We start from the raw sequence: 137,396 nt of genomic DNA on the forward strand, positions 1-137,396 counted from the left end.
GGAACTAAAATGAGATTGACCTTAGAGCACTGGCTAAATGCATGGCCTTAGCCAAGTAAATTCACTTTGCTGTCTTCCCAGTCCCCTTAAATAGGGAATAATATGTACCCAATTATCACCCTGGGAGGATTATTTAATTAATTGTATACAGTACTCTGAGAACATAAAGCATTATAGAAATCCTATTATTGTTACAGAATGATTATTCTTGAATAAAGAAATTCCAGAAGATGCAAGGGGACCCGTTGGTAGGGAATGTGCACTCCTTGATGGGGGTTCACCCACCAGTGCCTACCCCTCATCTGTTATTCATGGGGAAACCCTGATGGTGATGTGGTCTTAGGCCAAGTCTATTCTATAAACTTACAATGGGGTAACTATGTCACACAAGGGTGTGAAAAATCAACCCCTCTGAGTGATGCACTTATACCAACTTCACCCCCACTGTGGACAGTGCTGCGTCCATGGGAGGACTTCTCCCATCAATGTAGCGATGTCCTCTCGCGGAGGTGGCTTAACTGCGCCGACGGGAGGCGCTCTCCTGTCTTCACCGAAGTGCTACAGCGGCGCAGATGCACGGCCCCTGCAGAGATTTAAGTGTAGACCGGCCCATAGTGCCCGGGTGGAGGAAGCAAGGTCAGGGCTGAGCTGTCACACCCCACTTCCTACACCTCCAGCAGACCCCTGGCGTAGGGAACAGGGCCCCTCTCTGAACACCCGCTGAGAGAGGAATCTGGGCAACCAAACCCCAACCATCATCCCCCCGCCTCTCTCGCTGCCCCCCGAGCGCCCGCTCCCCACCCCTGCTTTTAGAGCCAGGCCGCGCTGCCTGGCGCCAGGGGGCGCTGCAGGCGCCAGCCGTCGCCATGGTTACCGCCGGGCGCGTACTCTGGGCTTACGGAGCTGACGCAGTGGGCGGCCTGGCGGGCAGAGGCGCTCGGGGGAGAATCGGGGGGCCGGGGAGCCCCGAGATGGAGGCGGCGGCGGCGGCAGCGGCCCTGGCCCGATGGCGGCGGCGGCGGAGGCGGCGGCAGAGAGGTGAGGGGCGGGAAGCAGCGGGAGGTGCCTGGCTCGGCACTTGCCGCGGGCGGGGCGGGGTGTCTCCCGATGGGGGAGGGGAGGTTAGGGGGCGTCCCCCTCCCGGGAGGAGGAACCGCCCCCCTTGGCATGGGAGCGAGGAAGGAGTGGCGGGAGGTGCCCCCTGCCCTCGTGAGGAGCCAGCTCCCCCTGCCCCCTCCGGTCATGGGAGGTGGATGAGGCGGTGGCCCCTGGGCGTGGAGCTGAGGAAGGGATGGTTCAGGAAGCTGGGCTGGGAGGAGGGAGCGCAATAAGTCTTTGTTGCCTCATGGGTGTGTGGTTCATGTGGCTTTATGTCAGGGGAGTCACCCATTGGGGGACTTGACAGAGGGGCCTTGGGCACTGGCGTTTAGGTCCCCTAGGCTTAGTTGCCTCCTGTGGTTGGGGCTTTTAAGGCTGAGGTCTCTCTTTGAAGACCTTTGCTTGCCCAGTGTGTAGTGGAGTTTTGCTGAATACCTAGAGCTGATGTGTGGAATCTGCTTTGGGGTACCTCTTGCTGCTGCTTTGTGGGCGTGAGGGTTGTCTATCCCCTCTTTGATTCCTATTGCTTTGTATATTCTGGTTAGTTGTTTCTTACGGTTTTCTGTCTTGAGTTCAGGGGCTGCAGTTTGTGTGTGTGTGAATTTTGGGTCCATGCTTAGGGAGAGCATTCTCCTCTTATTTGATGTGTGGAAATCCCTTAGTTTCAGGAGATTCGGGGGTCTTTCAGCATTGTAATTCCTCCTTTAATTTACTGGAAATATTTTCTTTTATGTAAGGCAACATCTGTTGAGTCCAAATTCAATGTGCCCTTGTAGTATTGTTATCATTGTTACAGATTCCATTGTGATTGGCCTTGTACAGATTCATAGTACAAGACATCCCCTATCCCAAAGAGCATACAATGTAAATAGACAAAAGACACAAAGAGTCAGAGGCCAAGAGAGCTTAAATGATTTGGACAAGGTGTCGCAGCAGATCAGTGGCAGAGTAAGGATTATAACCCAAGTCACTGGTGTCCCAGTTCAGTGCTCTAACCACTGGTTCTTTGTGTGGTGTGGAATATTGTACATGAGGAAGAAGGGTTACAGTCAGAGTCAGAGTCTGCACTGCAATAAAAGACCCATAGCATGACTTCAGCTGGACTGAGTCAGCTGACTTGGGCTCCCCGGTCTCAGGCTGCGGAGCTATAAAATTGCAGTGTAGATGTTTGGGCTTGGTCTGGTGGAGCCTGCACCCTGCAAGGAGGAAGAGTCTCAGAGACCAGGCTGCAGCTGGGGCACGAACATCTACACTGCTATTCTTAGCCCCACAGCCTGAGCCCCAGGAGCCCAAGTCAGCTGATCTTGGCTCTGAGACTCAGTGTCCTGGGTTCTTTATCGCAGTACAGACGTACTCGGACAGTGTAAGGTCAGAAAGGACCACCAGATCATCTAATCTGAACTCCTGTTTATCACCTGTCAGTAAACATCTGTGACAGTTTGTACCCTTACGTTCATCCTTTGTACAAGACCTTGATATATTTTGTACAAAGTATGCTTTGTGAGGTATCATTTGAAAACTCATAATCCGCTGATCATTGTGATCCTGGTAAATTCTGCTGTATAAGTCATATTCCAAGTCTGAGAAACAACTTCTAGCCAGTTCCCTAGAGCCATAAGGCTAGCTAGTATTTCAGTCAGGTGTCAGCATAATCAAATGGACTATCACCTGATTAAATATCCATTGTTTGGCAGGAAGAAGGGTGTAAATGAGAAGTTTACATCTTGGCAGTGGAACAGCTGGGGTCCCATGTAAATAGACGGGCTGTTGCCTGAACCTCAGCTGGAGATGATTTTCAAAGAAAAAGGGAGCTATAAGAAAGGAGGACAAAGGCCCCAAAACATTCCTCCTTTCTCTCCATCTACAGCAACCAGGACACCCAAGGAACAAAGAAACAGCTCTGAACTGAGGTGGGGAGGGAATCCTGTCTGTAAGGAGTTCAGCCAGTAAGACTGCTAAAGCAAGTGCTGAGAGAAATCTTTGCCTTGAATTCACTTAGCTTGAAAAGTTAAGTATTAGTTTGTGTTCTACCTTTTATTTCTTTGTAACCAATTCTGACTTTTATGCCTCATTGTTTGTAATCACTGAAAATCTATTTTTCCGTAGTTAATAAACTTGTTTTATTTAAACCAGTGTCTTTGGATTGAAGTGTTTGGGAAACTTCATTTGAGATAACAGGATTTGTGCATATCATTTTCTATTAATAAAATGATGGACTTACTATGAGCTTGTATTGTCCAGAAGGAAAGAGCTGGGCAGTACAAGACACACATTTCGGGACAAGTCTGGGATTGGGATTTGCTGGTGTCATTCTGCAATGTAATTCATGGGTGGCTGGCTCAGCACTCATACAGTATGGCTGGGGAGTAATTTACATGCTAGAAGCTGTGTGTGAGTAGGCCAGGAGTGGTTACTCTCACTCCTGTGTGTAAAAGGCTCCCCAGGTTGGAGAATAGAGGGAACACAGCTGTTTATCAGTCCAGATTGTACCCTGGAGAATGTCACAACATCACCAAGCCCAATAATCAGAATTAGACCAAAGTATTACACCCCTTGAGACTAAACTATTGTATTCCACAGGCAGAGAACAGCAGGAACTGAGGTGCATCATTATCGAAGACCCTTGCAATGGTAGGAAATTGAGTTAGTGAGCTATACCCAGATGATCCTAGCAAGTAACCCCTGCCCATGCTGCGGTGGAAGGATGTGTTTGACTGTCAGTGCAAGTAGCATCAACTCTACTCCTTAGAAGCATTAGATAACAGTGCCACTTTCTAAGGCTGGATTAGGAGACTTTGAGGCTATATTTAGGATGGAGATTTGATGCAGGGATAATTTTTCCCCCCTCTCTTCACTGGTCCAGGATCAGTATTTGGAAACGTTTATTCGTCCAAAAACTATTTGTATGAATCCTGCCAAAGTTTTTCTAGCCAGGGCAGGTCATGAGATCTGTCCTTAAAATCCACAACAGTGAAAATCAAGAGTACTGTCTGCATGTAAAAGCACAGGCTGTACCACACTGGTAAGACCCATACATCCTATAGTTTAGGGATGCCCAAACTTTGCCCAACCAAGAGCCATTCTGGGCCCTTCCAAGGATTCTGGGGACCATACTTAGCTGTCTTATTAGAGCAGATTGCAGTTGCCTCCTCTATACATGGCTATGGTGCCTGTAGAGACTATAGCTCCCAATGTGCAGCCCTGTATCTAGAGTCAGATCAAGGTGGAGCACTGTACAGTGATTCCAATAGGCACTATAGGTCTCTCCTCCATGCTGAAGGTGAAGTTAGATTGGGATAGGTGGGGGCTCTGGGGAGGACCAATGAAAAGGATTAAGAATCCTTACCTTAGAGAGCTATAAGCCATTGAATTAAACAGAAATACTCCAAAGGAAAATATAAGCATCCTTCCAGGTAGGAAGGAGGTTAAATGCTTGTCAGGACAAAGCCACATGTAGCCAGCTAAAGGTGTGAGGCTTTAATGGGAAGGCCACTGGTGGTTGTTTTCTGGTATGTTAGGGAGAGTATTATAGCTCATGCTTGGTGGTAGAGGAAAATGTCAGTGTTTGTGTGGTCAGGATAAGTAGTCAGAGTTCTGAAATAGTAGTGGCTGGGAGATAGCGAAATTGCAGGATGTGGTTACCAACTCCTGCATGTGGTTTCTGTAAAAACAAATATTTCATCTCTTTGTTTCTGATTCTGGTTTCTGCTGGGCTGTGTGTGTGTGGTGAAGAGATGTCTACATTTATATGGAGGTTTGTTTGTGTGTGTGTTTGGTGGGGTCATTTCTTGGGGATTGGTGTTTGATTTTCAATATGGAAAGCATCTTCCTGACATAGGTTGTCAATGGGGGTGGGTGTCAGTCTTCTATGCCATAAAAATTGCGTTGGACAACTACAGCCCCCTGGTTAGACTACTCCTAAAACTGTTAAGTGCTCTTCAACACATCTTATCATAAAGGAGCAAAGTCTGGAACCCAACTATGACTGAAAACTACACAAAATGGGCTGAAACCCCAACAAACCCATCCTACATCTGCTGTTCTGTGAGCAAATACTTCATGTGCCCCAAACTAGGACTCTGCAGAACAGAACTGGGACATGTGCCCTCTTCTGATCTGCATGCAGAGAAACCCAACAATCCATCTTCTGATGCCATCACAACCGATGTACTGTATACGTTCACCCCAATCAAGTGTGAAGGAACCATAAACTTGACAAAACATGCCCCACTTCTAGATGGCATCACTAACAGGACTCACCAGTGCTGACCTCTAAAAGCAAAAGGATAAAACAACTTCACCAAAAATGGAGTTACATTCAAGACCCTGGACCTAGCACTGAGAAGACTGTCTGATATCTACTGGGAAAGAATAAATCAAAAGTCACAAAAACTAGGCTGCTGTATGTCTCTACAAAAAGTTTCACCCTAGCAGCAGACTGTACCATACTGAAGTGCACAAAACTCAGAGTTACTCTTACCAAATATAGACTCACTGCTCTAAGCTAGAAGGAGGAACTGGGAGTCACAAAGCACAGTGGAATTACAGAAAGGAACAATTGTGCAACCAGTAAGGCAGAGGAGAGATTGAAACAGATATTTTCCAGTCCAGCATCTAAGATATGAAGGACTGTGAAGAGGTATTTCCTGAAATGATCAGAAATAAGACTCCTTTAAAAAGTGAGAAAGAAATGTGCATAACTAGGAGAAAAGAGAAGCATGGCAGAGCAAGATACATAACAATCTGTCTCTGCATCAAAAATGGATGAAAGTGGACATGGGTAAAAACCCCCCAAAACAAAACCCACCCCTACTTCGGAAGGCTTGTCCTAAGCAGATATTCAATGCATTGTACTGCGTCTAATAGATGTTACTAAATCTCAAACTTTGTCAATACTTGTATAAATTCTCTTGCCAATAAAGATTTTTGGATTTCATTTGTTTGTGTGTCTGCTTATGGGGTTAGATGGGAGAACTAATATTTCATTCATTGTTGTGCCAGATACCACAGGGGGTGTTCTGCTGCAGTAGTCTCCATATTACCCACTGACGTCATATGCATCCCTTACTGAATGCTAAAGATATAAACTCGGAACCTCCAGCTGCCCTTTCTGATGAGTCAAATTTACTTGCACATTTCTTGGTCCATAGCTTTCTGCTGTATGTGCTCCTGTCTCTACAGCTGCCTGGGATTCCCCGGGGGACCTGAATGAGACAGCCACAGATTTTCATATTATCCCTGTGAGATTTAGATTGAGTGTTTTTATTTTTGATGATAGAGTTAATCTTGAGAGGGCTTGAATGCCAGTACAGTAGAACCTCAGAGTTACGAACACCCCGGGAACTGATGGAGCTTGTTTGTAACTCTGAACAAAACATTATGGTGGTTCTTTCAAAAGTTTACAACTGAACACTGAATTAACATAGGTTTGAAACTCTACTATGTAGAAGAGTAGCAGCCGTGTTAGTCTGTATTCGCAAAAAGAAAAGGAGTACTTGTGGCACCTTAGAGACTAACAAATTTATTAGAGCATAAGCTTTCGTGAGCTATCCGATGAAGTGAGCTGTAGCTCACGAAAGCTTATGCTCTAATAAATTTGTTAGTCTCTAAGGTGCCACAAGTACTCCTTTTCTTTTTATGTAGAAGAAAAATCTGCTTTCCATTTGTTTTGTTTTTTAGTAGTTTGCCTTTAACAAAGTACTGCACTGTATTTGCCTTTCTTTCTTTCTTTCTTTCTTTCTTTCTTTCTTTCTTTCTTTCTTTCTTGTCTCTGCTGTGGCCTGATTGTGTACTTCCAGTTCCAAATGAGGTATGTGGTTGATTGGTCAGTTTGTAACTCTAGTGGTCGTAACTCTGAGGTTTTGTTGTATTCAGTGGCTTAGAATCATAGAATCATAGAATATCAGGGTTGGAAGGGACCCCAGAAGGTCATCTAGTCCAACCCCCTGCTCAAAGCAGGACCAAGTCCCAGTTAAATCATCCCAGCCAGGGCTTTGTCAAGCCTGACCTTAAAAACCTCTAAGGAAGGAGATTCTACCACCTCCCTAGGTAACGCATTCCAGTGTTTCACCACCCTCTTAGTGAAAAAGTTTTTCCTAATATCCAATCTAAACCTCCCCCATTGCAACTTGAGACCATTACTCCTCGTTCTGTCATCTGCTACCTTTGAGAACAGTCTAGAGCCATCCTCTTTGAAACCCCCTTTCAGGTAGTTGAAAGCAGCTATCAAATCCCCCCTCATTCTTCTCTTCTGCAGACTAAACAATCCCAGCTCCCTCAGCCTCTCCTCATAAGTCATGTGCTCTAGACCCCTAATCATTTTTGTTGCCCTTCGTTGTACTCTTTCCAATTTATCCACATCCTTCCTGTAGTGTGGGGCCCAAAACTGGACACAGTACTCCAGATGAGGCCTCACCAGTGTCGAATAGAGGGGAACGATCACGTCCCTCGATCTGCTCGCTATGCCCCTACTTATACATCCCAAAATGCCATTGGCCTTCTTGGCAACAAGGGCACACTGCTGACTCATATCCAGCTTCTCGTCCACTGTCACCCCTAGGTCCTTTTCCGCAGAACTGCTGCCGAGCCATTCGGTCCCTAGTCTGTAGCGGTGCATTGGATTCTTCCATCCTAAGTGCAGGACCCTGCACTTATCCTTATTGAACCTCATTAGATTTCTTTTGGCCCAATCCTCCAATTTGTCTAGGTCCTTCTGTATCCTATCCCTCCCCTCCAGCGTATCTACCACTCCTCCCAGTTTAGTATCATCCGCAAATTTGCTGAGAGTGCAATCCACACCATCCTCCAGATCATTTATGAAGATATTGAACAAAACGGGCCCCAGGACCGACCCCTGGGGCACTCCACTTGACACCGGCTGCCAACTAGACATGGAGCCATTGATCACTACCCGTTGAGCCCGACAATCTAGCCAGCTTTCTACCCACCTTATAGTGCATTCATCCAGCCCATACTTCCTTAACTTGCTGACAAGAATGCTGTGGGAGACCGTGTCAAAAGCTTTGCTAAAGTCAAGAAACAATACATCCACTGCTTTCCCTTCATCCACAGAACAAGTAATCTCATCATAAAAGGCGATTAGATTAGTCAGGCATGACCTTCCCTTGGTGAATCCATGCTGACTGTTCCTGATCACTTTCCTCTCCTCTAAGTGCTTCAGGATTGATTCTTTGAGGACCTGCTCCATGATTTTTCCAGGGACTGAGGTGAGGCTGACTGGCCTGTAGTTCCCAGGATCCTCCTTCTTCCCTTTTTTAAAGATGGGCACTACATTAGCCTTTTTCCAGTCATCCGGGACTTCCCCCGTTCGCCACGAGTTTTCAAAGATAATGGCCAAGGGCTCTGCAATCACAGCCGCCAATTCCTTCAGCACTCTCGGATGCAATTCGTCCGGCCCCATGGACTTGTGCACGTCCAGCTTTTCTAAATAGTCCCTAACCACCTCTATCTCTACAGAGGGCTGGCCATCTCTTCCCCATTTTGTGTTGCCCAGCACAGCAGTCTGGGAGCTGACCTTGTTAGTGAAAACAGAAGCAAAAAAAGCATTGAGTACATTAGCTTTTTCCACATCCTCTGTCACTAGCTTGTCTCCCTCATTCAGTAAGGGGCCCACACTTTCCTTGGCTTTCTTCTTGTTGCCAACATACCTGAAGAAACCCTTCTTGTTACTCTTGACATCTCTTGCTAGCTGCAGCTCCAGGTGCGATTTGGCCCTCCTGATATCTTTCCTACATGCCCGAGCAGTATTTTTATACTCTTCCCTGGTCATATGTCCAACCTTCCACTTCTTGTAAGCTTCTTTTTTATGTTTAAGATCCGCTAGGATTTCACCATTAAGCCAAGCTGGTCGCCTGCCATATTTACTATTCTTTCGACTCATCGGGATGGTTTGTCCCTGTAACCTCAACAGGGATTCTTTGAAATACAGCCAGCTCTCCTGGACTCCCTTCCCTTTCATGTTAGTCCCCCAGGGGATCCTGGCCATCTGTTCCCTGAGGGAGTCAAAGTCTGCTTTCCTGAAGTCCAGGGTCCGTATCCTGCTGCTTACCTTTCTTCCCTGCGTCAGGATCCTGAACTCAACCAACTCATGGTCACTGCCTCCCAGATTCCCATCCACTTTTGCTTCCCCCACTAATTCTACCCGGTTTGTGAGCAGCAGGTCAAGAAAAGCGCTCCCCCTAGTTGGCTCCCCTAGCACTTGCACCAGGAAATTGTCCCCTACGCTTTCCAAAAACTTCCTGGATTGTCTATGCACCGCTGTATTGCTCTCCCAGCAGATATCAGGAAAATTAAAGTCACCCATGAGAATCAGGGCATGCGATCTAGTAGCTTCCGTGAGTTGCCGGAAGAAAGCCTCATCCACCTCATCCCCCTGGTCCGGTGGTCTATAGCAGACTCCCACCATGACATCACTCTTGTTGCACACACTTCTAAACTTAATCCAGAGACACTCAGGTTTTTCCACAGTTTCGTACCGGAGCTCTGAGCAGTCATACTGCTCCCTTACATACAGTGCTACTCCCCCACCTTTTCTGCCCTGCCTGTCCTTCCTGAACAGTTCTGCTTCTTGCATTTAGTTTAAAACAATCATTTGAGCTGAAATTTTTCATACTTAGTCTCAGTCCAGAAGTGAATTTTTCTGGGAAGGGACTCAAAAAAAGTTCTGCCGTTTTAGATTTGGAGGGTGGGAAATGTGTGGGTTTTTTGTATGTTTTATTTTTAACCTGTAAAGAAAGTTTTCAGATGCTGTTTTTTGTAAATTATCGAGTCCAATAAAAACAAACAAGGCTTTGCTTTAAAACCTCAATCTTGGTATGTGCTAGTGCCTTCTGAGCAAGAACTATTAAGTGGGATACCTGAAGAAAAACAAAAGTGATAACTTTGAAATAATTATTATATAATATACCTAGTTCTTATATAGTGCTTTTCATAAGTAGATCTCAGTGCACTTCACAGTCTTTTAAAATGTATTTTGTCCTCACAACACCCCTTTGAGGAAGCAAAGTATTATCTTCATTTTTAAAGATGGGAACTGAGGCACAAAGATGCTCTAAGTGACTTTCCCAAGTTTAAATAGGAAGTCTGTGGGACAGCAAGGAATTGAATCCAGCTCTTCCAAATCCTAGGTTAGTACCCTGGCCCACCTTTCCTCCTTGAAAGTGTTGACTTCAACATGCACGGTACTTTAGTTGCTTTAACTGCAGAGAGAGATGATAGACTGTGAAGCTCCAAACATTTACAGGTCCAGATATGATTTTTCAATCTGTCTTGCAATATAACAGCAGGTGATTCTCTTCTGCTTTCCATTGGGATAAGGGTTTCTAGAGCTATTTCTTCTTGTATAGCAAAATTTTATATCCACTCTAGAGTGAGAACCTTTGCCTTTGGTGAGTCTGACTTCACCTTGCTTTTTTCTCTAATAAATCACCCTATGTAACTTTTCAACTTGCCACCTGAGCAGCAGTTTATTAATTGTTAAAGCTAATGGTCTCACTGAATCAGATAATGATCTAGCAGATGAATAAGTGCATCCTGAGTTGGATAAAATATGGGAGCTGTGGGAGTTTGTGTTTAGGAGACAGCAGCTAGGATCCTTGAAAGAGTGGAAATTGTTCTTATCAGCTTTTGAAAGCTATGGGGCTTGTCAGCTGTCGGGACTTGGATGGGAGACTTCAGAGAGGGCAAAAGAGTCTGTGACAGTGCATTTTGTGCCCCAGATTCTGAGCTAATGAGACTATCAGAAACAGAAGAAGTAGGTTTCAGAATAGCAGCCGTGTTAGTCTGTATTAGCAAAAAAGAAAAGGAGTACTTGTGGCACCTTAGAGATTAATCAATTTATTTGAGCATAAGCTTTCGTGAGCTACAGCTCACTTCAGATGAAGTGAGCTGTAGCTCACGAAAGAAGAAGTAGATTACCTTTTAATTCTATGTATGGATAGCTTTGGATACAGATCCCTGCTGGAATGGATTCCTCACCAGCAAAGCTAATTTTTTACTTGAAGTTAACATACTTAGGTTCTTTTCTCCTTTCTGTACCATTATCCACATCAGGCTTTGTCATTTTTATTTATTTCCACCAGAATGCAGGTATATGGCATCTGGCTTTATTATAGTGGGAACGGTCACAGCTACTGTAGTTAAGTCTGCCTTTGGTTTCAGATGTAAGCTTTGCAATTGTTCTTATCTTTCTGAAACTAGTTTTGGGGGCTAAAATGTAGCAAGTTTGATCTTTGTCCAAAGGTGATTTTTCTTTTTTGTGTTCTGTTTAGGAAAGTTTGAGCAAAAATCGTTCTCGTGTTTTTGAGTAAGTGGAAAGTGAAAAATCATCAACATTATCATCTCCTGTCTCCAACACTAATGCTGGATAGGGTTGACTTCTGTTAGTTTCATGGCTTTGGTACCTAGACTGCCAGCCACCATAAGTCTAGGCCCATTTTACAGATCAGGGACTGAGGCACAGAGATCCCTCCCCCAGCCAAGATTCTAAGACCAGAAAGGACCATTGTGATCTTCTAGTCTGACCTCCTATATAACACAGACAAGAGAATTTCCCCAAAATAATTCCTAGAGCATATCTGTTAGAAAAACAGATTTAAAAACCGTCAGTGATGGAGAATTCACCATAACCCTTGGTAAATTGTTCCAGTGGTTAATTACTCTCACTGTTAAAAGTTTGCCTTATTTCCAGAGTGAATTTGTCTAGTGTCAACTTCCAGCCATTTGATTGTGTTATACCTTTGTCTGCTAACTTGAAATGCCTGTTGTCACATATTTGTTCCCTGTGTGAATACTTACAGACTGTAATCAGGTTACCCCTTAACCTTCTCTTTGTTAAATGAAATAGATTGAGCTCTTTGAGTCTATCACTATAATGTGTTTTCTAATGCTTCAGTCATTCTCTTGTCTCTTCGCTGAACCCTCTCCATCTTAGTCAGCATTCTTCTTGAATTGTGAGCACTAGCACTGGAGAAATAATTCCAGCAGTGGTCGCACCAATGCCAAATATAGAGGTAAAATAACCTTTCTGCTCCTACTCGAGAGTCCCCTGTTTATACATTCCCAGACTGCGTTAGCTCTTTTGGCTATAGGATTACACTGGAAGCTCATGTTCAGCTGATTATTCACCCTCATCCCAAAATCTTTTTCAGAGTAACTGCTTCCCAGGATAAGAGTCCTCCATTATGCAAGTATAGCCTATGTTCTTTGTTCCTAGATGGGCTAAATGTAAATTTATATATATTAAAATGACCATTGTTTCTTGCGTCCAGTTAACCAAAGAATCCAGGTTTCAGAGTAGCAGCCGTGTTAGTCTGTATCCGCAAAAAGAAAAGGAGTACTTGTGGCACCTTAGAGACTAACAAATTTATAACTCTGAATCAGTGACCTGCCCTCGTCATTGTTTACCACTTCCCAATTTTTATATTATCAGCAAACTTAATCAGTGATTTTATGTTTTCTTCCAGGACATTGATCAAAATGTTTCAGAGCATAGGGCCAAAAAATCAATCCTTGTGGGATCCCTTTGGGCATGCACCCACTCAGTGACCATTCCTCATTTTCAGTTACAATTGGAGATCTTTCAGTTAATCAGTTTTTAATGTATTTAATGTATACCATGTTAATTTTATATTCTAGTGTTTTAATCAAAATGTTGTGTGGTACCAAGTCAAATGCCTTACAGAAGTCTAAGTATATTATGTCAAAACTATTATCTTTATCAACCAAACTCATCATATCATCAGTAAAAGATATCAGGTTAGTTTGACTGGATCTATTTCCCATAAACCCATGTTGATTTGCATTAATTACATTACCCTCTTTAATTGAATCCTGTATCAGCCACACTATTATCTTGCCTGGGATCAATACCAGGCTGACAGGCCTATAATTTCCCAGGTTTTATCTTTTTAAAAAATTGGCACAACACATTAGAATCATAGAATCATAGAATATCAGGGTTGGAAGGGACCCCAGAAGGTCATCTAGTCCAACCCCCTGCTCAAAGCAGGACCAAGTCCCAGTTAAATCATCCTAGCCAGGGCTTTGTCAAGCCTGACCTTAAAAACCTCTAAGGAAGGAGATTCTACCACCTCCCTAGGCAACGCATTCCAGTGTTTCACCACCCTCTTAGTGAAAAAGTTTTTCCTAATATCCAATCTAAACCTCCCCCATTGCAACTTGAGACCATTACTCCTCGTTCTGTCATCTGCTACCATTGAGAACAGTCTAGAGCCATCCTCTTTGAAACCCCCTTTCAGGTAGTTGAAAGCAGCTATCAAATCCCCCCTCATTCTTCTCTTCTGCAGACTAAACAATCCCAGCTCCCTCAGCCTCTCCTCGTAAGTCATGTGCTCTAGACCCCTAATCATTTTTGTTGCCCTTCGTTGTACTCTTTCCAATTTATCCACATCCTTCTTGTAGTGTGGGGCCCAAAACTGGACACAGTACTCCAGATGAGGCCTCACCAATGTCGAATAGAGGGGAACGATCACGTCCCTCGATCTGCTCGCTATGCCCCTACTTATACATCCCAAAATGCCATTGGCCTTCTTGGCAACAAGGGCACACTGCTGACTCATATCCAGCTTCTCGTCCACTGTCACCCCTAGGTCCTTTTCCGCAGAACTGCTGCCGAGCCATTCGGTCCCTAGTCTGTAGCGGTGCATTGGATTCTTCCATCCTAAGTGCAGGACCCTGCACTTATCCTTATTGAACCTCATTAGATTTCTTTTGGCCCAATCCTCCAATTTGTCTAGGTCCTTCTGTATCCTATCCCTCCCCTCCAGCGTATCTACCACTCCTCCCAGTTTAGTATCATCCGCAAATTTGCTGAGAGTGCAATCCACACCATCCTCCAGATCATTTATGAAGATATTGAACAAAACGGGCCCCAGGACCGACCCCTGGGGCACTCCACTTGACACCGGCTGCCAACTAGACATGGAGCCATTGATCACTACCCGTTGAGCCCGACAATCTAGCCAGCTTTCTACCCACCTTATAGTGCATTCATCCAGCCCATACTTCCTTAACTTGCTGACAAGAATGCTGTGGGAGACCGTGTCAAAAGCTTTGCTAAAGTCAAGAAACAATACATCCACTGCTTTCCCTTCATCCACAGAACCAGTAATCTCATCATAAAAGGCGATTAGATTAGTCAGGCATGACCTTCCCTTGGTGAATCCATGCTGACTGTTCCTGATCACTTTCCTCTCCTCTAAGTGCTTCAGGATTGATTCTTTGAGGACCTGCTCCATGATTTTTCCAGGGACTGAGGTGAGGCTGACTGGCCTGTAGTTCCCAGGATCCTCCTTCTTCCCTTTTTTAAAGATGGGCACTACATTAGCCTTTTTCCAGTCATCCGGGACTTCCCCCGTTCGCCACGAGTTTTCAAAGATAATGGCCAAGGGCTCTGCAATCACAGCCGCCAATTCCTTCAGCACTCTCGGATGCAATTCGTCCGGCCCCATGGACTTGTGCATGTCCAGCTTTTCTAAATAGTCCCTAACCACCTCTATCTCTACAGAGGGCTGGCCATCTCTTCCCCATTTTGTGTTGCCCAGCACAGCAGTCTGGGAGCTGACCTTGTTAGTGAAAACAGAGGCAAAAAAAGCATTGAGTACATTAGCTTTTTCCACATCCTCTGTCACTAGCTTGCCTCCCTCATTCAGTAAGGGGCCCACACTTTCCTTGGCTTTCTTCTTGTTGCCAACATACCTGAAGAAACCCTTCTTGTTACTCTTGACATCTCTTGCTAGCTGCAGCTCCAGGTGCGATTTGGCCCTCCTGATATCTTTCCTACATGCCCGAGCAATATTTTTATACTCTTCCCTGGTCATATGTCCAACCTTCCACTTCTTGTAAGCTTCTTTTTTATGTTTAAGATCCGCTAGGATTTCACCATTAAGCCAAGCTGGTCGCCTGCCATATTTACTATTCTTTCGACTCATCGGGATGGTTTGTCCCTGTAACCTCAACAGGGATTCTTTGAAATACAGCCAGCTCTCCTGGACTCCCTTCCCTTTCATGTTAGTCCCCCAGGGGATCCTGGCCATCTGTTCCCTGAGGGAGTCAAAGTCTGCTTTCCTGAAGTCCAGGGTCCGTATCCTGCTGCTTACCTTTCTTCCCTGCGTCAGGATCCTGAACTCAACCAACTCATGGTCACTGCCTCCCAGATTCCCATCCACTTTTGCTTCCCCCACTAATTCTACCCGGTTTGTGAGCAGCAGGTCAAGAAAAGCGCTCCCCCTAGTTGGCTCCCCTAGCACTTGCACCAGGAAATTGTCCCCTACGCTTTCCAAAAACTTCCTGGATTGTCTATGCACCGCTGTATTGCTCTCCCAGCAGATATCAGGAAAATTAAAGTCACCCATGAGAATCAGGGCATGCGATCTAGTAGCTTCCGTGAGTTGCCAGAAGAAAGCCTCATCCACCTCATCCCCCTGGTCCGGTGGTCTATAGCAGACTCCCACCATGACATCACTCTTGTTGCACACACTTCTAAACTTAATCCAGAGACACTCAGGTTTTTCCACAGTTTCGTACCGGAGCTCTGAGCAGTCATACTGCTCCCTTACATACAGTGCTACTCCCCCACCTTTTCTGCCCTGCCTGTCCTTCCTGAACAGTTTATAACCATCCATGACTGTACTCCAGTCATGTGAGTTATCCCACCAAGTCTCTGTTATTCCAATCACGTCATAATTCCTTGACATCACCAGGACCTCCAGTTCTCCCTGCTTGTTTCCAAGGCTTTGTGCATTTGTATATAAGCACTTGAGATAACCTGTTGATCGCCCCTCATTCCCAGTATGAGGCAGGAGCCCTCCCCTCACAGACATTCCTGCCTGTGCTTCCTCCCGGTATCCCGCTTTCCCACTTACCTCAGGGCTTTGGTCTCCTTCCCCCGGTGAACCTAGTTTAAAGCCCTCCTCACTAGGTTAGCCAGCCTGCTGGCAAAGATGTTCTTCCCTCTCTTCGTAAGATGGAGCCCGTCTCTGCCCAGCACTCCTCCTTCATGGAACACCATCCCATGGTCAAAGAATCCAAAGCCTTCTCTCCGACACCACCTGCGTAGCCATTCGTTGACCTCCACGATTCGACGGTCCCTACCCAGGCCTTTTCCTTCCACGGGGAGGATGGACGAGAACACCACTTGCGCCTCCAACTCCTTTATCCGTCTTCCCAGAGCCACGTAGTCCGCAGTGATCCGCTCAAGGTCATTCTTGGCAGTATCATTGGTGCCCACGTGGAGAAGCAGGAAGGGGTAGCGATCCGAGGGCTTGATGAGTCTCGGCAGTCTCTCCGTCACATCACGAATCTTAGCTCCTGGCAAGCAGCAGACTTCTCGGTTTTCCCGGTCAGGGCGGCAGATAGATGACTCAGTCCCCCGGAGGAGAGAGTCCCCGACCACCACCACCCGCCTTCTCCTCTTGGGAGTGGTGGTCGTGGAACCCCCAACCTCAGGACATCGCATCTCATGCCTCCCAACCAGCGGAGTCTCCTTCTGCTTTCTCCCCCCAGACATATCATCTGGTCCACTCTCCGCAATGGTACTTGTGGAGAGAACATGAAAGCGGTTAGTTACCTGTGTCTGTGTTACTGGAACCCGGACATTCCGCTTACCTCTTCTGGAGGTCACATGTTGCCAAGCTTCTTCACTGGCCTCTTGGCTCCTCTGTGCAACCTGCTCTATATCTTTAGAGCTTTGTGCCCCTAGAAGCCTATCCTGAGTTTGGTCCAGAAAATCCTCAGTCTCTTGTATACAACGCAGGGTCGTTACCTGGTGCTCCAGACCTTCAATCTTCTCTTCCAATATGGAGACCAGCTTGCACTTTGTACAGACAAAGTCGCTTCTGTCCTGTGGAAGAAAGACAAACATGGCACATCCAGTGCAGGTCACAACAGCTTTCTTCCATTCTTCTGGAACTTCCCCAGTGTTCCAAGACTTATTTAAAACCAACATTAGTGATCCAACAAGATCTTCAGCCAGCTCTTTTAAAACCCTTGATTTAAAAATGTCAGACTTTAGTAGCTTCTGTTTAACATCCTCCAGAGATACAAGTGGAATGGAAAAAGTTTTATCATCACCATATGATGAGATTATATCATCTGTTTTCCCCAAGATACAAACCAGAAATGTTTATTGAACACGTCTGCATTTTCTGCATTATTATTGGTAATTCTGCCATTTACGTCTAGCAATGGACCCGTACCAGTATCAAGATTCATTTAGTTCCTAATATACCTTAAAAACTCCTTCTTATTGTCTTTAACTGTGCTGGCCATAGGCTTCTCCTTGTGTCCCTTATCAATTTTCTACAGTTCCTAACTTCTGATTTATGTATATTAATTAGTATCAACTTCCCCTTTCTTCTATTTGTTTTATATTTTTATATATATATATATATATATATATATATATATATATATATATAATTTGTTTTATTGTTGCCTTCGCTTTCCCATTAAATCAGGTTGATTTTATAACTGGTATGATCTTGTTTCTCAATTGCGGGATAGTGACTTTTGGAGTGTTCTTAAGTGATTCCCAATTATCATTCACATTTTTTGGACTAAATTTGTCCTGCTAGCTGATTTGGCTCAGGCTCTGAAGCCCACCCCCTATCCCAAGGCTTCAGTGCCTGAGCCTGAAAGTCACATAGCTATTTTTAGTGCCATAGCATAAGCCCCATGAGCCCAGACTCCGAGAATCACTACTGTGGGCTTCTGTTTGCTATGTAGACGTGCTTAGAGAGGATAAGTGACTTGCCCAAGGTCATACAAGAAGTCCGTGACAGAGTAGGGACTTGAACCCAGGTCTCCCATCTTCTAGTTAGTGCCCTAACCTTCCTTCCATAAAGTGAAAAATTACTTTATTTATTACCAAGAAAAAGAAAAAAAAAAGCTTGCCATCTTTATATGAAGAGCCTCAAAATGGCTGGATGCTGAAAGTGACTATAGGGTAGGGAAATAGCCCTCACTGAGGAGGAGGGCATTTTAGTGTTGTGGTGAAGACTGAACTCTGCATCAGCTTTGTGCACCTGTGTCATTACTGTACAATCTGTAATTTCAGGAGCTCACTCTGTTTCTCCAATACAATATATCATAACTTTTTATACAACCTTAGATCTGTGTAGAATCCTGTAGTGCAGGATGCTCAGCTCTTTTGATAATCAGACTGAGCACATTTAAGAGTATATCTTTAGATATTCTTTTTAAAAAAATAAACAATCCTTCCCCTAAACAACCCCCCAAAACTCTAAGTCAATAAAATATGCCATTTGCACTGTCACTGCATTGCAGGCTGCATAGCCTTCTGTCTTGGATTGTTTAGATACATAGATTCATAGATACTAAGGTCAGAAGGGACCATTCTGATCATCTAGTCCGACCTCCTGCACAGCGCAGGCCACAGAATCTCACCCACCCACTCCTATGAAAAACCTCACCCATGTCTGAGCTATTGAAGTCCTTAAATCATGGTTCAAAGACTTCAAGGAGCAGAGAAGCCTCCGTCAAGTCAACCATGCCCCATGCTACAGAGGAAGGCGAAAAACCTCCAGGGCCTCTCCAATCTGCCCTGGAGGAAAATTCCTTCCCAACCCCAAATATGGCAATCAGCTAAACCCTGGGCATATGGGCAAGATTCACCAGCCAGATACCCAGGAAAGAATTTTCTATAGTAACTCAGATCCCAACAACAAATACAACAAATCCTGCATTTTGGCAGGGGCTTAGACTAGATCAGGGGTTCCCAAACTTGGTTCGCGGCTTGTTCAGGGTAAGCCCTTGGCAGGCCGCAAAGTGCTTTGTTTACCTGAGCGTCCGCAGGTATGGCCACTTGGAGCTCCCAATGGCCGTGGTTCGCTGTTCCTGGTCAATGGGAGCTGCAGGAATTGGTGTGGGCCAGGCCACCACTTCCCGCAGCTCTCATTAGCTGGGAACGGCGAACCGCGACCAATGGGAGCTGGGAGCGGTTGTACCTGCGGACGCTTAGGTAAACAAAATGTCTCGCGGCCTGCCAGGGGTTTACCTTGAACAAGCCGCAAACCAAGTTTGGGAACCCCTGGACTAGATGATCCTTGCAGTCCCTTATAACCCTATGATTGTATGATTACAATCAAGTCTCAGTACAAAAGACTTTAAAAATGACAAGATGATGTATGTGTAACTAATACTCTTGGGGGGGGAATGGTATGGTATTGTATTTTGAGAAACAATGTATGATCATGTAGACTTATAATGCAAAAGCACACAGGGGTAGAGTTAAGGTTGTGAGCATAGCCCTTAATATTCTCATTTCCTGAACAGGTTAGTTGTATGGAAGTAGAGTTCTGGTTGAGATGGCTTTTTTTTTCTTTTCCATTCCCTTTTCCCTTTCCTTTCTGTTTTTCAGTGACTTAGATCTCCTTCCCCCCCCCCAAAAGGGGTTTTGGCTGTTCTCTCTTCCTTCCTCCCGTGGCGAATTTCTTTGTAAAAGTTGTCAAGATTCAGAGAAGGTTAGCAAGCTTCAACTTTGTTTCCCTTCTCCCTTTGCATCAAAAAGTCAGCAGGGAGAGCAGAGAGCCTCACCAGCAGATCTGCAGCAAGGGATTGAAAAGTGAGAGACAGCGATTAGGAGTTTCCTGCTTTATTGTTTTATAGACAGTGCTTTTCTTCCTGCACCCTCATCTCTGCAGCTAACTCTGTGGGTCTCTTGGAGAGGTCTGATGGGAATACTTCTCCCCAGCCTCTCCATCAGAATTCCTTTGAGTCTCTGATAGGGAGGCCTGATCTTGGCCCCCTCACATTGGCTACGGATATCTGTGGAACTGCAGGTGCTGGCTTCCATATCCAGAAGGCTTAGTGCTGCTGGAGATCTTCATTCAGCAGTCAGCCTGCTTTTTGTTGTTTCCTTAAGGTTTCTGGCAAGTGGATTCACTGAAAATTGCAGACTTACAGAAGCAGGAAGAGAGCAGTGTTTATGTGGAGCCAAATATGATCTAGAATTTAAAATGTCAGTATTGTTATAATCCTTATTCAAATCCCTTGCTTATTCCATTTCATTATTACATAATACTAGCCAAGTGTACTATTCAGCAAACAATAATAATGGAAAGGCCTGTGTTTCTGTGCAGCTCCAGTACTGCGCTGTTAAGATGAATTCTCTACAGTTCATTTATTTAAACTGCTCCTGTTTCTACAGTCTTATTTACAAATCTGTGTTACTGCATGTGTGGTATGTTTTGTAATTGGATAATGAAAGACATTCTTGGAGCACATACAGGCAGAATGCTATTGTTAAAGTTACTGTGGGAACCTGAACTGAACATTTCCTGATGTGTTTGTGCGGTTCAGAGTTCACTGTTTCACTAGTGTGGATTTTTTATATTAATTCTCAAAACTTTTTTGTCTATGTCACGTAGGTGCTTCATTCAGCTCTTTCCTTTAGATGTGGGATCCCAGTGTTGCATGTAATTCCATTTCCTTGGTGGCTCTGCAACATTACAAGTTTACTGTGCCTTTGTGTGTGTACAAGCTGAGAATGCTTTCAGAAACAGGAGAGTCAGTCCTTCTAATGTGCATCTGTGTCAGCCATCCTCCCCTCTACACACATTAGGTCAGTGCATCAGCATCTTTAGGGAATAGTGAGCCCTGATGATTATTTTCACGAGTGTTCACTATCCCACTGTGGCTTGGAGGGTGGCTTATTTGATGTAATTCAATGCCCTGTGACATGTAAGACAAGGAGAACTGCTTGGAAGATCCAAACAATGGTTCTTTACTATGGTTGAATAGCTTGTTACTGCATCTCATGCTGCATGAGAGTGTCACAGTATGAGAGACACACTCACTGAAATAGAAATTCACTGAATGAGAGCATACCTTCCTCTTGTGAAGTCATGGTGAGGTATGAGGAGACTTCTAACCAGTCTGACTGGTTATTTTGAGCTTTTAGGTAACGTGAATATGTGACACCACTGTAAATAAAGAGGTTCAGTACTCAGTTCATATGACTGACACCCTCTCTCTTCAGCTCCTCCACACTGTGTCGTTGGTCTAGGGGTATGATTCTCGGCTTGAATCCAAGAGGTACCAGCTTCAAATCCTGGACGAGCTCCCTGAGTCAGCTCTTATTTTCTACTATGGATGGCAGAAATACAAGTGAAACTCTGAATCAAATAGCTGGGGCAACTACAGTGCTTGCAGTTGAACCAGGAGGTGGGGAGGAGAGTACCAAAGAGGTGCAATACCATATAAGTAATAATCTAGACATAAAAAGGATAATGAAAATGGCCACATAACTGTGGATGAAACTAGGAATGCTGATCCATAGTGAGAATCTTAGAAGCCAGTATGGCTGGTCTGGACTGTTTCACACCTGCCAGAGGATGGGGAGGGTACACTCTTCTCTATCTGGTGGAATGAAGAGTAGAGTTGAAGTGATGCTGCAGTTTCTTGTGTCAACACAGCTGTGTACAGTGTATTTGCTGTTGCGGTTTACCCCACAGAGATTGTTGTTAGTCATAGTCAACACAAAGCGGTATTGTTTAAGTATTTTAACTTCATCAGGTTTGAAAAGGCTTCATGATTTTTCCACTAGGTCCTCTGAAGAACTGAGTGCTGGGTCTTCCAGTCTGCAGATGAGCTGTGCTAACTCCGATCATATGGACGGTGAAGCCAGGTGGCTTACAGGAGTGCAAAACACACAATACCAGCCATGGCTAACTTTAAGAAAAGCTCTTCTAACCTTGCCCTTCTTTGTCTTTCAGTCTACATCTGCTTGTGAACCTTGTCAACGCCCATCAGAAGGGACCCTCTGGACCGTTCTTATCAGAATCCAACCTAGCTCTGTTACTTAACTTCCCTTTATGCATGGCTTCAAGTTCAGCATTCATTTGGGGAGTAATTCATTTTTAAAGCCTTGTGTGCAGTTTGAAAAGTCCAGAGAGCAGACTCCTGTTTTGTTAAGCTAGGCCATTTTCTTGCTTAGTTCTTTAGCCAGTGATCAGTTGGAGCTCTGCTTGAGGGGCTGAGTCTGCTCTTTCTCCTCTCCTTTCCCAGCTCAATAGCGGAGATGGGTCACACAGAGGAAGACTAAGGAAGGTGCTAAGTCAAGGAACTTTAGCCTCACTTGCCTGTTCTTCAGGAGAGGCTGCTTGTTTCATCTCCTCTGCATGAGCTGCATTTTCCAGATTACTGGAGAGTGACTGTGTGAGTCTGTTGGGAGGGAGATCTCAAAAGTAAAAGAGCCTCTCCACCAGAGAGAGCACTTAAGGGTGGACACTGAAAAGAGGAGAAGAAAGGTGACTGAAATCCACCCCCATTCCTCTCCAAAATATGAAATTTTAAACTCTGCTGTGGAACAAACCACACTTGAAGAATAGAAATTTTCAGCCCTAACCTCTCGGATCCACACAAGGGGATAAAGTATACGAACACACTATTACGTGATTCCCATCTCACAGGCCTCTAGCCTTCCCCTTTTCTTCGATACTGAATCCTCCACTGAATCATAACTCAGATGTCCTTCTTCATTCAACACCTCCCAGCTGGAGGGATTTGTCTTTTAAACTAGAAGTTGCTAGCACTTCATTGGTCTTTTCACTGTATAAACCCTGTTACGTGCCCCCGCAAACTCTAAAATCTAGCGCGTAGACGTTATAGTAATGGGCATTATGGAAAACCCCAAGATAAACAGAACCAAATGGAATGATGAGTCCTCCCATGAGTGCAGGGGACTGGACTAGGTGACCTCTCGAGGTCCCTTCCAGTCCTGTGATTCTATGAACTAAATGTAGTGATGGAAAACTAAGCAGCTTTGGAAAAATGGGCCTTCCTATCACCTATCCCTGCCTGATCCAAAACAAAATCTGTAAACAAAGGACAACAGCCAGACTCCAATCATCCCAGTCTCCTAGACCTATCAGAGATGTACCCACTCGCCTAGCTCACTATCACATTGCCTCTTATCATGCCCCAAAGTATCATTAGGATGACCTGTTCCATATCTCGTAGGTCTTGAGTGACTCCATCATCCTTCAGTCAAACTTGGCCTTTTAAATGCTGATAACCTCACATGTTCTGTTTTGTTATACCACTGTCATCATGGACATTGGTATGTTATTGTTACTGACAGCTGTTGCACTAGATGGGAACATCCTGTTGATACAGGGAAGATCTGTAAAGTTTGAATGGTCTCCACCTCAGTGGAAGCAGGACAGGCTGGCTGGAGTAGTTGGGAGGGTGCTAAACTAATAACAAAAGGGGAGGATAAAAAAGGGAAGATATGAGCTCTCAGCACAAAATCGGGATGTTAAGAATAAAATTAATCCAGAAACCAAAGGACTTGAAGAGAATAGAATTACTGAATTGTCTATACACCAACTCCAGAAGCCTGAGAAACAAACAAGAGGAATTGGAATTGTTCATTTATGACCATAAATTTGATCTAGTTCATATGACTGAAACCAGGTGGGATGGTTCCCATGATTGGAATGTTAAAATCAATTATTATAACCAGGGATCCTAGAAGTCCATTTGCCGTGGGAAAAAGTAGAAAAACGCAGAATTTGCATTTTTATAGAGAATCTTTAGTTTTTTACATTTTGTGAAAAAATAAAAACATACACAACAGAACCCCATTTATCCAAGTCTCTATTATCCAGCTCTCTGTATTAATTGAAACAAGGCTCACGGCCCAAGCCCCGCCACCTGAAGCGCTCCAGATTGTCAGAATTGTTGATTATCCGATCTGGTCCCAGTCCCAATTAGATCAGATAAATGGATTCCACTATATCAATAAAACATTGTGTTGTACAGATACCTGTATGTATTGTGGCTAGGGAAAATAAGTTCAGCGTTTCATTTTAATTGCAGAAAAACACAGATATTTATGTTGGTTTTTTTGAGAATTTAGTTTTTTTTTTAATCACAGAAAATTAGGTTCCTTGGTTATAAGCTATGTAGGAAGGATTGAGTGGGCAAAGGAGAAAGGGGCATGGTGCTCAATGTCAAAAATGGCATTACCTGTTTCCGAGTCAGTGATAACTGAGAAGAAAATTATCTGGAATGCAATGTCTTCTAACAGGTAAAGCACAGACCTGCTACAGACCTCCAAATCATACTAGGGAACAAGATGACCAGCTCCTTATGCATCTATCTATAATGTGTAGGAAAAAAAGCTGTGTGATCATAGAGGACTTCAGTCTGAGTGACATACGCTGGAGGTCTCATGTTGCCAGTGCTAAAACATCCTTGGAATTTCTAAATATTAAAGATGACAATTTCCTAATTCAAAAAATGTTGCACCCAGCACAGGGGAATTCTATATTAGACCTTGTCCTGACAGATAAAGAGGAACTGATAACAGAACTAAAAATTAATGTAATTTAGGTACAGGTGTTCATTACTTGATCACATTTATAATGTCATACAGAATAAAGACCAGACCAGTGAAATATATACTTGGGGCTTTAAGAGATCCAGTTTCACAAAGCTGAAAATAAATATGAGCTAGATCAGCTGGGAGGAAGAATTTAATCAGAAAAATGTGAATGATAGTTTGGAATTGTTTCAGAGCACTTTACTAGTTGCCCAAAAAATGATAATCAAGGAAGAAAGTCAGATTAGTTTAAAAATCTGACCTGGTTTAGAGAGGAAGTGAAGGCAGCTATAAAGTAAATGGAAGAAAGAAGAAGCTGACAGTAATTAATATAAATTAGAAGCTAGGAATTGTAGAAAATTGATAAAGGAAGCCACTTCGGGTACAAGGAGAGATCTAGGGCCAGCAGAGTTAAGGACAATAAAAAAGAGTTTTTAAAGTATGTTAGGGACAAAAAAAAAAATCCTAATAATTGGATCGGTACGTTGTTAGATGATGGAAATGGTAGAATTATCAATAATAATGCAGCAGTGTTCAATTAATATTTTTGTTCTGTATCTTGGGAAAAAAACCTGATGCTATGGTCATATTATATCATAACACTTTTTCCATTCCACTGGTACCTCAGAAGGTTGTTAAAGACCAGCTACTAAAGTTGGATATTTTTAAATCAGCATGTCCAGATAACTTGCACCCAAAAGTTAAAAAGAGTTGGCTAAGGAGCTTGCTGGACCATTAATGTTGATTTTCGTTAAGTCTTAGAACACTGGGGGAGTTCTAGAAGACTGGAAGAAAGCTGATGTTGAGCCAATATTTTAAAAGGGTAAATGGGATGATTTGGGTAATTATAGCTCTACCAATCTGACATCAATCCTGGGCAAAATAACAGAACAGCTGATACACGACTTGAGTAATAAAGAATTAAAGGAGGGCAATATAATTAATGCCAATTAACATGGGTTTATGGAAAATAGAGTCAAACTAATTTGATACTTTTTTTGGTGAGATTACAAGTTTGATTGATAAGGGTACTAGTGTTGATGTACTAGACTTCTGTAAGGCATTTGATTTTGTACCACATGACATTTTCATTAAAAAACTAGAAAGAGATAAAATTAACATGGCATACATTAAATTTATTAAAAACTGGCTAACTGATAGGTCTCAAAGTGTAATTGTATACAGCTAATCATCATTGAGCAGGTGTGTTTCTAGTGGGGTTTTATGTTATTTAGCATTTTAATTATCTGAAAGAAAACATATAATCATCACTGAAGTTTGCAGATGACACAAAAATTGGGAGAGTGGTAGGTAATGAAGAGGATAGGTCACTTGTATAGTGTGATCTGGAGCGCTTGGTAAGCTGTGCTCAGGAAAACAATACATGTTTTTAATATGGCTAAATAAAATGTATACATCTAGGAACAAAGAATATAGGCCGTACTTGCATGATGGTAGACTCTGTCCTGGGAAGCACTGACTGTGAAAATGATGTGAGGGTGGATAATCAGCTGAGCATGAGCTTCCGGTGTGGTGATGTGGCCAAAAGGCCTAATGCAGTCCTTCGATGTATAAGTAGGGGAATATCAAATAGTAGTAGAGAGGTTATTTTACCTCTATATTTGACACTGGTGTGACTGTTGCTGGAATTCTGTGTCTAGTTCTCAAAAAGAAAAGGAGTACTTGTGGCACCTTAGAGACTAACAAATTTATTAGAGCATAAGCTTTCGTGAGCTACAGCTCACTTCATATCCGATGAAGTGAGCTGTAGCTCACGAAAGCTTATGCTCTAATAAATTTGTTAGTCTCTAAGGTGCCACAAGTACTCCTTTTCTTTTTGCGAATACAGACTAACACGGCTGCTACTCTGAAACCTGTGTCTAGTTCTGGTGTCCATGATTCAAGAAGAAAGTTGATAAATGGAGAAAATTCAGAGAAAAGCCACAAGAATGAGTAAAGGATTAAAAAACATGACTTATAATGATTGACTGAAAGAGGTCGATATATTTTGTTTAACAAAGAGAAGATTAAGGGGTGATTTGGCCTGTAAGTACCTACAAGGGGAACAAGTATTTGATAATGGGCCCTTAGTCTAGCAGTGAAAAGTATAACAAGATCCATTCACTGGTAGTTGAAGTTAAACAATTTGAGACTAAATAAGACAAATTGTTAGCAAACTACTGAAACAACTTATCACAGGTTGTGGTGGATTCTCTAATCAGTGACAATTTTTAAAACAAGATTGGATGTTTTTCTTACAGATCTGCTCTAGGAATTATTTTGGGGAAGTTCTCTGGCCTCTGTTATTCAGGAGGTCAGGTTAGATTATCACAATGGTCACTTCTGGCCTTGGAATCTATTAATCTAAACTACCATCTTTTTTGCTGAATGGGGGAAAAACCCATAATATGTAATATCCATTGTCAAAGGGCCTGATCCAGTGCTCACTGAAGTCAGTGAAAATATTCTCATTGACACCCAGTGGACACTGGTTAAGGCTCTTTATACAAAAAATCAAGAAGAAGCAACGTGGACCTTCTCTCCAAGTCTTGGGAATTCTTGCAAGATATAATTTCACTATAGATGTTCCTCTGGTTCCCACCAACTCAAAGATTACACTGATAATAATTATAGCTCCTCAAATCAATTGGTTTTCCCTTGGCACATCCTGTGACGGCCATCTCCTCTATTGTCCTCACCTTTGGTACATCTTCTTACTCTCTTCCTTGCTGTCTTAGAATCATAGAAGATTAGGGTTGGAGGAGACCTTAGGAGGTCATCTAGTCCAACCCCCTGCTCAAAGCAGGACCAACACCAACTAAATCATCCCATCCAGGGCTTTGTCAAGCTAGGCCTTAAAGACCTCTAAGGATTGAGATTCCACCACCTCCCTAGGTAACCCATTCCAGTGCTTCACCACCCTCCTCGTGAAATGGTGTTTCCTAATATCCAGCCTAGACCTCCCCCACTGCAACTTGAGACCATTGCTCCTTGTTCTGTCATCTGCCAGCACTGAGAATAGCCTACTTCCATCCCTTTTGGAACCCCCCTTCAGGTAGTTGAAGGCTGCTATCAAATCCCCCCTCACTCTTCTCTTCTGCAGATTAAACAAGCCAAGTTCCCTCAGCCTCTCTTTGTAAGTCATGTGCCCCAGGCCCTCTGATCATTTTCGCTGCCCTCCGCTGGACTCTCTCCAATTTGTCCACATCCTTTCTGCAGTGGGGGGCCCAAAACTGGACGCAATACTCCAGATGTGGCCTCACCAGTGCCGAATAGAGGGGAATAATCACGTCCCTCGATCTGCTGGCAGTGCTCCCACTAATGCAGCCCAATATGCCTTTAGCCTTCTTGGCAACAAGGGCACACTGCTGACTCATATCCAGCTTCTCATCCACTGTAATCCCCAGGTCCTTCTCTGCAGAACTGCTGCTTAGCCAGGCAGTCCCCAACCTGTAGCGGTGCATGGGATTCTTCCGTCCTAAGTGCAGGACTCTGCACTGGTCCTTGTTGAACCTCATCAGATTTCTTTTGGCCCAATCCTCCAAATTGTCAAGGTCACTCTGGATCCTATCCCTACCCTCTAGCATATCTACCTCTCCCCACAGCTTAGTGTCATCTTGCTGAGGGTGCAATCTATCCCATCGTCCAGATCATTAATAAGATGTTGAACAAAACTGGCCAGAGGACCGACCCCTGGGGCACTCCGCCTGATACTGGCTGCCAACTAGATATCGAGCCGTTAATCACTACCCGTTGAGCCCGACAATCTAGCCAACTTTCTATCCACCTTGTAGTCCATTCATCCAGCCCATACTTCTTTAACTTGCTGGTAAGAATACTGTGGGAGACCATATCAAAAGCTTTGCTAAAGTCAAGATATATCACATCCACTGCTTTCCCCATATCCATAGAGCCAGTTATTTCATTATAGAAGGCAATCTGGTTGGTGAGGCATAACTTTCCCTTGCTGAATCCATGTTGACTGTTCCTGATCTCCTTCTCCTCCAAGTGCTTCAAAATGGGTTCCTTGAGAACCTGCTCCATGATTTTTCCAGGGACTGGGGTGAGGCTGTAGTTCCCTGGGTTCTCCTTCTTCCCTTTTTAAAAGATGGGCACTATATTTGACTTTTTCTAATTGACCGGGACCTCCTCTGATCGCCACAAGTTTTCAAAGATAATGGCCAATGACTCTGCAATCACATTAGCCAATTCCCTCAGTACCCTCGGATGCATTAGATCTGGACCCATGGACTTGTGCATGTCCAGTTTTTCTAAATAGTCCTTAACCTGTTCTTTCACCATTGAGGGTTGCTCACCTCCTCCTCATACTGTGTTGCCCAAGACAGCTGTCTGGGAGGTGCCCTTGTCTGTGAAGACCAAGGTAAAAAGAGCACTGAGTACTTCAGCTTTTTCCATCATCTGTCACTAGGTTGCCTCCCCCATTCATTAAGGGTCCCACACTTTCCCTGACCTTTTTCTTGTTGCTCACATACCTGTAGAAACCCTTTTTGTTACCCTTTACGTCCCTTGCTAGCTGCAACTCCAGTGTGTCTTGGCCTTCCCGATTATACCCGTGCATGCTTGAGTAATATTTTTATACTCCTCCCTAATCATCTGATCAAGTTTCCACTTCTTGTAAGCTTCCTTTTTGTGTTTAAACTCAGCGAAGATTTCAGTCTTGCTACTGCTTCCAAATCTCCAATACATAGGCGCTGACTCCAGGGGTGCTCCAAAAAATTAGCGGGTGCTTAGCACCCACTCGCAGCCAAGCTCACCTCCCTCTCCCCCACTCCCACCCACCTGCAGCCCCGGCTGATCAACTCTTCCTCCTCCCTCTCAGCGCATCCTGCACGCCTTGGAACAGATGTTCAGAAGCGTGTAGGAGGTGCTAGGAGGGAGGGAGGGGGAAGAGCGGGGACCAGGTGTGCTTGGGGGAGGGGGCAGAAAGAGGCGGGGTGGTGGTGAGGCCATGGGGGAAGAGATGGAATGAGGGCGGGGCAGGAAGAGTTGGGGTGGGAGTGGGGGCTTAGGGGAAGGGGGCGGGGCTGGTGGCAGAGCAGGGGTTGAGCACCCCCAGGGAATATTAGAAGCTGGTGTCTGTGCTCCAATATGATTGGCGAGTATCTCAGCACATTAAGAAACTGGTGATTATGTATTCTGTACCTGTCAGATACTTAGCAGTTATATAGTGCTTTTAATTTTCAAAGCTTTTTAGAAACAACTAAAACACCTACTTTACTGTGGTTTAAAAATTCTTATTGTTTGCACATAGTTAGCAAATTCTCTTTACAGAATGGCTTTATTAATCAATAAAGTAGAATTTCACCAGAACTTCAGCAGCATCAAATGGGAGCAGGGGAAGGTCCATACTAAGCAGAGTTTATTATTGAGCGCATCGTATAGTAATGAAAGCCCTTCTTTCCATCAGGCAACTCTCTACCTGTATTTCATGCCTTTGTAATATTCCTGGATCAGTATTACTTTCTATAACCCATTCCCATGCTCTGTGCTTCTTGAGAGACATGAAGAAAAAGGGAGACATGATTTTCCTGGCCTTTATAGGACCGAACCCTTGTGAAGACCTCTGGGGTCTAAGCCTGATTTACCTGAACTGGAAAAACAGGGCCATTAAACAAGCGCAGCAGCATCCCAGATGCCTCCAAAGGTTCTAGGCCTGGAAGAGCAAGCACTAGGTTTTACAGAAAGGTGCTCCTGCCTGTACAGCTAGTTAATCATTCCCCCTCATTTTGTTGGGCTCCAACCTGCTGCTGTTGGGAAGGGCATTTACAATGATCTGTCTGAGGCCCCGTCACGTCTTTCATTCTTTTGTTCTTTCTTTTTTTCGTTCTTTCTTTCTTGAAGGGATTGTAGAGAGTGAGGCAGGCATTAACCGGGGTGGGAGGAGACATGTGGGCTGCTGCAGAAATAAGTGTGTTGGCAGTGGAGTAACAGTGTGGTGTGTGTGCCAGTGAAGTGTTTCCTTATCAGAGAGTGTATTAGTATGTCTGCAGAGTCTACATGTTTCCTGGGGAGATGTGCATATAATTGCATGGGCTAGCATATAGGCGTTCATGTATATGTCAGTAGGTGTGTGCCTTTGGAGATGTGCATGTGTATGGGTGGGTGCATGTGAATGGTAGCTTGCATGGAGGTAGATGGGGTAGCTCTGTGCTTATGTCCTTGGTATGCTAGTGTGAAGTTGCATTAGCAGGTGTGTGAAAAGTAGGGTGACCAGATAGCAACTATGAAAAAATGGGACAGCGTGTGGGAGGTAATAGGAGCCTATATAAGAAAAAGTCCCGAAAAACGGGACATCTGGTCACCCTAGAGAAAAGGGGATTTGTGCTTGCATGTTAGTAGAAGTGGTGTGTTCAGTTCTTGCCCGAAAGTTGCCAATTAAGTCTCCAGTGTATGTTTGCATGCATGTATGCCCATATGCTTTTGTCAAGTGAAGGTGTGCATGGGCACTGTATGTGTATATCCATCTGAGACAAGTTGTCTTACTAAAGAGGTTGTTTCATCTGTTACACCAAGGAAGCAGGGGAAGCTAATGCTGTCTCTCTACTCAGCTGTTTATATGGGTGTATTTGTATCTGTATGTGCTGGCACAAGTTGTTATGGATTCCTTGGGCATTGAATTCTTGGGCTAGTTAGAAGTAGTCTAGCTTTTGTGTTGGTTTGGAGCTGTAAGGTATGTCATATATCTGATCATTATCCTTTGAGACATGCTGCACTCACTTTGTGATATATTGACACAATAGTATAATTGCCCTTAGGCAGGTGCAGGGACTGGTAAACAGCAGAAGGAATGCAGCCCATCGTGCTGTGCTGAGCTTTGTTCCCATGCCAGGGCTTTCCCATCACCTGTTGCCACTTTGTTCACCTGCAGCTATATTCTTCCTGGGCTGATGAATTGAGGAGGAGTTACTGTAAGTGCAGGGTAGTGTTAACAGATGTCTCAGCATACCGTAGAGTAGTGAAGCACTACAGCAGGCTGAGTACAGCGAGAAACTTGTTAGAAATAGGTTGGCAGAGGAGACGGCCAGGAACAAAAACACAAAGAGGAAATGACTCGTTGCGGGGCTTGAATTCTTGATGCATCAGAGCCAGGCCTTCTTCATGCAATGGGCAGAATGAGATGCTGGTGAGGACTAAGCATTATTTTGTACTGCAAGACTATTGCATAGCTGTATAGGTAAGGCTGAGATGGCACTTCTGTTTTAAACCTTTGATTTTAGTGTCTTATAACTTTCAAAAATAACTTCTGAGCTGAAAATCTGTGTGCTTGGCCTTAGTCTAGAGCAGGTGGACTTGTTTGGGGAGAGTTGAATGAAATTCTGTTAGACCATTTTTATTATTTATATCAAATTAGATGTCAAAATAATTAGCTAGACTCTTCTACCATAGACGGTGATGATTTGATTAGCTCCTCTAGCTAAGCAAGATTGGGCCTAGTAAATGGATAGGAGAACTCCAAGAGAAAGGAGGAATCCATGTAACAATCAGTATCCATCATGTTCTGTCTTCGAAGCACTGTGCAGAAAGGACCAAATTACTCTGTTAATCCTCACAACATCCCTGTGCAATAGGCAAGATGGTATCTTCTGTGCAGCAAACTGCAGCTCCTACTTTTCAGAGTAGCAGCCGTGTTAGTCTGTATTTGCAAAAAGAAAAGGAGTACTTGTGGCACCTTAGAGACTAACAAATTTATTTGAGCATAAGCTTTCGTGAGCTACAGCTCCTACTTTGCCCCCCCTCAGAATCTCCAGTTGCTGTTTCAGTTGCTTCTCTCCCCTTCTCACACCTTTTTTTCCTTATACAGTAGAACCTCAGAGTTACAAACACTAGAGTTACAAACTAACCGGTCAACCACACACCGCATTTGGAACTGGAAGTATGCAGCCAGGCAGCAGCAGAGACACACCGAAAAAAAAGAAAGAAGCAAATACAGCACAATACTGTGTTAAACATAAATTACTAAAAAAAGGGAAAGTTTAAAAAAAGATTTGACCAGGTAAGGAAACTGCTTGTTTCATTTAAATTAAGATGGTCAAAAGCAGTATTTTTCTTCTGCATAATAAAGTTTCAAAACTGTATTAAGTTAGTGTTCACTTGTAAACTTTTGAAAGAACCACCATAACATTTTGTTCAGTGTTTCGAACTTTTCAGAGTTATGAAAAACCTCCATTTCCGAAGTGTTCGTAACTCTGAATTTTTACTGTAATTTAAATTATAAGCATAAAGATGACTTAAACACAATGTAATTGCTGAGCTTTTAATTGGACAAAAGACAAGAAGCAATAACCCTACTGCCCTCTTGTAAGGGTGCATGAGAAACAGGGGCTTTAGTGAGGGGTCATAATTCTGTGCAACCTAGTGTATGGTTTGGGAAATAATTCAGCCTAGTAGAATAGGAAGAAATGGCACTTGTTTCAATAGTTGTAAATGCAAATATTGAGCACTTTGTATTATTGGCCATGTATCACGTGGGCATGAAGAGAGACCCTCTTGTACACAAACGCAGAAGATGGCAGATTTAAGGCAAATGGAGGAGTTTCACTCTGAATTACCTAACTTAGGCAGCTAAAACTGTCTTAGTGTTGACTTAAGGTAGGCTTGCTTTGCATATTGTTGGACTGTAAGTTAGCTGGTGCAGTGCCAAAGTTAGCTGGTGCATTTGCTGACTAGCCTGGGAAATCACAGCTTTTCAGGATTTGGTGTAAACCACAAGGATTGAACACTCCTTAAGAATGACTCTGTACCAAGTGTTTAATTTGAACTCTCAGTCTTTTCAACTGACATAGTTTCACTAATGTGTTTCACTTAGCACTGACATTTGATGAAGTAAATCTGCTGGTGGATAGAGTGAGTAAACACTGTGTTCCCCTCACCCACCTTCCTCTAATCCCATTCTGGATCACCTCCAGTTAGCCAAGATTTCTGGGCTGAAGCTTCCATGTTGGCAGTAGGGGTACCAAACTGATCCTCCTCTGTATCTGAAAACACAAGTCTTCAGGACAGATAGCCAGAGGATATGATGCTGAAGTTCCTTATGTGTTAAGCCTACAGAAGCACAAGGTCCTGCTACCATGTCTGTTTTTTTTTTCCTGTGTTTGTTTTAGGATGAACCTGGCAGTGTTTGCTCAGCTGCCTTTCACCTGACTGCTGACTATTTGCAGAAGTTTTTTCGTGGAGTTTGTATTTCATAGTGAAGGCTTTTGTTTAAACTCTCCCAATTTTTGGAAATGCACAGTGGCAGAGGAAAGATTGGGGATGCGGTGCAGGGCAAGGCAAGAACAAGAAGGTAGATTTGATGATACCTGAGACTCAGTCACCCTTCCCGGACTATGTAACTGCTGCTTCCAGAGTTCTGGAAGCAGCAGTTACATAGTCCGGGAAGGGTGACTGAGTCTCTGAAGACTATCCCTTCCCTCCAAAGCTTGTTTGTGATAGTCCATACATCACCTGAAATCACAGGTTTGTGGCTGTTGAGGTTTCCTTAGCTCCACCTGCACCTGCTGTTGGGAAAGGGGTTCAGAGGCTGGAAATCATTCTGTCTTCATTGGCCGTTTCCAAGGAATTGATGAGAAGTGCAGGGACTTGAATTTTCACCCAGATGGGACTTCGTCAGGAATGCTGGGAGAACGGGTTAATTTTTGGTCTGGATAGAAATCTGATGAAGAGCTGGATTTTTCTTCCAACCAGGAATAGATCAGGGAGGGAATGAAGGGGCTGCATTTTCCTGTGACTGGGAGCGGGGAGGAAACGGAAGAGACTTTATTCCTGATGCATTCTCCTCGGGGTCGAGCAGCACTCTGTGCTATTCCTGAGTGCTACAGAGAGTTAATCACACAGTGGACAGTGAAGTTTAGGAATCCAGCCTGTTGCTGTTTTATGGACTCGATAGTTCAATTGCTCCTTTTGTATGGAGGGAGTGGCGGAAGACAGCGCATGTCCTCAGGACTAGAACACACACAAAGCTCTTTATTCCAGGGAGCAGCTGAGCTTCTGGCAGAGCTGGTATCATATCTTCTGCACCAAGGATAGGCTTAGTGTCGTTTCCCCCATTTGATTTTGTCTTCTGACCTTCATTTCACCTTTCCAGAATGATTTGCCCAGAGTGACTCCAAAGGGCTTTCCTGAATCCATTTCCTTCACCCCCACTGGAGCAGGGAACACATGCAGTCAGGAGCTCCCATTTGCTGGTCCCATTGCACTGTTTTACAATACACGGTTCAGAAAGACGCCCGGTAAACTCTGCTCTCCCCTGGAAGGCCTCAGCATTCTGGACTTTGCACATTGGAAGTCTTTGTGTGCCTGACCTCTTATGGAGGCGATCAGGTGACTCGTTGTAAGCAAAAGTTTTCCTTATTCATAAGGAGTTCAGTGATGTGAGGTTTGTTTGTATCCCCTGGCAAAGGGATTGAATATGTGATTGAGCTCGGATTGGAATCCCAGGGCTGGATTGAACTCTTTCTTGGAGTTGTAAAGGAAATAGCAAGGGAGACTAGGGGGAGTACTTTTAATAGATTTTTAAATCCTCTTCAGATGGGGAGGTACTGCTGGCCTGGGCAGAGTTTCACAGCTACATTTACAAAGGGATCAAGGAAAAATCCGGGAGTTGCCTTATACAGGGCCTTGACCTGAGACTGAAGTAACCTTGTGATCTTGATTCCTTTTCAGTATAGATGTAGTTAATCTCTCCTAAGTGCACCCATTGCAGAAGAATGCTACAGTGCCCCATGAAGTTTTACCTTGTATATCACAAGCATATGTACAAGCCACATGTTCTGGTTTCAAGTGTGTATCTTTGCTCTACACTCTGAGGCCTTGTTTACAGTGGAATAATTAGGACCTGTAACTCGCCACTGGTGGTGGTAGAACAAGTGGAAGCTGTAGCATAGACAGGGAAATGATGCTTTGTTGTCTAACCCTGTCTTAAGTAAGTTTAGATGATACAGTGGTTAAAATGTCTGAGCCCTTTCTGAATTTATACCTACAATCAGTGCAGCTTTGTCCATTGGGAATTACAGGTCCCATTTCTGCCAGTGTAGATGCAACCTGAATGTGGTACACTTAGTACTTTTAAATATGCTCAGCTGTGAGGTCCAGTTTCTCATTTTTTTGTAAGGGGGATTGCCACATCAAGGTCTGTCTGTCTAACTCATTGTCCCCAGAAAATATGCTGAAGAAACTCCCTGAAAAAGCACAAGAACAAATCCGCACAGACACACCCCTGGAACCCTGATCTGGGGTATTCTATCTGCTACCCAAGATCCATAAACCTGGAAATCCTGGATGCCCCATCATCTCAGGCATTGGCACCCTGACAACAGGATTATCTGGCTATGTAGACTCCCTCCTCAGGCCCTATGCTACCAGCCCTCCCAGCTATATTCGAGACACCATTGACTTCCTGAGGAAACTACAATCCATCGGTGATCTTCCTGAAAACACCATCCTAGCCACTATGGATGTAGAAGCCCTCTACACCAACATTCCACACAAAGATGGACTACAAGCCATCAGGAACAGTATCCCCGATAATGTCACGGCAAACCTGGTGGCTGAACTTTGTGACTTTGTCCTCACCCATAACTATTTCACATTTGGGGACAATGTATACCTTCAAATCAGTGGCACTGCGATGGGTACCTGCATGGCCCCACAGTATGCCAACATTTTTATGGCTGACTTAGAACAACGCTTCCTCAGCTCTCATCCCCTAATGCCCGTACTCTACTTGCGCTACATTGATGACATCTTCATCATCTGGAAAAGAAGCCCTTGAGGAATTCCACCATGATTTCAACAATTTCCATCCCACCATCAACCTCAGCCTGGACCAGTCCACTCAAGAGATCCACTTCCTGGACACTATGGTGCTAATAAGGGATGGTCACATAAACACCACCCTATACCGGAAACCTACTGACCGCTATTCCTATCTACATGCCTCCAGCTTTCATCCAGACCACACCACATGATCCATTGTCTACAGCCAAGCTCTATGATACAACCGCATTTGCTCAAACCCCCAGATAGAGACAAACACCTACAAGATCTCTATCATGCATTCTTACAACTACAATACCCACCTGCTAAAGTGAAGAAACGGATTGACAGAGCCAGAAGAGTACCCAGAAGTCACCTACTACAGGACAGACCCAACAAAGAAAATAACAGAACGCCACTAGCCATCACCTTCAGCCCCCAACTAAACCTCTCCAACGCATCATCAAGGATCTACAACCTATTCTGAAGGACAACCCATCACTCTCACAGATCTTGGGAGACAGGCCAGTCCTTGCTTACAGACAGCCCCCCAACCTGAAGCAAATACTCATCAGCAACCACACAACAGAACTTACTAACCCAGGAATCTATCCTTGCAACAAAGCCCGTTGCCAACTGTGTCCACATATGTATTCAGGGGACACCATCATAGGGACTAATCACATCAGCCATACTATCAGAGGCTCATTCACCTGCGCATCTACCAAAGTGATATATGCCATCATGTGCCAGCAATGCCCCTCTGCCATGTACATTGGTCAAACTGGACAGTCTCTATGTAAAAGAATAAAAGGACACAAATCAGACGTCAAGAATTATAACATTCAAAAACCAGTCGGAGAACACTTCAGTCTCTTTGGTCACTCGATTACAGACCTAAAAGTTGCAATTCTTCAACAAAAAAACTTTAAAAAAAGACTCCAAGGAGAGACTGCTGAATTGGAATTAATTTGCAAACTGGATACAATTAATTTAGGCTTGAATAGAGACTGGGAGTGGATGGGTCATTACACATAGAAAAACTATTTCCCCTTGTTTATTTCCCCCCCCCCCCCCCCCCGTTCCTCAGATGGTCTTGTCAACTGCTGGAAATGACGCACCTTGATTATCACTACAAAAGGTCCCCCCGCCCCCGCTCTCCTGCTGGTAATAGCTCACCTTAAGTGATCACTTTTGTTACAGCGTGTATGGTAACACCCATTGTTTCATGTTCTCTATGTATATAAATCTCCCCACTGTATTTTCCACTGAATGCATCCGATGAAGTGAGCTGTAGCTCACGAAAGCTTATGCTCTAATAAATTTGTTAGTCTCTAAGGTGCCACAAGTCCTCCTTTTCTTTTTGCGAATACAGACTAACACTGCTGCTACTCTGTAAGCTAATTTGAGTTGTTAGTAGGGGGTATATGTAATGGTTAGCTCAGGACTGAAAAACTCCACTCATTGATAGTCAGTAGGAATGTTTTCCTTTTCCTAAACTTTCACATTTTCTGTAGAATTTCACTTTTCATTTAAATAACTACAGTCCTACGCCACATGGTTGTGAAGAAAACCTGCCAAAAGTGGCCCAATTCAGGGGTTTCTTAGTCTGCAGGCAGGTACTGTACTCACCTTCTTTGCAGCCTCTGTGAACTGATGAGGGCAGTTACCTAGGCAATGTAAAATATTTGCAAGAGAGAGATATTTCACCCTACTTTTTCAAAGATGTTCACTTATTTTATGCGCCTCAGTTTTTGTTGAGACTCATGAGACCTGGTTTTTAAGGTGTCTGAGATTGTGCACCCAATAACTGAGGCAACCTAATTTAGTGGACATTTTTGAAAATTGGGCCTTGACTCATTATAATCTCAATACATCAGAGTCTCTTTTCTTTTGTTTTCTTTACAGGTCACTAATGCAGTGTTTAGTCCACTTTGCCACCTGCTCATGACTGGGTAATGGAATGCCAAGTGTTATTCCTGTGACTTAAATGAACTTGCTTGCAGCAGGCAGGGGAGTTAAGATGGCTGTTCTAGCTCTTTAGAGACTAACAAATTTATTTCTTTTTGCGAATACACACTAACACGGCTGCTACTCTGAAACCTGTTCTAGCTCTGTATCTCTTTACTCTTTAGCTTCTTTCCATATGGTCTTTTATGTGATAGTTTGCTTTTGAGTTGCTTGACTCAACAAAGCCTGGCTATCCCAATTCCTTTTCCTCTGTCTGGGTCTGAAGATAAGTATTTGTGGACTGTTTCAGAGGCTTGAATTACCCCCACTAGCACCACTGCCAGCAAATGCTTTCACCCTCGGAAGTGGCTTTCCATTTCTCACATCTTGCTTAGTCCCTCTTACTTGTCTCCTCACTGTCCTGCTGGGGTGGAGTGGAATGGCTGCTGGAATTGCAGCTCAAGCACAGGTGCCACCGAAAAAGATTAGTGGGTGCTTAGCATGCACCAGCAGCCAGCTCCTCTCCCTCCGCCCCAGCACCTCCTGCCTGCTGGTGTTCCCGCAGATCAACTCCTCCGTGTCCCTCCCGGCGCCTCCTGTCCGCTATGGATCAGCTGTTCCGTGGTGTGCAGGAGGCGCTGGGAGGGAGGGAGGGAGGGAGAGGAGTCGGGGGATGGGGCACGCTCGGGAAGGGGGCAGGAAGAGGCAAGGAAGATGTGGGGTGGGGATGGAGTGGGGGAAGGAAGAGGCAGGGCACAATGGGGGTTGGAGGAAAGGGTGGAATGGGGGCGGGGCCTGGCGCTGTGCAGGTTTAAGCACCTCTGGGGAAAATTGGAAGCTGGCGCCTGTAGGCTCAAGATCTACCCGTGGAAAGAAAGTGAGGCTGTTCTTATTTTAACCTCTGTGGGCATTTCTCCCAGGTGTACTCCTGCCTGACAGCTGGAACATCTTTCAAGTTTCAATGATGCCAGGAGAGATCAGTGGACTGTTGATGAATTATTGATAACTTCATTGTGCTAGCATTTTTGTTTCCTCTCTCACCATGATGATCTTTCTGGACTGTTTGCAAGACTATCTTCTCAATCAAAGCAGGATCCGACGTGCTAATGCCTGTTCTTCTGTTGCACGCTATGAGCCGAACTGTGATTGAGAGAAGGACACAATAGAGAAAGGGAGGAATATGTGGGCACTCGTTTTATCCTTCTTTAAGGAAGCTCAGACTCACAAAGTTTTGGACAAGACATTTTGCTCAAAAAGCTGAATATGTAGCAGACTTCACTATGTTCTGGGCTTGTTTACTATTGTTCTTTTCCACCAAGGAATAGAAAGAAAGAGAGTGAATTGACACCAGGTAAAAATAAAGTTTTTTTCAAAAGCAACATATAATTGATCCATGGAACTTGCTGTCACATGATATTATGGAGGCGAAAAAAGTCCAAAGAGCTTGTGTACATGGCTGGCAATGTGCACTAAACAGGAAGTGATTTCTAAAGCACATCAACAAGTTGTGCACTAACTAGCCCATGTAGATCCAGCTAATGTGAACTAAAAGTTCCCTAATGCACATTAACATAGTGCTGTTTCAGTATTATTGCAATAGTCCACCCTTTGGTGAGAAAAGCATAAATAACTGCACAGTTAGGTTCATTTTAGAGATTTTATGCCTTTTATCTGAAACATCTAGAAATGGATACCAGATGAGCTGTGCCATTGACCTGTTCTTGTCTGGCAATTCTTTTCATCACGCTCTACTTGCTCCTGGATAAGGCAGCAGATTTTGCTTCCTCTTCACTTGCTGTGCACTGGCCCAAAACAGACATGTCTTTTGGATGGAGTTCCTAACTAAACTATCTAAAGGCCTGGTAGGCAGGGGTTGTGGCTGGAGGAGATACCAAGTTCCCATTTCCCGCACACCACTTCTCTTTGGTGAGCTCAGCTGCTTTTGTTGAGAGTAATGGTTTTGTCTCATTCACATGCTCTTCTTTGTTTTAGTAACCTTGGTTCTGATTTTTGTTCTGAATGATTTCATGCTGCTTTTTCATATTTCCTACGATAGACTCATTGCAGCCTGTTACACTGGGCTTAGTGGAATCCTGCTATGTGTGACTAGCCCAGGTTTCCTATGTACCATTAATTTATGGAGCCGGAATTCTTAATCTGCTTTTCCTCACCTAGAAGTTGGTCTCTTGTTGTTGGTCATAGATACTTTATAATTTGTACTCTCAATCTAGAAACGTTAATGACCATAGAGAATTGATGCAATCTAAGGCAATAAGCTCAGGATTGCAAGTCAGAATGTGACTGTGTTTTCTGATCCTGGTTCTCCCACTAAGATTTTGGGCAAGTATTTTATCTGCTCTGTCTTTGTTCCCTCCCATAGTTAAAGTCTACACAGCTGTTTGAAACTAGAGAGCTGTATTGCTAAGTATTCTTATTTCCATAATTGGGGCTACATCTCCCCTCTCCCTCTCCTTGAGTTATGCAAGAGGTTCTCTTCTGCCTCCCCTCCCCTCACTCTTTATTGACTGGCTTCTGGCATTGCACTGAAGCAATGCCACTCCTGCAGTGACATGCCATCCTGACACTACACTTGAGTGCTCAGTGATTCCTTGTTTTCTAATGTCCGCAGCTGCTGGAGAAAAGTCTGTAAATGAGTGGGAGAGATGGCAGCAAGGAGGAAAATATTTTTGGCTTAATAAACCATCAAGACAATCAGCTGTGACATTCCATCAATACTTGATTATATACCAGACTGTACAATTCATTGAGAAACATACACACCCCGGAACTGTGTAAAGGAGTCCACCATGGTCCACACAGGCCCCTTTGTGTAAGTCTCTCTCTTCTGGAGCCTGATTAGTTAAATCAGCAGAAAATAACTTTTAATATAATGCCCCTTTTAGAAGATTATGGCATGTTCGACCTGGGAGGTTCCATGGCAGCTGAGGGTTGCAGAAGAAAAGAAGTAATGTGCCCCAACCCCATGGCCCAGCCCTGATCCCCTTTCCTGTCCTCCAAACCCCTCAGTCCCAGCCAGGAGCATCTTCCTGCACACCAAATCCCTCATCCCCAGCCCTACCCCAGAGCCTGCATCGCCAGCTGGAGCCCTCATCCCCCCTCAAGCCCCAACCCCGTGCCCCAGCCCTGATCCCCCTCCTGCCCCAGCTTGGTGGAAATGAGCGAGTGAGTGAGGATGGGGAGAGCAAGTGATGGAAGGGGGTGGAGTGAGTGGGGGTCAGGGCCTCTGAAAAAGGGAGGGTGGGGGCAGGGCAAGAGTGTTCAGTTTGTGCGAGTAGAAAGTTGGCAACCCTAATTCATTATAAAGACTCCAGAGAGCTCCAGGGAAAAGGAAAGTTACTGAGGAAGCAAAGGGATTGGCAGTGGGGGTAGGGGAGGGTGTGGCTGTGACAGAAGAGATAAAGAGGTTTGGGAAAATATCCCATCAGGCACAGCGGAGATGAGCACAGGGCTCATAACTAGAAAATTAGAGGATCAGAGTGTTTAAATAGATCTTTTAAAATTGGGTTATCTGATTAAATCAGAAATGGTCTAGAAACTGCTTCCCATTGTCTGCCATCATCTCCTCTTGGGGATCAGGGAGAGGGGTTGTCGGAGGTGGTGAGAAGCACTTTCTGTGTAATCAGAGGACCAGGCAGAGGTCAGAGGCCTGTTACGTAGATTTGTGCAGAAGATATATGTATGCAGATGATGTGCTGTGTGTGCATGTGCAGAATGTACTGTGTGATGTGTGTGGGCGTTGTGGAAGAGGGGTGTGTGCTGAGTATTCAGAAGTGTAGTGATTGGAGGGTCTGTTTGTGAAGAGAAGGGTTCTTAGCTCTGGGTTGCCACAGGCTGTAGATGTGGTTTAAATATGACAGAAGTTCACAGAAATCCTGGGCTTGAGGGAGGTGAGAATCTGTTTCCTGCCTTGTCTTCCCTACCCCAGACATCTTCAAAACTCACATGCAAGTAGAGTCCTGTCTTTGTTGCCCCCATCCATAGCAAGTGGTTCTCCAGCTACATACCGGGAGCAGAGTGAGACTGATGAGAATTTCAGAGTAGTAGCCGTGTTAGTCTGTATTTGCAAAAAGAAAAGGAGTACTTGTAGCTCATGAAAGCTTATGCTCAAATAAATATGTTAGTCGCTAAGGTGCCACAAGTACTCCTTTTCTTTTTACTGATGAGAATGATAGCCTCTTACCCTGTTGCTGCTGCTGCCATTAGAGAAGGGCTACTAGTAGGAACTCTTGGGAGAAAAGGAGGCATTTAGTCTCTGCGCCCCCGTCAGCATGAGTGTAAGGTGATGCTGATACCTGTGCTTCTCCTTTTCATCTGTGGCCTTTTCACCTGTGGCCTATGTGGAGCAGAGTTAATTGGGAGGATTTGACTGCTTCTGTGAAGATGCAGAGTGCAGGAGTAACATCAGCCTCAGTAGCACAGGCACAATCCACTTAGGGGTGGGGTAGGAAAGGGAGACTGACAGAGCAAGGGGGAACTGCACCTGTTGTGTTGTCAGCATTAGCAGTAGTTTGGGTGTCAATTTGGTCCCTTGTTTCCTTGGCCATCAGGAAGTGGGGTGTGCTGTGGAGACAGTGGGCTCAGTCCCAGCAGGGAGGGAGCATCCAGCACTCTTTGGAAATGGATGTGTGTATACTGTGTGTAGCAGAGATGTGTGTTTACAGTGGAGTGGAATGCAGTTTTTAGTGCTTTGTGTGTGTGTGTGTGAGAGGTGCCCTATGCATAGGGGAGTGCAGGTTTTAGAGGGTCTGTGTGAGGTGACTGGGATTCTGGGTTGTCGTACTGCAGTGCTGAGCCCTGGAGAGTGTTATTTATAGCAGCAGCCGCTGAGGCAGGAAAAGTTTGCTCAAGCTGTCATTTGTGTGAGATGGAGGGTGTCTCCTTCCCTCCCTCTCTTTCTTCCTTCTGATTTTCACTGTAATTAGCGAGCTTTCCATGAGTGGAGTCAGGAGCTGGCATCTTCCTTTGGAAAGACAGCATTCTTCATACAGGAATGAGAAGAGTTGACCCTCCGGGACTCTTTAACTGTGTCCTCTGCTGTATCTTGAGTGACTTTCTGCACCCAGATTCCGAGGTAGAATTCATAGGGAAGGGGTATTGCTGCAGACCCCTTCTTAAGTTTCAGCTAGAAAACCCTGTTTTCTAGGGACCACAGTCAGAACCTAAATGTTCCCTTTGGGCTTAGATGTAAAAGCAACATTTGTTTGTCGAATGAGAAGCTAAAATAATTCTGTCTGTTTTAGCTTTCAGGCGTGGGAACAACCTGTTTGCTGATAGGAGGCCATTCTGTGCTCATTTTCTTCTAGAATCTGCTTCCTCTTTAAAACAGAAAAGGTTCCTGTTGAATGCAGCAAATAAAAAGGACAGAGCGATAGCAGAAAAGGGTCACTGCACAGGTCCAAAATACACACGCTGCACACGTGTATTTCTACAGTAGACACTAGCAACTTCTTCTTTGGCAGGTGATATAGCGTCTCCCCTTCTGAATATAGCACTATTGAGTAAGGAAAGAAAATATCAGGTTGGGGCTGCAACTCTGTTGTGCTTCAGGCCTTTTGCAAAAATTGGGCAGTTCTTGTGCTTTCAGATACATTTTTACATATCTTAGAAAGTACAAGAGCACATGCATAAATTGATAGGGTCATAGAGTTTAAAGCCAGAAGGGGCCACCAGATCATCTAGTCTGACCTCCTGCGTACCACAGGTCGCCTATACCAACCAACACTTGCACATTAAACCCAACAACCAAAATTAGACCAAAATATGACAGCCCACAGAAGAGTAAACTCTTATGTGCCACAGGTGGAGAATAGGAAGGACCGAGGTGCACCAATACCCAAGGCCCCTGCAATGCTAGTGAATTGATTATGTGAGATCTATATACTCAGATAATCCCAGCAAGTGATCCTCATTTCATGCTGCAAAGGAAGGTGAGAAAACCCCAAGGTCACACTACCAATCTGAGCTGAAGGGAAATTCCTTCCCAGCCCCCATATATGGTTGTCAGTTAGATCCTGAGCATGTGAGCAACAACTAGCTAAGCATGTGACAGAGAGATTATTCAGTGCCACCTCAGAGCATTGGCCCACCCTGTCCAGTGTGCCATCTCCAGCCATGGCTATCCGTGATGCTTCTGAGGAAGGAGACCAAAAAACAATCAAACCCCAGAATACACTGGGGGGAAAATCCCTTCTTGACCCCTTCAGGTGACCAGCTGAAACCCTGAAGCATGCGCTTTAGGAACACAAGACTCAAACTAGAAGGGTTCCCCTAAGGCTGCTGAGCCCTGCCCCATCATCACAAGCCATCCTGTCATGCAATCCTGCTCATAAATTTGTCCATCTCTCTCTTAAAACTAATTAAATTGTTCACAACTATGAGGTGACTGTTCCAGAACCTCACTCTGATGGTTAGAAACCTTCTTCCAATTACTGTCCTGAATTTGTTCATGGACCGTTTATATTCATTGTTTTTGTGCCAATACTATCCTTATGGCACTTCATGGAAACATAGGTACAGGTCCAAACATCCACCCCAGCCTGTACATGCAAACACTCATGCTTATTCATTGTCATGCACGTCTTTCACTAGACAGTGCTCTTGTTACTTTGGCATTTGATCACTGCTTCTTTAATGCAGTAGGGAAAATGTTAAAAGTGTAACTGTACACCTTGTGATGTTGTTATGTGGCCTAGATTAGTCCTGAGCTGAAAGAAGCCCTACCTTGAAAAGCAATGTTCCTCTGGATTTAAGAAGATCATTCGGTGTGATGTCTCACAGAATCTTACTGGAAAAGTGAATTCCAGCTAATTTAGATAAGTGACCAGTTATATGGAGTGAAAAGTAGCTGGAAAGTTGTATCCAGATGGGAAATGATGCAAATATAGAGTTAGGGAGAAGCTTCAAAGGGGGGGAGTGCTGTAAATATTGCTGCTTTATTACGTTTTAGTAATGATGAAGAAGACAAGAATAAATGAAATCTATGTATGGTCCTAAATTGGAATGCATTGCAAACAGCAGGGAGGGCACAGAAGTAATAAATAATAAATAATAAAAATCTAAAAAGTCCAGAAATATGGGCAGGAAATAAAATGAGATTCCATCTAGAAAAATGCAGGCTAATACTTCTAAGAATAATCTAGTGCAGGGGTGAAAACTGGAGAGCATAGAAATGCTGAGAGAGACTTAGGGGTGATAGTGAACAGCTAATGTAGATATGTGTTTGCAATGCAGTATGGCAGCAAAAAACACTGGGATTTTGCAGACGAATTATGCCACAGAGAAGCTAGTTGGTAGCCCCTCTTTCAGAGACTGATAATAATAAGATGGCACCTGGGGTCAATGGAAGTTATTCCTATCCTGAAGGATGTCTCTCTAATAATATGTAATTGTCCTAGGTACCTCCTTAGTAGATAATTGGAAAGAATTTCAAGAGCACTTTCAAACAGAAAAAGATTAAGGGAGCTGGAGGGATTGATTTATGATGAAAGGTTTTAAAAGCTAAGTATGTATTAGCTTGACTAAAAGACAGTGGTGAGGGAAGGGTATGCAACTGTCTTCAAGTATCTTACATAAAAATTAGGAGGGAGAGGAAGTGTTTAGGGTTGTCCGTGGGAAAATAATGGGCTAAAATTGAGCAAAGGACAATTTATATTGAGTATTAGGAAACATTTCTTAATGATGAGAGTGGACTGGAAGAGAATCCCAAGGAAGTAGTGCAAGCTTGATTGTTTGTCATTTAAAACAAAAAGTAGAAAGAGAGATCCCAAACTGAGATCCCAGGTAATGTAGGTGCTTTCAGGAAGTAATAAATAGAATAGGTAGATTTGTCAGAATTAGATGTGTATTTTTTTTTATAATTTTGACAGATAATATTGATGTTTATTTTAAGCATTTTTTATTTTATCAACTTAAATTTTCACAGTTGTGCAAAATTATGGGTTTTAAACATTTTTATTTTTTAATCTATCTAAATGTTCACAGTTGGGGGGATATTATGGGGAAATGTCAGACAATAATATTTAAAGACAGTAGATGTTGAAATTCAAAAAGTTAAAGCTTTATAATCATTAAAACACAAATTATTAACATCACATGTCAAATATACAAAGTAAATATCCTTAAATCAAACTCTAAGTTCTCATACAGCATTTTTCTTACATGGCCTATCTGTAGATTTTGATTATTATAGACGCAAATAATTTTGGTTTGTGTGTGTACAGTGAAATTGGCGTTTACTGACATTTTCCAGTAAAAATGAAATCCTTCCAATCCTAACTACAGGAGACAGTCTTGCATTGGTTCTGGGGTATATGGACTAGAAACTAGATGATCTTAATAGGTCTTTTCTGTGTCTAATTTCTAGGAATCTAAGATGCATGTTCCTCTTCTCCAAAGCAGAGAATGTGAAACAAAGCAACCAGTCTCCATAAGATTCAGCTGGTTTGAGAGATCAGCAGATGACACATTCAGTGCAAATGTAAAATAACTTTGAGATCAATGAAACAATGTAAGGACCAGGCATTAAATTATAAATGGAACTATTAAGCCAACATACACTGATCAGGAATAGGATTATGGGGAAATCTTTGAACCTCTGAGCCCAATGCTTAGCTGAAGTAAACGAGCATAAAAGCATATCCACCATAAGTGTTATTACAGTATCTGAAGCCACTTTTCAACATAGTTACAGCCTACCAGGGTTGCAATACAGTTTGCATCTGTCTTTGATACAAAAAATCACGTTATGGTCCCCAAACTGTGGGGTGTGTGTCCCTAGGGGGGGCATGGAGGAATGTTCTGGGGGGCATTGTGGGCCTGGGCCAACAGCCAAGGAAGGGAGGGAGGGAGCCACACCCCACCTCCAGCTCTGCTCCAGCCCCGGTCCTGGCTCCCAGCTCTGCACCTGTCCCCATTCCAAGCCTCAGTGCGGCTCCGCACTCGGCCAGAGGCCCAGCTGCTGGTCCCCACCACAGCCTGACGGCGGCTCCATTCCCGGCGAAGGGTGATGCTGGGGTGGGGCCAGGAGTGGAGCTGCACCCAGCTGAGGGCCTGGCTGCTGACCCCCACCACAGCCCAGCTGCAGCTCTGCTTCTGTCCCGGCCTTGGCCCCGTGCCCAGCTCCAGCCCCAGCCTCGGCCCCTTACCCCTGTCTGCGTCTTCCCCCTCCCTCCCTGAGCTGCATCCCTGCTCCTGGCCCTGGCTCTGGCGGGGCATGGACAGGGTAAGGCCGGGGGGCACAACCCTCAAAAGGTTGGGGACCACTGTGCTGCAGACTATGTCACGCCATCTGGAACGGTTCACGACCATTAGTGCCAATCTCAGGACGGACACCCCAAACGGGTGGTGTGTTCTGTAATTAGATTTCCCCAACCCAGTAACAAATGTGAACTCCCGGATCACTGTAACACTACAACCTTGGAGTCACAGACAGTCCCCTTAGGCTCTCCAGTCTATTTTGCCACACAAGCAACTGGACTTAGTGATAAATGATCACGTACTCCAAAAATCACAAAATATTCAGGTTGCTCCCAGTCCCAAGAGACCTGTCACTTACCCCAGATCAATTTGTACTTTAGATCTCACACCAAAGACAACCACTCTAACTCTCCTATAATAATCCAACTAAAGGTTTACTATCTAGGAAAAATAAATTAGTTATTTACAGGTTAAAGCAAGCAGGCATATGCACGTTAGTTATCATATATGGTTCCTAAAGATGACAAGGATGCAGTAATCTATCAGTTCAAAATGTTTTTCAGGGTGGACTTAGGGATCTCTGCCTTACTTTAGAGTCTCTGATCCTGTGACAGTTCAAACAGCAAGGAGATGAAAAATTGTCTTGTGACTCTGTTTTATCTTTTACATTTAGTCTTCCAGTCCATGAGACCAGCTTCCTTGCACATAGCATTTCCATAGTGTAATAGGGCCATTCACCAATCCTTTGTATCATGATGTTCTTTAATGGCCTATTGAATCTTGAAAGGTATTCTTAATAGGCGGGGGAGGGGAGAATGATTCCGATGTCTGGGTTCACAAGTTCAGCACAAACATTTTCAAACTTATAAAGCAAAACTTACATACTTCTTTATAGCATGGAATATAGACACTAAAAGTGAGATTAATGCATGCAGCAATTTACAAGCATTTCATAGAGTCTAGAAACATTCTTATAAGATCAATGAAACAATGTAAGGACCAGGCATTAAATTATAAATGGAACTATTAGGCCAACCTAATACCTATTTTAAGCAAAACTAACATACAGGTGAGCTGGTTTGGTTTCCAGCTATGACTTTGTCAGTTCTTCGCTCATGCCTACGGCCTTTGTCAGAGCTGGCACTTGGTTTACCAGCATCAGAGACTACTTAAGGGATTGCCGATAGAAGTTCTCAATGTTTTTGGCCTGTGACCAGCAGAATGACTGAAAAATCTTCTAGTGACACATCCTATCCCACAAAGGAAGTGCAAAGGATTTAGGTCACAGGATGAGTTTTCAACCATTTTGTGGGTTGTGGATCAAAAAAGTGGAGGTACTGATGCTGCAGGGTGGGCGGCTTTTTTGGGAGAGGGAGGGCTGATGCTACTGAGTTAAGAGTTACATAAGAAACTGGTGGAGTGAGAAGGACTGTTCTGTGACAGCCAATTGATACTCTGCTGTCCTCCCAGGATTCTCTCTGTCTTCCCACATGTCCCCTCTGAGTCATGCTACCTCAGATCCCCTCTCTCAGTGGTGATGTTGTGGAGGGCTTTCTCTCTCACCACACTACCTTTACAAATACAACCACCAGCCACTTCTCAACCGAGAGATGCCTTCTCTTTCTCCAACACTTGGCCAAGCACGTGGGGGGAACCAGCAGTTTGTCCTTTTTTGGCATACAGCTGTAAGGAGGGAAGCTGTTCTCGTTGCTGGCTGAGTCCGTGGCTCCCTCTCTGTGCTGTTGAGTGGCTGTATCCATAGCTGACCAGCAACCTCAGTGTTGGGAGTTGGGTGAGGGAGGAGCTCTTCTGAGCTTGGCACTGGTCTACTGTTTCCTCATTTGCTTTTCCTGCATCCCTACTATAAGAGGGGTCTGCACAACTGTGGACCCTCCTCTCCGGGACCCCTGGTGACACCTGTCAGGTGATCTAGGTTTACTTGGTCTGCCTCAGCAAAGGAGGCTGCACTTGATGACTTCTTGAGGTCCCTTCTAGCCCTACATTTCTATGATTCCGTGATGATGCACAGGATGGAAATCCCACTGGCATGGTTATTTAAGCAGGGAAACAAGGCCACAACTATGTGGAGAACAATTTGTCATGCTCTGTTTTTGAAAACTGTTTTTGAGCATGACTGTAGTAGCATGGTTCCATACCTACTGGTGGCAAAGCCTTCTCTAGAGGGATTATTAGTCATAGCCGGGATATACCAATTATGTGTTCTGATATTTAATTTTTTGCCTTAAAGTGTGCTCTTCTTTTGTTTTGTTTTTCTAAGAGGTGACTGATCTGATGATTTTCAGATTTGCCAATATTGTAGTAAGAAAATAGCCTATTTAAAGTAAATAAGGCAGTTTAATTGGCACTCAAATATTCTCTTTCATAAGTATAATTTCCTAGTGTAGCCAGCCCTGGCAGACATCATCAAGCCCTTGGTTTTTCTTGCTGTAGACAAGTTGAGAGTTGTATAGTTTACAAGCATGAATTAGTATATTCTGAATACACCCTTAGGACAGGTTTCAGAGTAGCAGCCGTGTTAGTCTGTATTCACAAAAAGAAAAGGAGTACTTGTGGCACCTTAGAGACTAACAAATTTATTTGAGCGTAAGCTTTCGTGAGCTACAGCTCACTTCATCAGATGCATTCAGTGGATATTACAACAAAATCACAAACTATTATCTCCAGTGCATGTGTCATGGTAAAATTAACCTTTGGGCTAATGCCTTTGTAGCATACGCACACGGGCTGATTTTCGAACATAGTGAACACTTGTAGCTCCCATTAACTTAATTTGGGTTTGTGTGTGCTCAGTATATCTGAAAATCAGGTCCATGCTGCAGCTGCAAACTCTTACAAGTGTCACACCCTCAATCTTATTCTTCTCTCAACATGCTTTCCCTATCCTACTCACAGTGACGGAATCATCGGGCACTACTATCCCTAAAAGCTGCCTCTTGGCTCATGGCAGGTTGTAGAACTCTGTGGAGAAGTTTTAGGCCATGTCTACATTACCGAACTTTCAGCGGCACTGCTGTAAGATTACTTGTGTAGCTACTCTATGCCGATGGGAGAGAGCTCTCCCGTCAATATAATAAAACTGCCTAAATGATTTGCGGTAGCTATGTCGGTGGGAGAAGGTCTTCCACCAAGATAGCTCTGTGCACATGAGCGCCTATGCCAGCAAAAATTATGTCGCTCAGGGGTGTGAAAAAATGGGTGTGAGTGGCATAAATTTTGCCAGCATAAGTGGTTGTGTAGACATGGCCTGAGTGAAACCCTGTAATGTCTGGTTTCTGAGTAGCAGCCGTGTTAGTCTGTATTTGCAAAAAGAAAAGGGGTACTTGTGGCACCTTAGAGACTAACAAATTTGTTTGAGCGTAAGCTTTCGTGAGCTACAGCTCACTTCATTGGATGCATCCGATGAAGTGAGCTGTAGCTCACGAAAGCTTATGCTCATAAATTTGTTAGTCTCTCTAAGGTGCCACAAGTACTCCTTTTCTTCCTGTAACGTCTGTCAGTTTAAACACAGATTTCTGCAATTACTAGGGTGGTCTTTTAGCTCAAGCTTGGAATAATCTGCTCAGATTCTGGTCTTGTAAGCACCAAATATGGGTGGTTGCAGACATATTGGCATTGACACAACACCTGTGTGTTGTTTTTAACCAAATTAATGTCACTAGACTTTGATCATCTTCCAAATGCAATGGTTAGTCTTAACCATATCCAAGGCAGCAGCATTTGTTGGGTTTGTCAAAGTCATTCCTTGGTGAGTAATACGTGGAGATGTTTTGTGTTCAGTTATTCTAGTAAATATGAAACTCTGAGATCAATCTGATCCATTCAAATTAAAGGCAAAAGTCCCAATATTTGAGTGGAAGCAGGACTGGGCCACTGCCAGCAGTTTCCATATTTCACAAAATTTCCTCTTTCCTGGACCTGGGAAGCCAGTCTAGGACTTAGAAACCTGATTAGTTTCTTCACTCCTGGTGATCACTAGCAGGCATATTCTGATTAGTTTGTCACAAACCACCAGTGATGTGCTGCCAATATTTTAATATGTTGTGTGTGTGCCCCCCTTCCTTGAAAAATGTCCTCCTGGTTCTGTGATAAATCCTTGCACTGGGTGTGTCGACTCATAGAAGGGATGGTATGGGACTGAGAAATCAACTCATTTGTTTTCCCATTTAGACAAAAATACTTTCTCATAGCCACAACTAAAAAAATGTTCGCTTGCATGGAGTCATGTGGTGCATTCTGCTATGTATAGGAATCCTGGGGGCAAATCCTGTTGATCAGGGATAGTTTAGCAGTATCCAGATAGGGGGTGCCTTCAGAGACAGAGAAATCATTCCAACTTCTCTTTAATTTGGTTTATCCTCCATCTCTGCTAATTGTAAAGGTCTGGGAGGGAAGAGCAATATTGCAATTAGCAAAGTGTAGTTAGCTAGGGAATTGATCGTCTCCATTTAGAACTCCCTTCGATCCCTGGACCAAAACCATCATAAGTTGTAACATAGTCTACAACAGTGTCATGTGAACGCCTGTTCTCACTTTCAGTTGACATTGTAAATAAGAAACAGGCAGCATTACCTCCTGTAAATGTAAACAAACTTATTTGTCTTAGCAATTGGCTGAACAAGAAGTAGGACTGAGTGGACTTGTAGGCTCTAAAGTTTTACATTGTTTTGTTTTTGAGTGCAGCTATGTAACAAAAAAAATCTACATTTGTAAGTTGCACTTTCATGATAAAGAGATTGCAGGACAGTACTTGTATGAGGTGAATTGAAAAATACAATTTATTTTGTTTATCATTTTTTACAGTGCAAATATTTGTAATAAAAATAATATAAAGTGAGCACTATACACTTTGTATTCTGTGATGTAACTGAAATCTATATATTTGAAAATGTAGAAAAACATCCCAAAATATTTAATAAATTTCAATTGGTATCCTATTGTTTAACAGTGCAATTAATCACGATTAATTTTTGAGTTAATTGCGCAAGTTAACTGTGATTAGTTGACTGCCCTAGTTTATTCTCATGAGGGAAAGGGGGCCTTCTAAGGGAGACTGATGGAGACTTTTGAAATTCCAGAAGGGATCAATAAAGTCAGTAAAGCTGCTGGAGCATTCAGCTATGTAGAAGACATTACCTTGACTTGAGGAAATAGGGAACTTGGGAGAGCTACTTCGCACTAAGGGGAAAGAAGTGTGTGGAGTAAGGAACCAAGGGGATGATTTAAATGTGGACAATGGAAGTGCCCAGAAGACATTTTGATTTGTGTCCGCAGCACAATGAGGCCTGGGAAAAGGACTTTGTGAGAAAGCAGAAGGCATGAATAAGATAAATTGGAGATGGGGCAATATGTTGGGCCAGCTAGTTGGTCTTTTCTAGCTCCTAACCATATCTTTTGTTTTTGTGGCCTATGTCATTCCACTTCCAGGAGTGAGATCTTGCCAGATCTCATAAGTTAAGCAGTAATTAATCTGGAGGTAAATGCTTGTTCCTTGGGGCTTGCAGGTCAATTTGATTTCCAGAATTTACTTTGGGTATCTGTGTCATTAGTTAGCGATGCTGCACTAGACATAAGCACATTATTATAGTGTTATTAATAAACTAGGTTGGGTTGTGGTGTAATGGTTTTGTCCTGGGCCACATAAGTCTGAAATACGCCAACCCTAGGAGTCTTGACCTAAAGAGGTTTCCTGAGCCTTTCCCTTCTCAACTGGGAAACAGAGGCTTGGTCTATAACCAAAACTTAGATCGACCTAGCTCCATTGCTCAGAGCTGTGAAAAATGTCATGCCCTGAGGAGTATAGTTAGGTTGACCTAACCTCTGGTGTAGATGCAGCAAGGTCAACAAAAGAATTCTTCTGTCCACCTAGCTACTGCCTCTTGGAGAGGATTACCTCAGGAGGTCATCTAGTGCAATCCCCTGCCCAAAGCAGGACCAACACCAAAATCATCCCTGACAAAGCCCTGGCTGAGGTGATTTAGTTGGAGTTGGTCCTGCTTTGAGCAGGGGGTTGGACTAGATGACCTCCTGAGGTCTCTTCCAACCCTGATATTCTATGATTCTACGATTACCTACATCAACAGAAAAACCCTTTCCATTTGCGTAGGAAGTGTCTGCACTACTACACGATAGCAGCACAGCTGCAGTGCCATAGCTGTGCTGCTGTAGCAGCTGTAGTGTAGACATACCCTTAGTCTTGTCTGTCTTCTGTTTGCTTCATTTCATTTTCCCTCTCCTGTCTCCCAGCATAAAGGAACTGGAGAAGTATAAGGGAGAACCTTTAAAATCAGGTGTGAAGTTGGAACTTGTGATAAATTCCAATATTAAAGTCCCCATCAATTTACCCATTACTCCCCACCCCATATTCAGGAACCCATGTCTTTGGGAGCTTTAGATCTAAATAGAATGAGGTGGATTTTTTTTTGTTCCTAATTACTGTTTACGTCAGTAACAGGCCCATTTTCCAAACGCTCCACCAGCCCGCACACCAGCTCCTCTTATGGGAAGCAGAGAGGTTCTTCCGGCGGTTGCTGTGGGCTTCCATCAAGGGAGAGAGATAGTTTTCTACCAGTAAAACACAGCCCTGCCCTCCTAGAGTATCAAGGAAATTCAGTCTCCCTGTTTATTCAGCCTTTAGCTTCTCTCCCATGCTGCTTCCAGATTCGGACCCAGCCCTGTCTTGGAGACACATTCTACTTCTGGGATGAGAGGGGAATTTACTTTCCCATTATTCTGGGGTTCATCCCTTGCTGTTTTACCAACCCTGCTTGGAGGTACTACTAATGTTTACATTTGTCATGGGCAAATTGTGCAGGGGAGTGATCTGGGAATGCAGCCGTTCTGTTCAATGGACACTGGCATGCCTTCAGAGTGCCCACTGTGAGCCTCACACGAGATTCAGCAGGAAGAGATGTTTCTTTGTAAGTGTGTGGCCACAGGCAAGAAAGCACCTCCCCACCAACCTTAAGACATTTCCTAAAGATGAAATCACATCTCCCGAGTGGAAGAACAGTTCCCAGATTGTGAGGATCCAGACTCTGAAGCAGAAAGAGCTCCATTTAGGGGCTTTAAAAATAACCGATCGAAGACTGATCATGTTTTGTACAAGTTCTAATTGCCAATTTCCGCTGGAGTCGAGTACAAGTATGTGCGTGTAGTCTGATGTATTCACAGGAACAGGGAGGGGCTCTGTGTGCAGCATTTGTGGTCACACAGCCCGTGAGTTACAGGGCATGTACTGTATCTGGCACACTTGCATGGTCAGGGGGAGTGCAAGTCCCAGGAGAACACTCTGTCTGGTGGAGTTGGAAACCTGTCCAGTGGTGATGTGGCTTGTTGGGATGTGTGGTAGTAGGCTGTATGTAATCCAGTGAATGCTCAGGGTATAGCGAGAGTGGTGAAGTGTGCTCATTGGCTTGTGGGCAGCAGAGATAAACTTGCTTGGCTGCTTTCATCTGCTGGTACACTTTTAATTATTTTCTTCAGTACAATACAACTTTTGTGGCATCTGAATAAAATACACAAACAACCTTAACCGATTTAACAGAGTTAAATAATTTCAAAAGGGGAGAGAAATAAAAGTGTACAGGCACGGGACAATAGGATTCCATCTGAGAGGTGAAGAGATATAAGATGCCACAGAGAAGGTTTTTACAGCTACAGTGGTCAGACTGCATGGCAGGATAGAGAAGAGGTCAAGGCTAGATGAAGAGAGGAGGCAGAGAGAAGGTTTTGAAGTCACCTACAGCATGTCCTGGGATGGTTTTAAGAACACTGAGGGCAGTTTTGAACCTAACCTTGAAATGAGTGGGGAGACGATGGAGTATTTTGGGGTGAATGTGCTCATTCGTCTGTGAGTGTGTGAGAGAAGATGGCAGCAGCATTTTACACATGCCAGAATCTCTGGAGCCAGGATCATAAGAAAAGGAGTTTCTGTAGTTGTAGGCAGAGGAATGAAGGCCTAGCTGAGGATTTCAGATCGCAACTGTTTTCTCTCTCTTGGGTTTTCTGTTAAACGCTGCGAGCCCCTCCTGGAGCTGGGGTTGGGGAGATGGGTGGACGGCGGGGGGAGAGGGGGTTACAAGTGTGTCACATGGATGAGGTTGGTAAGGGATGGTTTTCAGTGCCTGTGTCATGCCACACTCAGCCTGCTATCTCATGCACGGATGGAGATGGTGAATGCCTCAGGACCGCAGATTCACTAAATCTCAGGGCATCTCTACGGACATTCCCTAGCAAGACTCTCTCTTTCCAGGACTCCTGTTTGAGCCTTAAGAAATTGTTGGTGCCACAGGGGACCCAGAGCTTGGTCACTTGAGGGCCTCCTGCTTCTGTTTCCCAGGAGAGGGCAGATTAGTTGGGGATTGGTCCTGCTTCGAGCAGGGGGTTGGACTAAATGACCTCCTGAGGTCCCTTCCAACCCTGATATTCTATGATTCTGTGACACGGGGTTGAGTGGAGAGCTGATAGCAGGTCGGCAGTTTCAGGATTATACAGGTGGTATACATGAGAGTAAGACCATTGCCTGTGTGGATTGGTGGTGGGAGGGCGGGGGGGAGTTTCAGATGAGGGATTACTATAGGCTGGTGTGTCAGAGACTGTGTCATAGGTGTTGTGCCTTGGGTATCTGCATGTGATGGTGTGAGCATGCCAGCTCATTCCTCTGTGGATTTGGCTAGTGGGGAGTGGGTGATCTCTTGGGTCGGTTTGTCAGGGGCTGTGTGGATGCAGGTGGTGTCTCATGTTTAATGGGATATGTGTAAACCTATTTCCTTAGATTGCAGCTGTGTTCAGCTCATGTATTTACTTGTATACCTTCTTCTGTGGTTAATGTCAGACACATGAGGATGTTGGATTAAACTAAATCTAGGTTTAGCTGGAATCTTGTCTCGCTGTAGCATGTCTCTCTCTCTTGCTCTTTTCTCTATGTCTTCACCCAGCAGCTTTCTCTACCCCTCCCCCATGTCCTGCCATACCCTAGAGAGCATGTCACGGAATTAAAGGCTGACAAGGCCTGGGAGAGGCTGCTCCTTTTGAACAGTCCCTCCTTTCTCTGACCAGGAGGGTGGCCCCTCCTGGCTGCCCCATTCATGTCCTGTCCCCGCCTCCCCTCTGCATTCAGCGAATGCCAGGGGATAGAGTAGTGCCCCAGAGCCTTTCTGAGCTTTCCTCCAGCAGCACTGTCTCTGATGCCATCCACTGCAGGGGAAGGGGGGTTCCTGCAGACAGCCAAGCTCCAGGACATTCCCAAAGGATCACTGCAGCAAGCTGAGTCTTTTCTGTTTCCCTGTGGTAGAGGGGAGGCGGTTTCCGTGCTGCTGCACTTGCTGGCTGAGAGCTCCCTCCTCTCTCCATCTCTCTGTGTGTTTCTCTCCCCATGACTCTGACAGCATCTCATGCTCTCACTTTCAATCCTTCTTCCCACAATTCACACACAGTCTCCTCAGAACAGGAATGATGTCACTTCCTTCTAGAGTGTGTCGAGGGGTGTGTGCGAAGGGGGGGAAGTCACGACCCCGGCTCGTTCGCTCCAAGCAGCCCCAGTTGAATAAATGAGGTTTCCGTCTTGGAAGGGGGGAAGTGCTCTGAAGATGATGCCTGGCTTCCTTGGCAGACAGTCATCAAGCTGTCCTTTCCTCTTCTGACTGGGATTTTCAATGGCTGCATGAAGAGTTCGTGGTTTCCTCCTTCACTCGTGATGTCTGTCTCCGTGGATGTGAACTTTCCCTGAAACACCCTCTCGGGGGAGAAGAATGTGCTTCTGCTGGACCACTTGCCATGTAAGCGTTTCCAATTCCCATAGATTTAACTCTGGCCTGAAGGGTCAGGGTCCTGGGGCTCCTCACACTGAGCACTTGTGCATGCATGTGCTTTCCCCCTAGGCGGGGCTCAGGGTCCCAGGGCTTCTCACACTCAGTGCTCTCTCAATCTCTGACTCTGGTTTTAGGCTGCTGGGCTTCCTTGTATCATAAGTGCTTTTGCGTGCTGTAACCTGGGGAGCAAAGTCTGGGGCTCCTTGCACTCGGAGCTGTCTCTAACCCACTGTTTTAAGGTTCCAAGGCTCTTTTGCAAATCAGTCCTATGACTCTTCTCCTCCTTCCCCAGTCCCCTGCTAGGTTCATGTCTTCAGGCCTCCTCAAATATAACTCTTTGGCTGCATCCCAGGGTTCCAGATTCCAGGACTCCTCCCCCTGAGAGCACTATTTCTATCTTGCTCTAAGTCAGGTATGATAGTAACAGGCCTTCTCTCACTCCTCTCTTTTGCTGTTTCTAACACAGGGGGCAGGACCTCAATGTTCCTGGTTTAGATTTCACACAGACAATCATTAAAAATTAATTGCACTCTATCTACCCCTGGTTTCCACATTATGTGTAAGGTCTTCGTAAAAGAGAGGACTAGCGGCATCAGTCCCACAGTATTTATCATGTTCAATAATGAAAGGCTGGATACCCCATTCCAAGCCCACCTGTTGGTTTTCATCAGGAATCTACCCTAGGACTCATTTTTTCTGCAAGATTTCACTGCTTAATCTGGTAGTAGGCAGGAAAGTCTGCAAAGTACAACCGCATGTACTGCTAGGTGCAGAAAAATGGTGGAAAATACATTGATGGGGTACACTAGTAAGCCAGGGAATGCTGGGATTGTCTGCATAGATAAAGAGCAGTTACAGGGAGGAAAGGCTGGGAGGTACCACTGTGTTCATGGGCAAGGAGCAACAGTGTGTAAGAGCAAGGTAAAAAGTATCTCTGTGTGCATTGATTTAAGGTAGCAGTATTCAAGATAAAGGTGGAAAGTACCACCATGTACTAGTGGTAGATGGTGGGGTTATTCATGATAAGGCTAGAAAGTATTGCCATATGGCCAGTGGAATGAGCAGTTTGAAATGTACGAAGTGCACTGACAAGTGTGTGCTAGGGGAGTGTGAATCCAAATGGTGTGTAGTTATTTCATGTTGTTTTTTGTTCTGCTGAGCATGGAATACAATGTTGCCTTTACTGAAGTGAGTAACAGGCTGGAAGTGTGTCAGCATGTTAATTGTGATATTTCCTGAAAAGTGTTAGAGGTGTGTGTGTAGTCACTTCTGCTGCGTGACAGCATGTGTAAGAGAGCAAATCCAACTGGACCAGGGTGACAGCAGTTGGTAGTGGACATGGGGCAAGAAATGCTGCCCAGTTCTGGGATGAGCTGCAGTTCTTGTGTGCAGAGTAGAGAGCAGAAACATAATTGACTGGTACATGATGCCAGATCATGTGACCTGCTGTAACATCAAACGTTCTAATAATATAGCTGTGTGGTGCAGCTAGGGCAGCTCGTGGGGCCTGTCATAAGCTGCAAATGTTTTTGTGGTTTGAAGATTCTAGTTAATTTAAATGTGATAACTCATCAAGTCATTTTATCCAGAGTATTTGAATTGGATTTTGAGATTTAATGTGAAAGAGTTACGATCAGTTTTGAGTTAGGAACGGGACCTGGCAGATTAGTGTAGTAGTTTGTGCCCTCTGAAATCCTGATGCAAATCCTGATTATATCACAAGTAATAGAAATTAGATGTTTTTATTTTTGCCTCAGGGACACTTGACTGGGTTATCCTGTTTGTCAGTACTTCACAGAGACAGCACTGGACTAGCACAGTTGCTGTAATTTGGGATTGAGGTGCACTGTCAGCAGTGTCTGGGTGTGAAGGAGTAGGATTAGAATAGCAGGGGGTGCTGCAGATAAAGGTTGAGGTGCATGGGCAGAGCTGGATGGTGGCCCAGACTCTGTAATAGCATAGGAAGCTGCAGGTCAGCCTTGAAGTGCTTTGGCAAAGCTGAGGGTGAAGGCAATACTGGAATTGCCAGGGATTCTGTAACATCACCATGGATGTACACTGGCAGAGCACAGTGGGTTGCTGGTGGAAGCCAGAAGTGGAATAGCCTGAGATGCTGCAGGTCCGGATAGAAATACATTAACAAAGCCATGCAGAGGTCTTACAACTGGTATTGCAGGTCGCTATTGAGGTGCATCTTCAATGAAACAGCAGGGGGTGCTGCAGTGCAGGATTGAGGGTCTTTGGCAGAGCTGTGTAAGGGGTAACCTTGGACTAGAATAGTGGGGGAATTGCTGCAGGGCAGGATTGAGGTGCAGAGCTGCATATGCAGGGGAGCTTTGTATAACCTCTGACTGCTGTTTCCTGATTATCAGGTTGAAAAAACTAATAAATAAAAGAGAAGGAAAGCGAGAGAAGCAATTGTCCCTTAGATCTCCAATGATTTAATGCATACAGGAGGCAAAATGAGGGCAGAGCAAACGGGGGCTTCTAAATAGTCTGCAGTTAAGATTGAGATCTCCTTGGACACTGCTTCCTTAGCTTTGGCACACCATGGAGGCTGTAGGGTGCACACCCCCAAGAGATGGGAAGGAAATGTACAGCTCTCCAGATGGTGTGTGAGGGTCAAGTGTTAATGGATGCTTTGGAGCACCTGGCCGGCTGAGAGGAAGGTATTGTGAGGAAGCTTTTGAGAGAAGAACCTGGTGGCAGATGTGTGGGAGAACACGGTAATAAGGAACTGTACAGAGCTTAGGCTGGCACAACCTGTCGTAGGTGCCCAGCAGGGATCACTTACAAACACAGAGCTCTGTAACAGGATTCCAGCTCATCCTGTTCGAGTGAGTGTTAATTACATTCAGCGTGAGCTACACACCTGTTTAAGCTAATGCTTCCCACGATCTTTGACTGCCTTTCTCTCTCCCTGCCTCTCCACCTTGAGTTTGGTATGCCTACCCCTCTTCGCCTGCTGGTGATGGCAAGAGGAAATATGATGCTGTCATGCGAGTGGGATGGAGAGGACTCTCAGACAGGACCCTCTCTTTGGTGTGTGGTGGATGGAGGGGATTTTAAGGCAGCACGGGGTGCATTGAGGGACTGGAGGGGACCTGCGTCTTTCATTCCTGCATTTCTGTTTCAGGAGATGAACATCGTGCCTGCTGAGCCTCCTCAAACCCGCTAGCCATGCCAGGGATTGTGGTGTTCCGCCGTCGCTGGTCTGTGGGCAGCGATGACCTCGTTTTGCCAGCCATCTTCCTCTTCCTCCTTCACACCACCTGGTAAGTGAAGAGCACGGATGCTCAGGAGAAGGCTGGTCTGCAGCAACTCATGACTTCCTTTTGCTACTCCCATCTCCAGTGGCTGGAGTTCTCTCCAGTTCCCTTGTATAGCGCAGGAAGGTTGTATTGGACACTTATCCAATTGTTCGGAACTTCTGGTCCCTCTTGCTTTCCCCGTTCCTTGGATCAGTGCTATTCAAAGCCCTTGTCCCACTTTCACAGGGGAAGCCTCTGTTAGAAGCCTGGTGCATGCAACTCCCAGATACAGCCCCACCCTTTATCCTGAGTGGTCTATTGAAATTTGGGGTTGTGCTTCTTTAGGGGGACCCACAAGACAGAGATTTGAGTGTGGTGACTCTGGTGTGTCCCAGAGGATATCTCAGAACTGCCAAATAGATGCAGGATACCAAGGTGAGATCTGGGCAGCATATCTCCCAGCAGCTGGGAAAGAGAATTGAGGACCAAATTAATATACTGATGATCTATAGGTGAGTGGGAGAACTAGCAGGAAACGTACAGGCCATCTAGGGTTCCTTCTTTTAGTCCTAAGGATAAAAATCCTGGCTGTGAGGAGACTCTAGCTTAGGGAATATTACCAGATGCTGGGCTGCTTTGCTTGGTGTTGCCACTGGTAAATAGTTGGCTTGTGCATGGCAGGTTTGTGATCCTTTCCGTGGTGCTCTTCGGGCTGGCGTACAATCCCAACGAGACCTGTTCCCTTAACCTGGTGGACCATGGCAGAGGCTACCTGGGCATCCTGCTCAGCTGCATTATCGCAGAGGTGGCAATCATCTGGCTCAGCATGCGTGGCAGCATCCTGTACACAGAGCCCCGGGACTCGATGCAGTATGTGCTCTATGTCAGACTGGGTAAGAGGCAGCAGCATAGGACCTTCTAACCACCTACCCTCCACTCTGCCATCTGTCACTCTCAGAAGACTTTTCCTCCCTATACCCTGACAAACACACAGCCCCTAAGAGACACCTAGATAGCCACTCTTCTGTGACACGCACATGAATAGCTATGGAGCTCTTCTGGAATGGGCACACAATCTTCTGTCCTCCCATACATACCTTCACCCGCCACCCAAAACACCCTCCCAGCAAACCTTTCATTCAACCCCCTTCACTGTGACACCTTGTACACCCCATCCCTACAACAAATACATTCATCCTTCTTCCTGCAATAAAATCGTACACCCACTTTGTGACACATTTACACCTTTGCCCCCTCTTTCTCCACAAGGTTTCCAATAACACAAGTATATGCCTCAGTACAACACATGCCTGTCACCCAGGCTTCACCCACCTACTTAAAGGCCACCTCTCAATACACATACCCATCTAGCAGTGTGCACATACATAACCCACCTCCATATAGATAACTATATTTACTGGATGCCCACATGCCTCCCCTCCTCCAGAGATGTGCATATAGACCTCTTTTCCTCCTAAGACCTTTCCCCCTGTCACCCATCCTGAGCTCCTCAGAGTCATACCAGAAAGGTGAACAGACACTGGTCTCTTGTGCAGGTGTTGGGATATCCCAACACAAGGTTTCTCACGCTATCCTTCCATTCATCCCCCAAGGTATGGAAATGTATTTAGGCCACCACATCTTTTCCCTGGGGGAAGTATTTTTATAAGGAGCCTGGTGGAGAAATCTTTTGAGTAGACCAGAAGTTGTGCCCATTTTAAACATGAGGGTAGGGCAGCCTGTTGCCTGTCCTTGTTTTGCTGGCTTCTTTCCACTTAGGACTTATCAGAAGCCCAGCATCCTCTCTTGAAAGCTCTCTCCATATGGGAGGCAGTTTCATCTTTGCTGAGTGCTAAGTGCAAACCATTAACGAGCAAAGCAAACAAATCTTCCTCTCTCCATTTCTCCCAGACACTGTGGAGTCTCCCAAGGGAAAGGAGCGGAGCCTGGCAGTTTGAGAATCGCAGTATTAAATCAAGGCTGAGTGGAAGGGGCAGAAAAAGGGAAAAACCAAGTGAGAGATCTCTTCCCCCCACACCAGCTCCCTGCAAAGTCATCAAGCCCTTTAATACCATATATGCACTGGACTTGTTCCATATTAGGGAACTATACTGAAACTGAGTCTTGGGCCTGTCTGTGTTTAATTTCCAAAATTTCTCACTGTTGCTACCACAATTTCATCAGTTCCTCTGGTATTAGCAGTGTGGGTGTTACCACTAGTGTAGTCAAGGCCCCTGTGGCTGCTGGATAAGCTCATGCCATTAGACCAGCTCTCAGCCCCCAGAAGTCTTGTCTATGCTAACGCTCCCATGGATGGAGCTGATGTGATGGTAGCAATGGTAGGAATTTGTGGGAGAAAGAGCCAGCGAACACAAGGCCTAGTGCACAGTTTTTAAACATGCCACTGGCTGGCCAAACAGCATGAGAAAGTGTTTGCTGGAACTGTATTTAAACCAGGCTCAGTAGGATGTTGCAAGCCCATGGCTGACAGGGCCCTAGAGATGACAAGAGTGTGAGTGCCTGACAGGTCTGCAATTAATCGAAGAAAGAGCAGATCAATGTCTTGGGCAGGTGCCTGTGTCTCAGTTGAGGGAAACAACTCCAATGGCTGAGATGTACCAACTGGTGAGGGAAGTAGTACCTGAAGTGCTCAAGGAAGACAGAGAAGAAGTGGCCTTAAAGAAGTGGCAGCATGTGACTAGAACATCCTCTGCTCCTGGAACTGGCAGAGTTGGGGGGGTATAATCCCTACCCCAAATCTGGCAGAGCCCAAGGGAGGTAAGCACGCCACATTCTCTCTCAAGTCTGCCAAAGCTAGATGGGAACAGATCCCGCGTTACACATACATCCTCCTAGGTTTGCTAGAGCCCATGGAAAAATTAACCCTGCCCTGTATGCCCCTTTCTGAACCTGCCAGATGCAGGAGGGATTATCTGTGTCCCGAGGCTGCCAGGCTTGGGGGCTTAACTTCCTCTTCCCTTCTCGCACGCTGTGAGTCTGCTAGATGGTCCAGTGGCCAGGATGCTAACTTGGAACTTGGAAGACCTGGCTTCAGTTCTCTGCTGTACCAGACTTCCTGTGTGAGCTTGGGCATGTCAGTTAGCTTTTCTGTGCCTCAGTTCCCCACCTGTAAAATGGGGATAATAGCATTTCCCTATGCCACAGTGGTGTAGTGAGGATAAATACACTGAAGATTGTGAGGTGCTCAGATAAGTGGTAATGGGGGCTATATAAGTACCTAAAATAGATAAATTCTCTTCCACACACAGCAGATTTGCCACAATGTACAAGGTGGGATTAATCACATATACAAACCCTCCTAAATTCGCCTAAGGGAATTAACCTCTCCCTTCCAAATCAGGCAGGCTGTGTATCATGGGGAGGCAGATGCATGGTTACACAGTGGTACATTATGTAGGAGAGTCTCTGTGCATTGGAGTGGGGGTGCGGGAAAAGACTAGGTGGGGTATGATTGTGTGTCTGAATCAAGCAGGGTGTTGCAGCTGTGTGTATGTACAGTCAGGGTGTAACATAGGGGTAGGGGCTGTTGAGGAGCTAGTGGATCTCTGTACTTATTCCTTGAGGATGAACTCAGAAAGCACTGTGGCCAAAATCTGTTTTGTGCTGCTCTCCTGCTGGAGAGCAGTGCCTGTGCTAATGGGGCATGAACCAGCCACTGGTTAGAGTTCATTTAGTATTAGGAACTGGGATTTCTCTCTTGGCATGAGGCTGCTGATATGAGATACAGGTGGGATTGACAGAGCTGGGGCTAGGAGGATGCCCACCTTTCTGGGGAGAAGCAGTGCTTAACTGTTAGAAATTTGCTGCTATTGCGCTCTGTGTTCCTATTGTTTCAGCCATCCTGGTGATCGAGTTTGTGTATGCTATTGTGGGCATCGTTTGGTTAACACAGTACTACTCCTCCTGCAATGATCTCACTGCCAAGAGTGTCACCTTGGGTATGTATTTGGGTGTCCTGAATGTAGTGCTCAGGTAGTGCATTCATGTGCTCCTGTGCACATAGGGGGTGCTTCTTATTGGGGAGTTACTCCGTACAGCGGGAGGTACCCCTGGGAACGGATTGAAGTACAGTCGCTGTGAATGTAGTGCTTACTGTCTGGCTATGTTACTGCACAGAGCAGGCATTGTATTCATATGTTTAAGCTGTCTCCAGAGGGACAGGAATCCAAGTTTCCAGCATTGGGTCTGGTGGGTGATTTCTGAAGGACACTGTTCTTTACAATTTGTTCTGCAGAGACTTAACTAGTTATCCAGATTTCTTTTCAGGATCTCAGCTAGTCTTACTGGGATCCTGACACATGTCCTGGAATCCTTCTAGGTATTGAACAGATATTTAGGTGTCTCCCTCTGTGTGGGTAACCTCCAAGCAAGAATCCTGAGGCTGGAGAACCTAGCTGTGATCAGAGACCCTCCCAAAGGAGTTCTCTGCAAGAGTGAGATGGTTAATGCCATCTCTTTGCAGAAATGGAGATGAACTGGTATGCACACAAGAGATTAGGGTGGATGAGCCATTGCTGTGGCTCCAGGACAGACCCCCCGACTTTCCCCTTTTTCTCTCTCTGCAGGAATGGTCGTCTGCAACTGGGTCGTCATTCTGAGTGTCTGCATCACTGTTCTGTGTGTCTTTGACCCGACGGGACGGACCTTTGTCAAACTGCGAGCCACAAAGAGGAGACAGCGCAACCTGAGGACGTACAACCTGCGGTAAGGAAGCAGGGCACAGTTCTCCAGAAAGAGGAGGTCTGGAAGCCCATATTGATCTGTCCAACTCTTGGTTCTTCCCCATCCTACCTCAGGGTGCTCTCCACTGCAGGCATCAGTGCATTTCTCTGTTGAGCATCATTTCAAAAGAACACAGGTCAGATGCTCCGGTATATTCACGCTGTGCAGCACATGTACATCAGTGTATGTGTCTGCAGTGAGTGGTCTGATTGGATCCCAACATAAGCCTGGGGTTTTGCTGTCCCCAGTGAGCCCTGGTGCGGCAGTGCATAATATCCTATACCAGTCATCCTTTTGCATGGCTGTTTGCTCTTCTACACTGCCACAACACTGATGCTCTAGTTAAGGTTGAGAGAGCATCTTCATTCCAAGCTCCTTTCTTTGTTCATTGTTTGTCTTTTTTTTTTAATTATTCCCCTCTGGTATGCTTTGTCTCAGCCCAGAAGCAATTACTTTTGTGTTGATAGTTAGACATTATAATTAAGAACCCATTGTGCCATTTGTGAGTAACCCAAAATAGAGGGTTTTTTTTCACCCAGTAAGATTTTTTTTTTTTATTTTTTTTTAAAATGCTGGACAGCACAAACTGGCTTTGTTTTCACCTGCAGTGTGGACATGTATATAGCCCTTGGTGAGGAATGTGGCTTTGCCAGTTGAGGACATTTCCTTTTGCATGTGCAAAGGTATGACCATTTGAAAATAGCCTGCAAGTCATGTGTTTCAGATCAAGAATATAAAGTGAGGGGTGGTGCTCCAAACATTTGCTTCAACTTTGACTTGAAAAGGGATCATTCAAATGCTGTTCATGTTTTGGGAAAGACCCTTGGACCATCAAAGAGCCATACAGCAAACTCATGTACCCTTTAAGGAGTTTGGATTTTTTTCAATGGGGAGATCCCTCCTTACCATTCAACATGTCACTTGCATCAGTTCTGGAAATCCAGGGTTCTTCAGTACCCTGTTAGTCTATCTTGCATGCTTCAAGCTTGCTCCATTGAAATCAGGACAGTCCCGGGAAGGTCAGGATCCAGCTCTAAGACCACAGTCCAAATCCCAGTAGGTTTGATTCAGGTCTTCTCCTGAAAGAGAGAGAAACTGAGCTCTCTGCAGTCTGAGAGGTTCCTTTTGCCTGAGATCTCAAAAGTCACTGTTCTGTGGATATTAAAGGCCCCAGGGCACCATCGGTCAGGGTATGGCTTTGTCCCAGTGTCCTTGACCAAATTTCTCCTCCCTGTATTGTTATGCAGTGTGCTATGTACCTGCTGTTTACAGCCTTCCACCCCAGAGATGGCTGAATTTCAGTGGTGATTGGTGTATGTAACTAGAGATCTGGGGTATAATGTTATATGGAAAAAATGCTATGATGTATCTATTATTATTTATTATAACAATAGCCCCCAAAAGGTTTATTTTTAAATCATCTTCTGGTCTTGGCCCTAATCCTGCAAGGTGCTGGGCATTGTCAGTTCCCATTGGGATTAAAGGGAGTTAAGGACACTCTCCACCTTGCAGGATCAAGCCCTTAGTCCTCAGTGGCAAGTGCCTGTGACATGTAAGAGTCAATGTGACCTTTGTAAATACATTTAAAACTTGAGCTGTGTTTTCGCTGTCTTAACCCATAACAGAGCCTGTCAAGATGACAGATTTCCTTTAGATTTATTTGTCACATTTAGGACAGTTCATTTTTGGTGGCTTCCTTTTTGTGCTACTCAGCTGTTATTATTAGACTCTTTGTTGTGTTACATGGCTATTTTCATGCTCACAGAAGTCAAAGATAGTTCAGCTGATTATGTTCAGACTTACCTGACAAATTCACCTTTGGGCTAAGACTAAACACATGAAAGTCCAGCCCCGAAAGACTGGTTTGTGTCCCTTCTCCCCCTGTTAAAGCAGTTGTGAAGTCCTTGAAACTGACAGAGGAAGTAAAAATTCTGCCACCCGGGTTCCTTAGCATTTCAGGAAGCTTATGATTTTCTCTAGCTCAGTTACAGTATAGTGCTAATTCCATTTTAAAACTATATTCTTGTTCATCTTTTGGAATCTTAGTTGCAAGTTATGGGCTACTTTTTTAAACCTTTACATATCCCCTTTCAGGCACTATATGTTAAATTGCTTGACTGGATCCCATGCTTTTATAGGAGTCATCCTGCTTACCAAAATCTTTTTCCAAAAGCAACCCACTGTACTCATGAGCTTTTCCCAGTAGGATCCTGGGCCTGGAGAACAGGGTTGAGGTGACCTGTTTTTAATCACACTGAAGCACATTAAACCTTAATTCATCTGTGCTGGCACCAACAGAGCAAGTATCCAATTGGGGATACCAAGGGATGATCCCTATAGTAAAAGACTTCCAGTAGAGAATCAAAGGCACTACCATCCCCAGCCTTAAAGTGAGATGAATTTCAGTTTGCTTGATCTAATCCTCTTTGCTTTGCATGTGCCTCAGTCAAAAACAGGGCGGGAACTGGTCACAAAATATAGTTCCCCAAGGCCAGTGGCACCTGGGCTTGACTTGAGCTTCACTATCGTGTATTGTAAAATCCAGTTTACAAGGAGTCAGTTTGTCCCATAGAGGTAAAAGTTCTCTCCTTGTGAATAGCAGTAAATCCTAGGGAAGGCACCTCACCTGAAAACAATTACCTTTAGGTACCCCTCCAAGCTCCAAAGAATGAGACATCCTTGGACATTCTGCTTCTAGCAGACCATGGAACATTGATGTCCTCGTTACAACTTCCAAATCAGAAAAGGACATCATGTATGTGAGCACTGAGGCTTAGCACTGGCCAGACAAATCAGAACTTTCACAAATGTCTCCCCCTCCCTCCCAACACACTCTACTAGCTGTCAATCAGTCATATGTGGAATGCTGTCTCATAAACCATCTCCCCGCCCTGTGTATGTTTGTCTATATACAGCATGGGCCAGACTCTCAAATCCACTATGTCCCTTTTGTACTGCTACCAGAGCAGTGTATAAGGGCCTTAGTGGAAATGAGAATTAGGCTCTGTATGTATATTATCCTTGAAAGCACATAGTCTGCATGGTTTGTACACCAGGTCCTAGTGCTTGTCTCTCTGTGTTCTTGTTGCTGTCGTCTTCGCTCCTGCCCCTCTGCTATGCAACTGCTTTTCCTTTGTCCATATGCATTCTTTGTTTCCCTGATGCAGACATCGCCTTGAGGAGGGACAGGCCAGCAGCTGGACTCGCCGGCTCAAAGTTTTCCTTTGCTGCACACGGACAAAGGACTCCCAGTCAGTAAGTAACAAATAGCTCTGCATCAGAGGGCAAATACCAGGCCCAGCCAGCCTTGTCCTGGGCTTTTCTGAGCATAGCACTGTGAGAATCTCCAGGACTGACAACAGAAGTGTCTCAATGGTTTCAGCAGAGGGCACTCTCACCTGGTTGGGATTTAGGGGCACTAAGTGCAGTGGGAGAGGAGAACAGTGGAAATTTCCCTCTAGGAGCAACGAACTGAACAGCGCTCAGAATAGGTGGGTGCAAAGGCTTACAGTATGGTGGTCCCCTCATCCTCCTTTGAGTTATAGGTTTTCTAGAGTAGACTGGCTGATTGTCAGGAATACGAATGATAAGAGAATCTAGAGGATCGGTTTGGAAGGTGATCACCTGGATCACTGAGCCCAATCCCAAACAGCACAGGAAGGACTATATATAACTGCTATAACCAATTCCAGAGAGGCAGGTCCCCAGAGAGGGTGACGGTCTCTTAAAGGTGGATAGCATTTTACCCATCTGATCCTGGAAATTATAGAGTCATGGGACCAGGATTAATAAAAGGGGTTATCCTCTTACAGTATTATTTAATACAGCTGTGTCCCATCTGAATGTCACTATGGTGATGTCCAGTTGTTGCTCAGAGTCTCTTACCCTGGGTGTGGGTGAACCATCCCTTAGTTCCATGATATAACGTCGCACCTAGATGAGTACAATATGAGAGGGAGAACCCAATACAGCTTGAGTAGGGGAAAATCATGTCTGAGCGCTGGGATTCTTTGCAAGGGTTAACTGAATAGTAGTTAAGGTGGAAACACTTGATATAGTTCATTTAGACTTTGAAAAAGCCTTTGAAGAAATTCCCTCACAAAAGCTTATGTATGTGGAAATTTAGTAGTTCCTTGGGACACTGTCAGCTTTAAGATCACACTTCTGCCTGAAGCTTTTTTACCTGCTGTTTTTAAATGTAGCACCTAAGATTCCTGTAAATGAAGATTAGAGCAAAAAAATATTTTTTATTGTGTTTACTTTCTGCATTTCATGAACTTTAATGCTTCCCTGTTTCTTCTTCATTAATACTTTCTTCAGTTTTCCCTGTTGTCTGTGAGATCCTTTCAAAGAGCAGCAAGGGAGAGAGAGAGAGACATTCTTAAAAATAGGAAAGTGCAAAGCCACCAGAATTGGCAGGAGGTCTCTTACGGGCAGATGGAGTACTGCTAAAACTACTGCTAAGTACTGTGACTCAGTGTCAAATTAAGTGTTCCTGTGAAGTCTTGTCATGGCTTACAAACTGAGGTAGGAGACAGTGACCAATTCTCAGTGTGGAAAGTTTAATAATGTAGATCAGTGGTTTTCAACCTCTTTTCATTTGTGGACCCCTAAAAAATGTTGATTGGAGATGTGGACACCTTTGGAAATCTTAGACATAGTCTGCAGAGCCCCAGGAGTCCGTGGACCACAGGTTGAAAACCACTGCTGTAGATAGTTCCCCCCTAGATCTGGCCTAATGGTTTAATCCTGGCTCCCAGTGAAGTCAGCAGAAGCTTTTGTATTGACTTCAGTGGGAGCAGATTCATGCACTAGATCTGTATTTATTAATGGCCTTCTGGAGAGGTGAATAGTAAGGTGGCAAATTTTGCAGAGGACACAGTAATAATTAGGTTAGTCAGAACTATGGAGCATTTGTGAGGAACTCGTGAAGGATCAGGCAGAATGAGGGAATTGTTACCGATGGCAGATGAAAGTCATCAAAGATAAGGGCAAGCTAATACACATTGAAATGAACAATTTAAATTACTTCTACACGCTGATGGGCTCTAAATTAGCTATAACCTCTCAGGAAAAGATCTAGGAGTTATTGAAGACAGTTCAGCAAAGATGTCAATGTACAGCGGTGGCCAAAAATCAGAAAAGATTTTTGGCTGCATTAGAAGGGAATAGAGAACGATATGGAAAAACTCTGAGGGCATTCAAAATCAATTGTACATCTGCACTAATTACAGCTTGCAATTTTGATCTCCTCATCTTAGAAAAAAAGACACAGGAGAGGTGCAGAGAATGGTACTGAAAGAAATGTGGGGCTGTTTATGTTCTTTACCCTGGAGAGGAGATGGGTTGAGAAGATTCAGAGCACTATAAAGTAGTGGATGGTCTGGAGAAGGCCACCGGAATGCTCTTATGTGTCCTATTTGTAAATTAGAGATTAAAGTGAAGGCTTTGTTAGATAGTGTGTAATTAACCTGGGGATGTTGTTACTGAGCTTCACAGGGCTTAATGAGAATCACCAAAGGATCAGGCACTTGTCACTTTTGAAATTCCCCAATAGACTGGCACAATTGGCCACCCTGATTACATGCCCCTGCAGTACTGGATATAATGCCTTGCAAATGCCATAGCATTTCCTGGGAACTTCCAAGCCCCAAATTGGTGCCCAACTGACAGTAACTATCCAACATAACCAGTTTCCACAGGTCAATTGCTGGATGGAAGATCCAGCTGGAAAAAACAAACATTTTGTTTCAGGTCAGATTGCTCTGAATCTAAGATTTTCATTTGGGTCATTTTATGTTGTGTTCACCTGAGCTGCCATGATGTCTCCCTGGAGTTGTAGTTTGGGTGCCTGCCCATCCCAGATACATCACAGGGGCTCAGCCAGAGAGGAAACTGTGGCGCATCATTGGAGATGTAGTGCAGTCGGGGAGCCCAGCCCATAAGGCATGAGGCACCCAAACTACAGCTCCCATGCGGCACTGTAGTGGCTCAAGTAGACACAGTTTAATATCTTAAATAACCCAAAATGAAACATTCTGATTGAGGAATGTGAACATTTTTTGTTTTGACATTTCTGAATCAGGTTTTTTTTTGTACTTTTCTTTATGTGATAAGTTTCAGTGGCCTGATTCAGGGTGAGAACAAATGTAAAAATATCAACATTTTTCTGTGAGATGGACGTTCTGTTCTTCTGTCAGCTCTAGCAAAAACTAGTCTCGTCTGTATGGGGATAGGAGCTCCCATCTTTGTGATCCAGTGTTGCAAGATTGGGGACAGCTCCCCACAGAGAGGGAAGAAAAGTCTTTGTCCTCATTCTGAAGTTTTGTAGTCATGGCTGCCTGGCCCAGGCCTCAAGGAAAACTTGTCCCCCTCAGATCTGCGGAAAACTATGGTCGTTGTCTAGACACACAAGTGGAGTGCCACCAAGTGGATATCACCCTGAACTACTTGGACAGAGATGGTTATTGTGGGATTGGGGAGTGACCTGTGCAACAATGAGTCTTTTAGTGCTGGTCTTGTGCACTGCAGGTCCTGCCCAAACAACCTACACTGTCTTTCTAGTCATCTCAGAGATCCTGTACCTACTTTTGAAAAGCTCCAGCGCAAAACTTTCTTGCTGAGCAAGGAAAAAGAACTCAACTTTTACGCTGGCCTCTCCATCTTGACAAAAGGTTTGGGAAATCTCACCAGTTCCCTCAGATTTATGGGAACTTCCCCTCTTCTCCTTTAAGGCCTTTTGCTTTTCCCACATGCCACTGGTTCAGGGAACTGTGGGATATGTTTCCAGAAGGCAGTGCGGTTATAATGCTGCAGTGCAATGCTAGGGTTGGTACAGGTTAAAACTGCATTTAAAAAAATATAGCTAGTGTAGAGATTGTGCATCATTGGTATTTGAAGTCCCATTGGTTCAGTCACTGATGATAGAGATCTCTAGTGCAGACTGTGCCAGAGATGGAGGAAAATAATCTCACACCCCAAAAGCCTGCCCTTCATAGTTTGCCAGAGGTGGAGGCATTTACCTCTGGAAAAAAAGAGCTTCCAAGCAGTGGGTAGGACAGGAGAAGGGAGACCATGTTCTCCAAACTAGACTCTGCTTTCAAGCATATTCTCCAGTCAGGGAGTTACATGTTTAATGACCACATTCACACATGCAGATCAATTGCACACAAAATCACAGTTGTAAATTTAGATGCTGGGTGAAGGTCCCTTTGAAAGTTATGGGCCGACAGTTCAGGGTAAAGACTGTGACAAACCTCCAGAAAAGATTAAGTGATGGGGAAGAGCCAAAGTAATGGCTAGGTATGTTCTACAGCCCTAGCTGAGCTCCCCTTTGTGGTTAGACACCAGGTTGCTATATTGGACCAAACCTCTGGATCCCATTGCTTTTAAGCCTGCTGGATCTGAGCAGCATCCAGATACTCTCTCTTAATCTTGCCTCTCCTGTCTAGACTCCTCCTTGGGATATGGGGCCCTGTGGCCCAACTGCCCTTGGCCAGTGCTGACCCTCCCCGCCATGTCTCCCCAAGAGCATAGGCGTGCTCTCCCCAGAGCTCCACCCTCCTGGGTACCTGAGTTAACAGTTTTCAGAGTAGCAGCCGTGTTAGTCTGTATTCTCAAAAAGAAAAGGAGTACTTGTGGCACCTTAGAGACTAACAAATTTATTAGAGCATAAGCTTTCGTGAGCTACAGCTCACTTCATCGGATGCATTTGGTGGAAAAAACAGAGTAGAGATTTATATACACACACACAGAGAACATGAAACAATGGGTTTATCATACACACTGTAAGGAGAGTGATCACTTAAGATAAGCCATCACCAACAGCAGGAGGGGGAAGGAGGAAAACCTTTCATGGTGACAAGCAGGTAGGCTAATTCCAGCAGTTAACAAGAATATCAGAGGAACAGTGGGGGGTGGGGTGGGAGGGAGAAATACCATGGGGAAATAGTTTTACTTTGTGTAATGACTCATCCATTCCCAGTCTCTATTCAAGCCTAAGTTAATTGTATCCAGTTTGCAAATTAATTCCAATTCAGCAGTCTCTCGTTGGAGTCTGTTTTTGAAGCTTTTTTGTTGAAGTATAGCCACTCTTAGGTCTGTGATCGAGTGACCAGAGAGATTGAAGTGTTCTCCATCTGGTTTTTGAATGTTATAATTCTTGACGTCTGATTTGTGTCCATTCATTCTTTTACGTAGAGACTGTCCAGTTTGGCCAATGTACATGGCAGAGGGGCATTGCTGGCACATGATGGCATATATCACATTGGTAGATGCGCAGGTGAAGGAGCCTCTGATAGTGTGGCTGATGTGATTAGGCCCTATGATGGTATCCCCTGAATAGATATGTGGACAGAGTTGGCAACGGGCTTTGTTGCAAGGATAGGTTCCTGGGTTAGTGGTTCTGTTGTGTGGTGTGTGGTTGCTGGTGAGTATTTGCTTCAGATTGGGGGGCTGTCTGTAAGCAAGGACTGGTCTATCTCCCAAGATCTGAGAGAGCGATGGCTCGTCCTTCAGGATAGGTTGTAGATCCTTGATGATGCGTTGGAGGGGTTTTAGTTGGGGGCTGAAGGTGATGGCGAGTGGCGTTCTGTTGTTTTCTTTGTTGGGCCTGTCCTGTAGTAGGTGACTTCTGGGTACTCTTCTGGCTCTGTCAATCTGTTTCTTCACTTCAGCAGGTGGGTACTGTAGTTGTAGGAATGCATGATAGAGATCTTGTAGGTGTTTGTCTCTGTCTGAGGGGTTGGAGCAAATGCGGTTATATCGTAGCGCTTGGCTGTAGACAATGGATCGAGTGGTATGATCTGGATGAAAGCTAGAGGCATGTAGGTAGGAATAGCGGTCAGTAGGTTTCCGATATAGGGTGGTGTTTATGTGACCATCGCTTATTAGCACCGTAGTGTCCAGGAAGTGGATCTCTTGTGTGGACTGGTCCAGGCTGAGGTTGATGGTGGGATGGAAATTGTTGAAATCATGGTGGAATTCCTCAAGAGCTTCTTTTCCATGGGTCCAGATGATGAAGATGTCATCAATGTAGCGCAAGTAGAGTAGGGGCATTAGGGAACGAGAGCTGAGGAAGCGTTGTTCTAAGTCAGCCATAAAAATGTTGGCATACTGTGGGGCCATGCGGGTACCCATCGCAGTGCCGCTGATTTGAAGGTATACATTGTCACCAAATGTGAAATAGTTATGGGTCAGGACAAAGTCACAAAGTTCTGCCACCAGGTTAGCCGTGACAGTATCGGGGATACTGTTCCTGACGGCTTGTAGTCCATCTTTGTGTGGAATATTGGTGTAGAGGGCTTCTACATCCATAGTGGCTAGGATGGTGTTTTAGGAAGATCACCAATGGACTGTAGTTTCCTCAGGAAATCGGTGGTGTCTCGAAGATAGCTGGGAGTGCTGGTAACGAAGGGCCTGAGGAGGGAGTCTACATAGCCAGACAATCCTGCTGTCAGGGTGCCAATGCCTGAGATGATGGGGCGTCCAGGATTTCCAGGTTTATGGATCTTGGGTAGCAGATAGAATACCCCAGGTCCTGGCTCCAGGGGTGTGTCTGTGCGGATTTGTTCTTGTGCTTTTTCAGGGAGTTTCTTGAGCAAATGCTGTAGTTTCTTTTGGTAACTCTCACTGGGATCAGAGGGTAATGGCTTGTAGAAAGTGGTGTTGGAGAGCTGCCTAGTAGCCTCTTGTTCATACTCTGACCTATTCATGATGACGACAGCACCTCCTTTGTCAGCCTTTTTGATTATGATGTCAGAGTTGTTTCTGAGGCTGTGGATGGCACTGTGTTCTGCATGGCTGAGGTTATGGGGTAAGCGATGCTGCTTTTCCACAATTTCAGCTCGTGCACGTCGGCGGAAGCAGTCTATGTAGAAATCCAGGCTGCTGTTTCGACCTTCAGGAGGAGTCCACCTAGAATCCTTCTTTTTGTAGTGTTGGCAGGAAGGTCTCTGTGGGTTAATATGTTGGTCAGAGGTGTGTTGGAAATATTCCTTGAGTCTGAGACGTCGAAAATAGGATTCTAGGTCACCACAGAACTGTATCATGTTCGTGGGGGTGGAGGGGCAAAAGGAGAGGCCCCGAGATAGGACAGATTCTTCCGCTGGGCTAAGAGTATAGTTGGATAGATTAACAATATTGCTGGGTGGGTTACGGGAACCATTGTTGTGGCCCCTTGTGGCATATAGTAGTTTAGATAGCTTAGTGTCCTTTTTCTTTTGTAGAGAATCAAAGTGTGTTTTGTAAATGGCTTGTCTAGTTTTTGTAAAGTCCAGCCACGAGGAAGTTTGTGTGGAAGGTTGGTTCTTTATGAGTGTATCCAGTTTTGAGAGCTCATTCTTAATCTTTCCCTGTTTGCTGTAGAGGATGTTGATCAGGTGGTTCCGCAGTTTCCTTGAGAGTGTGTGGCACAAGCTGTCAGCATAGTCTGTGTGGTATGTAGATTGTAATGGATTTTTTACCTTCAGTCCTTTCGGTATGATGTCCATCTGTTTGCATTTGGAGAGGAAGATGATGTCTGTCTGTATCTGTGCGAGTTTTTTCATGAAGTTGACAGATTTCCACTCTATACGGCTAAATTCAGTGCCTTGCATAATCACAGGTTTCAGAGTAGCAGCCGTGTTAGTCTGTATTCTCAAAAAGAAAGGAGTACTTGTGGCACCTTAGAGACTAACAAATTTATTAGAGCATAAGCTTTCGTGAGCTACAGCTCACTTCATCGGATGCATTTGGTGGAAAAAACAGAGTAGAGATTTATATACACACACACAGAGAACATGAAACAATGGGTTTATCATACACACTGTAAGGAGAGTGATCACTTAAGATAAGCCATCACCAACAGCAGGGGGGGGAAGGAGGAAAACCTTTCATGGTGACAAGCAGGTAGGCTAATTCCAGCAGTTAACAAGAATATCAGAGGAACAGTGGGGGGTGGGGTGGGAGGGAGAAATACCATGGGGAAATAGTTTTACTTTGTGTAATGACTCATCCATTCCCAGTCTCTATTCAAGCCTAAGTTAATTGTATCCAGTTTGCAAATTAATTCCAATTCAGCAGTCTCTCGTTGGAGTCTGTTTTTGAAGCTTTTTTGTTGAAGTATAGCCACTCTTAGGTCTGTGATCGAGTGACCAGAGAGATTGAAGTGTTCTCCAACTGGTTTTTGAATGTTATAATTCTTGACGTCTGATTTGTGTCCATTCATTCTTTTACGTAGAGACTGTCCAGTTTGGCCAATGTACATGGCAGAGGGGCATTGCTGGCACATGATGGCATATATCTAACCCACCCAGCAATATTGTTAATCTATCCAACTATACTCTTAGCCCAGCGGAAGAATCTGTCCTATCTCGGGGCCTCTCCTTTTGCCCCTCCACCCCCACGAACATGATACAGTTCTGTGGTGACCTAGAATCCTATTTTCGACGTCTCAGACTCAAGGAATATTTCCAACACACCTCTGACCAACATATTAACCCACAGAGACCTTCCTGCCAACACTACAAAAAGAAGGATTCTAGGTGGACTCCTCCTGAAGGTCGAAACAGCAGCCTGGATTTCTACATAGACTGCTTCCGCCGACGTGCACGAGCTGAAATTGTGGAAAAGCAGCATCGCTTACCCCATAACCTCAGCCATGCAGAACACAGTGCCATCCACAGCCTCAGAAACAACTCTGACATCATAATCAAAAAGGCTGACAAAGGAGGTGCTGTCGTCATCATGAATAGGTCAGAGTATGAACAAGAGGCTACTAGGCAGCTCTCCAACACCACTTTCTACAAGCCATTACCCTCTGATCCCAGTGAGAGTTACCAAAAGAAACTACAGCATTTGCTCAAGAAACTCCCTGAAAAAGCACAAGAACAAATCCGCACAGACACACCCCTGGAGCCAGGACCTGGGGTATTCTATCTGCTACCCAAGATCCATAAACCTGGAAATCCTGGACGCCCCATCATCTCAGGCATTGGCACCCTGACAGCAGGATTGTCTGGCTATGTAGACTCCCTCCTCAGGCCCTTCGTTACCAGCACTCCCAGCTATCTTCGAGACACCACCGATTTCCTGAGGAAACTACAGTCCATTGGTGATCTTCCTAAAAACACCATCCTAGCCACTATGGATGTAGAAGCCCTCTACACCAATATTCCACACAAAGATGGACTACAAGCCGTCAGGAACAGTATCCCCGATACTGTCACGGCTAACCTGGTGGCAGAACTTTGTGACTTTGTCCTGACCCATAACTATTTCACATTTGGTGACAATGTATACCTTCAAATCAGCGGCACTGCGATGGGTACCCGCATGGCCCCACAGTATGCCAACATTTTTATGGCTGACTTAGAACAACGCTTCCTCAGCTCTCGTTCCCTAATGCCCCTACTCTACTTGCGCTACATTGATGACATCTTCATCATCTGGACCCATGGAAAAGAAGCTCTTGAGGAATTCCACCATGATTTCAACAATTTCCATCCCACCATCAACCTCAGCCTGGACCAGTCCACACAAGAGATCCACTTCCTGGACACTACGGTGCTAATAAGCGATGGTCACATAAACACCACCCTATATCGGAAACCTACTGACCGCTATTCCTACCTACATGCCTCTAGCTTTCATCCAGATCATACCACTCGATCCATTGTCTACAGCCAAGCGCTACGATATAACCGCATTTGCTCCAACCCCTCAGACAGAGACAAACACCTACAAGATCTCTATCATGCATTCCTACAACTACAGTACCCACCTGCTGAAGTGAAGAAACAGATTGACAGAGCCAGAAGAGTACCCAGAAGTCACCTACTACAGGACAGGCCCAACAAAGAAAACAACAGAACGCCACTAGCCATCACCTTCAGCCCCCAACTAAAACCCCTCCAACGCATCATCAAGGATCTACAACCTATCCTGAAGGACGAGCCATCGCTCTCTCAGATCTTGGGAGATAGACCAGTCCTTGCTTACAGACAGCCCCCCAATCTGAAGCAAATACTCACCAGCAACCACACACCACACAACAGAACCACTAACCCAGGAACCTATCCTTGCAACAAAGCCCGTTGCCAACTCTGTCCACATATCTATTCAGGGGATACCATCATAGGGCCTAATCACATCAGCCACACTATCAGAGGCTCCTTCACCTGCGCATCTACCAATGTGATATATGCCATCATGTGCCAGCAATGCCCCTCTGCCATGTACATTGGCCAAACTGGACAGTCCTCTACGTAAAAGAATGAATGGACACAAATCAGACGTCAAGAATTATAACATTCAAAAACCAGTTGGAGAACACTTCAATCTCTCTGGTCACTCGATCACAGACCTAAGAGTGGCTATACTTCAACAAAAAAGCTTCAAAAACAGACTCCAACGAGAGACTGCTGAATTGGAATTAATTTGCAAACTGGATACAATTAACTTAGGCTTGAATAGAGACTGGGAATGGATGAGTCATTACACAAAGTAAAACTATTTCCCCATGGTATTTCTCCCTCCCACCCCACCCCCCACTGTTCCTCTGATATTCTTGTTAACTGCTGGAATTAGCCTACCTGCTTGTCACCATGAAAGGTTTTCCTCCTTCCCCCCCTGCTGTTGGTGATGGCTTATCTTAAGTGATCACTCTCCTTACAGTGTGTATGATAAACCCATTGTTTCATGTTCTCTGTGTGTGTGTATATAAATCTCTACTCTGTTTTTTCCACCAAATGCATCCGATGAAGTGAGCTGTAGCTCACGAAAGCTTATGCTCTAATAAATTTGTTAGTCTCTAAGGTGCCACAAGTACTCCTTTTCTTTTTGAGAATACAGACTAACACGGCTGCTACTCTGAAACCTGTGATTATGCAAGGCACTGAATTTAGCCGTATAGAGTGGAAATCTGTCAACTTCATGAAAAAACTCGCACAGATACAGACAGACATCATCTTCCTCTCCAAATGCAAACAGATGGACATCATACCGAAAGGACTGAAGGTAAAAAATCCATTACAATCTACATACCACACAGACTATGCTGACAGCTTGTGCCACACACTCTCAAGGAAACTGCGGAACCACCTGATCAACATCCTCTACAGCAAACAGGGAAAGATTAAGAATGAGCTCTCAAAACTGGATACACTCATAAAGAACCAACCTTCCACACAAACTTCCTCGTGGCTGGACTTTACAAAAACTAGACAAGCCATTTACAAAACACACTTTGATTCTCTACAAAAGAAAAGGACACTAAGCTATCTAAACTACTATATGCCACAAGGGGCCACAACAATGGTTCCCGTAACCCACCCAGCAATATTGTTAATCTATCCAACTATACTCTTAGCCCAGCGGAAGAATCTGTCCTATCTCGGGGCCTCTCCTTTTGCCCCTCCACCCCCACGAACATGATACAGTTCTGTGGTGACCTAGAATCCTATTTTCGACGTCTCAGACTCAAGGAATATTTCCAACACACCTCTGACCAACATATTAACCCACAGAGACCTTCCTGCCAACACTACAAAAAGAAGGATTCTAGGTGGACTCCTCCTGAAGGTCGAAACAGCAGCCTGGATTTCTACATAGACTGCTTCCGCCGACGTGCACGAGCTGAAATTGTGGAAAAGCAGCATCGCTTACCCCATAACCTCAGCCATGCAGAACACAGTGCCATCCACAGCCTCAGAAACAACTCTGACATCATAATCAAAAAGGCTGACAAAGGAGGTGCTGTCGTCATCATGAATAGGTCAGAGTATGAACAAGAGGCTACTAGGCAGCTCTCCAACACCACTTTCTACAAGCCATTACCCTCTGATCCCAGTGAGAGTTACCAAAAGAAACTACAGCATTTGCTCAAGAAACTCCCTGAAAAAGCACAAGAACAAATCCGCACAGACACACCCCTGGAGCCAGGACCTGGGGTATTCTATCTGCTACCCAAGATCCATAAACCTGGAAATCCTGGACGCCCCATCATCTCAGGCATTGGCACCCTGACAGCAGGATTGTCTGGCTATGTAGACTCCCTCCTCAGGCCCTTCGTTACCAGCACTCCCAGCTATCTTCGAGACACCACCGATTTCCTGAGGAAACTACAGTCCATTGGTGATCTTCCTAAAAACACCATCCTAGCCACTATGGATGTAGAAGCCCTCTACACCAATATTCCACACAAAGATGGACTACAAGCCGTCAGGAACAGTATCCCCGATACTGTCACGGCTAACCTGGTGGCAGAACTTTGTGACTTTGTCCTGACCCATAACTATTTCACATTTGGTGACAATGTATACCTTCAAATCAGCGGCACTGCGATGGGTACCCGCATGGCCCCACAGTATGCCAACATTTTTATGGCTGACTTAGAACAACGCTTCCTCAGCTCTCGTTCCCTAATGCCCCTACTCTACTTGCGCTACATTGATGACATCTTCATCATCTGGACCCATGGAAAAGAAGCTCTTGAGGAATTCCACCATGATTTCAACAATTTCCATCCCACCATCAACCTCAGCCTGGACCAGTCCACACAAGAGATCCACTTCCTGGACACTACGGTGCTAATAAGCGATGGTCACATAAACACCACCCTATATCGGAAACCTACTGACCGCTATTCCTACCTACATGCCTCTAGCTTTCATCCAGATCATACCACTCGATCCATTGTCTACAGCCAAGCGCTACGATATAACCGCATTTGCTCCAACCCCTCAGACAGAGACAAACACCTACAAGATCTCTATCATGCATTCCTACAACTACAGTACCCACCTGCTGAAGTGAAGAAACAGATTGACAGAGCCAGAAGAGTACCCAGAAGTCACCTACTACAGGACAGGCCCAACAAAGAAAACAACAGAACGCCACTAGCCATCACCTTCAGCCCCCAACTAAAACCCCTCCAACGCATCATCAAGGATCTACAACCTATCCTGAAGGACGAGCCATCGCTCTCTCAGATCTTGGGAGATAGACCAGTCCTTGCTTACAGACAGCCCCCCAATCTGAAGCAAATACTCACCAGCAACCACACACCACACAACAGAACCACTAACCCAGGAACCTATCCTTGCAACAAAGCCCGTTGCCAACTCTGTCCACATATCTATTCAGGGGATACCATCATAGGGCCTAATCACATCAGCCACACTATCAGAGGCTCCTTCACCTGCGCATCTACCAATGTGATATATGCCATCATGTGCCAGCAATGCCCCTCTGCCATGTACATTGGCCAAACTGGACAGTCTCTACGTAAAAGAATGAATGGACACAAATCAGACGTCAAGAATTATAACATTCAAAAACCAGTTGGAGAACACTTCAATCTCTCTGGTCACTCGATCACAGACCTAAGAGTGGCTATACTTCAACAAAAAAGCTTCAAAAACAGACTCCAACGAGAGACTGCTGAATTGGAATTAATTTGCAAACTGGATACAATTAACTTAGGCTTGAATAGAGACTGGGAATGGATGAGTCATTACACAAAGTAAAACTATTTCCCCATGGTATTTCTCCCTCCCACCCCACCCCCCACTGTTCCTCTGATATTCTTGTTAACTGCTGGAATTAGCCTACCTGCTTGTCACCATGAAAGGTTTTCCTCCTTCCCCCCCCTGCTGTTGGTGATGGCTTATCTTAAGTGATCACTCTCCTTACAGTGTGTATGATAAACCCATTGTTTCATGTTCTCTGTGTGTGTGTATATAAATCTCTACTCTGTTTTTTCCACCAAATGCATCCGATGAAGTGAGCTGTAGCTCACGAAAGCTTATGCTCTAATAAATTTGTTAGTCTCTAAGGTGCCACAAGTACTCCTTTTCTTTTTGAGTTAACAGTTTAACTCTTTGGGGACTATGTGAACATTAAAGCATAGAACGCACAGACTTTGCAAAGGAACTTCTAAACCATTCCCCCTTTTCTCATACAGTTACACGGGAGTTATCTATTTAAGCAAAAATAGCACCTGTTTGCAGGATCCTCAGTCCTGCAGAGAGTCACTTGGGTCTTGAGCAGTGTCCTTCAGCGACTCGAGGATCCTCCTGCATGCTGCTCCTCCTGCTCAGGCTTCTCTTTCTTGTAGTGCTCTTCCCCCTTTGTCTGTCAGGGGCTCAGCTTTTAACAGTTCCAAAGTCCTTTGTTCCATTTTTCCCCTGTGTCAATGCAGGTGGTGAACCTCAACATAGTCTGAGCTAGACTTAAAGGGTTTGTCATTTGTATTGTCCTCTTAAGTCGGGGTGACTGGGGTTATCCATAGCCATTGTTTATCTTCCTGCAGATGTACAAAACCACCCATGACTGACTTAACTCATTGAGACCATATAACAAACATGATGGCAATCAGATAATAGTTATAAAAATAATATGCTATCTCCCCCGTTCTTCACGTATGGCTGGGACAGCGGGGTTTGGGAGACTGTCCGGCTTCAGTTTACCAGAGGTGATCAACCTATGACTCTGAGCTAGAGAATGATGGGGTCAACAAGTAGAGGAAATATGGGGAATTTTCTTACTAACATGAATTGTTCAAATTAAATCAGTGTTAAAAAGGAAGGCTGGCCTTGAAGTTAAGGCACTGGACTGGGACCAAAGTTCAGTTCCCAGCATACTCTCTTTGTGCCACAGTTTCTCATCTGTAAAATGGGGCTAAGAATACTTCCTTTCTCTCCCCTTTTGTCTGTCTTGTCTATTTTGATTTAATGTTAAGAGACAGTCCCTACATACAACCAGCACAGTGTAGCTCTAATCTCAACTGAGGCCTTTAGATGGTACCATAATATAAATAATATATATTAATAACAATTAGACCAGTGACTTTTTCCCATGAGGTCCCCTTGGGAATGTTTTCAAAGTGCGCTTTGGGAATGAGGCCATCGCTGCCATACTGATTCCCACTCACTCTTTCCCTCTTGCTCCTTCCCCCAAACTCCTCTTCCTTAACCCTCCCCTCTCTCTGCATTCCACAGGATGCATACTCTGAAATTGCCTACCTTTTTGCTGAATTTTTCCGAGATCTTGACATAGTCCCGTCTGACATCATCGCGGGCCTGGTCCTTCTGCGTCAGAGGCAGAGGGCAAAGCGCAGTGCAGTGCTAGATGAGGTGAGCGTATGGAGTGCGTCTGGATTGCACTGTCCCAATGGGGGTTCTGAGACTGTGTGTATCTCACTCATTTCCACTTGGCCCCTGTTTTACCTTTGCTTTTACCTGCCGCAGTGTGTGAGAACCCATAGCTCTGCCCACTTCGTTTCGGTTGTATGATGGGCTGTTACCAGTCATTGGGTTGTGAATTAAATATAAAATACTTAGTTCTTCTGCAACACCTTGATCTGAGACTCCCAAAGTGCTTTACATACAGCGATCTGTCCTGATTCTGGTTCTATTCAATATCTTCATAAATTGTTTGGATAGTTGCATAGTGAGTAAACCTAGGGCAAATCTACACTACAGCACTACATCGGCGCAGCTGTGCTGATGCAGCTGCACCACTGTAGCGCATCTGGTGAAGACGCACTACTATGCCGACAGGAGAAGTGCTCTCCTGTCGACATAATTCCTCCACCTCGGTGAGAAGCGAAAGCTATGTCAATGGGAAACTTGCGTTGCTTGTAGGGGGATTTTTCACAGCCCTGAGCGATGTAAGTTATATTGACTTTGGCTGTAGTGTAGACTTGCCCCAATAAAATTTGTGGACAATACCAAGCTGGGAAGGGTTGTAAGCGCTTTGGACGATAGGATTAGAATTAAAAATTATCTTGATAAACTGGAGAAGTGGTCTGAAATAAATAGGATGAAATTCAATAAGGACAAATGCAAAGTACTGCACTTCAGAAGAAATAATCAATTTCGCAAATACAAAATGGAAAATGACTGCCTAAGAAGAAGTACTGCAGAAAAGGATCTGGGGTTTGTAGTGGATCACAAATTAAATGTGAGCCAACAAAGTAATACTGTTGGAAAAAAACAAGTGAACATTGTTCTGGGATGTATTAGCAGGAGTGTTGTAAGCAAGACACAAGAAGTAATTTTTCCACTCTACTCAGCACTGATAAGGCTCGACTGGAGTATTGGGCTACACGGTTCTGGGCTACACACATTGGGAAAGATGTGGACAAACTGAAGAAAGTCCAGAGGAGAGCAACAAAAATGATTTAAGGTCTAGAAAACATGGCCTACAAGGAAAGATTGAAAACATTGGATTTGTTTCGTCGGAGATGAGAAGACTGAGGGGGAGATAATAACAGTTTTCAAGTGTGTAAAAGGTTGTTATAAAAAGGAGGGTGATAAAATTGTTCTCCTTAACCACTGAGGATAGGACAAGAAGTAATAGGCGGGCTTAAATTGCATCAAGGAAGATTTAGGTTAGACATTAGGAAACATTTCCTAACTGTCAGGATAGTTAAGCCCTGGAACTAATTACCTAGGGATCTTGTGGAATCTCCATCTTTTTAAAGAACAGGTTAGACAAACACCTGTCTGGGATGGCCTACACTAGATAATACTTAGTCCTGCCTCAGTGCAAGGGGTTGGACTAGATGACCTATTGAGGTCTCTTCCAGTCCTACATTTCTATGATTCCATTAAGGAATTAAACCTCATAACCCTTTTCTTTTTGTAGGTGGGTGATATATGCGTATTTAGTTTCCCACCCCCGGGTGGTGCATTATAATTATTTAACCATGTACATCAAGATTATGCCCCCTTCTATACTTTTGTGTAAAGAAGATTCCTGTATCCAGCCAAAATGGCAGGAGGAATATTAGGGATAATTACTGCACCCAGGGAGTTAATGAAGTTGAACTTGGCTAATTGATACCCCTGCAGAAAAGTGCCATGGGAGCAAAGTGGTCCAGGACCCCAATTTCCAAGGTTGTCATGCTAGTGATCAGAGAGATTCAAAATCAGGGGACTAGAGATCAGACTGGGTGGGAATTGGAACAAAAATAAGCTCAGAAAACTGACCAGATGGTAGGGGGGGAAAACTCATCATCTGCGAGTTGTGTTAGCACAGAACAATGGGAACTTGCTTCCCTTGTGCACAGCCATTGTGTCTTTGTGGATGGAGGAAACTCACCCATATGTGTGTGTGATTTACAGGCAAACAATGACATCTTGGCCTTTCTGTCTGGGATGCCAGTGACCAGGAACACCAAGTACCTGGATCTGAAAAACTCGGTAAGTCACCAGCCCATGAGCTCACCTGCTCTGTGCAGAGCCATAAAACAAACAGCAAATTGACTGTCTTCTCATAGCTCGTTTCCCTTTGTCTCTTAACTGGTGTTTGCTCTTTAATTTATTTCTGTGTGTCTCACATAATCAAGGAAATTAAAGATGAAAAAGACCTATTAGATGATGATAACAAAGCTTAGCTCTTGCCTGGACCTTTCAAAGCTTTCTAAAGCATTATCCTCATCATGTCCCTAGGAAGTAAGTGGTATTATCCCACACAGAAGAGAAAGAGCAATTAATTGACTTGTCCAAGTGTTAATACAGGACTTTCATACGGAAGTGCTGCCAGCATAGATCAGGGTTCTATCTTTATCAGAGCAGATGGCCACCTACATCAAGATGGAACATTGCATGCTGGAACCAGTAGTGTCTGCAGGTTGCAGTTTCTTTAATGAAGGTGAAGACAGCTGAAATCTGTCCCATTTTGTGCAAATTCTGTTTAGCTGTTGGTCTCCTGGCATGTTGCCATTGCAGCCCTTGACAGGGCACACGTTGGCCATCTTCCTGGAATGTTGCAAAAGAGCTGAGGTGGATGATCCAATCCGCGTCTTTTCTGATCAAGTGATTCTATGATTAATCTACCTGTGTTTCCATTCTGCTCCACTGTGTTCCACTTTGTCTTCAGACTGCCTCTCATTCTAGACAGGTGGATAATTGCCTATGTGTCTCCTTTCATAGACAACGTCAGCACTGTTCCACACGTGCTTTGAGGTGCGTGGCCCTAGACTAGAAGAATGGCTTTACAGTTCCATCTCTGTGCATCTCCATGACCATCTGTGGCTATATGGGAACAAATTGATAGAGCAGCGGTTCTCAAACTGGGGGTTGGGACCCCAAAATGGGTTGTGACCCTGTTTTAATGGGGTCAACAGAGCTGGTTTAGACTTGCTGGGGCGTGGTGCTGAAGTCAAAGCCCAAACCCCACCGCCCATGGCTGAAGCCAAAACCTGAGGGCTTCGGTCATGGATAGTGGGGCTCAGGTTACAGGCCCCTCCACCCAGGGTGGCGAGGCTGTGGTTTTGGCCCCTCACCCGGGGCAGTAGGGCTTGGGCAGGCTTAGGCTTCGGTCCCACTCCTGGGGTCATGTAGTAATTTTTATTGTCAGAAGGGGGTTGCGGTACAATGAAGTTTGAGAACCCCTGTGTTAGAGAGATCCTGTTACTGACAAGCAGTAACCTAGTGTCTCCTCTCCTCAATTAGGCCAGTGCAGGGCACTCTGGGTTTTGTGCAGACTGGGACTGGCACTGGGATCTCCTCAGTGTAATAGAGCTAAGACCACTGTTGGATGGCTTCCCTTGCAAAAGTCTGATAGTTTGCTGATGTACTACAGGAATATCTTTAGATCTAATTCTTAATGTGAGAGCCTCAGCTGGTGTTAATTGCTGTAGCTTGGTTGATTTACTCCAGTGGAGGATCTGGCCCAGGATAACCAATGTGCCCTCCACAAGGCAACTGATGATGAATTCCGAGGTCTGTAGCTGCTCTGGTGGTGGGGATAGGGAGGGCTGACGTAATATGCAGACACCAAGAGGAATCAAGGATGCACTTCTCTAACCCGTGTTAGGGAGTTTTTGGTGGGGAGAGCGCTGGATAAGGGAGGCTAGGTGAGGCAAGCGCCACCAAAGAGAATATGAAGGGCACTTAAACTCTCGTCTCTTTCAGCAAGAGATGCTGCGGTACAAAGAGGTCTGTTATTATATGCTGTTTGCCCTGGCAGCCTATGGCTGGCCCATGTACCTGATGAGGAAGCCCACCTGTGGACTCTGTCGCCTGGCTAGATCCTGCTCGTGAGTGGTCTTCCCTGCCTCTCCATCTGCCTTCAATTTCTTTCTCTCTCCCCATTTTGCCTCCTCTCTCCCCTTTCTCATTTTTCCCTTCTTTCTCCTTTTCTTTATCCATCTCCCCTTTCCTTCCATTTCTCTTCTCCTCATCTCTCCTTTCTTTTTTCTTCTCTTTCTTCTCTCAGTCTCCATTCCCTCTCGTCTGCTCAGTTACTTTCCCCATCCCTTCCCGTCCTTTCTTTTCAGTCCCTTACTCCCCACTGCTCATCTGTCCTCCCTATTAAATAATCCAGACTGTGTCTCAGTATGCCCTCTCTGACATGCTAAAGACCTTGCCAGACCTATGTGCTTCATACAGCCAGAATGGGGAATTGATTAAGACTATATTCACTGAATCAGAATTGCCATCTTACACCTCTGGGAAGCACAGAAATGAAAGGAGCTGACATTTGGCATCAATAAGATTTGGCTAGGATCTGTGCTTGCTGTCTGGGATTTATTTCTGACTCCAGGAGTAGCATGGTCACCTCCAGGTAGCAGCACTGCAGTTAAAGTGAGGTAGTACTTTCATTTTAAACATTTTATATTTTCAGTTGCTTAGAACTTTCTCATTATTTTCTTTTTTGGGGGGAGTGGGGGGTGGGGGTGAGGGGAGCTACGCTTTTCAGGCACAGTCTCAATGCAAAAGCTGTTTTGATTTTTAGGAACGTTTTTAATAAGAGTCTGTCCACTTTTCAGTCATCTGTGCATGAGGTGTAGGGAAAGACATTTTTCAAGTCCTTTTGTTGGTTAGGTTTGGTGGTTAGCCTCCAGAACTGCTTTGTTTTTTACCGACATAGACTTGAATGAGGGATGGCCTCTTTGTCTGTTACAAGACATTTGGGATTGCAGTAACAAAGGTATAGCATCCCTCCAGGCATGCAAAATTGTGCAGGGTTCAAAGATCCCACAGTCACATTGATTCTTCAAAAACAGGAGTACTTGTGGCACTTTAGAGACTAACAAATTTATTAGAGCATAAGCTTTCATGGACTATAGCCCACTTGACTGGATGCACGAAAGCCCACGAAAGCTTATGCTTTAATATATCTGTTGGTCTCTAAAGTACCACAAGTACTCCTGTTCTTTTTGTGGATACAGACTAACACTGCTGCTACTCTGAAACCATTGATTCTTCAGTCTTTAGTTGCACTGTTGCTCCTCCTGGTGTCCACAAGCAACATTGCACCCCCTCATGATGATTTTACATGGTGATACTGAAAAAGAGGTTTCAGAGTAGCAGCCGTGTTAGTCTGTATTCGTAAAAAGAAAAGCAGTACTTGCGGCACCTTAGAGACTAACAAATTTATTAGAGCATAAGCTTTCGTGAGCTACAGCTCACTTCATCAGATGCATCCGATGAAGTGAGCTGTAGCTCACGAAAGCTTATGCTCTAATAAATTTGTTAGTCTCTAAGGTGAAAAAGAGGGTGTGTCTACTCTGGGAAAAACTAAGCATTTTTTGGCATGGGTGCAGCTCCACCTGTAGCATAGGGGAGCGCGGGCATTTTCACCGCCATGGCATCTAAACCTACTCAGGTCACAGTTAGGTGGTAAAAATGTCTGTGTCTTCTTGTCTGTGCTACAGCTTCATGGCACCAGTGCAGAAAAAACAATGGCCAGAGACTCGCATGCAGAGTCTCTCAAGCCCACATAGTATTTCCCTCTGTTTCCCCTTCTTGGCTCAGTGCCTCTCCTGCTTGCCCTCCCTTCTTCCCAAAGCCCCATTTCTCCCCACCTTTCCTTTTTCCTCAGAGTAGTTCTTTTTCTATGCAGATGTTGCTGTCTCTGCCCCTCACGGCCCCGCTATGCCCCTAGTGTCACCATTGAGGAGGATAACTGCTGCGGCTGCAACGCCATCGCTATCCGTCGCCACTTCCTAGATGAGAATATGACTTCAGTGGACATTGTCTACACCTCCTGTCATGATGCGGTAAGGAGACTCTATGTCACCTGCTGTACTCCGGACATGTTCCCCAGCCACTTCCCCATGAGAACTATGTGCTCTCTAGCATGGCTAGAAGGCCTTTAAGCCATTCCCCTGATACTGGAGATCCCCCTCTGGACTGACCGCACCATGTGTATATAAGTCTTTATGTTACTGCTGACCTTGAACAGTCCAGAGGGGAGATCTGTCATGCAGATGGTCTGCTTCCCTCTAGCTGGGAGGGAAAGTGTGTATGTGTGAAGGGGGGGGGGATCACAGGTAGCTGTGGTTTTAACAGGGTAATGTATTTACCCCAGGTCTATGAAACTCCTTTCTATGTGGCTGTGGATCATGAGAAGAAGAAGGTGGTCATCAGCATCCGAGGAACTCTGTCTCCAAAGGTATGTGTGCTCTGTGATGGGAGTCCCCTGGAATTCACCAGCACCAGCAGGCACCAGCTTATGCTTGGTCCTTGGGAATCTCCTTCGGTACAAACAGAGAGCTCATTTCACACTCTTGCTGTCTTTCTTTCTCTCACTCTCTGAACTGTATTGGATTCTCTCCCTCCAGGATGCCCTGACTGACCTGACAGGGGATGCAGAGCGCCTCCCAGTTGAAGGTCACCATGGAACCTGGCTGGGACACAAGGTACTCAGAAAATGCTGCTTATTTTGGCCTTCTAATTTTACAGTGTAATTCCAACCCCTCTCCCCCAAAATACTGTAAGATTCATTACTTATTTGAGAACCTTGGATTAAAAAAGGGTCTGTATCATGGCCAAGTGGCATTATTAAAAACCCCAAAACCTTCTAAGGTCACTATGCCATTAATCAAAGAAAAGAAAGATACATGATTAATAAAAATACCACTTTAATAAAAGGAATCTGTTAAGGTGGAAAACAAAATCACTGACAGCAAATTCTGAGAAGCTCAGTCGAAAGAAAAATAAATTTAGCCCTGACAGAGTGCAACAGTCTCAGTGTTGCAAGGCAGGTGGTCACTGACCCACACCAGAGCCTCATCTGTATTGAGAAAACTTACATTGATGTAACAAAATTGATGCAGCATGTCTATATTAGAGATCTGCCCTGGTGTAACTAAATCGATTTAGTTAGTATAGATAACACCTTTGACCCCAATACAGCAAAGTGCTAAATTTAAAGCATGTGCTTAATTTTAAATACATGAGTATCTTAGTCAAAGGGACTAATTCCATACTTAATGTTAAGCACATGCTCAAGTCCTTGGCTGGATAGAGGTCTAATATTCTGATCCTGGAAGCTTTGCTTATGCAGATAGTTCTTATTCCCATGCATACTGTAGTGGTGTCACTGGGACTCTGTGTTTGGTTAAGGATTATATCTATGGATAGGCTTGCAGAATGGGGCCATATTGTTGAAACCAAGGTTGCACTCTTGCTTTTGTAAATGTGAATGCTGTGTTTTAAGCTTCCGAAGTAACAAAAATTAATCAGCATAACAAAATAATATTCAGAAATAAATGAAGTAATGTTTTTATCATATAATTGGCATTAAGAAATTCGAAGTCTGTGCTGCTTGTTTCATTTACTAAATATTATGCTTATTGTGATGGGGCAAGGCCAGATGGCTATAGAAAAGTAGTGGGAGACAGATATATTAGCTCCAGGCTGAGCAGATCCCTGGTACTAGGATAAGTGAAATGCCAGCTGCACCAGGTCAATTAAGATATCTGGGGCCAATTAAGAACTTTCCAGAAGGCAGGTAGAAGGCTAGGTTGATTGGGACACCTGAAGCCAATCAGGGGCTGGCTGAAACTAGTTAAAAGCCTCCCAGTTAGACAGGTGGGTGTGCATGTCAGGAGCTGTGGGAGGAAGTTGTGCTGTTGGAGAGGCTGAGTAGTATACACCATATCAGGCACAAGGAAGGAGGCCCTGAGGTAAGGGTGAAGTGGAGCTTGAGGAAGTGAGGGCTGCTGTGGGGGAAGTAATCCAGGGAATTGTACATGCCCTGGCTCCCTCCCCCCCTTTGCCCCCTGATTAATCACTGAGACTGGGAGACAACAGAGACTGTGCAAGGTAGGATAACTTCTCCTCACCTCCCTCGCTGGCTTATGATGAAAATGGCTCAATAGACTGTGACCCTTGTCTCTAGAGAGAGAGAAGGGTTACGTGCAGGGTCACAGTGAGCTTCTGAGGCTAGCAAAATCCTCCAGGAAATGCGGGACCCACGGAGGCAAGGACTGAGCTTTGTCACATTATCAAAAGGAGCTAGTGCTAACATCTCATGCTGTTCAACTAATGCATTTTGTTCAAAATTACATAGTATAATAATAATTGTAAACAACTTCTATGAAAAAAAAACATAAAATATAAATCCAAATGAAAATGACATTAATAAACTGAAAATCTAAGTTACAAGTATCTTATTATCTATTGTGCAAATCTAAAATCCATGTTAGAGATAAAGATTTTCTCTTGACTGATGTTTTTCGAATATTTGCATAAATATGTCTGATTTTATTACATATTTTATCAGAGCATTTGCTTTTTTCTTTTTGTATTTTTGTTTGGCCTTTTCATTAAAAATTTCTTTGCTATTCTTTGATTAATGGCTTTGCAACTTCAGATATAACTAAAAGAAGTTTAGTTTGTTTTTTATTTTATAAAAACAAATTATTATTATAAAATAGTTTTGACTATATTTTTCATATCTTAGATAACCCCCAATAATAAATAGCAAAGACATATACAACTATATTTTAAAATACTGTTATCAGGCCTGCTGATGGGGGGCATAGGGGGCGGCACAGGGGGCAATTGCCCAGGGACCTGGGCTATTTAAAAGGGCCCAGGGGCCCCCAGCTCCTGCCACAGTAGCAGTGGTGGCATCTGGGAACAGGCCGCAGGGCTCCTAGGCATGCGAGACCACTCCGAGCCCTGCAGGCCGGTATGAATGACCAGCACAGGCAGTCCCGGAAGTAAAGGATTTGTCACTTCCGCCGTGGGCTCCACCCCCTCAGAGAAGGCCCTGGCCCTGGGGCCCAGAATTTCTGTTGGCGGTCCTGACTGTTATTAATATGAATTACTAGATAATTAAATGCTATTGGTTCCCAAGAAAGACTAAAAAAGATAATATTTTGTATGTCTCTTGATACATTTTTAATATATTGTATAAAAATCAAAAGTTAATGTGAAAATAAATGAAGTGCTTCACTCATACTCACATGTATCTTTGACAAAAGTATATGGCAGTATTGGGACTTACCATAAGTTGTTTTGTTTTCTTGTGCTGATTACTTTTTCACACATACACAAGTAACAGGAATAACCCACCTCCATTTGCTGAGTCAGTTCCCTGTTCTATTTCTTGTACAGTTTATCATGTGATCTACAATTGGAAACTCTTGACAGGTTTGTACTGACCTCACCACCGATTCATTACAACTACAATAGGAAGGGAGTGGTTGAGTCACATCTGTTGTCATAGTTACATTAGTTAAGAATGACCTGAGCTATTGCTGGGGCCTTGACTATATCTATATTCAAGGTTGGCCTGTTATCATTGCAAAGCAGCGTAAAATCACAAGTCTATGGGAAAAATAATTTTAAAAAAAGTTATAGGGTTACATTATATTGAGCAAAATGCCCTTAAAACTCAATCTAGTTATAGTCATATTGGTCCCAGGATATTAGACAAGATGGTGAGGTATACCTTTTATTGGACCCAACTTCTGTTGGTGATAGAGACAAGCTTTTGAACCATAGAAGAGCTCTGTGTGGCTTGAAAGCTTGTCTCTCTCACCGACAGAAGTTGGTCCAATAAAAGATATTATGTCACTCATCTTGTCTTCTAAAAACTCAAGTTATTCTTTCATGGTCCAGTGCAATGAACCATATCAAGAGCCAAATTGCTAAAGAAGAAATAAAATAATAAGGTAACAGAGGAATCTTTCCTGGTAGCAAGCTAGCCAGGGTGACAGACAGGGACCATGACTTGTAACAAAAAGCCTTAAAAGTTATGGCTATGACAAATATCATGCTCTTTTAACTATAACAGCTAGATACAACAGTTCCTAATAACAATTCATTACAACTTCTCTTCTTCCAGTAGAGCCTATGTATGGATTTTCAGAAAGATTTAACTCTGTGGAAAATGTGAAGGGGTTTTGAGCTAGAGGGATCCAAAGTAATATTAGACTCCCCAGATTTCAAAAAGGAGTCATTTTTAACTCCTTAGAACTACAGAACAGTGCAAAGTATTTTCTTCTAACTTCCCAAATTCTCCTTTCTGCCCCCTACCGGTGATGTGCCAGTTTTTTAAATTAGGACCCGTTTTTTATTTCTTCATAATTTACAGAATGGTATCCCAGTTTAACAGGAAAACTAAATGCAGCTCTAACGATAATGATGAAGCTATGACTATGGTTCCATAATATTAAAATGACTGTGTGTATTAGACTATCAGTATCAAGAATATATCTATAAGGCTGACTAATTCAACCCAGTAGTAACATATCATCATGGATTCAGGTCAGGATTTTCAAAAAGAGGAGCCTAAAATCCATGTTAGTTATCTAAATGAGTGACCTGATTTTCAGACATTCCCATTGAAGTTAAAGATGAACAGGGACTGTTCTTGAATGAGGTTGAAGTTGAAGAGCTGTAAGAAGGCCTGGAACAGAGACTTAAATGATCCTGATAGCTACTTTTTGATGATGATATTAGCATCACAGATGTCTCATTTGTAGGTTTACCAATTCAAAAGTGTTCTGCTCTTTCCTTTCATTACCAGTTTCATTCAGCTCAATGGTACATTTGATCTTGAAGAATTTGAAGAAACCCAAGTTGCTGCCCATTTTTGCAATGTGCATGGATCCCTTATATCTTAATGGACAACACTTGACAATGTTCACTTTTTACTTTAGAGCTGTTTTAGTTATTTCAGTCCATCCAGTTTCCTATCATATTGTTCACCTTTAGGCAGATTGAGTCAGGTGATTCATTGTAATAGGGTCCTCTGGGGGCAGAGGAGCCTAGCGGTTAGTGTCTGCTTATTGCAGGGGTAGTGGTAGGGGAGTCTGGGCCTGCCCAATCCACTGGGCACCCAGGGTCCTAGGAAAGTTAGCAGTGTTTGGCCTCCAGCCGGGGGCCCTCTGAGCTACCTTTCCTGGGTCACTTCCTACCACTGCTTCTGGTCTCAGATAAGAAAAAAAAAGAAGGAAACCAAAACCTGTTGGCCCTGGCTGGGCTCTGCATACGGTCTTTTCTCCTCTAGGAGGCTTCTCCAGCTCCTTTTGGCTTTCTGGGTAGGTCTGCACTCCTTCCCAGCCTCTCCCTTCTGAGCTGGGTTGCTCCCTTTTTAACCTGTGTCTCCATGCTCTTGGGTTGGAGTGGCAGGGTTAGCTGGGCCCAGGATACTCCTTTAACCCCTTCCATCCCAGTGTGGGGTTTGTATACCCCATCACATTCATACGTTGGTGTTAGCTGATCACTAAACACTAATCATCTGTTGCAGTGTGGATCAGCAGCCTCCATATTTACTACAGATAGAATGAGAAACAGCCATGTACTGAATTCAACACTGTGTAGACTGAAGGCAGACGAATAAGATGAGCTGGCCAGCTTTCTATAGAACTGATATCAATTCCCCAGCCACCTTCCAGAAGTTTCTAGATTCTACCTAACTAAAGTCCCCCAAATAGTTTACAAGTACAAACCCACTCTGATGCGTTCAGTATCCGTTCACCAGTGGACCCATTCCTCTTCCCATCTGGGCTTCTAGACTCACTCTCTCTTGCTAGTAACATAACAAGAACCTTGATGATCTCATTATTTTCCTGTTAACTTGTTAGAATAGTTAACATTTTTTATTTACAGATTGAAATTAGAGAGGAACATGGTTAAGATGCTAGCACTCAGGAGATCCGGGTTCAATTCGCTGCTCTGCCAGAGACTTCCTGTGTGACCGTAAATACCAAAGATAGATGGCCTAATGTTCCAAGTGTCAGAAAGCTTTCAAAGACATGTTGGGTTCATACTTCGGAATGACAGTGAGCCCTAATCCTGACTGGAGCCTCTGGGTGCTACCATAATATAAATATTTATTACTTCTGCTACTGTATAGCAATTCACAACCTGCTAACTAGACACATACTTGCTGATATCCCAATTAATTCCTCTCCAAATGAAGTGAAAGAGTGAGGCAATACTTTCCCCCATTACCCCTTGGGTGCAGTCCAGAGCCTTAGTTGGAAAGCTCACAAGCTCCTTTCAGTAATTTGCTTGCTTCTGTGTGTTGAGACTGTGCTGATATGCTAATGATCACATTTTGGTCTATGCTCCTTGATGTCTGCCCTCAGGGAATGGTGTTGTCTGCTGAATACATCAAGAAGAAATTGGAGCAGGAGATGGTGCTTTCTCAAGCCTTTGGACGTGACTTGGTGAGTCCTTGCTTTCTTGTGGCCCATGTAGAGTGTTTAGGAGAGAGGATTCTCCTGTGCCACTGATATTGTCCCTCCATCCACACTTCCCTGAAACAGCTGTAGTAGAATTGGTCCCAGGTGCTCAAAGCTTTCTTCTGATTCCTGCTGATCCTAGCCATCAGAGCACCAACTTGTTACCTGTTACTCTAATGTCCTTGTTCCTCCATGCTCCCTGTTTTGAAGGGTTCTTCACACCAGTACTGGATGGCTCCAGAGCTAGTTTTCAAGGCAAGGCTAAAAACAGGAAGTCATCCCATAGTGACACTGAGCAGAGAAACATATCAATAAGACTAAAATCTCATGCCCATGGAATCCATTAGTTTAGAGAAAGACGACTGGGGAGCAGTGCCCACTAGCATTCATCTGGACAGCTCAGATATATTTTTTGCATGAGCTGATCTTCCTGTACCACGAAGAAAACCATACCACAACTCCAGAATGCTGCCCTCCAAAGTGAATGTAAATTATACCACACTGACAGAATGATTAACTCTTAGCTAAGGGAGGGCTTCTCTGGACTGTCAGATTCCCTACCATGAGAAGATTGCCCTGTTCTCGTGCCCAAAGAAGGCCTTGGTCTGAAGACAGACTGTTGGGATTTAGCAAGCAATCTAGAAACCAAAAAGGAGCGGAAGAAGGAAAAGAGGGATCAGGGAAGGATGGCGGACTGCAGGACTTGATAGCCAAATGTCCACCTTGTAATGTGTGCTAAACGGATGGAGGGATGCATGGGTCACTACTCTGATGATTTCTTAATATGATGTTCTATTCCTTTCACCCCAGAAAGTGGAAATTGGCCTTATTAAGTGAGTTCTTATTCATGAGAGGGAAATTTTCCTGCTGTCCCATAGATCTCAATAATTGCTGCCGGGACTTGCAAAAATATAGTGGTGTTAGAAGCTCTGATACCTTAATTCTCTCCTGCACATTGTACACACAAATTTTGTTTTTGTTCCTGTCTAAATAATACTTGCTCATCCATCTCACATCAAGGCAATTTAATTTGATTTCCTTTTGGTAAGATTGTTTTAAATATGATGGCTCCAATCTTCAGCAGGTGTAATTTGGTGTCGCTCGGTAGGATCTGGCCCAGGGAAAGTTAAGGAGATGTCTCCATTAACGTGCAACGGGGAAGCAACTTTGTAAAATAGTCAAGTGCTGTCTAAAGGACGACTCTACCAGAAAGAAGCTGAAGAAATGGTTCCTTGATGGACAAAGCATTTGTTTCACTTATTCTCCTAATAGACGTGCTGGCCATTTAAGAATGCTACTTTAAACTGACAAGAAAAACAACAGTATTGTAGGGGTTGTTTCTAATGGTTCCGGTTTGTGTCCTAGTACCAGATTTGATTTCCCATCTTAATTGGAGGGAAAGGTTTGATCCCTGACTTGGTAAACTTGGAGTACTGAGGATGTGATGGTAGACCTTCCTTTCCTCTAGATAGCCTAGGGGCCCCTAGTGCTACTGTTGGTCATGCAGAGAACTGAGACTCAGAGCTTTGATAAAGCCAACATAGCTTTTTATTAGTAAGCTTTATGATTCAGGCCATGCCTAGAGCTTCAACTTCTGAATATACACCAAATGCAATAGTAAAGGTCAGAAGTGGATTTTTTTTTATTACAAGAGTAAGTCTGCCAGGTAGTGAGAATATCTAAACTCCAGAAGATGCAGCCATCCAAGTTCCAAGCACTAGTTTGAATTTCTCAGTTTTTGGCATCTGATTGGACCTTTAGTGGGAGACAGAATTCAAGGGAACAAACTGACATTTCTAGGAGCCAGGAAAATTAAGGACTGTGAAGCCAGATCTTGGTGTTTTCAGGAGAACTCTGGCTACTTGAGCAAGGAGTGGGAAAGGAAAAAACGCCCACATTAGGGGACCAGACTGCTGAACTGAGAATGCATTGATTTTTCCATGCCTTCCTCTCCCAGTGACTGCAACAAGAAAAGTCGAACAAGGCAAACAAATTGATCTGTGGAGTTCTTCATTCTGAAGATGAACTGATGGAGGTTGTCTGTTCATTTCCCATTCTCCATGGGCACAGAGTCTGTTGACTCAGCTGTTTGGCCTGAATGTTGTGTTTGCTTTGTACTTAGGTGGCCAAAAACAGCAGCTTCCACTTTTTCACCAGTGTAAAATGCATAGAGTCTCTATTCTTGGAGGAGAGATTGAAATTCCTCCTGGCCTTTTATGTAAGCTACTATTGCATAATTGTCACTCTGAACCTAGACAAGGTCAAGAGGGGAACAAGACATTTCATGGCCTTCCTGATCACTCTCAATTCCAGCAAATTTATATTCATCCTCCTTTCCAGAGTAGACCATTTTCCCTGGGAAGTGTGCAACCCATTGGGAGCACCCCAGTCTGTTAGATATGCCTCTGTGGTTATTCTCGCCACACATATCTCTAAGGTTTCCCTCTTAAAAGGTTTCTGGAACTTGTCTCCCTTGTCTTGAAAATTATTCAAGTTGCCTCTGTGAATGGTAGTGGATGTGGTTACCCACATTCTATCTTCTGGCTGATGGATTCCCTGCTATGAGGAGACAAATTCACAGGTAGTAACAAAACTGTCCTACTTCCATCCATCAGATGGGGCATAGTTATGGATGCGACTCCTAGGATTGAGGGAATTCCACTTTCACTTCAGAAGAAGGGTCCTTCTGGGGCAGGGATGGGATTTGCTTGCTAGAACTGTCATTGTGTAGCCTAGACTAAGGCAGGATGGAATCTGAATTCCACTACCACTCCAGAAGGTGTCATCCTACCAGGCCATAATTAATTTCCATTGGTGAAAGGATAGAAGGTCTGGAGCACTAGTGCATGGGAGAGTCAGCTTTTGCTAAGCCGTGGGAACTTTGTAGGAAGGTGCCCAAATTCTTCCAGTATCTCAGTTGGTCTTTGTTTTGCAGGGCAGAGGAACAAAACACTATGGGCTGATTGTGGTGGGCCATTCCCTAGGGGCAGGCACAGCTGCCATTCTGTCCTTCCTGCTGCGTCCGCAGTACCCATCGCTGAAGTGCTATGCCTATTCTCCCCCTGGGGGGCTGCTGAGGTATGTGTTGGAAGATGAGACCTGACTGGGGGGTTGCAGCTGATCATTATTGTGTATTATTTTTACTGTGATAGCACACCAAGGCCCCCTTGTGCTTGGTGCTGTACTGAAAAATATCAAGAGACAGTCCCTGCCCTAAAGAACTTACAGCCATGGGGGGCGATATACTATAGAAGCTGATGTTGCTTTTGGTTGTGTCCAACAGGCCTGGTTCTATCTGTCTTCGTTTTGGATCTTGATTATGATGCCAGGTGGACAGCTGCCCCAGACGCTCACTAAATCTGTGAAGTCACATGGTACAGGAGTCCCCTGGCTAATATTGTAGCTTCACCCTGTTTACAGTAGCAAGCGCAAGCCACAGTCAAGAGGCTGGCAGCCCAGACAATGTTTCCCTTCCCACATTCTTCACTGCATATTATGTGATTCAGGGCACTGTGCTCCTCTGTCCATTGCAGATAGATATAGAGCAGGTGACTCATATAGTAGTTTAAAAAAATCATCCATCATGACCAACGTAGAAAGGGGTGTGGTCTCTTGAGTAGTCATGACTGTCACTGCAGGGGGTATTTACAGCAGCTGCAGAGTCTCGTCCATCACGATAGTCCTGGGTCTCTGTAGCACCCAGGAGGGTTTCCCATTAGGGTAATCACTCGGGCATTATCCTTCAGGACAGTTACCATGATAGGAGTATCCACAGTATCTGTTGGACAGAGAGTCCTCTGCAGTGACTGTCAAAGGAATTATTCCCCAGGACAGTCACTGAGGGAACTCTGTAGCTTATCTATTTGGATTTCCCCTGGCAGAAATCCATTAGGCTGTTGTAGACACAACCATGGCTAGAGTGTGGTGTTAAACCTCAGACTATCCAATAGCTCTAGGGGGTGCCTACACTTATCATATTTCTGATCTTCATTGCACTCTAACACGGTTTGCAGTGTCGTCTCTAGACTCTGTCATTTTACTTCTGTCAGTTGTGTTGGCCTCTAGCTATTGTGAATCTATCCACGATTCAGAGAGAGACCAACGAAGATGTAAATCTGCATAATGAACAGCGATCTGGGAGCCTTGGCTCACTTACCTTGGGCCAGCGGGAGTGGTGTGGTGCAGAAAGTGATGTTCTTAATCCCACAAGCAATGTGTTGTCAGTCTCAGAAGGGCATGGGATGTTCTGTCCTTCCTACCTCTCTCAAGTGTCCTGGCCATCTGAAGACTTTGGGACATTCAATTTGAGGCACAATATTTGAGTACTTCCTTTCCCAAGTGTATGCTAGGGCTATTAGCTCCTGGGGCACAAGGAGTGGATTTCAAGCCTTGCATCTATGGAGCAAGGTAGAAACCCCAGAAATTGTGGCCTGCACAACACCACAATCCCCCAAATCCAACCTCTTGGAAATCAGACCCTTCAGAGGCCAAGAGCAATTTGGCCATGGAGTGCCAGTCTTTGCTAGTGAAATCCTACTTGTTCTTCTTGGATCCTATTTTTCTTCCAGTGAGGATGCCATGGAGTACTCAAAAGAGTTTGTGACTGCTGTCGTGCTTGGCAAAGATCTAGTCCCCAGGCAAGTTGAAAAATCTCTGAATTCCTCACTTAAGTATCCACTTGTTCTATACCAAAGGCACCCGTTTCCTGTCTGAACCCCCCTCCCTCCCCCCCGATCATATCTATCTCCAGTTTCCTCATTTACCTGTCCTCATGTGCTTCTTACTTGTCCCTCTTTTCCTAGTTACCTGTATTGCTGTATCTTTTACCTGGACACTTTTATTGGTGTATCACACACCTGTGTATTGGCATATCCCTCCCCTCTCTCTCAGTTGCCTGTATGAGTAAAAAGGTGAATATCCTGACTTCACAATTATGTTCATTGTTACATCTGATATATCTATGCCATCTTCATGGTATCTGTATTGTCATCCCACACCTGTGTACTGTCTCCCTGGGTCCATGTGCTCTGTCATCTCACACCTGTGAACCCTCTCCCTGGTTACCTAGAGTTGGACATCTCACACCTTTTTATCATCACCTTGGAGACATGTGGCCTAATGGCTGGGGTCATTTTGGACCAGGAGACCTGGGCTCTATCCCCAGTTCCACCATCAATTCATGGTGTGACATTGGACAAGTCATGTCATTTCACTCTGTGTCTCCCCATCTTTGAAATGGGGATAATGATACTGACCCACTTCTGTAAAGTGCTTTAAGATCTCTGGAGGAAAAGCACCCTGAAGTACTGAGTATTATTATTGGTAATCTGTATGATGACATCTCTCATCCATCCATTGTCTCCCTGATGATCTGTATAGTGGTGTCTTATACTGCTGTACCATGTCCTTGGCTTACCTGTTTTGTAGTCTCGTATATCTCTGAACCATTTTCCTGGTTCCTCATATTGTGATGTCATACCAGGTACTATCTACCTGTCTCATGCCATCTCACACCTCAGCATCCATCTCCTTGGTTATCTGTATTGTCACATCTCATACCTATACACTATCTTATCAATTTATCTGTGGCTTCTTACACCTCATTATCTGTATTGTGTAGTCTCACACCTCTGTGATGTTTCTTGGGTCATCTGTATTGTGGCATCTCCCAAATCTTTGTACCATCTCTTGTATTGTGGTATCTCACTTTTCTGTTCTGTCAGTCCCACCTCTCCTTGGTACCTATGTTTGATGCTTACTTCTCGGTAGTCACCTGTGCAGTTGTAGCTAACACCCTTTCTCTCTCTCTCTCTCTCTTTCAGGATTGGTCTCTCACAGCTAGAGGGATTTCGCCGGCAGCTTCTTGATGTTCTCCAGAGAAGTAACAAACCAAAGGTAAGAAGATTCAAATCCATCTGAAATGAAAAGCCGTGACAATTATTCTCATGGAAACACCAGACCGAATGAATAGGTGGTGTCCTGAGCTGAGCCTGTTTAAGATCTCACACTCCAATTCTAGCTCTTCCTGGCCTTTAGTGAGCAATAGCCAGTAATGGACTAAGTAATGGAACAGGTGTGAAGTTTTATACCCATGACTCCATGGTGTCTGTCTGGTTGTGCAGTTTTGGGTTAAGTGGATTATGTTAACACTTTGGAGATGGAGGATTTATATGTATATTATGTTGTAAAGATTCATTTCCAGCAGACTGGGAAATGCCAGCATTCTAAAGCAGTGGTATCCAACCTTATTATCACATAAACCTAAGCACAACCTTATGTGGGCCAAACAGATTCAACCTGTTTTAATAAGATTTAAAGTCACGCGTATTGATTTATATTTTAAGTTCAGCTTGTTTCATATGTATTTAGATAGGTTGTTTCTATGTACAGTATTGTCTATTTACACACTTGTGTAAACTAAAATGATGTAAAGAAACTATAATAAATTGGCTGTTAATATATTATGTTGAAGCAGGCTGTGGGCCGTAGGAAATGCTCTGGTGGGCTGTAGGTTGGGCACCCCGATCTAAGGGATAACAGAAGCCTTATTAACACTAGTAGCAGTTTTAATATCAAGGATTTTAAAGGTGACCTGCAAATGGGGGAAAAGGATTCTGTGTCTTTTTGTGTGGTTGTGTAGAGTGACATGCTTGAAAAGGGTTTTTTTGTTGGTTTGTGGTGTTTGTTCTTTCACATTGAAAGTTCAGCTCTTGTCTATGCTGCTTGTCTTGCAGTGTTCTGTGGGTATGTGAAACTGTTGGGATTATAATCTCACAAGGACCAGGAAACTGAAACCTGGTTAACTGAGAGGGGAAGTAGTTTTCATGCAGATTCTTTAGAACTTTGTTTTCTTTCTTTTGTTGCTAATGTCTACTTAACTCAAATGCCTAATAAATAGGTATGAGAAAATATCTCTTTGTAAAAGATTCACCATACCTGGCCCTCCAATGCAGGGCTGATAACACTTCCACGCCATGTCTCTGGCTCCTCTAAGGAAACCTTCAGCAAAAACAGGGAAGACAAGACTTGGCTATTTCTAAGGTAAAAACAAGCAGGAAAAAAAACTTGGGGAGTGGGGAGACCTTTTAACTTTCCTTTGTTTTCTGATTAAGCAAATAAGAGCACAAGCCCGATTTTGTTGTTTTGGGACACTTTTAAGGTGTTATGTTTCAGAGTAGCAGCTGTGTTAGTCTGTATCTGCAAAAAGAAAAGGAGGACTTGTGGCACCTTAGAGACTAACAAATTTATTTGAGCATAAGCTTTCTTGAGCTACAGCTCACTTCATCAGATGCATGCAGTGGAAAATAAAGTGGGGAGATTTAATAAAATAAAGGGGACACTATCAGAGGGCCTAATCTCATCAGCCACACTATCAGAGGCTCGTTCACCTGCTCATCTATCAGTGTGATATATGCCGACATGTGCCAGCAATGCCCCTCTGCCATGTACATTGGCCAAACTGGACAGTCTCTACGTAAAAGAATAAATGGACACAAATCAGACGTCAAGAATTATAACATTCAAAAACCAGTCGGAGAACACTTCAGTCTCTTTGGTCACTCGATTACAGACCTAAAAGTGGCAATTCTTCAACAAAAAAACTTCAAAATTAGACTCCAACGAGAGACTGCTGAATTGGAATTAATTTGCAAACTGGATACAATTAACTTAGGCTTGAATAGAGACTGGGAGTGGATGTGTCATTACACAAAGTAAAAGTATTTCCCCTTGTTTATTTCCCCCCCTACTGTTCCTCACACATTCTTGTCAACTGCTGGAAATGACCCACCTTGATTATCACTACAAAAGGTCCCCCCCCCCCCCCCGCTGGTAATAGCTCACCTTACCTGAACATTCTTGTTACAGTGTGTATGGTAACACCCATTGTTTCATGTTCTCTGTGTATATAAAATCTCCCCACTTTATTTTCCACTGCATGCAGCCAATGAAGTGAGCTGTAGCTCACGAAAGCTTATGCTCAAATAAATTTGCTAGTCTCTAATGTGCCACAAGTACTCCTTTTCTTTTTAAGGTGTTATGTATCCTGTTTAACCAAACCCAGCAACCGTCTAATGTGAAATGACCCTAGGAATATGACACTGTGTGCCCCCTTCTCCCCTGGCTTTTTATCCTATCCTCATCTCCACACTGTTCCTTTCTGTATTTCGGCATCACGATCTGTTGCATCACCTCCTCCTCCTTTCTCTCTTCTTGGACAGTGGCGAATCATTGTGGGGGCCACAAAGTGTATACCCAAGTCAGAGCTCCCGGAAGAGACTGAAGGGAATTCAGTGACCAGTAGCCGTCTCTGGACTCACCCCAGTGACCTAACTATTGCCCTGTCTGCCAGTACGCCACTCTATCCGCCTGGCCGCATCATCCATGTGGTGCACAATCACCCTGCCGAGCAGTGCTGGTAAGTACAGCTGGAGCTGCAGCCGTGCTGCAAGCCAGCCCAGGGTGTAGGGGCACACTTCAGTTTTGGAAAGGGACCCTACAGGATATCCTTCAGGAAAGCCATAGCATTCTTTGGCAGCTTGCTTTGTCTGTAAGTGGGAGTTATTTAGCACCATCCTGTGATGGATGTGTCTGTCCTGGGGAGGAGATAGAAGGAGGGGAGACCTTGCATCACAATTGGTTAGTGTTGGTCTTGGGAGCAGTGGCAGCTGTATATGTAACTCGGAGTCTCTTCCCTTTTACTGTCCCCCTCCCATTCTCCTGTTCTCTGTCTCTGGCCCCCACTGTCTCCTTCTCACATTCTCCTTCCTTCCTCCTCTCTGACTCACATGCTCTCCCATGACTCCATCTCTCCCTCTCTTTTGATCCCTGACTTCTATTCCAGTTGCTGTGATCAGGAAGATCCCACTTACTTTGCAATTTGGGGCGACAATAAAGCGTTTAATGAAGTCATCATCTCCCCAGCAATGCTGCATGAACACCTCCCATATGTGGTTATGGAGGGGCTCAACAAGGTAATGCAGGGGGAGACTCAGCACGGCAATATAGCTTCTGAGTCCCAGACCCTGGGACTGGCAGGAGATGGGGAGGTTCAACGAGGGTGTAAGCTGATAGAGTCCCCACTCAGCTGCTCCAAACCAAAGCTACGCACTTGTTAGAGAGTTGAAAAGTCATGTGCTGGCACCTGGTTTTATTAACTCTTATACATAGTAGTGTATTCCAGTAATGCTTAGAGACAAGATTGGTGCCCATTGTACTAGGCATTGTACATACACATAGTAAGAGCCAGTCTCTGCTCTAGAGAACTTACAGTCTAAATGGACAAGATGGTCAAAGAGTGGGAGGAGAAACTGAGGCACAGAGTGGGCAAGTCTGGCCCAGCATCACATAGCTCATTCATTGCAGAGCTGGAAATAGAACTTGGGTCTTCTGAGTCCCAATTAAGTGCCCTGTTCACTTGACCATGCTGCATTTCCAAAACAGCACAGTGTGAACCCCAGCCTCAGGTGTCTCCTTAGTCTTGTCTGCTCCTTGGTTCCTTCAGAACCTTCCCATCCCACACCCTGCTTCTCTCTGGCAAAGGACTGCTTCTGTATTCAAAGTTAAACTAATAAGCCACAACTTCCCCAGTGGGGCAGCAGTGAATAACCTGGAGGTCCCTGAGTTGTCCAGCACCTGCCAACATACTGGAGCCTCTGCAGAATCTTTCCAATATTAGGCATCTACATGTCACACAGCAGGATGTGTCTCAAGTCGTTGGGCCTGATTTTACAACCCTTATTTAAGTCAATGGGACTGCTCATCTGAGTGCCTTTAGCACACATGGGTAAGGTCTGTAGAATGGTACAAATACAGTTCCTAGTCATGAGGCAATGGCACGTAGCATTACCCAGGTCTCCTAGGCCCTGCTAATCGTGGGGCTACTACAGGCAGGGTCCCTAGTTGCTTTCCCCTTGCTGGGTTCCAGTGGTACATACTAACAGTGTGACTTTAGTGTTAATATTTATATAATATCAGTGTGTGTGATCCTAGGTATGATCCTTGCCTTTGAGATCCCTCTAGGCTTGCAAAGGCTGCTGATAAGAAGTAAATCAGGGGATAAATTCGCTTGTCTGGGTGAAGTTCAGAGGTCAGAACAGAAACCATCACTGAGCAAAGCTGATCTTATTTTGACTAGGTCCTGGAGAATTACAACAAGGGCAAAACTGCCTTGCTTTCTGCGGCTAAAGTGATGGTGAGTCCAACAGAAGTGGATCTCAACCCGGAATTGATCTTCCAGAATCAGCCTCTGCCCAGCGGACCCTCATTACAGATTGGGATTGGAGCCATAACAGTGGACAGAAGGAACAGCAGCGTCAAGTAAGGATGTGCCTTTAATTTCCTTGAAAGCTTTACCCAAGGCCTGTGGAGGGGTTGTTGCCTCCCACAGGATCCCTGATCACTGTGAAGCTGTCCTGCAGTGGCTCAAGAGCATGAGACCAACCCCTGTATAGATTGTTAAGGAGCAGGGCACAAACCCCAAATTGGTTGTGAGTTCTGTACTTAAATTTCACCAACCTGTTATCAAGTGTGAACTCCTCAAGCACTACATCAGCCTTAACATGGAGTCACAGACAGTCCCCTTGCGAACTCAGATCTATTTTGGCACCAAGGTAAGCTTACTTTCAATAAATGGTTCCTCCCACCAAAGATCCCAATAATATTCAGATTATTCCCAATCCCAAAGGACCAGTCACTTACCCCAGGTCATTTGCATCTTAGATCTCATGCCAAAGACAACACTTGTAGCCAGTCCTATAATAAATTATCTAAAGATGTATTAACTAAGAAAAGGAAATAAGAGAGTTATTTACAAAGGTTAAAGCAGCTAAACACATACACACACAAATGAGTTACAGTGTTAAGTTTCAAAAGGTAATAAAAGCTTCTATAATAAGCAAGCTCTCTATGTCCTTTAGGGCTAACACAGACTAGGCACTGGGTATCTTTTGCTTATGCTTAGTCTTCCTTGCCGCTCAGAGTCCAAGCAGTATAAAAGATACTGTTTCTCCTTATTTGGGCCTTTTATTCCTTCCCCACTTCTGCTTCGATTTGCAAGTTCAGCTGTTGGGAGGAATTGTCTTTTCTTCATGAGCAGGGTCGGGGTGGGTGGGTGGAAGCAACGAACAAAATCTTTCATCCTCTGATGTTCCACAATGGTTTGTCTGGTGTTGATGGGCTTTCTTTTGTTGGGCAGGAGCTAACATCTCCTATGGCAAAGTAGTATTTCACTTTTGTTAATTCCTCTCTCCTGTCTGGTAATTTGCAGTTACAGAGCAAACACTTTTACAGTTATAGAGCAAACACTTAAATATTAACTTATAACATAGGATACAGATATTATCAGGGAGATTAATGCATGCATCAGTTTACAAACATTTCATAAAGTCTAAACACTAAGCACATTTGTATACTCTAATACCTATGTTAATGATACCAACACACAGGTGAGCCAGATTGGTTTCCAGTTATATATTTGTCAGTGTTCAGTTGAGACCTAAGGTCTTGACATGAGCTGGCACCTGTGCTGCCAGCATCACAAGCACCCTTTGAAAATTGTGACTGGCTCATGCGTGAAGTATAGAATCAGTGGCTGCTCAAGTGGGATTTTTACCTAGGAAAAAGACCATATCATGCTAAAAGTCCATTGATACAGCAAAATGAAACCCATTGGTGAAAGGACATGGAAACTTTCCCTCTTACTCCAGGACAAAGGGGGGTTTCCCTTGGGACAAGATTGGGATTCGGTGGTGGGGCAAAGCTTGCATCCCTGCAGGGTAGATTTCTATTTTCCAGTACCCTGTAAATATGATGGTAGTAATGGTATCAATGATAATAGATACGATCTGAGACGATCATGGTGAGCAGAATGCTACATTTTGTATAGCTCTTCATGTAAAGTGTATTCCAAAATGTTTTACAGAGTAAATAACGTTATTACAGAAAATTGCAGAGGAAGAGAGAAGTACAGAGGCATGGGCAAGGGGGGAAGGTATGTTCCCAGCTGAGATATGAAATGGAGAGACTGTAAGGCAGATGAACCCAGGAAGGCTGGCAGGAGCTGCAGAGGAGAAGGCTGTCCTAGTGAGGGAGGCCAGATTAGTAAGGGACAGGGAGCAGGCCAGGGCAGAGAGAGTTGGGAAGGGAGTAGGCAGTGACTGTGAGGCTGGCTGGAGTCAGACCATGGAGAGTTATAAAAACAAGGAAGGTAATTTTCAGTCAGAACCAGAAGTGAATGGGGAGCCAGTGGAATTGTGTAGGGGAAAGGGAAGGAGTGTGGCTGCACTCCTTTTTACATGTGTGAGGGTTGGGGCATATGCATGTGCTGGAGTTGGCAGAGCTGGGACTGGGGAGGCCATAGAACGAGAGTTGCAAGTAATCAAGGTGAGAGGAGGAGAAGACTTGGATGAAGATTGCAGAAAATGTGAAATTGAGGGAGTGACTTATGGACATGGTTGCGTTGAGATAGGCCAGTATGCAGACATGATAAATGGAGTAGGAAGACTATAAACAGTTGGAGCAAATGGGGGTGAAGAGATGGAGCTGTGCTTGAAGGGGCCACTTCTATCCCAGAAAAGGACTTCTGTTTCTGAGATTTCAGATAAAGAAAGCTGAGAGGAAGCCGTGCACTTATCTGGCTAAGACAGATAGGGAAGCTGAACATGATGGAGTCATTAAGGGTTTTGAAATCGGCACTCCTGGGATAAAACTGCGTAGTATCTGAAGTTAAAGAAAAAGAGGAGATGAGAAGGGAGGAGAAGACTGGAAACAGAGGGATTCTAGGTTTCAGAGTAGCAGCCGTGTTAGTCTGTATTCGCAAAAAGAAAAGGAGTACTTGTGGCACCTTAGAGACTAACAAATTTATTAGAGCATAAGCTTTCGTGAGCTACAGCTCACTTCATCGGAGGGATTCTAGGCTCTGAGCAGGAGCCATCACCAGAGACAGAATGAGAGGCTAGGCAGGGGCAGAACCATGACAGTAGAGCAGCCAGAGGAGGGAGCAGTCCTGCCGTGAGAGCAGGGGACTGGACTAGATATGACCTCTCAAGGTCCTTTCCAGTCCTTGATTCTATGATTAGTGAAGGCTACAGTGAAGCCAAAAAGAGGGAGATAGGAGCAAGCAGAGAGGAGGAAGAGGCTGTTGACTACCCAGAGGAGCGAGACTTCCATGTTCTAGCCAGAGCAGACTCCAGAGTGGAATAATATGAGGCCATTCTTGTTTTGGAGGTGGGTGAAGGGGAGAAGAGGTTACTTTGTCAAGCCTTGTGCTGTGAAAGGGAGGGTCAGAGATAGGGCGGTCCAGGATTGGAGCCTGCTCTGCTTCACTTTCCATCATTTCCTTCCAAGTGAGAGGCTACTCAGGGAACTAGGCACAGGGTGATGGGTTAAATTTGTGGCAGGTGAGAACTTTAACTGACAGTGTTGGGAGGTAGGAGGTGGAGAATGAGATGCTGACTGCCAAGGTGTATGTGACGGTGCTGGGCCTAGAGGTGATATCTGACGTGCACTTAGTAAGCAGAGCTATGTTGGTGCTGAGAGATGGTGTCTCAGACTCCCTCATTTACACCGGAATGAGCTGGTATCAGTCAGATTTCAGAGTCATGCAGCTGCCTCATGTTTCTGTTGTCTCTTTGCAGGAGCAAGTCCCATTCTGAAATCAGTTTGGAGGGGTTTTACGAGACCAAGCTCCTTTCTCCTGTGCAGAAGGACCCTGTGGAGCTACTGCTTCTGGATACCAAGGAGCGTTTGTCTGTGGAGCTGCAGGACCGTCGTGCTCCTCTCGCTACCATGGAGAGTCTGTCTGACAATGAGTCCATCTACAGCTTTGAGTCGAGGCGCTCCTCTGGATTCCGGAGCATCCGCGGTTCACCCAGCCTCCACGTCGTCATGGAGAAGGATGAGACACACTGCTTTTATATAGACCCCATTATCCCTGAGGAGAACCCCTCCCTCAGCTCACGGACAGAGCTGCTTGCTGCCGACAGCCTCTCCAAACACTCCCAGGAGACCCAGCCCCCGGAGGCCCTGCACAACAGTGGTGACACTACCCCACAGCGACGCGGCAGTGAGGAAGGGGCTGACAGTGAAGGGGATCACGTTTCCTTCACCCCTCGGGAGGAACTGACCCTCCAGAATGGACGGCTTACTGATGTGCCCAGTCCACAAGTGCTGGAGTTTGCTGAATTTATAGACAGCCTCTTTAACCTGGACAGCAAAACCAGCTCCTTCCAGGACCTCTACTGCATGATGGTATCTGACAGCTCCAGTGACTTTGCTGAGATGCCCAAGTCAGTCAGTGATCAGGAGATCCTGCTGAGAGCACAATATGAGCCCAACCTAGTCCCCAAGCCCCCTAGGTTGTTTGCTGGCTCAGCAGATCCCTCTTCTGGCATCTCAGTCTCTCCCTCATTCCCTCTGAGTTCCTCTGGAGAGCTTATGGACATCACTCCCACAGGCATGAGCAGCCAGGAATGCTTGGTCACTGACAAAATCCGGACTTCCACTCCAGCTGGTCATGTGACCAGCCCTGCCAAGCAGGAGGACCTCATGATCTCAGCTCTCTAGTGCAGGAGTGGAGGAGTGAGGCTCCAAGAGCCAATCCCATGAGCTGAATACTGGGATAACACTTGGAGGAGCTGGTCATTGGGCAGTTCGGAAGTGTGGGAGACGCCTGAGAATGTTCCTTCTGGGGTGCCTTGCTGGTGGTATCGTGACGTCAGGGGAATGGATTCCGTATGCTGGATCATATGTTCAAGTTTGGGAGAAGATATTCTGCCTCTCAAAGCCTGCTACACTAAGAGGGTCTCATCAATGGAGTTAGATGTTTGGTTTCCCTACCTCAGCCTACTGGATTAAATCAGAGGGCAGATTCCCTGCCTCAGGGCATCTGCTGAGGCACAGGGCTCAGATTTCCTGCTCGAGGGAATCTGCTGGAGACAGGGGGTGGATTCCCTGAAGTGAGAGGACTGGATTAACAGAAGTAAGGGTCGTATCACCTCCCTGTTGTCATTTAAGTGATGTCAATAGCGAGCAGATTGTGACTTTGGGCCCAATTGCACTAACACATCACGTCTGACCCAAGCACCAATTCATCACCCTTTCATGGTGTTTGTTTTTAAAAGACACTCTCTCCCGTTTTAAAGCCATTGGATCTGTATTCCCAGGGAATGCAGCCACCCTCTCCCTGACCAGGCGCAGCGAGAATCAGGCTGGCACTGTGTGTTTTCGCTTCCCTGATTACCTCTGAGTTCATTGACTACCAGGCTTCTTCTGAGAAGAAAGGAAATCCATATACTAGAGAGCTGAAGGCCACTGCTGCATCTGTCCTCCACCAGAGCGGTGGGGAAGGTCTCTTGGGTCTCGCCTTCATTACTTCACAGCTCCCTGGAACACTAAGAACTGATGATGTTCCCACCACAGACTGACAGGATTTTCATCTCAATACCGCATGGATGGATTGGTTTAAACTAGCTTTTGGTATTTAAAAGGCTTGCCAATGCCAAGCATTATCTGCCAGGTCCCTGCCCCTGGTGCCTTGGAGCCTCCTTGGGCCTGTTCCTGGTCGTCAGTCCACCTTCCTCGCAGACCAACGCTGGTCTCTGCCATCAGAGTTCAGGGAAAAGATAAACCTTTACCAAGTGTTGAAATCTCATGTATGTTTACAGAGCTGCTAAGCTTTTCAGAAGGTATTCATTACACAAATTGGAAAGCCTTCCTGGAGCAAGAAGAATGTTCTCTCTCCCCTTCCTTGCTGTTCCCTCAGTTTGGGGGCTGAGGAGAGAGTGGAGGGGGCAGGAGGTGCTGTTATTGCAAATCCTTGTTTCAAAGTGGAGGCCCTTTGATCCAAGCCCAAGGGGAAGCTGCATGCCTCCCTCCCCACAGGGATTCCTCCCCTTCACCCTGCTGCACGACAACTCGTTAAAAAGCCCCAATATATTGTCAACAAAAATTGTGACTGAGCAACCAATCCTGTTGCTCTCAATTCCAGTGCCCAGGGTAGCCTGCTGGCTTTACTGAATGAATGGAAGGGATTTTCCGATGATGGAAGCAGGAGGGAGACTAACTGCCTAGCAGTTAAACATACTGTGACCTACAAGAGTCCTCTAACTGGAAAAAGACTTCATATCAGAACACAGCAGAATCAATCCATGTCTCTGCAGCTCTGCCCTCCTTCACCGGAAAAGAATCTCCTGTCTGAGTCAGCTGTAAAATGCCCCCATCTTACCGGAGCCCTTGGCTGTGCAATTCCCAGTACAGTGAGAATTCCATGCTTCTGATAGGTTAGCCCCATTACACAACAGGAATTGATGGGTCCAATTCATCATCACGGTACATCTTTGTTGTTGGTTGTTTGTGCTAGGTGCTGTACAAACACCAAACAAAAAATAGTGTAAAATGGCACCAAATAAGAACAGGAACATTTTTACACTCACTCAGCATGGCAATGTTGAATTGGCTCCTATGTGTCCAGTGTGACAATATCATGTAGGGTAGATTCCCCAGTCCCTACCATGAAATGCTTAGTCATTGGGAGTGCAGATGTTTCCATTTATAAATACTAAAACAAAATCTTTTAACTGTCCCAGTAGTTTAGATTCCAAATGTGACCTTTCTTAAAACTCTGGCAATCAGAGGGAACAAGGTCCTTCAGATTCTAAATATCTTTTTTTTTTTAATCTATTAGTTGCTGAGCAACAAAGTTCCTTCTTCTTCTTTTTTTTTTTTTTATTAAAAATAGGCCCTACCAAAAAGAGCAGTGTGGTGTGTTCCCCTTGCTGACTTTGTAGCAACAGTTAACCAGCATTGTGCTGACAACATGAATGGTTCTGGCACCTGTACAAGAATAACTGTATTAATACTTGATGGAGGATTCTCTGCTCCTTGAAGTCTTTAAACCACGATTTGAGGACTTCAATAGCTCAGACATAGGTGAGAGATTTTTTGCAGGAGTGGGTGGGTGAGATTCTGTGGCCTGCATTGTGCAGGAGGTCGGACTAGATGATCATAATGGTCCCTTCTGACCTTAATATCTATGAATCTATGAATACCATCCTCCATTGGAAGTGCAGGGCAAGAACGCATGGTAAGGGAATTAAAAGGTGATTTTCAGGAAGACATTACAATGAACAGTACAGTTTAGAATAACAAGGGGAATTTGTAGAATTTAGGGAGTAGGACTAGCAGGCTAGGCTCACCACCTGCAGCAGTCTGCTGAGGGTGCTGCAGTGTGGACAGGGTGACACCCTGCCTCAAGCCATTTGCTATCCTGGGGGAAAGGGCGCATGTTCCTGCCTTGCCCAGTAGGCTGAAGTTGGGCAGTAATAATAACACTTAGCACTTATCTAGCGCTTTATATTTTCAAAGCACTTTACAAACATTAATGAAGGAATCATCCCAACCCCTAGTAGTTAGGTACGTACCTACTGTATTAGGAGATGCCTCAGAGAATCTGCTGAGGCTAGGTGAAGCCGGTTCCCAATTTTGGGAGATTAGGGGGTCAGAGTCACAGAAATTATGGGATCAGATAGCTTCTCTGTTAGTGAAGGTTTTGTTAGCATCTAAGTGATTTCACTAGTGACCAGATTATAACTAATGGGTCACACTATTGCACTAAGATGTCACGTCTGACCTAGGCACCCCTTTGTTGTGGTTGTATGTTTTACCACTGTCTACATTTTCAAAGCCATTGGATTACAGGGAATTCAGAAGCTCTCTCCCTGACCAGTGGTAGAGGAATCCGGCCAACAGGGTGCGTTCTTGCTCCCCAGTTTACATACTCTGTGGCTATGGGGCTTCTGCCAAGTTGGAAATATGCAGCCTCTGGTGTCCCAGGGCTGCCACTGACCAAAGAAGAGGGGACTTGAGGTGTGAGAGGGTCCAGTTAGCAAAGTTTCCAACTATAGTATCTCATGGCCTACCTCTTGCAGTCATTTTTCATTGTCCCCTCCTGGGAAATCACAGAGTAAACCCATGCTCTCTGCACCAGCACTGCCCAAACACACATTAAATTTTCCCCTTGAAGTGACTGATGCATAACTCCACCCCATTGTCTTATGCATTATAGAGAGCATTTGCAAAACGCAGCATCCCATTGCACTCAAAAGAACATATCTGATGTGTTTGTGTTTAACGCTGAGCCCGTCACTAATCTGCCATACATATCCCATGCTGCACTCCACCTTCTCTGTCTTTCCTCTGCTCTGATACGTTTTCTGAGACATACCTATACCTAGCACTTAAGGTTCCTTCACTGCTTGACTGCCGGATCTTATCCTCCAGCTCCTGTGCAGCCACCTTGTGCCTTTAATGTTTGGATGATCCATTGAAAGGTCAATGGGACATCATAATGTGACTGGGGCAGTACTGGATGTACCTGACACGTTAGAGAGCAGCTAAGCTGTTAATCGTTTGTGTCAGTTCTTGGGGCACACTCTTGCCTTTCATCCCAATCAGTGGGTGATTAGTACTGCAGTGCCATTCCAGTGAACAGTCAGAGCAGAAGGCACCCAAATTGCTGGAGCTGAGAGACTGGGTTTTCTGCACCTTAAAAATTAAAATGTATAAAGTGAAACCTAATACACCAATGCAGCTTTGCCAAAGAGTCCTACAAAGAAATCTCCCCAATTAGGCACTTTGTGGTTAGCTGAATAATAATGAGACAGCACTTGCATAGCAAATTTTATCTTCAAAGCCCATAGACTGTGATGGACTGTAACCCTGAAACCTTGGAACATTCAGTGACAACATTGGAGGCTTTAAACCATTGTAACAGCACTGGTTTAACTCCCATACCTCCTAGGTCAAAGAGAGATGGGCTCTAATCCTGTCTCTGAAAGTAGTGAGGATCCATGAAGGGCATATGTGCTTGGGTGATGGATATTGCTCTTGTGCTTTTTCAGACAGAACCGGACCCAGAACTGATCCCTGTGGGATCCCACTTGAATTACTGATAACTACTCTCTGGAAATGGTTTTCCAACCAGTTATGCACCCATCTTATAGTAGCTACATCTAGATTGTATTTCCCTAGTTTGTTTATGAGGAGGTCATTCAAGATAGTATCAAAAGACTTATTAAAGTCAAGATATATTACATGTACCGCTTCCCCCCCCCCCATCCACAAGGCTTGTTACCCAGTCAAAGGTAGGGTCCCTTTCAATTTTATTGAATGTTCCTTCGTACTGGAACACCTTATCTACCTTCTTGATATCGTTCAGTATTTTATATATCTTTGATGTCCCCTTCTGATTTGTCTCATCTCTATACCTATGCCGTCCCAATCTTACCCATCTCTTCATATGGACGTTTTTCCATGATCATTTCTGTCTCCCATCTGTGAACCCCCCTCTATTTCTTGCCCTATCCTCTTTTTAGATAGGGTGACCAGAACTACACAAAGTATTCCCGGGGAGGGTATCTCATTGACTTATAGAATGGCATTATATAATATTTTCAGTATCTTTCTCTCTCCCATTTTTCGTGCATTCTAACGTTTTGTCTGCTTTGTTGACCGCAGCTGGGCATTGAGCAGAAGTCTTCATTGAACTGTCCGCAGTGATGCCCAGGTCTTTTTTCCCTGAGTTGTGACAGTTATTTTGGAACCAGTAAGGCATATGAGCAGTTCAAATGATTCCTTACAATGCCCATTAGCTTCATTAATCAACACTGAATTTCAGCTGCTGTTGTGTTCCCCATTTGCCTTTCTTGGCTAGGCCCTTCTGAAATCCCTTAAGGTTTTAGTCTTCTCCAATCTTGTCTAATCTACATATTTCTTTTTGGTCATCTACCAGTGTTCTTACCTTACTGCTTGCCCGTTTTCCAGATCATTGTTCCATATATTACATAGCACTGGTTCTCGTATGGAATCTGGGGAGCACCCCACTACTAACAAGGCAGAACAAATATCACCGAGCCTATGCAAAATGTGCATATTTTCCTTTGCAGGTTTTACTTGCAGAACAAGCAGGTCTATTATAAATTCAGTGTGCCTGCTTGGAACATTCTGGACTGCTCAGTTCTAGGCTATCTGCCATTCCTCTGCTTGTGTACACGCGCATGCACACACTTGCAAGTACCTTGTGTACTTTTATATGCCGCCTGCTCCAGCTAAGTCTCACTTTACATTGTGCAGGAGGGCAGCCTAGTATAATGTTTAATTTCCCATGGTGATGAGCAGCGCTTTCTCTGCAATACATGCCTTGGGAAATCCCCCCTGCTTGTGTTTTGCTAGAGCCTGGTCTTCATTATGCTAAGTAAAGCAAGCACACTTACATTTAACCAAAAGGCTAACCCCAATTTACCCCTTCTCCCCATATACACAACATACGGACAGTCTGTCTGCGGAGACTTTCTTACTCTGTGGCAAGGACAGTGGCTTTTAATCTACTCTTTCTGGTTACAGTAGTTCTGTGTGATTTGTATGTTCTGTAGATAGCACATCGATTTTAATACTTTCCTGATAAGGTGATTAAGTCAATAAAATGCCATAATACTTGCTGGCAAGACATCCTAAGTTAACCTATTGCAAACTTCTACTAGTTCTGCCTTTTATCAAAGTCCCTCCAGCCTTCCTCCTCTTTGCAGAGTTAATTGTTTTCTTTTCTTCTGTCTGTAGTACGGTTTAAGTCTCAGATTCCTTCTTCTGAAGATCCCTCCGCACTGCCCCCCGTTTGTCATTGACATCGCCTATCTGAATCTACCCAAAGCTGGGTTTTTGCTAAGAGGGTTATTGTTTCGTTATGTTGCCCCAACCCTCATGTGTTCAGTTTCTCTGCATTTTTTCAGAGTGAAGGGACAATCCCTCTGATCCCTGTTCTTTCAGTTTAGGGTGATTTGGGGAGTAAATGACTGTTAGCTAAGTGCATGCTCCCTCTCCATTGTTCCTTAGCAACAAAAGTTACTAGTCATAAGAGCAGAGGGAAGTAAAAGAGTAATGGATTAAATAGGTAATGTATTAAGTCTGAGGACTCAGTGTAAAAGAAAAACCCAATATAGAACAAACAGGGATACTATTATTATGTGTATGACTAGTGTGGTAGTTGCTGTACAAAATGATACATTACATGAACTATTAAACAAGGAAACAGGATAAAGAGATTTAACTGTGTGGCAGCCTGCTTGGAGCAAGGCATTATGTGCAGCGAGCTCGGTGTTGGTCCTTTAATAGTTAATTAAAGTTAAACTCAAAATTGGCTCTCTGCACCTTTAAACTTGTAAACGAACACAAAAAGTAACTGCTTGGTCATAACATGCAAATGAAGGTCATGACCCAGCCCAGGTTCTAGGTTAAGATTGAGGAAGTCCTCTACTGGCCCAGCTCCACCCACCACCCTCCTGGGATGAAGCAGGCAAACTTTCTTAATTTGTCTGTGTTTTCCTGATTGGTTAGTGTCTCTTTCCAGATCTTCTAGGCTCATGGAGGACTAAGTCATATGGTACCCAAGCTTGAGGGGGTTTGTCTCAGGCAGGGTGGTGTCAGGGTGCTGACACTTCCAGCCAGGAGCAGAGAAGGCCTGATAGAGCATTGACACAAGTAGCAAATAGTCCTTAGTGTCACTGAGAGATGACACACACACACACACTCATTCCTCACAAGCAGTGCACACAACCCCTCTTACGCTGTCTGAAGGAATGATCTAGAAATCCACTGTTCATTTTTCACAGATGTTCTCTCCTCTGGTCTTCTATATGAGAGATTGTCCCCCTCTCTGTAGCCTCCAGCAGGACTGGCACAACCAGGAAGTCCGCTCTTCCTTTTCAGTAGCTACTGTGGAATTTAAGGTCTCTGTATATTCCCACCACCACTCTCTTCCGAGCTGGAGCATCTCATGTCCTCTTGTTAATGTCCAGATTTGCAGTCAAGTGAGAAACTAAACTAACAGATGTCAGAGCCAAATCTCTTGTCCCTGGGTTATCTCCACTGTTGTCCCTGAATGGTACAAGGTTACATTCCATTGCACATGCTGTGACTGAGCAAGCCTCACTGTCTTGCTGTGAGCTAGGCAACTATTATCCCCAATTACAGGCGGGAAAAGCGAGGAAGGGAGGTGGTTACTTGCCCATGGTCATATAGTGAGTCTGTCTTAGGGCATGTCTACACTTACCAGTAGATACACTGCAATTGATGTAGTAAGTGTCAATTTAGCAGGTCTGGTGAAGACACGCTAAATTGACAAGAGAGTGCTCTCCCATCAATTTTTGTACTCTACCTAACCGAGAAGCATAAGGGAAGTTGACGAGAGATCCTCTTCTGACGACACAGTGCAGTGTAGCCACCATGGTAAGTGGATCTAACTATGTTGACTTCAGTTACGTTATTGATGTAACTGAAGTTGCGTAAGTTAGATCGATTTACTGCGATAGTATAGACCAGGTCTCAGATATAAATTAGAATGTGGGAGTTCCTGGCTCTGAAGCCTGTGCTCATGTCATTAGATCATCCTCCTTTTGCAGAAGAGTTTGTAAAGAATCTGTGAAATGGATTGATCAGTGTTCTTTTCCCTTCAGCCTCAAGCCCCTGTTGGGGTGTGTCTCCTTTGTGCTAGTAATATTCCCTTCCCACCTACTAGGATCCCTTATGATAGAGGCCACTCCTGGCACCACCTCTGTCTCCATGACAGGAAGTTGTGATACAGCAGGGATCATTCCATGGGGACTGCAGTTCCTGTTTTCTTTGATCAGTGTTTTACACCCCACTCTTAAGAGTCAGGGGCTTCACTGCCAAGTAAGTTGGTAGGAAACCATATTAATGTGGTGGGCAAAGACTCAAACCCAAATCTCTGTGAGTATAAATCTCTTGTGTAACTGGAATTCTGATGAGTTCTCTAGAAAGGAAGCCCCAGACTAGAACTGTAGTCCCAGAAGTGTGGGGTGCTGGTCTCCCCACATCAGGAGGCTAGTTGTGGGGCTCTCAACTCCCTCAATGAGGTGGATGTGCCAGAGGAAGCATGCTGCCTTGCTCCTTCTGTTCCCACATTCCACTGTGGTAGGTTTCTGCTTCAGCATCTCCCTGCCAAACTTATGCCCTGTGCTTCTCTCAGAGCCATCTCACTCTGTTCCCTGAGCAGGAGGAGAGGGGATGAGGATGCTGTTGGCATAAACTTTGGCTCTTTAAAGGCATATGCAGTGGAAAGTCAAAACAAAACCAGGGAGAGAGCAAATCCAGTTCCCAGATTTATATGACTTGTCATAGGAAAGGGTCCCAGGAGACATCAGGAAATGTACGAACTTGTCTTCAAGCACTTTGCTGTCTCCATTAATGTTGTTTTCATTGCTTCTGTGCTTGGATTCATGTCTTTGTTGTGCCTTTGTTTTCTATTGCAATGTAAGGATCCTGTTTGGGACAGGACACCTGGCCTACTAGCTTCCTTTTTCCACCTGCAGAGACAGTGCTCCTACTTTGGAATGGGGAAGAAAGGGAGATGACAGGTAGGGACTGGACCAGCATCACTCTGGCTGCCAGTCTCTGTTTTCCCATCTTGGTTAGGCCATGCCATGTTTCCTCACTGTCCCCTGCTCCCTCAGGTTGTCTGAAAGTGCCAATAGCAAAGCCTGACGGATCTGAAGCAGGTTTCCTTCTCATACCCACACAAGCATATAAGTCACCCTTGGGGATCGATCTAGTCTGGTATCTTGTCTTGGGCAAGGACAGTTTCCTGCTGTATTATGGGAAAGTGACCCCTGACATGCACCATGTCTAGCCAGTCATGCAATTCTGTATTTGTCCCCTGGCTGGTGGTCAGAAGATTTAGTCATAATAAGCAAAACTGCCCCTGTTTTTAACTCTGGCTGTGTTCTGCAAGATTTCATGATGAAAGGAACTTACTGTATTTAAACTGTGCATTGTATTTATGGTGTAACTGACTGCACTTAGACTGTGGCTCTAGAACAGTGATCTTCCAATGCCAGACTCTGACATTAGTGGGGTGGGATTTCTGCTCCTCTCATCGCTGTGTTTGAATCCCCTGCTAACATGGCCATGCCTTGTTTTGCTTTTCTCTTACATAGGAGGGGTCCATCCAGCCATTATGTCCATGAGAGAGGGAAATGGTTATTTTGCCACTAGTTTAAATGATTTTGCAAAAATAAATACAATGCAATGTAGGCAAAAACCTCCATCAATATTGTTTGGAGCTCCACTTCTCTGCTGTTCGTCGTAGTCCTAGTGAAGTTCTGATGTTCCAAAGTACATGGTACATGGGCAGTACTGGAGGGGCATTTTCCACTCCCACATACCATGTATGTTACTCAACATTCAGACTGGTTTATTGACAGTTGCCCACATGGTCTGTCTTGTCTTAATACACACTTTGGGGGCATGGTGCATATAAAGCGCTTGCATCAGAGGTGTGATTGATGGATCACTCCCTTGCACCCTATCACGTCTCAATGCCCATATCAGCATGTCTGAGGTGCTCGCTGGCAGCCACTGTCTTGTGGAGAAGTGACTTCATCTGCAATGCAGAGGCCTCTGCTCCAAGCTCCCTCGTGGAGCTGCTGCAATCAGAGGCGTAGAGGTCACTTCAAAGCAAGAGCCTCTAGCTTCCACTCCAATGACAGACTCTGTTGATAAATCCAGTGAATGGTTTATAGGTGGTGAGTCACCTCCCCATCCCTGTGGTCATAATGCTGGCCTTCAGGTGAAGGGATGCTGCTGCCCTTAAAGACTCTTTCAATTAATCTGGCCTTTTGCAGGAGAGTCCTGTAAGGATAACTGCCTGCCTGCCTGGCCTCCCAAGTATGCTGCTGCTCATGTGCAGATGGCAAGAATAGAGGAGCCCAGATGAAGATTTCTTTATGCCCTAGTCTGCTCACTTTCCCTGTTGCATGTCCCTTGGGATGGAGCCAAGTTACATGGACTCAGTGTTACAGAACACCCAACTTTATTCTAATGGGGCCTTTGGGCCCTTGCATTTGGGAGGGGCTTTACCAAATGATGGTTGCTATGGAGGAAGGTTTGTGTACAGGAAATCACACTCCTTTTCCATTCCCCATTCCCCTCCCCTTCAACAGAAGTCAAGGCCACTCTGTGTAGGAAAGCCCCACTGCCTGCTTCTTTCACCCTTTTTCACATCTTGTGCTGGGGCAAATTGGACCAGGGCAATTTCTAGCAAACTCATTCACCTCACCCGCCTGTTTAGAGTCTTTGTATCATTGGGGAGAAGGCAACCCCCTTCTATCCAGCCCTGAGCTGCTCCAACTCCTTCTCCTGGGCCTTAGAGAGCCTTCATATGCAATCACTGGGGAAGCAGCAAAGGAGCCCATGTTCTCACACTCACTCAAGAGGTCACTGCCCTTCCCAGGAATGCTGCCTGCTGGATCCCTGCTCCACACTGCCCCAGCATGAAGGCTGTAAGGAAACTCAAGCTCTCTTCATGTGCCATTCTCACGTGACATTTTTGTACCTATGTATGAAAGATCTAAACTAATATTGCTGTAAAAAAAGATACAAATTAATATAGCATATTATATAAAGATATATGTATATAAAGATTCTGTATATTGTATAGAGTTGTGTATAAAATGGATGTAGAAGTATGGCTGGTGTATGTGCCTCCCCCAAGCTTGGCCTGGAGAGTGGTAGAGCCATATAGTTTGACTGATGTGATGTCTTAAAGGACTGTGAGCAAGGATGAGAGAGTTGAGAGAAAATAACCCTATCTATTGCCAAGGCCCAGGGAACAACCAGATACTACTTCATCATTAAGCTGCCTGGGGGGTTTCTGTGGAGAGGCATTCAGATGATGCTGAGGTCATCTCCGGGGCCATGTATCTCCCCTCTATAGATCCCTGGGTTCTGTATCTCTCCCCATACAGCTCTAGAGCTGGTATCTCCTCTTCTCCTTGGAGATACTTGTGGTCCTGTATTTCCTTTCCTCTTCCCAATCCCCTGAAACCCACTCGGACCGCTAAGCCTTGTATCTCTCCCTGAACATACCAACCTCTCTGTGTCACTGGGCAGCTCAAAATGGATCATAAAGGAGAATCCTGATAGCAACAGGAAATTCCATGAGCTAGGAAATAGAAAATGCAACCTAACTCTCTTCCTAGTAAGGAGGAGTTGACTAAGAACGTGAGGGTTACAGGGCAGTTTGCTGCTAGTGACTATCAGCTATCTGAAATCAACATACTGAAAAATGGGGTTAACATGAGCAAGGGCAGTAGACTCAAAGAAACAACTCTTTTGGAGAAAAGGTGTGCAGTGGAAAAAAATATGAAAATCCACCAGTGTGGAAGAAAGCTGGAAAGATGCCATCAGAAAGAGGCCGTAATCCTTCTGCAAAAGAAACATGCAGGGAAGAAGTAGTGACCAGTGTAGCTTCACAGAGATCTGAGAGTAAAAGCTCTTCAAGGCAAAGGATTTATCTTAATCGATGCTTGTAAAGCTGTTTGTGAATTTAAAGTGCTGGTCACGTTATTTTTAGGAATAATAATAGTAAACCTGTCCTGGAAATGGAAAAGGAGCAAGGGAACCAGACAAGAATACACAGGTAAAGAGAATATGGGGAGCAATCTGGATGAAATCATGCTGCACAAAGGGGTATGAACAGCTGTTAGAAATATATAGGCAGAGGGAAAGAGTGCTAGAAAGAAAATAGCCCCATTAACTCCCTGTGTGAGGGTTAGACTAGATGACCTTTGTGGTTCCTTTTAACACTATGATTCTAGGATTAATAAATCAAGTGGAATAGTTCTCTGAATATTTATTATGGTCATTCCCAGGTGAGACCCAGGGCTGTTGGGAGAATTAATAACTCCTAAAATGACTAAAGTTATTGAACTACTTATAAAAATGTCTAACGAAAAAAGGAGTTTATATTTATATTAATCCATAAACAGGAACAAATAACCATGTAAATATAGCTACTGGTGAAGAAAAATGTGAATATATACAAAGCAGGCACTCTGGATGTTAAACATCTTACAGTGTTAAGGGAACTAGCTAATGAAGCACTGACAATTATTTTTGAAAAATGGAGTACTGTGCAGGTACTGGAGAAGCAAATGTGATGACCGATCTTCAAAAAGTAAAATTAAAGGATGATCCTGGCAATTACCATCTGGTAAGTAATTTCTGTTCCTAAACAAGAGATAGTGAGAGCAAATCTGTAGGGATTATCTAAGAGATGATGGTATGAAGTGAATATAGGGCAAATTGCACCAAACGAACTTGATAATTGTTAATCTGATTCCAAAACTGGCAGACAAAGTAATAACTAAGGCTGTCAAGCAATTACAAAAAATTAATCACGATTAATTGTACTGTTAATAACAGAATACCATTTATCTAAATATTTTTGGATGTTTTCTACATATTCAAATATATTGATTTCAATTACAACACAGAATACAAAGCGTACAGTGCTCACTTTATATTTATTTTTATTACAAATATTTGCACTGTAAAAAACAAAGGAAATAGTATTTTTCAGTTCACCTAATACAAGTACTGTAGTGCAAGCTCTTTATCAAGAAAGTTGAACTTACAAATGTAGAATTATGTACAAAAATAACTGCGTTCAAAAATAAAACAATGTAAAACTTTAGAGCTTACAAGTCCACTCAGTCCTATTTCTTGTTCAACCAATCGCTCAGACAAACAAGTTTGTTTACATTTGCAGGAGATAATGCTGCCTGCTTCTTGTTCACAATGTCACCTGAAAGTGAGACCAGGTGTTCTCATGGCACTGTGGCAGCCGGCATCACAAGATATTTACATGCCAGATTTGCTAAAGATGTATATGTCCCTTCATGCTTCATCCACCATTCCAGAGGATATTTGTCCATGCTGATGATGGGTTCTGCTCGATAATGATCCAAAGCAGTGCAGACCGATGCATATTTATTTTCATCATCTGAGTCAGATGCCACCAGCAGAAGATTGATTTTTTTTTTTGATTTTTTTTTTTGGTGGTTTGGGTTCTGTAGTTTCTACATCAAAGTGTTGGTCTTTTAAGACTTCTGAAAGCATGCTCCACACCTCATTCCTCTCAGATTTTGGAAGGCACTTCAGATTCTTAAACCTTGGGTCGAGTGTTGTAGCTATTTTTAGAAATCTCACATTGGTACCTGCTCTGCATTTTGTCAAATCTGCAGCAAAAATGTTCTTAAAATGAACAATGTGCTGAGTCATCATCAGAGACCACTATAACATAAAATATATGGCAGAATGCGGGTAAAACAGAACAGGAGATATACAATTATTTCCCAAGGAGTTCAGTCACAAATTTAATTAACGCATTATTTTTTTAACGAGTGTCATCAGTATGGAAGCATGTCCTCTGGAATGTTGGCTGAAGCATGAAGGGGCTTATGAATGTTTAGCATATCTGGCACGTAAATACCTTGCAATGTCAGCTATAAATGTCCCATGTGAATGCCTGTTCTCACTTTCTGGTGACGTTGTAAATAAGAAGTGGGCAGCATTATCTCCTGTAAATGTAAACAAACTTGTTTGTCTTAGCAATTGGCTGAACAAGAAGTAGGACTAAGTGGACTTGTAGGCTCTAAAGTTTTACATTGTTTTGTTACTGAGTGCAGTTATGTAACAATAAAAAAATCTACATTTGTAAGTTGCACATTCACGATAAAGAGATTGCACTACAGTACTTGTATGAGGTGAACAGAAAAATATTATTTCTTTTGTTTATTTTTATTACAAATATTTGCATTGTAAAAATGATAATTATATAAAGTGAGCACTGTACACTTTGTATTCTGTGTTGTAATTGAAATCAATATATTTGAAAATGTAGAAAAAAATCCAAAAATATTTAATAAATTTCAATTGGTATTCTATTGTTTAACAGAGTGATTAAAACTGCGATTAATCGTGATTCATTTTTTTAATCGCAATTAATTTGAGTGAATTGCGTGAGTTAACTGCAATTAATCAACAACCCTAGTAATAACCTGTGTAGTCGCATTGTACTTAGGAGTTTTACTAAATCATTTGAGACAGTATTTTACAAACTCTTACTTAAAAATGTCATTCAGATGGTCTTGGCTGTCAGGCCTGTAAGTAGACGAGAGCAGTTATAAATGGTAGTATGTCAGGTGGGGAGAAAAGTGCTAATGGGATGCTCAAAGAACCATTGATTAGGCCCTATTTTATGTCGTATCTATTTGAGAAGGGTAGATTAATGATTTATGATGCCTCCAACTGAGTTATGTAGCGTTACCTTGATCACTGTGGCTTTTAGACTGGAAGAGATGCCCAGTGCCACACCAGTGGAGTAATATCTGTTGAGTAAATATTCTCTCCTGCAGCAGGTGGCACTGTCTCCCTTGCACTCAACCCACTGCTCTTCCTTATTGCAGCACCTCTCCCTCGAGGTTTCAGGCTCCCCGCTGCTCTGAGCCAACAGCCAAGTGAGCAGAGTACTGTTCACTCAGTCTGTGGGAAAGTTCTCTGGGGGCTTGCTGAGGTGGTTCCCTGAACAGTGCTCCTGTATCAGGCACTTGTATTCTGTATTGCAAGGTATCATATAGATACAGTTACAGGACTTTTTTATATAGAAGAGATATCCAAAGTTTTCAAAGGTTTCTAAACTGTACTAGTTATGATTCTCCCCTCCCTCAGAGATCTGTTCAGTTGGGCTTGTGATGCTAAGTCAGCCTAGCTGCACAGTAAGTGGCTTATGAAAGAGTAGTAGTAATAGAAATATTCAAAACTCTCAAACAATTCTGAAAGTTACCGCACAGGCTGGAGCTTGGGCTCTGATGCCTAGGGAGTGGGGTGGGCTTCAGAGCCCAAGCTCCAGCCTGTGCAGTAACTTCAAAGCTGTGACTTCAAAGCACTGTTTACATGGTTATTTTTGGAGTGCTAGTGTGAGCCAAGCAAGCCCAAATCTCTCGTTCTGGTCTGGAAGATTAGCAGGCTGCATAGCTGTACCCAGTGTGGCCCCAGTGCACTGAGTGCTAGACTGGGACTCATGAGGCCTGGGTTCTAATCCTCTGTCTATTGGGTGATCTTGGTTGACCCCATTCCTTTCTAGTGTCTACAGTACAATCAGGAGCTGTGACATACCTGATATAGCTACCAGTGTAGCCACGGTGGCATGGGCCAGCCTTGCCCAACCAGGACCCTGGTCTGTGTTCATGCTGCTCAAGTCTTTGCCGCTGTTGTTACTCGAGCTAGTTTTAATTTAGCATGCTCAGTGTGTACGTATGCTGCACTCACACTCCCAGTTGCAATGTAGACATACCTTCTGTGCCTCTGTATCCCCAATGTCTTGTCTAGTTAGATTGCGAACTCTTAGGAGCAAGGGCTAATATGTACATAGCACAGCGGGGCCCTGATCTCAGTTGGGGCAGTAGAAAGAGGAGCAGCACTTGCTTCTTCCTCTGAACGCCTCCAACATGTCAGACCTTACATTTAGGTATATTAAGAGATTAGATGTATTAAAACTATTTTAAGTTATTTTTATGGCTCCCTTTTGAACCATACACAGCTGGGCTGATGGCAACTACAGTACCTTGCTTTATAGGGGAGATACACAGAATACCTCCAGTGTGGTTTTGATTCCATATGTACATAAAGAGATGGTATCTGCCACTGTGGAATGGAAAAAGAAAAGGAGTACTTGTGGCACCTTAGAGACTAACAAATTTATTTGAGCATAAGCTTTCGTGAGCTACAGCTCACTTCATAGGATGCATCCGATGAAGTGAGCTGTAGCTCACGAAAGCTTATGCTCAAATAAATTTGTTAGTCTCTAAGGTGCCACAAGTACTCCTTTTCTTTTTGCGAATACAGACTGGCTGCTACTCTGAAACCTGTGGAATGGAAGTTTTAGAAGAGGCTGGTTGGAATGATTTGCCTCTCTCTTGTTTGGCTTTGCTACTTGTGAATACTGCAGCCATCCCAGACTCGTGTGGGATGGTGTGATAGAAAGGGGTTACCCACATTTCCTCTCTCTACCTACACACTTAAGGGGAGGCTTTCAAAAGGCATAAGTGGGAGTTTGGTGCCCCAAGCCTCAGTATCTGGCTGGTGAATCTTGCCCATATGCTCAGGGGTTAGCTGATTGCCATATTTGGGGTCAAGAAGGAATTTTCGTCCAGGGCAGACTGGAGAGGCCCTGGAGGTTTTTCGCCTTCTTCTGTAGCATGGAGCACGGGTCACTTGAGAGAGGATTCTCTGCTCCTTGAAGTCTTTAAACCATGATTTGAGGACTTCAATAGCTCAGACATAGGTGAGGTTTTTCGTAGGAGTGGGTGGGTGAGATTCTGTGGCCTGCGTTGTGCAGGAGGTCGGACTAGGTGATCAGAATGGTCCCTTCTGACCTTAGTATCTATGAATCCCCTCACCTTCCAATGGGAGTTAGGTGTTGAACTCCCTGTGTGCCTTTGGAAATCACTCCAGTATGGAATAGCAAAACCACATTTGAATATTGTAGTTTTAAAAAAATTAAAATTCAGAGTTAAGTTGCACAAACCCCGCAGGGTTGCCCCACTCATGTAACGGGGGTTAGGACAACTCTGAAACATCACTCACTTTTCTAACTTTTGAAAGGAACAATGAACGACACATTTTTGGCCTGACCCAGCTCCCACTGAAGTCAGTGACTCCCATTGACTTCAATGGTGGCCAGGGCAGCCCTTTTATGCATGGCATCCTTCGGTGTAGAGCTGCCAACTCCATCGCTCATCAGGTCTTCAGGGTAGAATGGGGTGCTGTGGATACTGCAGCCGGTATCTGAGGACTGAAAGTTATTAGGATAGCTAATTGTTTTTATGTGGAGGGGAAGTCACTGGGCTGTGGAATAAGGTAAGTAGATATGGGTTGCATGGGACAGATTGGGCTTTGTGTATCATAGCGGAAGGGTTGAAGAGGAAGACATTGTGGACTGCATGTATGGGATAGAATTCATATTTTATGGTCTCTTGACTACAGAGGGTAGGAGGGGAGGGGAGGGCCTGGACTTTGGTCTGTGTATGGTGGGCTGGAAGGGAGATGTTTCAGCTGGCTCGTAGAAGGAGAGTGAATTGGTGGAAGGCATGTGGTTGGTTAGGTGGCTGATGTAGTAGACTGGCTTTTACATGAGTGCATTGAGGGTTTCTGATATCACACTGATAGGTGTGGTGGTAGATGAGAGCTACATTGTCTCACTCTGTTGGTATTGGAGGGCATATGTGGGGAGGCATCCATGGCTTCTATTGAAAAGAAAGGGAAGGTGGTGTAAAGACATCTCAGAGACAGAGGAGTTGAGTTAGGGATTCAGGGGCCAGGGCAGAGTAGAAGCTTATGGAATCTTAGCTTATGAACGTTGCCTGCTTTTTGTAACTGCGCTGTTCTAAGGAGGTGCCTTCTGTTGAACTTACAGAGTTGTCAGAGCCACCCTTCTATGTGGTGTCTTGAGTATATGACAGTATGGGAACCGACAGGAGGAAGTGCTGGAGCAGTAGAGGGGACAGTGTCCTTCACTCCCAGGTCATTGGCCTCCTTGGCTTTCGCACATTCTAGTTAGCAATGATTACAACACAGGTGACGTAAAGTACTTACCAGAATACCTTCATCCTGCACCATGGGAACAGCCCATCTCCACACAATGGAGAAAGAGGTTGAGAGAGGAAATAAACCATCCATAGCTCTCTGCCTCATGAGAGCACTCCCTGCTGGTGCCAATGAGGCACTTCCATTCTTTTCACTCGGAGTCTGACACTCCTCTCCCATGGCACTGTCACAGCACCTCAGCTGCTGAGAACACTCCCTGACAGTCCACAGAACGAACTTGTGCTAAGAGCTGGACAAAAGGATCCAGACCAGAGAGCAACAGTCTGTAAATCTCAGTCTCATGCCCGTGAGGAACCTCTCCCTTTTGTGGGTTAATGAATGTTAAGCACCCACTTAGTATTACTGGAAAACAGGAGCTCACATCTGTCCTAAAGGTACAGTCTGCAGTCACTATATAAGTTCTCACACCAGGGTACACTGATATCTTGCCAGATTTCTTGGACTCTCTCATTGCCTTTGTGTTCATATCATTTCTGCCCTTCAGGACTCTCTCTCTGCTCAGCCTCCCTCAGCATGCCTTCTGCTATGTGGATCTCTCCCTCTCAGGCACTCAGATTCCACGGTGATGGGCAAGCAGCCTTATAAAATTAAAGTTGGATTTAGTTCTCTTCCTCCCCACCCCCATCTCTCTCTCTTTCTGTGCGTGTGTGGGTCTCTCTCCGTGCTGCCTGATAGCTTTTATCTCTGTGTTATAGCATCTCTTGGCCTCAAACACTGCTGCAATTCTTCCCCTTGTCAGCGAGCATGGTTATTATGGGAGTCCCCGGCCAGCTGTGCAGAAACCTTCCATTTCATAGTGGAGATTGTGCAGCCACCTAAACAAAACCCTGCTTGCTTGGGCTGCCTCTCACTAGTGCTTCAGGCAAACTGGGACTCCACAGCGTCTCTTCAGGAGCCTTTGCCCCGGCCCCAGGGGGGCAAAGAAAACTCAGGATCCTCACTTCCTATGAGCAGCATTTGTCTTCAGAACACAGTGTAAGTTACATCCCTTTGGGCAGACGGTTTTGTAGCAGTCAGGCAGAGGCACCTAATCCCTCTCAGAGTGGGCTCCTTCCAGTCAGAGATTCAGAGCGTGGGTGCAAAAGGAGAACAGCCGTACTCCATTCACAGACAGTCCCCATACTCGGTTAGCAACCACAGCAGTGGACCCCACAAACATTCCCCTATAGCGCCAGTAGTAATCAAAGCTAGGGACGGTGTCCCTCAGCACTTTGAATCGTTTATAGCAGGGGGTAGGCAACCTATGGCATGCGTGCCAAAGACGGCATGTGAGCTGATTTTCAGTGGCACTCACACTGCCCGGGTCCTGGTCACCAGTCCGGGGGGGGCTCTGCATTTTAATTTAATTTTAAATGAAGCTTCTTAAACATTTTAAAAACCTTTATTTACTCTACATACAACAATAGTTTAGTTACATATTAAAGACTTATAGAAAGAGATCTTCTAAAAACGTTAAAATGTATTACTGGCAAGTGAAACCTTTAATTAGAGTGAATAAATGAAGACTCGGCACACCACTTCTGAAAGGTTGCCAACCACTGGTTTATAGCCATAAAGTCATCAGCATCTTTATTCACAGCCCATGATGGAAGAGCACGTGCACGTGCAAGCTGAAAACACACACACGCGCAAGCCTGTCAGTAATCCACCCCTGAATCCGCACACAGGCGAATGTACACTAGTATGGACAAGACAGGCGAGCACAGTCAGGTCTGTCCAAGCAGAGGGTCCTTCCATTGGAGCGATCTACTTTGATGTGGACCTACCAAGTGCTGGGAATGAAAGTCCATCTGTGTAGAGACACCTCACTGGCTAAATCTGAGCTCCCCTCCCTGAGACCCCATGCCCACTCGCTGGCTGAGACGGAAGCAGAGCGGGGCTTATTCTGTTATCTCTTCTCAGCAAGGGAACTGCACTGATAAATCTCCCGCTGGTTACTCATTAACCACGAAGGCCTGTCCCTGAGATGGCAAAAATTACACCATCGATTTAAAAGAAATAAAAGGAGGTCGCACAAGGGAGTGTGTCCGTCTGTGCTGGAGCTGTGTAGAAGTGTCCCCCTAAGGGGGGTTGTCTGTGTGTGGAGGTTAGAGGATGGAGGTGCATGAGCAGCAGTTTGTGGATCACATGCGGCAGTAAGATAACTTACTGAGTGTGGGTCTTTGAACATGGGCTCAGGGTAGGATGCTGGAGCAGATTAATGTTGAAAGATGGAAAGTGCCAATTGCCAAGTATTACTCATTGGCACTGTTACTGTCTACTACAGTACTGACCCCGCCCAGGAAGTGGCATTTCCAGTGAAAGGGCACAGAGAAGCAGCTACTGCCCAATAAGGCTCTGGGACTAAAGGAATTCTTCATGGCTCCTGCCACACTGAGACCCCAGGCCCTTCCCATGGCCTCCAATACACCTAGCCACTCCCTTTTAGGAATGAATTTGCAAGACTTACAAAATGGCAGCCGCTATTGCAGGGGAGATCCCATTCCTTCACTTGTTACTGATCATCTAGTTCTTCTTATTGGTAAACAGTCATTGGCCTGGCTTTATATATAGAGAGAGAGTAAATCAAACGATGAATTCACACTAATGTGGCTCTTTTGGATAATGTTGATCACTAATTTGGCTCCTGAATCACTGAGTTCTCAGTATCACTGCTCTAGGTTGTCTAAGTTTTTACAAGTGTGCTACACGCCTGTTCATATGTGAAGAACCTACTGAGGGATAAGTCAAGGGATTTGTCTTGATTGGGATAAAAGGTGTTTTTAGAATGATACCTATGATGCTCTAACACATTCTGAGGCAAGTTGTACTTGCCTAAGTCTTAAGTTGACCAGCTAGTTGACCAGCCGAAGTACAACTGGCCTCATCTGCTCTAGAGTTTTATAATATGCTAGCTACCATGTTCTTAAAAACACACACAGTTTAGCCTAATCCAGATGTACACAAAGAAGGGCATTTTGCATTTGCTTCTGGAAGTGGGTAAGTCAATGCTCATTCTTTGCCCTTGCAGGAGTGAGTTCCCTACTCCAGCCCAGCTCCTGGGAAAGTTCTGTCTTTTGCACTCCTGGTCCTGCCCCCTTTATTGATCAACAGTTTGACTGATCCAGTGGATGATAACTGTCATGGGAGGGTCATGGCTGCAGAAGCCAAGGCAATCTCTTAGATAGCTAGGACTTAGTGGGAGGTTTTGAATATCAGGGCAAAGACCTTGAACTGGTCCTGGAGTCAGTGCAAAGAGCAGACTTTTTGGGTCTGGGTGTTCTGTTCATGGGGACTGTGCTGCTCAGCAGTCAGGCTGTTGTGTTTTGTATCAGCTTTTTCAGCCACTTCATTCCTAGAGAATTCCCACAAAACCATCATTAATAAAGAGCTATGGCTGATCCCATGCAATTGCCATTGACGCAAACCTTCAGAGTCCAGGAAATAAACAGTTTACAGTCTAAGCCAAAGCCCAGTTAAGTTAATGGGAGTCTTTCCTGTGACTTCAATGGGCATTGGATCAGACTGTAAGTCCATATGTACCTAAAATGTTAAAACAAACAGGCACACCACTCGCTACATCCCACGGTAACATTAACTCAAGAGACATCCACAGGACCCATCCAAACTATTTCATCAACTGCAGCAACCTTAATTGTGCACCGCCCCCGCCGCCCCCAGGAAGCACCACACAAAATATGTCAAGCTATGGTGTGACTGAGTGCAGCGTGCAAACAGGCGCGTCTGCACTCTGATCACTCTAGTGTTAATTAGTTCCCCTTGAGAAAGCTGATGGGGTGATAATTAGACAATCACGCTGGCTGGCTGGCAGGTCTAAGGAGCCCATTACCCCATCAGCCCAAGGCTGATAGGAAGGAAGGAAGTGCAGGAGGGACCTCTGTTCCCCTCGGATCCTGGGGAGAGGGCCAAAAATGCTGTTGTAAATAGACTGTTGCATAGAGATTGTTGTAGAAATGGTGGAGGGGGCTTAAAATAATAAGACACGGTGAAGGCACAGCCGCTGGAGTATGTGCCGTTTCTGTGGGGAGAAGGTGGAAGGAACCACGCCCAGTGACGTATGGTCTTGCTTGGGGGTGAAAGTAATATTAAATTCTTACCGGTACGGGGGCCCGGCCTCGGGCGGAAAGGGTGGGGCTGGGAGTCAGCCTCCCCCAGTCAACCCATCCGCGCTACCTGGCCAAATCACTGGCCCTGGGGGCAGCTGACCCTTTTACTTAAAGTGCTGCTGGTTAAAATGCTGCTGCGGCAGCACTTTAATGTCGCCTGGGTATGGGCCAGTACTGGCTTCTTATCAGTACACCGTACCGGCCTGTACTGGCCCACTTTCACCCCTCGTCTTGCTACTTTCAACCCAACAGCTCTATTCCCCAAACACCCAATTAGCAATATTAAAAGGGGGAACTCTGTTCTACACTCGGCATGCTAGTTTATACGCACAACACTTTTCTTTCTCCAGTTCTGTGTCAGCAACACAACGGACCCATCACATAACAAGTAATGAACTGTGGCCATGGGGTCACAATAACCAGCACTGACACAGTAGCAATGCCCCTCGCTCCCAGTTCCCAGACAGGGTTACAATGACTCTCACTCCTTGTTCACCAGCAGGTAAAAGGAGACTCCAGGGATCTCTAGTATCTATTTACATCCCCAGAGCTTGGCTTAGTGACTCCAGCTCCTCTGGCCCCATTGACCCCTTTCAGCTGGAAATAGACATGGGCATACCCATAGGCTGCTGTTATAGGCTGGTGTGCCCCACCTTGGTGTAGGGGACATCAACAGCATTGTACCCGAAGGAATCCCCTTTAGCCACTCTACAGGGAATGAGGACCCTGCCCTGGTTTGGTGATGAGACAGCAAGAGGAAATGGGTCCAAGGGCTCTGAGGCTCTGGTTCTGTCAGAAAGGCCTGGCCGTTCCCTGCGATTTGGAGGGGGTGTTTAATTATTTTTTTGTTGTAATTCTGGACTTTGAGATTTAGTGCTGAAGGGAGCAGCACCCACACCTTGGATGAGTAATCCCCCTCCCTCCTCCTGGCTTGCACTCAGAATCAATCTATCTGACATAGAGGGAGCAGTGTTTATGGACAGCAGGACCTAGAGGAAATGAGGAAGGGACTGTGTGTGCGAGGGAGGGAGAAGGATGATGGAGGAAGACACAGCTTGTGAGAGAGAAAATGACGGAGAAAAACCGCAGAAGGGAGAAAAAGAGCAAACAACATGCCATGAAGCGGACGCTGGAGAAAAGCAAAGAGAGGCACCCACTGGGGTGACCCTACGGTCTGATCCCATGATTAGACTCTCACAGAGTTTACTTTTTAGGTTGCAATGGTGGGTTAAAGCAGCACAGCTTAATTTCACAAGGTTTAAAAATCTCTCCTAGAGCTCATTTGTTAATTACACAATAACCTCTATGTAATGGCGAGTCCTGGCTTGTTCTGGAAGTGACTCTTCTCCCTCCTTTCCTCAGCAGCTAAAACTGGGTTCATTCCTCACTCTCTTCAGGACCCTGTGCACAACACATCTCTTACCCTTAATCAGATCTAGAGAGAGCGAGCAGCAGTAGTTCCTCTTCAGGCCAGGGATCATGATGAAGGCCTCTGGGCACTGCTGGAATTCGCTCAAGTAGAAGAAGGCGAGCAAGGGAATGAGCGTCTTGCCTGTTTCAGGAAACGGAGAGAAGAGTGAATGTGGCTAAAAAACTGAGTGAGACAGAAGTTGGCACTCGACTGGACTAAGTCTGTGGAATTAAAACTAGGTCCGCTTTCTGGGTGAAGTTGGGAAGTCGCTGCATCTATCCTTTGCCTCAGTACCCCAACTGTAAATTGGGAGATAATACTTCCCTATCTTAAGGACAAACTCTATTAGTGATTGTGAGGTGCCCCTGATGCCGTGGTGATGAGGATCATATAATACACTGATAAACAGAACCTAGTAGGTGCTCAGATACCATGGCGATAAGCTCTGTACAAATACCTGGTGAGGTTGATACTATTGCCCAAAGTCACCAAATTATTCCATAAACTATTTCTAAGTCACTGGCCTGGTTGTTCTTATAACAACCCTGTAGAGCAGACACCAGAAACCAGCATATGTTTATCCTGCATCTCCAGGGTACAGGCTTAATGTATGCTCAGAAGTTACTATGTAGGAAGACACTTAGCCAATGGTTAATAGTTACTCTCTGTTACAGTTTAAGTAGTTAACAGGATACTCTCAAAGGGCCTTTCTTCATTCTTAAAATCTCCTCTCCTCTCTGTTTCTAGTAAGCAGGGTAGCGAACGACTGCTCTGTGGCACATGCCTGTATATTGTGTTAGGGGTACAGGGCTCTGCACACTGTTATTGGAAATGTGTGCATGGGGGCTGAGCAGTCCACACTGTCGGGCTGTAGCATTTCTTGTGTGGGTTGAGCAGTACACACACTTGAGCTACAGCATTTCTTGTAGGACTGAGCAGTGCACACTGCCAGGCTATAAGGTTTCTCATGGGGGCTGAGCAGTGCACACTGCCGGGCTGTAGAATTTGTTGTGGGGACTGTGCAGTGCACACTGCCGGGCTTTAGCATTTCTCATGAGGGCTGAGCAGTGCAGTCCCTCAGGCTGTAGCATTTCCCGTGGTGCTGAGTGTGCACACCGTTGGGCTTTTCATGGGGGCTGAGCAGTGCACACTGCTGGGCTGTAGTATTTCTCGTGGGGGCTGAGTGTGCACCCGTCAGGCTGCAGCATTTCTTGTGGGGGCTGCGCAGTGCATGCTGCTGAGCAGTGTACACAGCCAGGATGTAGAGTTTCTTGTGGGGGCTGAGCAGTGCACAAAGCTGGGCTGTAACGTTTCTCATGAGGGCTGAGTGTGCACATCCTCAGGCTGTAGCGTTTCTCATGGGGCTGAGCAGTGCACACCCTTGGACTGTAGCATTTTTTGTGGGGGCTGAGCAGTGCACACAGCCAGGCTGTTACGATGCTGTGAGAGCTGTGTGTGCAGATCTTTGGGCTGTAGCGTTTCTTGTGAGGGCTGAGCAGTGCGCACTGCTGGGCTGTAACGTTTCTCTTGAGGGCTGAGTGTGTACAACCTCGGGCTGTAGCATTTCTCATGGGGCTGAGCAGTGCACACCCTTGGACTGTAGCATTTCCCATGGGGGCTGAGCAGTGCACACTGCTGGGCTGTAGTATTTCTCATGGGGGCTGTGCAATGCATGCCCTCGGGCTGTAGCGTTTCTCATAGGGGCTGATCAGTGCATACCCTCTGGCTGTAGCATTTCTCATGGGGGCTGAGCAGTTCACAGAGCCAGGATGTAGCATTTCTTGTGCAGCTGAGCAGTGCCCACTTCTGGGCTATAGCTTTTCTTGCGGAGGCTGCGCAGTGCACACCCTTGGGCTGTAGTGTTTGGGCTGTAGTCATGGGGCAGAGCAGTGTACACAGCCAGGATGTAGCGTTTCTTGTGGGGGCTGAGTAGTGCACAAAGCTGGGCTGTAACGTTTCTCGTGAGGGCTGAGTGTGCACATCCTCGGGCTGTAGCGTTTCTCATGGGGGCTGAGCAGTGCACACTGCTGGGCTGTAGCGTTTCTCATGGGGGCTGAGCAGTGCACATTGCTGGGCTGTAGCGTTTCTCATGGGGGCTGAGCAGTGCACACAGCAAGGATGTAGTGTTTCTTGTGGGGGCTGAGTAATGCGCACTGCTGGCTGTGAGGGCTGAGTGTGCACATCCTCGGGCTGTAGCGTTTCTCCTGGGGGCTGAGCAGTGCACACAGCAAGGATGTAGTGTTTCTTGTGGGGGCTGAGTAATGCGCACTGCTGGGCTGTGAGGGCTGAGTGTGCACATCCTCTGGCTGTAGCGTTTCTCATGAGGCTGAGCAGTGCACACCCTTGGACTGTAGCATTTTTCGTGGGGGCTGAGTAGTGCACACTGCTGGACTGTAGCATTTTTTGTGGGTGCTGAGTAATGCACACTGCCAGGCTGTAGCATTTCTCGTGGGGGCTGAGCAGTGTACACAGCCAGGCTGTAACGATGCTGTGAGGGCTGAGTGTGCAGATCCTTGGGCTGTAGCGTTTCTAGTGGGGGCTGATCAGTACACACTGCTGGGCTGTAGCATTTCTCATGGGGGCTGAGCAGTGCATACCCTCTGATTGTAACATTTCTTGTGGGGCTGAGCGGTGCACACTGCTGGGCTTGGCATTTCTTGTGGAGGCTGAGCAGTGCACAACACCAGGCTGTAGCATTTCTTGTGGGGGCTGATCAGTGCACAACATCGGGCTGTAGCGTTTCTCGTGGGGGCTGCGCAGTGCACACAGCTAGGATGTAATGTTTCTCGTGGGGGCTGATCAGTGCGCACTGCAGGGCTGTAGGGTTTCTCATCGTGGCTAGGATGGAGGCTCTTTATTTTTCTTTTAAAACAAATTACACTGAGGAATTTGCATTTGGGGAAGTGTGGGGGCAAATCCCATTGAAAGAATTACACAGTCTGCAAACAGAAGGGTATAAAACCCAAGGTAGATCAATACTATTGCCAACCTGCCCTAAAATCTCTTCAGTATCTTCTGACAGTTTTATACTAAAACAAAATCTTTTAACTGTCCCAGTAGTTTAGATTCCAAATGTGACCTTTCTTAAAACTCTGGCAATCAGAGGGAACAAGGTCCTTCAGATTCTAAATATCTTTTTTTTAATCTATTAGTTGCTGAGCAACAAAGTTCCTTCTTCTTCTTTTTTTTTTTTTTTTATTAAAAATAGGCCCTACCAAAAAGAGCAGTGTGGTGTGTTCCCCTTGCTGGCTTTGTAGCAACAGTTAACCAGCATTGTGCTGACAACATGAATGGTTCTGGCACCTGTACAAGAATAACTGTATTAATACTTGATGGAGGATTCTCTGCTCCTTGAAGTCTTTAAACCACGATTTGAGGACTTCAATAGCTCAGACATAGGTGAGAGATTTTTTGCAGGAGTTGGTGGGTGAGATTCTGTGGCCTGCATTGTGCAGGAGGTCGGACTAGATGATCATAATGGTCCCTTCTGACCTTAATATCTATGAATCTATGAATCTATACTTCTCCCTGACAGATTGTCACAACCGACAGAAGTTTGTTCTCCTTCCGGCTGGGCCTGTTTACAGGGTCTCTTCACTGCTTGACGGTCACTAGCAAAGTGACCCACAATAACCTTGGTCTCCTGATGTAACTTTGTCACACTGGGTTAATTGAAGCCAAGACTACAGACCCTC

The 137,396-nt window shown here is 44.8% G+C and overlaps 1 protein-coding gene across 1 annotated transcript; it reads left to right on the forward strand.

The window, feature by feature from the left end:
• Positions 1-56,747: 56,747 nt before the first annotated feature.
• On the forward strand, positions 56,748-121,155 carry DAGLA (diacylglycerol lipase alpha). Its single transcript, XM_038407461.2, has 20 exons — positions 56,748-57,222; positions 60,392-60,530; positions 61,188-61,399; positions 64,364-64,465; positions 65,093-65,231; positions 68,417-68,504; positions 83,228-83,362; positions 85,358-85,435; positions 87,152-87,276; positions 89,085-89,241; positions 89,553-89,636; positions 89,806-89,883; positions 95,575-95,655; positions 98,606-98,748; positions 100,239-100,307; positions 101,493-101,565; positions 103,890-104,086; positions 104,513-104,642; positions 105,806-105,987; positions 109,305-121,155. The coding sequence occupies exons 2-20, from the start codon at positions 60,436-60,438 to the stop codon at positions 110,230-110,232; spliced, it is 3,096 nt and encodes a 1,031-aa protein (XP_038263389.1). The 5' UTR covers positions 56,748-57,222; positions 60,392-60,435; the 3' UTR covers positions 110,233-121,155.
• The last annotated feature ends 16,241 nt before the right edge of the window (positions 121,156-137,396 follow it).

The sequence above is a fragment of the Dermochelys coriacea genome, chromosome 6 (genome assembly GCF_009764565.3).
Source record: "Dermochelys coriacea isolate rDerCor1 chromosome 6, rDerCor1.pri.v4, whole genome shotgun sequence".
NCBI lineage: Eukaryota > Metazoa > Chordata > Testudines > Dermochelyidae > Dermochelys > Dermochelys coriacea.

Coding starts and splice junctions, on each gene's coding strand:
- DAGLA (XM_038407461.2), top strand. CDS start 60,436: ATGCCAGGGATTGTGGTGTTCCGCCGTCGCTGGTCTGTGGGCAGCGAT. Junction 64,466..65,092: donor TGCCAAGAGTGTCACCTTGG/GTATGTATTTGG, acceptor CTCTCTCTGCAG/GAATGGTCGTCTGCAACTGG. Junction 85,436..87,151: donor ACCTGGATCTGAAAAACTCG/GTAAGTCACCAG, acceptor CGTCTCTTTCAG/CAAGAGATGCTGCGGTACAA.